Source organism: Pelobates fuscus, chromosome 5 (genome assembly GCF_036172605.1).
Source record: "Pelobates fuscus isolate aPelFus1 chromosome 5, aPelFus1.pri, whole genome shotgun sequence".
In the NCBI taxonomy this organism is placed as follows: Eukaryota; Metazoa; Chordata; class Amphibia; order Anura; family Pelobatidae; genus Pelobates; species Pelobates fuscus.
The window spans coordinates 124107826-124237223 of NC_086321.1; the positions used below are offsets into that span (position 1 = coordinate 124107826).

General features: G+C 41.0%; 1 protein-coding gene across 3 annotated transcripts; it reads left to right on the plus strand.

Moving 5' to 3' along the window:
* Nucleotides 1–11240: 11240 nt before the first annotated feature.
* TMEM116 (transmembrane protein 116) lies at nucleotides 11241–89245 on the plus strand. 3 transcript variants are annotated; one of them, XM_063454231.1, is made up of 11 exons: nucleotides 11241–11554; nucleotides 30233–30279; nucleotides 33624–33687; nucleotides 36860–36991; nucleotides 41606–41698; nucleotides 60669–60718; nucleotides 72659–72742; nucleotides 73269–73404; nucleotides 75090–75210; nucleotides 78534–78610; nucleotides 87012–89245. In XM_063454231.1, the coding sequence occupies exons 1-11, from the start codon at nucleotides 11450–11452 to the stop codon at nucleotides 87207–87209; spliced, it is 1107 nt and encodes a 368-aa protein (XP_063310301.1). In that variant the 5' UTR covers nucleotides 11241–11449; the 3' UTR covers nucleotides 87210–89245. The 3 variants fall into 3 exon arrangements, with proteins under 3 accessions (XP_063310301.1, XP_063310303.1, XP_063310304.1); XM_063454233.1 differs by having other exon boundaries at nucleotides 78537–78610; XM_063454234.1 differs by lacking the exon at nucleotides 30233–30279 and having other exon boundaries at nucleotides 36921–36991.
* Nucleotides 89246–129398: the final 40153 nt, after the last annotated feature.

Sequence of the window (129398 nt, forward strand, 5' to 3'; positions counted from 1 at the left end):
TGGCGTTGGGATGTAAGTCGCCCTCCTGGTCATCACAGGTGGGTGGATTTGGTGGATTTGGTTGAAGAGATATTTATGGCTCCTGGCTTTGGAGGGGGGCGGAGCCTTGGAAAGTGGTTATTTAATATGTTGGTTTTAAAAGTTATGGTTTATTATTATTCATATGGTTATGGTTTAATTGGAATTATGAAATCCGTAATAAAGGCCATTCTCCAAGGTGTATCACTAAAGTTATTAAATAAACATTTTGATTGAAAATTTGCTTGTGTTTATTTATTTATGTTTCACTTCGATTGCAACATTCAAACCTCATGGTGTATACTGATATCACCATTCACTATTCACTAGCACACATGGAAAGGGAGCAGATGTAGTAGTGATATGTGCCACATCACATTATTTGAGAATACCAGGGACTGAACTGTTCATGAATATAACCTGGTGTCAGGAGAATTGAGGGGAAAATAGCATGCGCACAAGATTAAAAGTGGTCATATTGCACATCTAATGAAATTCAGGGCACTACCAGCCATACACATGTGCTATCGCTGCATGGATTGTTTAGATTGGTTGCCCTGCTGTGCAGCATGTCATCCTGGACATGCTGCCTTTGTGGGTTGGTGGCACTTTGTGTGTCATGCTAATTATGTCACAGCATATTCACATGTTGATCATACCTGCCCACCCCTCCTTCACCCGGTAACAGACCAGGAAATTGGAGATTCATTATAAACAGGTAAATGCAGTAGAGCAGTGGGGATCTCCAGAAGAATCCAACCAATGAGCTCCCACATACTTCTATATTGCCTAATCTATGTAGCAGACGCATTTGCATAGAAGTAAGAATGATCATGTATACTTGTCATTTTTTAAATTCTAAGAGATTATCTTTCAGTTTCACTTGCCGTGAAATAATGACAATGTGGGCATTTACAGATTTGCATAGCTTGATTCAGTCCGACTTACCGTGCCATGTGAATTGTTTTAACAATTTTTATAAGACAAACAAAAAGCAGACACATAAACAATGTAAAACGCAAAGTACCTGGAGTAGATTGAGAGGCCAACAGGTCAATGGCATAGGACGGTATGACAAACTTAAAGAATGCAAATAAAAAGAATAATGCCCTTAATTATCACTGGAAGTATCAGGTAACCGAACAGTGTGTCATATTTGGCATCACAAATTACTGTGGCAGTATCTGTAAATGGTGAAACCATGCTTTGGTGTAAAACTAGTCATATACAAGCATTTTTATGGCTTTTATATGAGCAATAGAAACAGTGAGGTTATGACTTGTATACAAACTTAGTTACATGTTCTTGCCATACAGAAACTGCTATCTACATTATGTAATTCAGTATGATTACCACTTTGTAATTACCTTGATCCTGAAAGAAGTTATCTACTTATAAAAAAATAAAACAGTGAGAGAGAGAGAGAGAGAGAGAGAAAGAGAGCATGCAAAACACACTTCACATACACACTGGAAAACTGGGGTATAGACCTTGTTTAACCCTCCCTAAGGTTAGACCTTACTCATACACTGGCGCTGAACATGAGAAAAATATAGAAATACAAGGTGGAAAACATGGGTTTGTAGTAATTCATTGTCTCAGAAAACAACACTGGTAGATTTGGCAAATGCAATGAATATTTTGCAGATAGAGGTTTGCTGGAGGGGTTAACTTGTATTTGCAGAAGGAATGTCCTCCTTACATGCCTCTCTAACTTTTTCATTCTACATTCACAAGTTTAAGTAGTCAACTCCGGTGGGCCCAGCAAACTTCTAACTGAATTGTATCCTTCTCATTTTAAAAATCCCATTTTACATAGACTACATCCAGCCTCTGCTTACAGCAGGCCCAGTTTTCCTCCCTTGAACTCGCAACATCCTAAGAGTTCATTCAAGATGTCAGATTGATTGGAGGAATAAGCTAAGTGAGACCCTAATTCCCATAAAATAAAAATAAATAATACTTCTTTTTTTTTTTTTTTTTTTTTAAATGTGTTCCCCAGGGACCCACCAAAAAAAACAGGAGAGACCTGGTGAGAAGCCTTTCCTCATTTCCCACAGTGTAGGTTGAAGGTGTGGTGAGTAAATAATTAAATCGGACACAGAAAATGCCCAGTCTCCAGTATTAAAATAATGCAAAACCAATGGATGACCCGGAAATTGTGTAAGAGCAGACTAAGCATGTCTGAGAGTTCTATACTTAGAAAATGGAGCCTCTGTTTGAAGAATGCCCCCAAATTTCAGCATAATTATTTGGTTTCCCTCTTAGCAGCATCTCCAACCATCTATACATGGAGGAGAAAACTGCAGAATTGACAATAACTAGCAGCAAATGTTTTTTCGAGTCGGGTCCTCATCAACCTGTTGTTCCTGTAACCTTCCTGTTCCATCAACCTGTTGTTCCTGTTCCTGTTGTTTTGTAATTGTCTAATTTATTATTAAATTTCCCTCTTCGTAATATTGTAAAGCGCTAGGGAATATGCTGGCGCCATATAAATGCCAGAAATAGTAATAAAAATAATAACAAACGCTTATCAATAGTTTTTATCAAGCAAACGGGAGTGAAAAAAAACCTGATGAGGCACTGCCCCACCTCCTACTTTGGACCATCCTCCAGTGGAAATTAGCATTTGTCTTCTTTTCTAAGTGTAATCAATGGTAAAATCATAAAAGAAAAGGAGCAAAAAAACATAAAGAGGATTTTTTTTTTTTATTAGATACAAAAAGGCAGGGGGGTGGAGGGGGATCCCTCATCAATGTATAAAGGTTGGAGTGGCCATTTTATACATAAGGAAATAACGCACACCAGAAAACTGATGCAAATGTGATAGATAATTTTACAAACTTATCACATAATCCCGTTGTTCCATTATTACTCTTTTCTGTACATTTTCTTTATGCTGATTGCCAGGTGCAGAGGGTAGAACTTATAAAATGGCTGACAGTGACCAAGATGGAGGCACCCAGTTGCAGGATAAAGAGGTGAGAATTTATTTTTCACTATTGTGCTGGAGTTGACAGCCATTAATATTACCATGCCTCATCAAATCTATCTAGCATGAATAATGCATGGAAAAAAAACATACTTAAAACATAAATATTGTTGTTTTTGAGATACTAAGAGATACTATTCATGTTTTACCCTTTTCCCTACAGAGACTTGAGAAAGATTTATAGACTTACATAACTTGCTACCGGTACTACTCTGTCATGTGATGTCATTTTATTATTACTGGAAGTATCATAGGACTGAACAGGTGTATTGTGTTTGGCATTATGTATTTAAAATTAATGTCTCACCTTCTGTAAATGGTGAAGTTACCCTTTACTTTAAAGATAGTAATCTACAGGATCAGGTGTAGACACCAGGTAGCCAGGCATGATCAAATACTGATCCTCTGGCCACAGGACCGTGGGGTGCAGTGAAGCCTGATAATTTGCCCTCAGAGGCACCCTCCACTTAAAAACTCCTCACCTGGACCCTCTGGTCTACATTGAGAATTTCAATACAATCAGCATAGAGCTATTGGCCAGCAATATCATAACAGTGGGCATATACTATGTCCCATAGGTAAGGTGTTCCAGCAATAGCCCTCCATGGTTTATAAATACCTTTAACATTCTGGCTGTCAATCAGTCACTGGGAAAGATGTCTTCCTCACTCGCTTTAGTAGTTTAAATTGAATGTGTGAACTTCTCATAGAGAAGTTTAGAGAAGCATTGGTATCATAGATATTTATTGTTGTGGCTCAATGATAAGATATAAGAAGCATCCGATACCTCCAAACACAGGGGGGAATGTACATTGGGGCAGAGGTTGAGTGGATCTAAAGGGGTTGGGCTGCATTTAGGAGGACGACTCACTTGGAAAAGGAATTTGACCATCCAGAAAGAGGGCTGCCCAATAAAAGGGCATACCAGCCTGGCATGCATTCACCTTCCAATGGGAGGTTAGTTTATACAATTTACATTAAATTGAAAACATTACATTAATGTAATATACAGATTTTTGTATGCTGAGGCATATATCTTGCTGCCATTTCCACATAATCAACTTTTGATGCTGGTTAGTATGGTGACAAAGATAGCGTCACAGGAAATCAAGTTACTCAAATCAGGATCTCCTTTTACTGTGAATATCCATGCCCCTTTTATGCCCTCTTGATTGCAATCGATTGAATGCCCTATTGACTTAACCCGTCTTCCACTGACCTTAGTACAATTCCTGTTTCATCTTCTTGCCCTCTTTTTTTCCTTCTCATTTTAATATTTCTTTCTCTTCTCATTTATTTTCATTCTTTGTTGACATACTTGTTATATTGGAAGCATTAAACATTACCCTCTAGCACAGGCGTTCCCAACCCAGTCCTCAAGTAAACCTAACAGTCCAAGATTTAAGGATTACCCTGTTGTGTCCAAAGTGTTTGGGTTTTTTTCCCTTTCTTTCTAAAAACACCTTAGACACAACTGAGTAATCCCTAAATCCTGGACTGTTATTATTATTATTTTATTATTTATATAGCGCCAGCAAATTCCATAGCGCTGTAAAATGGGTTAGGGGGTACTTCAGGACTGGGTTGGTAACTACTGCTCTAGCAGATAATAGTTACCAAATAACGAAGCATAAGTTGGAAAAAATAAATAAAACTAAATTAGACTGGGATACATGGCAGATGAGGGGGACAAACAAATTATGGAAACCAGGATCCCAATTGTAACGGACCGTTTCAGCATAAAAGGGGAAAAATCCGTTTAGGCGATAATCCCCTTTTCTAATGACAGGCACAGCTACTGCAGAACATCACACTCCCGATCTGGATACGAAATAACACTCCGAACTGGAACAGCTGAACAAGAAAAGCATACAATCGGCTTACACTCTTGGCAGTCAGCTTACAATCCAATCCCCCCCAAGAACGAGACGACACTTCATTTTGAGGGTTAAGCAGGAACAAAAGACTGGGACACCCAGTCTGGCTTTTATTACCAACAAGTACATACAGGACACTCCCAGGGGGAGGATGAAATTAACCAATCACATGGATGTACCTCCCACACATTTCCTCCCCTTAGATTAACACTTAACACAATTATACTGTACACCTTTTTCCCCAATTCCTGGATGTACCCCAAATACATATGCTACACCTCCAAAACAGGTATCCCCTGATAGCCCTTATTCAGGGGGACAACATATGCAAGAATCAGCCCATTCGGATAAATGGTTCAGGAGTTATGGGACTCCAAAGATTTGACCGACCGCATGGGTAAAGTATCCGAAAACAGTTCCATGCATTTTGGCCCTGCGGTCGGTCACAAACAAGGGAATGAAAACAGGCGAATTGCCTGTGTTATAGAGCCTGGAGAGGGTTTGAATGAATTCCCTTGTTTATGGGGTTCTTTCTACCGAACGGCGGGTCATTCGGTAGTTTCCATACGAATTTCTGGAAGTATGGAGGTCTCAGCGGTGTTTGCCTAGTCAAGTGTCCGATTTTAGTTCCAGACACTCGACGGCAAAACACCGCTGTTCGGTAGTTAAAGATGGCCGCCGCCACGTGGTTGTTTCCTGAATGGCGGCCACCCAGAGGACACAGAACACATTACATGATTGCCAATTACCCGTTTGCAACATTGTTGCAAACGGTAATTGGAGGCACACTTAATCCTGGGTGGTCTGGTTGTTCGGTAGTTTCCTCAATACAATGAATGGAGTGATTCTACCGAACAATCAGATGAAGGCTGCATATATATATATAACCCAGGTTAACTGCATACATAAATACATATACAATATACAGGCAGTACAATAGGATATGCTTCACAGTCTTAAAGGGACAGTAGTCCCAAAATGTCCATTGCTGATTTTAAAGGGCCAGTAGCAGCAATATAAATTAGTACATGCCCAAATATAGTCTTTAAAGTGCAATATGTCCAGGGGCCATAGTCAGCGGGCAGGAGGCTAGCAGCCAGGCCTCTCCAGTTCACAGTGGCGAAGCTGGTTTCGCCACACCAATGAGTTGCAGAGTGCCTTCACTGTCAATGTCCTAAGCTTACATCTTGGGGGTATGTCATTCTACAAAGCACTGTTACAACTATAAAGGTGAATTAAAATGAGTCGGAACTATTTTACTGTAGATTTACAGAGCTCAGATATTAAAAAAAGTGGGGTTCTAGCCACTCCATCCAATGTGTGGATGGGTGCAGAAGGGCATCAATGGTGTTCCCCAAAAGCCCTATTAAACTGTGTAGCCTTCTGAGAATGGCTTCCCTAATGCCGCACATGATGTACTTTGGAGGTGGTTTAAGTTTTCAGTTCAGAGCGACAATAAAATAAATAAATATAAAATTATATTTAGTAAACATCAGGTGTTCAAGTTATTTATATCGATTTCTGCTCAATGCACGATTTACAGGAAAAGGTTTTAACAGAATTAAAAAAAATATTTTCTTAAATACAAAAATGCAGCTTTACCTCTTTTGCAAAGTCACCATCAGGTGCTCTAGGTATATTTTGTGTACATTATTATTCTTTTCATATCACCATAATCATTTTCTATTACTACATAACCATAGCATGATGCCTCTCGTGGTTTTTTTTTGTTTTTTTTAATTGTTCATTTTTTTGTGCATGGATGAACAAATCAGGCCCACAAAGTCACAATAGCAAAGACAAACTTCAACAATCATGAGAAACAATTCTTATCATGGCATAGAATAGTACTGCACTTTTATTTTGTTTTTTTAAAGCAAAGAAAACAAGGATACTAGGTATGTCAGTGAAGAGAGATCAAAAGTATTGTCAGCATGTGTCAGACCGACTGACTGCATAAGGGGTCGTAATAAGAGAACAACAGGCTTGTGAGACAGGAGACATGCTATTGGGTAAGATTATGTTAGATTTGGTTAAGGTACTACATGACATAGCAATGAAACATTTGCACTACACTGCTGCTAAGTATAGGAGGTAGAAGTCAGCCTACACCCTGCACACAGGGCTGGATTAACATAGGGGCTGATGGAGCTGCAGCTCCAGGCCCAGGCCCATGGAATAGGCCCATTTAAAAAAAAATAATAATAATAATAATTTTTTTTTTATACACTACTCTTAGGTTTGCCACCTGACTGTTTTTTTTTTATTTAGTGTTTGAGGCTGCCTGGCCGTGCCGTTATTGCAGTAATACAGGCAATACAAATGCAGGTAATTTTCTCAGAATAAATGGAGATTACTCTGCAATACCAGCACCGGCCAGTGTGGAGAGAGGCAGGGATAGGAAGTTACAGCATATCCCTGCCTCTCTCTACTACTCACTGATCCGTGGTCCAGACAGTCCAGACAGTCCAGACAGCAGCTCTACAGCTCAGGTAAGTGAGGGATGGGGGGAAAGGCAGCAGGGACACATGGGGACACTGAGACACTAGGGGACAAATGGGGACACTGAGACATTAGGGGGGATATGAGGACACTGAGACACTAGGGGACACAGGGACACATGGGGACACAGACACTAGGGGACACTGAGACACTAGGACACAGACACTGGGAGACCTGGGAACACTGAGACACTTGGGGACACTGGAAAACATGGGGACATTGAGACACTAGGGGACACATGGGGAGACTGAGACACCAGGGGACACAGACACTAGGGGACACTGAGACACTAGGGGACATGGGGACACTGAGACACTGGAAAACATGGGAACTCTGAGACACTAGGGGACACTGGGACACATGGGGATGCTGAGACACATGGGGACGCTGTGAGACATAGAGACATCGGGAGACACTGAGACATTGGGACATGGAGACACTATGTTCCCATGTCGCCCAGCCAGTGTCCCTAGTGTCTGTGTCCCCAAGTCTCCCAGTGTCTGTGTCTCATGTCTCTCAGTGTGCCTAGTGTCCACAACTGTCCCCATGTCTCCCAGTGCCCCCAAGTGTCTGTCTCCCAGCCAGTGTCCCCTAGTCTCCCAGTGTCTGTGTTCCCATGTCTTAGTGTCCCCAAATGTTTCAGTGTCCCCATGTCTCCCAGTGTCTGTGTCCCTAGTGTCTCAGTGTCCCCATTTCTCCCAGTTTTCCTAAATATCTGTGTCCCCATGTCTCCCAGTGTCCCCATGTCTCCCAGTGTCCCCGGGTCTCTCTGTATCCCCGGGTCTTTCAGTGTCCCCATGTCTCTCAGTGTCCCCAGTATCCTAGTAACATGGGGACACACTGAGACATTGGGACACTGGGATAAATGGGGACACAGACACTGGGAGACTAGGGGACTGGGCGACATGGGGACACTGACACTGTGATACATAGGGACACTGAGACACTGGGTGACATGCGAGACTGAGACACTGGGAGACAGGGAGACATTGGGAGCAACCCATCTATACAGCAGAATCAAACTGTGAGTAGTTGGTGATTTTACAGAATTTTCTCTGATGTCACTCCTTGTGATTTACATCATGTGATGTCACGCATAACTAATTAATTATACAAATGATTACGGCTGGTATTTTTTTCCAAGAAAGGTGGCAACCTTAACTACTCTTCACATACTCTTCACATACTCTTGCTTAAAGGAGCACTATAGGGTCAGGAACACAATCATGTATTTCTGACCCTATTATGTTAAAACCACCAGCCTGGCCCCTTCTTGCCTCCCTAAATATAGTAAAATATTACTTGTATTCAAGTCTGCAGCTGCTGACTCAGGAGTGGTGGTCTGAGCAAATTAAAATACTTCCCCATAGGATTGGCTGAGACTGTCAACTAGGCAGATCAGGGGCAGAGCCAGCACAAGTCTAACATAGCCCTGGCCAATCAGCATCTCCTCATAAAGATACATTGAATCAATGTATCTCTATGAGGAAAGTTCATTGTCTGCATGCAGAGGGTGGAGACACTGAATGGCAGTGCTGCACACTAGGCAGTACTGCCCCAGGAAGCACCTCTAGCATCCATCTAAGGAGCGGCCAGTGGAGTTATTTTCTCTGAAAAGACAGTGTTTACTACAAAAAGCCTGAATGGAATTATTCTACTTACCAGAACAAATACAATAAGCTGTAGTTGTTCTGGTGACTATAGTGTCCCTTTAAGTTTGGAAGCTTAAGAGGGATGTATGGGAACAAAACTTGTGTGGACTGGCTAAAATTAAAATTAGTTTAGGTAATGCAGACGTTGGTCTCTCTAACACTGTAGCATGTCCCCTTTCTTCTACACTCACTACATACACCTTTTCTCTGTCTCAGACTATATACCAGGAACTTCTGCCTGCTAGTAAGAAGGTAAGGAGACAAGTGGACCAGCGAGTGTTAGGGGACAGTCCTTAGAAAGCATGGAGTGAGCGCATCATAAGACGCATTTATGTCAAGCTCAAGGTGCTGCCTGCATAGTATGCCCTTAGTTGGACAGCCTGCAGGATTGTCAGGCAGCCTGACATGCATTCATGCCAGGCTGACCTTCCAATTCTTTGGACAAAAATGCCCCCTTTTGGCAGGTCTTGTCACGTGATTTGCGCCAGTGGCACACCCTTTTACCCCGCCCATTGACTTCCTGCTTCACTGGACACTGCTGTTAGGGGTTATGGATTTATTTGAAAGATGAAAAGCATAAATTAGAGAGAAATTAGCATAGACTATGTGTTTTCTTATAGCTGCATCCCATGAGTTTCCCTCCAGCACCATCTCCATCAGATACATGACGCTTGGGAGGTATGACTGTTTTAGTGTTTTTGGTCGATAAGATTCCGTAATTAGGCCCATCATAATTGTCAGCACCAGGTCCACTGTCCTCTTAATCCGGCCCTGCCTGCACATACAGGTTACTGCACTGGTATCCAGAGACCCACGTGTCTGTGCCCCTTCTGCCATAAGCCTCAACACAGCCCAGTTCATCAAGCTCATGTGTCACAAGATGAGCGACCGGTCAACGCGGCTGTCAGGCTCTGCCCCCTCTCTTGATTTTTATAGATTTGATCTACGCAATTTGTAAATAGGCAGACATGATACATAGACCAAATTGTATATTATTTGAGTGCATATCTCATTATACGCTCTGTACATGTATGATCATTATCAGCAGTTCTGACTTATTTATTTTTTTACATATAGAGTAAAAAAGTGACCATTTTATTGGTTAATAACAGAGGGAACCATGCACATTTTGAGGGGGCAAACCTAATTTTGTTATGGAACAAGTGAACTGCAGACAGAGCTCTAAAACCGGCCATATTCATTCGCTTTTGAGTGTCTCAGAACTTCAACATTTTCAGGACTTTGCTGATGAAATTACTGATTTTAGGCCAACATAATTTAAATAAATAAAAAAAAAACATCCAGTATATTTACAGCACAGATATATTACATTGAATAAAAATGTAGCCTGAATTTTTTTTTTTTAAATCTAGCATAATTCAGTTTAGTGAATAATAATTAATGCTATTTAAGTAAGTGATAATAATAGCAGATGGCGTATATCTTGTCCTTACCTGCACAGATCTACACAAATTTAAAAACACTACATTGTATATGGGAATAAAGGCTTTTCATTAACACAGATGCATTTAAATCAATCAAACCAAACATCACACTAATGAAGAATGACAGAGACACTGTGGGAACTGAAGCATTGACAGTCCCACCCTTTCATGGCTGAATAAATCAGTTACTGCTGCTGACTTCTCCACTAACTTGTCAATAATCATGAATTTATAGTAAATTGGACATTTCTTGTCAAAATAGCAGATATGGAAAAAAGACCTGACTTTGAAAATATTTCCAAATACATATGATTTATTGCAGCAAAAAATGGAAAATTTACTTTGCAGCACTCTGGATTCCTGAGACATCACAGATTGAGGATTTTTCAGCTTAATTCTGAATTCCAGTGTATTAAAAATCTACAAAATCTAGGCTAAAATCTCTGATCTGCAAAAATAAATTCGGCCACTCTGTTACAGTCACAATTCTAGCACCAATTGTGTCAGTCCCATTTAAATTTATTACAATGCACAGTTTAGTGGATATCTCTGAAAGTGAATACCCCACCATTATCAATTCTGATTACACCATTTCCACTAAACATTGCCCTGCTGTAGTTGCCCCCAGAACATAATACAATGTTGCATTAAAGGCTCTAAGTAGAGGTTTCTTCCCCAGACTTTCCCATCTGAGTCATTTTAACTCCCTCCTCAGCCCCGCCCACCTCCTAGAACTATATTTTGTCACCTGCCAACTAGCAGCATTGATAGTGGGTCAGACACTGGAGCCTGATGATGGGTTAGCTCAGTTAGAAGAAGTCTCACTGACCATCACCATCAGCATGTATCTTGTGTGACAGCAATACTAGAGACTGGATACATTCTAACAGAACTTCCAGACAACGGGCACTTTAAGACAAAGGGATACATTCAACGTGTACAGTAATCCATGAAGACAAGATAATGGCAGAAATGGATGTACACAGCGTTCTGGGACTCAACATGGACTCAGGGTCAATGGAAGACGCTATCTTGAACAATGCGACCATAGCTGATTCCTGGAAAGGGGTGAGTGATTCCATAGCGTTACTTAGTAATTCCGGCGATAAGTCACTACAACTGTTATTTCCTTGATACAATAGCTCCCATTCTGAATATGGTTATCACCAGCAAATATGACGATCAGAATGTATTTAAAGTGTTTTTTCAGCAGTTTAGACAACATTTGTCTTTTCATAAAAGTGAATTATAGTCCTTTAACGCTGCACTGTACCGTGTTACAGTTACTTCAACTGACTTGTTTATCACTGAGAACAATACCTTCACCTGTAAAGTCACAAGTTATACTTATGCTAATCGAATACAATGACTTTATCATACAGACATCTTTTGTTTATATACCAGGTTTAGGCAGGGCAGTAACCCTTGCTGAGTCTGCTATAGTACTTTATTCTTGCTATATTATTATTATTATTATTATTATTATTATTATTATTGGCATTTATATAGTGCCAGCTTATTCCGCAGCTTTACAATAAAAGGGGAATTTATCAAATGAGACAATAACAAAATGTAACAGGAAAAATAAGTAGATGAGGACCCTGCTCAAAGAGCTTACAGTCTAGAGGAGGTGGGGTATAAAAACACAATAGGAAGGGTATTGTTATCCAGTACATTATACTATGCAGTTATTCCCTGAATTTGCTTTTATATATAATAGTCGTGACCTGTAAAAAAAATGTACTTGATATATGTCGGTAAAAAATAAAGGTATTCCAAATAATTCCTTACTGAACTGGTGGTATTTAAATTGTCCTCAACCAACTATAACTCACTGTTCAGACAATAGCCCCTAATGGCTCAGACTATTTTGTATATAACTTTACTAGGATGTATTCACTAAACAGCGATCTGTGATGAAAAGTTTATAAACGACTTGCAACATTTTGTCTGATTTAGTTGTGTTATAGGGAATCTCTGTGTCAGCTGAGTTCTGTATTTTTTCCAATTTGGAATTTTGGCTTTACATTTTCAAGTCAATTGTCATTTCATTGCAAATTACTTTTTCAGTTCTAGAGTAGACTCTTAGTTTTTTAAACTTTACCATGTCACCTTTTAATATTTGACACAAATCAGCTTTTATCTATATCTCCTCTGCATAATGTATGTAAATATTACCTATTTTTCTTTAGAATATTTTCAGTACGTTTGCCATCCCCTTTCTCAATAATAAGTGGCATTTAAATCCACTTTAAACCCTTTCAAAACACTGCAAATTTGGAATAATATTGCCAGAGAAAGTTAAAAGGAACATGTGTTAAAACAGGAAACATGAAATTAGTGTGTAAAACAATTTAATGGTCAGATTGCTGTTCAAGGAAATAAACAATGGTAAATAACTACAGTTACAGATTCTATTTCTATTCCTATTTTTTAATATTTCCTTCCTTTGTTTAAATTCACAGTATCTTTTATACTGCAAGTCACCTGAGAAATGCATGTGCAAGGAATGTAATAGCACATAATAGAGTTATTAATACTGTTAATTTGTAATACTTTGTAATAGTGCCAGTCTGATTGGTTTTCTGCCAGTTAGCATTATTTGCATGTTCTGCAGCACTCAACAATGGCTGTACAAGACAAATAAAAAATAAATAAACATTATTGTAAATAAATAAAGAAGCGCAGAATCAACACATGTAAAGAGCTCCAGGTTATTTTTCTGCAGGAGCTGACAAAGGGGATAATTAGTAAGGCAATATGACTATTTTATACTTTGATTTGTTGCTATATTTACAAAATTGATAAGCTATATATTTATTTTTTCATCGGTTAATACCAGCATATGCAATGATAAGAGAGAAGAGGTCAAAATAATGCAATGCGGGGGCGGAGCCTAGCGTCCGGACAGAGCGGTCGTGCTGTGCCTCGGCTCCCGCTACAACCGACAATTTTCGGGGATAATCCCCCCAAATATCGCCACGAGCACAACTGGAAGGCTCCTAATATGTTGGGGACACTCAGGGGTACCGCCCGGTACCAAACTCTGACCAGCCATCACCCGGAGACCGAGCAGCACACCCAGAGACCTACCGGAGATCGGACGGCAGGGAGACGGCCGCTCCCCAGCCTGACCGACCCGGACAAAGATCCCTCAATAGAGTCAACTCCTACCCCCCCCCCCCCTATGGACCGATGGGGGACATCTCGGTCCAAACCAAGCGACTGGATTAACGAGCACGACCAAAGCATGCAGCCCTGCACACTGCAACATCAAGACAGCCTACCGCATGGTAAATCCAAAATGGCGGCGTCAAGCAATCCTCATGTATTGAACCGCTTACCTAAAACAGGGGAGCTCTGCGATATCCACCAACGCATAAACGCAGCCTTTGCAAGTTTCTGGCACAGGTTGGAGCAGAGGCTTCAAGCGTCGATGGCGAGCAAGCCACCCGAACCGGCAGCATACCGACCGAACCGACCTCACGGTGTGCAGAGAACAGCACAGCCGCGAGGGTCAGGAGGGTAATACCCCCAAAGCATCGGCCACCCTGCAGGAGGAACGCCCGCCGCTGGCGGCGAAAGAGATCCGGCACCAACTGCACCCACAATGGGATTGCCTCGACCTCATGGAGACATCGAGCCAGTGGTCAGAAGATGCCACCCTCAAAGAGGGCCTGGGGCTGGAGGGGGCCCGCGCCCTGTGCTGACCTTTCCTACACTTGGGACTATTCAACATGTGCCTTGCCAATGCCGACTGCAGGCATAGGGTGACTCTCATTAACTATCACTGCTGCACGGCGGCCTAGACCGCTGCCACGCCACCGCAGCTACGCAGTTGCAATGGACTATGTCCTGATAAACTTCATGCCTGACCTCTCTGAGACAGACAACTGATCTTGATGCAATGTACTGTTATGTCTATTAATAATGTGTATCTCGCTTAGCATTTTACCATGTACAACACGCGCATGCCGTATAACTTGTTGCTGACCTAGGTTAACCCTTTAACCCCTTAAGGACACATGACATGTGTGACATGTCATGATTCCCTTTTATTCCAGATGTTTGGTCCTTAAGGGGTTAAAGCGATTCAAAATGCTCACACTTCTAATTCAGCGCAGGTAGCCTAGCGCAATTAATATGCATGCTGTAAATCACAACAGTTCACCCTATCCCCCAGAGTTGCACTAGCGCAGTTAACTAAGCACGGGTAAACGCCACCCGCCCTGTTCATCCAGATGAAACATTTTTTCTCACCATACTTAACCTCCTCACGAGTAGCGCATCAAACGTATACTTGGGCTAGCATGGCTAACGTAACCAGCTCAGTAACCTATTGTTAAATCTTCGGGAATGACAATTATTCTCATTATCATTTTATTGCGATGTTATTTTGTATATCAAACCCTGAGAGCCAAGCCTAACCAGAAGCAGCGAATAGGGTCGCTTTCAATCTGACGGTTACTGATTGTACAAATATGTCTACTATACTAGTTTTGTTAAACATCAAGTATCCTCTTTGAATTAACATGATTCACTACTGTTATCAAGCTTGTACCCCAATGTTCTTTAAAACACAAAATATGGCAATCTTTCTGCGGAGTGCACTATGTACCTTCTTGTTACTATTAACCTGTGTTACCCTACAATGCCTCCTCTCTCTATTCTGTACCCCATAACGCATGTGCCATAATAAAAGAAAGATTTACAAAAAAAAATAATGCAATGCATAATACTGTTAAACAATTCATGCATATGATTGTGTAGGGAGAGGGATAATATGGTAAGTTAATATGCTTTCCTAAACAATATATTTGTCAGTGTTGGATATCTGGAGTGAATATAGCTGTTATAGGTAGGGGTCTTACCCAAACACTAGTTGAGACTTATTGAAGGATGAATAAGGATTGTTTTATTGAGCACAAGGCACAACAGGAAGTCCAAGGCTTGAAAAATGGAAATCCCACCTTGAGGCCTATGGAGTCTGGAAGATAACTAGATCAGTAGCCGCTAAGCTATTTATCCCACAGACATCAGGGTGCTGGTATATACCCCACATGTCTTATATCCCCATAGAGCTCTCCCTCTCTGCCTCCTTCGGGTCAGAAGAGCACTTGCCACCCAGTAAAAGTCCTAGCTGGTCGTAGCGGGTTTCTGATCCGATGGAGAGTTCCATGTAGCTAGCTAGAGTGACTTCTAGGAGACTTTCATCTTTCCCGGCAAGGCTTGGTCGCTGGGTGGGTTAGAGTGAGGGCACTCTTCGGGGCTGTTCCTGGTAATGGACAGGGGGAAATCAGAAGAAATTGAGGTGAATGTCTCTGCCTAATGGCAGAACTGCAGTTCTATCACACATTTACTAGGGACACTAGCAGCAAATGCATTTAAATTACAGGCCATTAATAATAAAATATAAAACCATAACTCTCAATTGTCCCATATTTGTAGGACAGTCCCGCTATCAGGATGCTGTCCAGCCCATCCCATGTTTGTACCTCGGTGTCTCCAGACTTTTCAGACTTCTTGTCTGTTGTTATAGAATGATCCATCGCTTCATCCGATTTACACAAATTATCCTGAGCAATTCTAGAGGTGAAATGAAAGGCTTCGATCACTGCTGCACATATGTTGGGAGTCTCTCACAGTATCTATAGGTTGCCGTTGGGGCATCAACGTTATTATACTTAACATAAACGTCTATTTCCAACCACAAACAGATGCTGACTAAACTTCTATTGAATACTGATCCTTGGCCCGGGGCTGCAAATATGCACTCTATCCATTTAATCATGTCTGTTGCAGGTTGATGAATTATGAAAAATGGGTGAACCTTCCACTTGTCTTTTGGACAAGTTAAGTAATACTTGACCACCTGGTTTCAGTACATCTCTTTCTGCAGGGCTGATGGTGGGGGTGTGGGTGTAGCCCTACCCACCATTTCAAATACCTGAAAAATGTACTAGTAAAAATGCAACTAATAATCCCCCAAGCTTCCATGTACCTCTTCGCTTTTATCCCTTTTAATTTTTTTCCAGCTTCCCTCTACAACTGCTCATCTTCCCTCAATCTCCTGATTACGATAGCCAGTGTTGTGCACACATATACGTTTTTGCTACTGGTTGCTGGTCTGTCAGCTTGTTAACATTTCTGTTTTCAATCACTCTTTGTATTATCCTTAGAATATGTCATGATGCAGACAATACATACTTTTTCTCATTTCTTTTGTTATTGCTAAAAAAAGCCAAAACTTTGACGTCAGTAGTTATGTACTTTCAAAAGCTTCATGTTTTGGCAAAGTCTGTATTAAATAAAAAGCACATTTTAAGACACCATACTATGTGTGTTACGGTTTGCATTTTTGAGTGCCATTTCAGTTAGTAAGCAATATTTCCACCAATGCCACCCCGAAGGTTTAATGTTTGCTTAGCTGTTTTGGCTTTGATTTTGCCAACCAATTTATATTACTAAACAAAAGTAAATATATATATATATATATGTAAAGGTGGGAGCCTGGAGTTGTTGGGGGTGGCTAGTTTGGCTATTTATAATAAGGTATGTGAATATTCCTTACTATACATATATAATTCCCTATGACATCTGCACTTTCTTAGGTTATCTACATATTTTTATCCATTCTATTATGCCAGGGTCTCAATTTTGGTTTCCAGTTTACTCACGCAAGGTTCTATAATTCTAAACAGGTAAGTTGTTACTCTTATTTCATACAAATCATTGCAATTCCTTAGATCCCTTAGTCAATATTAAATATACCTATTTTACCTGCAACATACTATTTACTTAGGTTATCTACTATTCAATTTATTATATTAGGCCTGGGGCTCAATTGTTTGATCAGTTACTCACACAAGATTCAATCATTCAAAACATGTACCTTTCCACTCCTACTCATTCAAACCATTTCTACTCTCTTACGTTGTATTTAAATTAGGTTACATACATTCCTGGCTATAGGATAAGCCCAATAGTGTAGTCTTTCTATGCCTCCTACGCCTTAGATTAGAGGTCCTACAAGACCAACACCCATCCTTGCCCCTCGGCCCAACTCATAGCTAGTGCTTCACAAGTTTACATATGTATGACCTCACCTGTCACTTCCATGTTATCTTATGCTGATACATGTTACTGAGAGACCAACACTCTGCCACAATGTTCAACAGCCTCAGAACCATCAGCCTAACGCGTAGTTAGAGCCTCTCAAGCCGCTTGCCACCTAGCATGCCTCACCTGTCACCCTCCTAGCTAATTTTTTCTCCGCTTGGCTTTAGTCAGTAGTGCGATAAAGAAAGGAATACATTTTCTAATTATCGTTCTCTTGTACCAAGTCTTAGAACTCCTGACATTTAGGATGCTCTGGATCTTTTTGATGTTAAGGATTCAAGGCTTTTGCCATTGTAAGTAGATGTCTATGCAGTATCTTTCTAAATTCAGAAAAGGGGAGAGATGAACAGAGAAGGACTAAGAGATGTTAGTTTCTATGAGTCATCACAATCCCTTGTAGTATATTTTTTAAAGTTTGTATCCAATAGGACTTATGTTTCAAGCATGACTACTATATGCAAAGTAGAGTGCCTGTTTCATTGCCACATCAACATTGTTCTGGAAGCCCAGGAAAATTTGAGGTAGGTGGGCAGGGGACCTATACCAATGTTCTGTAATTTGCAGGACATATCAACATTACGTATTAATAGAGCTAGCAGGGATTCATAATTTTTTTTTTAGAGCTGCTATCACAGACCTGAGTCAAGGAGGCTCCCAAATTCTTTTTCCATTGTCCTGTAAATATTGTTTCTGTATTGGTCAGCCCTATGGAGTAAAGAGCCGAGTGGAGGTTGCTATGGTAGTTCTCCCTAGTACATAAAGCTTCAAACTGCATGGATTAACACCAGAGTAAGAAGGGGTTAGCAAACTGTTTTTAGGGAATGCTTTAACTGGTTTTAGGATAGAGTGTCAGTCAAGGTTGGGATGGAGTCTCACTTCCTATTTTATATGTCATAAGGCAGGACATTTTAAACAGTGTAAGTCTAGACCTGGAAAAATGCATCCTTATCAGTGGACTTGTCACTTGGTCCTGAGACAGTTTTTTCCCCCATCAGGATTATTGCCATTTTCATTCTTGCTCTGTTGCCAAGTGCACTGCAGTGATTTGCTTTGCCCATTATTTTCCTGTAGCTAGCTAGTAGCTAGCAGTCTTCCAGATGTCTTGCTGGTACATGCATCTCTGCTAGTTTTGTTCAAGCTCCATGACCACTTTAGTGTTTTTAAGTGGTGATGGTGCTTTAGGGTCTGAATGTGCAGTGTTTCAGCGTCACCAAAAACATATTGAGCTACAGTGAGGACTTGGCTTAAGCATAGAATCTCAGATAACTTTAATCTTTTTTTGAATCCTTTAAGCCAGTGGTTACTAACCCAGTCCTCAAGTACCCCCTAACGGTCCAGGATTTAGGGATTATCCAGCTGTTTAAGGTGTTTTTTTTAGAAAATAAATAAAAAACATTTTAGACACAACTAGGTAATCCCTAAATCCTGGACTGGTAAGGGGTGCTTGAGGACTGGGTTAGGAACCACTACTTTAAGCTAACTATCAAGACTAGAAGTCTATTCAGTCCGTCGTCCCCTTATAACTACATCTAAAATAAATTGGTCTAGATCTAAAAGAAATTGTTCTAGATGATTATTCTTGTTCTTGGGTAGAACATTGGTTTAAGGATAGAGTACAATGAGTTGTCATTAATGGTACATTTTCCGGCTGGCCAAAAGTGGTAAGTGGTGTCCCTAAGGGTCTGTTAGTGAGTGTGTATGCATGTCTGTTAGTGAGAGTGTATGTGTGTCTGTCTCTGTTAGTGAGTGTGTATGTCTGTTAGCTAGTGTATCAGTGAAAGTGTGTGTCTGACACTCAGTGTATATGTGTCTGTCAGTGAGTGTGTATGTGTATGTGTATTTAGAAGGCAGGGGGGAGGAGGTGTGCCTGTGTTTTGTCATGCCTAGGGCAGCACAAAACCAGGATACACCACTGGGTAAGACCACACCTTGAATATGCTGTGCAAGGTTGGGCAACTGTTCTAAAGAAGGATATCAGTAAAAAGGATATCATAAAAAGTTCAGAGACGAGCTACAAAATTGATAAAAGGAACGGAGCATTTTAGTTACGAAGAAAGGTTAAATAATTTAAATCTCTTTAGTTTGGAAAAACGGCGCCTCAGAGGGGATATGATAACATTATACAAATATATTTGCCAGTACAAACCATTATCTGGAAATCTATTCATAAACAGGGCTATACATAGACACAAGGTCACACATTTAGACTGGAAGAAAGGAGATTTCATCTAAGGCAAAGAAAAGGTTTTTTTACAGTAAGAGCAATAAGGATATGGAATTCTGTGCCTGAAGAGGTGGTTATATTAGAGTCCATACATATTTTTAAACTGCAATTGAATATATACTTGTAAAAACATAACATTCAGGGGTATAATTTCTAATTAGTGGGGTAATACCTGCTTGATCCAAGAAGACATCTGAATTCTATTTTGGGGTCAAGAAGGAATTTTTTCTTAGTTTGTTGCAAAATTGGAAGCACTCCAGACTGGGTTTTTTTTGCCTTCTTTTGGATCAACAGCAACAACATATGTGAGGAAGGCTGAACTTGATGGACGCAAGTCTCTTTTCAGCTATGTAACTATGTAACTATTATTGGTGAAATACCTTAAAGGCGAATCGTTGGGGCTTCAAAGTGAATTTGAAATTTTAGCTTAAAAATGTCATATTCACTTTAAATTCCTAAAAGTTCTAACATTAGTCAATAACCTTGCCTGTGAAAAACTCTGGACTATTCTTCACTCAAGTACTTTCTAAAATATCATGAGGGTTCATTGCTTCTTCACTTTATTTGTCTTTCCAAGACAAATATGTGAAATATGTCTGTGTCATGTCTTACCTGTTCATGAATCCGAATCCAAATCCATCACACACTCCCTTCGTTTTACATCTGAATTCGGAGGACGTTCACTCAATTTTTTGGATGTGACCATCAGTATCAGCGAAGATGGCACATTCCACTCTACACTGTTCAGAAAACCCACGGCAACCAACTCTCTCCTACACTGGACTAGTCACCACCCCCGACCCCTCAAGGAGGGTATTCCGGTAGGTCAATATCTCCGACTTCGGAGAAATTGTAGTGACATCCAGGATTTTACTATGAAAGCGAAACAACTTCGACAACATTTTAAGGAGAAGGGTTATCCGAACCGCTGTTTGAAAAGAGCCTATAAGAGGGCACTACAAACCGAGAGGGGCGATCTATTGTGTGACTTTCCAAAAAAGACTACTAATAAGGACGCAGGAATTATCCGTATGATCGCAGCATTTGATAAGGGGTGGCCAGAAGTACGGAAGTCACTTGAGAGATTCTGGCCTATCCTTTTAAATTACACACATCTCAAGGGGGCTTTTAGCTCACATGTGAATATTACAGCTAGGAGGGGACGTAATATTCGTGATTTGTTGGTCCCTAGTCATTTCTCTACCAAACCACAACCACGTGCCACTTGGTTGGGCACTCCCCCAACGGGCACATATGGCTGTGGCAAATGTGTAGCCTGTAAGTTTATCCTCAAACATTCTAAGACTGTCAGCGATAGCCAAGGACTGGGTTCCTTTAGAGTTAAAAGTTTCTTTAACACAAAGGGCCTTGTATACCTGCTTTAGTGTACATGTGGACAGAGATATGTGGGGAAAACATTCAGGGCATTTAAAGACAGGATCATGGAACATGTGAGATCCCCCAGGAATCATCTCGAGGCACCTTAGAGAATTTCACCATGGGGACTCTAACAACCTTAGGTTCTGTGGATTAGAACTGGTAAAAAGGACTCCTAGACGCTGAGACTTTGATAAAACACTCAGACAAAGGGAATCTAGATGGATATACAAACTCAAAACACTTCAACCTCTAGGCTTGAATGAGGGTTTTTCTTTTTCCCCCTTCATATAATCACTAGAGCTGGTCTTCATATGGCATATTGAGTTATATATATATATACATCTCCTATCCTCTTTCATTGTTTTTCCTATATATGTACTTGTTATCACCAGCTTCATTGAAAGTTTTCACCATTCACCACTCTTTTTGTCTATAATCTATATACTTTGTTTATTTTATTTATCTATTTAATGCTATTTATATGGTCTAAGTCTTTTCTTTCCTTCCCTCCTCATTTTATTTTGTCCCTAACCCACGTCCGGACTGACTTTACTCTTTATTCTCTACCTTTAATTACCACAAATGTGCCACTAACATTGCAACATCTAAGAGAGTTATATCCCTTTATTTGGGCTGACTGTTGGCTTTATTGATTTTTCTACAATCTATATATAATCAATAGGAATGACATCTACACTCTCCATATCAATTTCTTGCGCCTGTGTCGATATTTGCGTTCTGACAGGCGCATGAATACTGTGGAGATATCTTAGAATCTATGTTTGACGCGCATGCGCGTTTACTTTGGCCAGGCATGCGAAGAATGTTAACTCTGGCTCCTCCTTATAAGGGCATTCACTTTCTGCCCGGACTCATCAAGGACCTAAACCTTTAGGGTAGATAGCCAATCTTTACATGTAATGTGGTACAAGTCAATTCACTTTATGTATCTATCTCGCCGTTTACACTGACCTCTCTGTCCTGACATGCGCACAAATGGTTTGGAGAAATCCTACAATCTAAGTTTGATGCGCATGCGCGGACGTCATGATGGGACATGCGCAATACTCATACGATCGGACGATGCCGGCTTACGGTGATTAGTAACAGCTGATGGGAGGTTCGTAGGAGGTATTTAAATGGAGGAGGGGGGAGACTTAGATCGATGCACTTTTTTTAGCTCTTGAGAAAGGCGGCTAGTCCGCCGAAACGCGCGTCGGGCTTCTTCCCGATGTTATTGCTGATTTTACCATACCTTTAGTGGACTCTTAAGTGTGTTACAGCTACATTGGGGTGATCGAGTTTGGCTACATATGCTGGGGTGTTTGAGCTTGTAGTATGGAACTATTGTCAGGTTGATTTATCCAGCTTTCGTGCATCTGGATTTACTTCATATTAATTCCTACTTTGCATTATCCTCTCTAACTACATGATCTCACCTATCCTTTCGATTTCCACTGTATGCTAGTAACTTTGCACTCTCTGACCCCCTGCAAGGTTTAGTGTGTACTGCAATTATAACTTTGAGCAAAAATTTGGTCTTAGTCAAAACTGCAACATTTGATAGTGATTTGTATTGTAATTATCACCTTTAGCATTAACTTTGTGTAAAGTTTGAACTGCTACATCTAAGAGTGATTGATACATACTATCCTAACCTTAAACCTTACAATTAAAAGGCAAGATTTATTTATGGGTCCCTAGGTTACTTGGCTTTTATTCCATTATTCTTAATAAAAATTTATTTATTTTCTATAGACGTTTACTTTGGGGTGGTTTGAAGGAGAGCTGCCCGTTTTAATACGAGGTGGTCTCTCTCTCATCTTCTGTTTTTTCGTATAGTCAATAACCTTGCCTGTGAAAAATTCTGGACTATTCTTCACTCAAGTACTTTATAAAATATCATGAGGGTTCATTGCTTCTTCACTTTGTTTGTCTTTCCAAGACAAATATGTGAAATATGTCTGTGTCATGTCTTACCTGTTCATGAATCCAAATCCATCACACACTCCCCTTGTTGTCCTAGATGTCGATATGCCAATGATGGAGCCAGCAAAATGTCTTTTCTCAGACCCGTATATGGTTCACCTTAATTCCTCATTGAAACGGCAGTTATGTATGATATAGGAAACAATGAAAATCCTCCATTATAGCATAATTTGTACCTCTAAGGGTAGTATGACTTCTTTCAAGGTTTGCACTTTGCATGTCAACTTTTCAGGTAGTTATATTCTAGGACCCATTCTGTCATTGTTTGTGTTTGACTGATGATAGGTAAGCATACCTGAGGACAGTAACCTTTTCAGACTCTACAATCGCAGATGGGAAATTCATATTTTGAAGACATACACAACCACCTAATGGTAGTGTTTACCACCAATTTATATTTATTTTCCAGACATCAGTCTCCACTTGGTACATTTCTGAATTTAGCCTGTACCATATGTAAATGAAAATGTGCCTGCTTGTCCTTATATCCTCGACAAATGGATATGTGATCATTAACTGTTACTCCTGTAAATAACAGCTTATATATTTTGTTTAGGATTGCATTTTAGCCCTTTCTCGTATGTTTTAGATGGGCCGAATGGTTCTTATCTGCCGTCACATTCTATGTTTCTATGTTTTAGAATGTATTTATTGTTGATTATCAGTACCTGGTAAGTAGATTGTGCCACATCCTCATTTATCCGATAGAGGATAAATGCTACTTTTGTTTCTACAAGCCAGATGATCTTCTTGCCCAGCTCTGCACCTCCTCGCTTCATCAAGAGAGCATCTCTGTTAGATGTAGATCACTTAAAGTGCTATCTCTTGGTCCCATCACTTTTCAATGACTTTTCATGCAGCCAGCTCTCTTAGCTATTGACCAAGTGTTAGGATCCAGAAGGAGCTCTGAATGTTTAAAGGGGAGCTGTCACATCCCTGGAATTTACACTATTAAATAAAACAACTGAAAATCTCCAATAACTTGCGTTAAACATTATTTTATGAGATGCACCATTTTGCTGAAAATATGTATTAAAGATTTAACTAATTACATTATAATCCAGTTCAGACAACTGAGAGGAATGTTTGAACAAATTACATTATAATCCAGTTCAGACAGCTGAGAGGAATGTGACATGTTAACATGCACAATGGTTAGGCTATGACATTCCTACATATAAAATATGTTATGAAATAAAGATGTGTTGATTTCTACATTTAATTCTATTTTCCAAAACAATTCCACACCTCAGGATGCCTCTATTTTGGTTATCTGTCAATCATTGTTTTAGGCTCTGTTCCATATTGTGATGCAATTGGCTAAATCTTGGAACAGCATATAAAAATAAGAAAGATTGGAGAGACACTCCAAGCACATAAAGCAGTTTAGCTTGGAAAAGTGCTTTTTGTGTGTAGGAATTTGTCCTCTTTTCCAAATTGTACAAAAAAGTGCAGATTTCAATAGAAATGGTACTTTAAAAAAACGTAACCTCATTACACCCCCTGGCTGTCAATTAAGGAACCAGTCCTGATTGAGCTGCATTGGGAAGTCTGAGATTGGACAATCACAAAAAGTCTTGGCTGGAGAAAGGGGGGCTTGCAAAGGCTGCAGGCAAGAGATCTACATTTTTTGCAAACTGTATATATATGTATATATATCCATAATATTAAAAAAAATGCAAAATTAAATGCATACATATTTTCATAGGGTATAGTTACTAAATAGTGATTTTTGATAGTGATTCTATGTTTTGTATGTCACATATCAGAGAGGACAATCTGTAGCTCTGCAGCTGCTGTTCGGCTGTAACTTACCTTAAAGGACCACTCTAGTGCCAGGAAAACATACTCGTTTTCCTGGCACTAGAGTACCCTGAGGGTGCCCCCACCCTCAGGGACCCCCTCCCGCCGGGCTCTGGAGAGAGGAAGGGGTTAAACTTACCTCTTTTTCCAGCGCCGGGCGCGGAGCTTTCCTCCTCCTCTCCATCTTGATCGCGACGTCATCGGCTGAATGCGCATGCGCGGCAGGAGCCGCGCTCGCATTCAGCCGGTCGCATAGGAAAGCATTTACAATGCTTTCCTATGGACGCTTGCGTGCTCTCACTGTGATTTTCACAGTGAGAAGCACGCAAGCGCCTCTAGCGGCTGTCAATGAGACAGCCACTAGAGGATTTGGAGGCTGGATTAACCCTCATTATAAACATAGCAGTTTCTCTGAAACTGCTATGTTTATAAAAAAAAGGGTTAATCCTAGAGGTACCTGGCACCCAGACCACTTCATTAAGCTGAAGTCGTCTGGGTGCCTAGAGTGGTCCTTTAATGAGCGCTAATCAGCATTAAGTTGGCTGGTGATCATGAATACTGTATACCAACAAAAAACTGAAAGTTACTGGTAGAAGGTCCTTGGACTTTTGAACGCTAAAGTATAGCTTTTACCTTTCACTCCACTTTAAAATGTTTTACGACACTGGTCAGACCGGTTTTTGATGATCAGTGTATATTTAATTATGCTATTTGAGGGACACAGTCTAAGTGGCTTTCCAAGCATAAGTTGTGTATTTGTGCCAATAAACAACAAAATGGGCATATGAAAAAACTATTATTAATAGGTTTATATAACATGTTATTTATTAATGATTGAACTAGCAGAGATTGGCTGCTCATTTATATACTGAAAGATTGTTTTTACTGTACTGAGCTTGATTTAATTTGAGCAGCGTGATTTTTTGCAGTAGATGACTTTACAGTCATCGTACTTTAATCATTAGCCAGTTTAGACATTTGTGTCTAATTCAGTCACCAGAGTTATATAGTTATAGTTATATAGTTAGATATTTACCATATGTCCAAATGATCTATTAATTATAAATTATGAAACTGATTATAGCTTTCTGTCCTCCCCAAGTCCCCCCCTCACCCCCCTCTCGGCACATGTGTGTGTATTTGGAGAAGTATTTTTTAATTTGCATTGCATGTGTACTATTTTGTACAGGATTACAGTACAGGATATGTTAAAGGAGCACTGTAGTGTCAAGCATACAAAGATGTATTCCCAACACTATAGAAGCCCTCTGCCAACCCCCCCAGCTATATAAAGGGTTAACCCTTTAAACACTTACTTGATTCCAGTGCTGATGTCCCTTGGATCTTCTCCACTGTCATAAGGCTATTGGGGGAACCTAATGCGCATACGCGCCTAGTGCCGCATGTGCATTAGGCCATCCTCATAGGAAAGCATTGTTTCAATGTAAGGTTTTTCAACATCCTGGATGTGCTCATGGACTGTGTGAGGATGTGATGGATCATGTCCAGCATTGTTTCATGGAGTTAAACTCTGTGAAACAGCAGGAAGCGCCTTTAGTAGTTGTCTGGTAGACAGCCTTGACCCTGCTATTTAAACAATGCAGTTTTTAACTAAAACTGCAATGTTTTACACTGCAGGGTTAAGGGGACATGGTCACTGCATTTAAAGAGATGAAGTGGTTTTGGTGCCTATAGTCTCTTAGTAAAACACACTCTGTGTATCTTTTACAAACTGCATGAATCTATTTACTTATACCATATCATGTTTAGTTTATAATGTTTTTGTTTAGTTTCATGTTAATGACAAGATGCACGTGGCATACTAAAAAAAGTAAAAGAAAAAAAAAGAATATAAAGGAATAAACAAAAAAAATATGCAAAAGACTTTGAAATGTGCATATTATATATGATTACTATAGAAAAGAGCAGCTGAACATAATGAGGGCATGTGTGTTGCTGGTTGTAAAAATCATCTATCTTCTCTGTTACTGTAAGACCCATCAATTTACAGTATGTAAACATTTAGTCTGTGTAGCCACATTTTATCAGGCAAAGTAACAACATGATATCCTTGTATGAACCCACATTAGGTTTGCATTTTGCAAAATCTCAGCATTCAAGTTAAGTTAAAAGTGGGTTGTGGTGAACTGGATACCAGATTTGCTAACGTTACGCTAAAATATCCAAACTTGAAAACCACAAACTTGGATTTTTTTCTTACATTTCCCACATTCTTTTTGATTTCACCACAATTCCTTGTTGACTGAATAAACCTTAGTTAAAATATTAAAGTAACAGTATCTTTTTTTTTGTTACTATTTTATTTATTTATTTGTGCACAAATCCGTTTCAGCGGAGCCGAATGATTCCAATGCCTGTCAATCTATGAACAAACTAATCAATTAGTTTGGATTTGCCTGACAAATCAATTAATCCGTCCATAGATTAACAAGCATTCGATTTATTTGGCCGCTGAAGGGGATTTATGCACAAGCCTACTATTAAATGTTATACAAAGCCTAAAATTCCATAGCATAGATTTGAAATCAATATAGGTCCCAGTCACAATGTTCTAACTTCTTAATTCCTGTTTATTTACACATTTTATAAATCTTTCAATCTATTTCACCATATTCTCAAATCTCATTTGGCTATATTACATTTAAAAAAAATCTGGTTGATAGTATAGATCATGAATCCAGTGGGTATCACATCATCCTCTAATGTTGTGTTTTTATGTCTCAAATTTCTATTAAATTTAAAAAAATAAGATCAGCTAAGCATAAATAAATAAAAAAGTGAAACTTTTGCATGAAAAATAAATTTTAACAGGGGTGTGCCTGGAGCATTTGGCAACCAGTATGGTTGCCCAGTGAAGAGGGGCCCAGGAGTCTCCATGTTTGCTTCACATCCAGCAGCAACATGTCCTTTGTTCTCACGACCCGCGAGTGCGCTGCTGTGGGTTGCCATGGCAGTCCCCTGGCATCCATTGCGTGTGGAGCGTAGCCATAGCAACGTTCTCGCGGATCGCGAGAAACAGAGGACATGCTGCTGCTGGATGTAACGCAAGCGTGCAGACTCCTGCAAGTGGCACGAAAGGGCTCCGCGACATCCGCCTAGTGAGTGGCACCCGGGGCGGACTGCCCCCCCTCCTTTAGTACGGCACTGCATTTTATAAATCTCTTGGATACACACCGTAATGTTGTGCTCTGCTCACGTTTGCAGAGAAAAAAATACGTAAGAAATTTAGGTCAAGTTTTAGACTTTACAATAGTGCAAACAGAGTCTTTGCAGTTGATTAGCTATTAAGCAAGTACAAAAGGAGAATTAAATGTGATTTTTTTTATATATATTGAACTACTGTACACTTTTTCTGGCATATTTTTCAAGAACATTTGAAATACAACTAATGAAGATAATCTCTTTTAAAGGTCCATCTGTTAATCTCAGTTGAGGGTTCAGTTTTATTTGTTATGGATGTTAGCTTATTTTTGCTTTGGCTCTCCTATACATGTACCAGTTAATAATAATAAAAATAATAATAATATTAAGGTTATTGCCATTTATATAGCGCCAACAGATTCCGTAGCGCTTTACAATATTATAAGAGGGGGGATTTAGCTATAAATAGGACAATTGCAAGAAAACCTAGAAAATAGGTTGAAGAGAACCCTGCTCAAACGAGCTTACAGTCTATAGGAGGTGGGGTGTAAAACACAATAGGACAGGGAATAGCAATCAAAATAGGTGGGAGTGAAGCAGAGCTGGAGGAGAGAATAGAGTGCTGCCCTTCAGGAGATAGCAAGAGACAGGTATGTGAGGTAGAGGTAACTCTGGGAAACCATAAGCTTTACTAAAAAGATGGATTTTAAGGTACTTCTTAATCGATTGAAGACTAAGGGAGAGTCTGATGGCGGTAGGCAGGCTGTTCCATAGGAAGGGAGCCGCCCGCTAGAAGTCCTGCAAGCATGAGTTGGCTGTACGGGTGCGAGTAGTGGACGGGAGAAGGTCACGGGCAGAGCGGAGAGACCGAGAAAGGGGCTTATCTATGGATCTGTGAACAGATATAAGAGGGGTTAGAATTGGTCAATGCTTTATAGGTATGGGTTAACATTTTGAATTGACTCCTATAGGATACAGGAAGCCAATGTAAGGACTGACAGAGGGGTGAGATGTGAGAGGACCGACTAGAGAGTAAAATCAGTCTGGCGGCAGCATTCATTACAGACTGTAGCGGGGCAATACGATTTTTGACCAATTAGGAGAGGGTTACAATAATCCATGCCGGAAAATTACTAGAGCATGGACAAGCTCTTTGGAACCATCTTGCGTAAGAAAGTGGCGGATGCGGGCTATGTTTTTAAGATGGACTCTACAGGTTTTGGTAACATGCTGGATGTGCAGCTTAAATCAAATATGACACCAAGACAGCGCGCTTGCAAGGATGGACTGATGTGGATACCACTAACTTGAAGGGAGAGCGAAAGAAGAGAATCAGTATTAGGAGCAGGAAAGACAAGGAGTTCAGTTTTAGAGAGAATTTGTTTTAGAAAGCGGGAGGACATCCAGTCAGAGATGGAGGAAAGGCAAGCAGTGACACGTTGCAGGACAGCAGGGGAGAAGTCTGGAGAGGAGAGATATAGCTGGGTGTCATCAGTGTACAGGTGGTAGTGAAATCCGAATAAGGCAATGAGTTTGCCAAGAGAGGCAGTATAAAGAGAAAAAAGAAGGGGACCAAGGACAGAGCCTTGGGGGACTCCAACGGAGACAGGATGAATGGAGGAGGTATCATTAGAAAAGGAGACACTGAATGAGCACTGGGAGAGATAGGAGGAAAACCAAGAGAGGACAGTGTCACACGGGTAAAGACACAGGTAAAGAGAGGAAGTGAGACACACGGGTAAAGACAAGTCTTTCCAGAAGCTTTGACAAAAAAAGGAGCAGGAATATGGGACGATAGTTAGATGGGGAGGATGGGTCAAGAGATGTTTTTTGCAGGATAGGTACTACAGTGGCATGTTTAAGGTCAGCAGGGACAACGCCAGAAGAGAGAGAGCAGTTGAAGATGTGTGTTAAGGAAGGCACAAGACAAGGGGAGAGATCTCATAAGGTGAGATCGGACAGGATCGAGCAGGCAAGTGGTGGGGCGAGAAGAAATAATATTGTGCATATATACCACTGCTCATTTAGTTAATATTTTATTATTTACCTTCTTTTATTTTTTGTTCTAGGTTTACCTTACAGTTAAGTGGATGCAAGTTGTCACAACATTGTTCAGGTACGAAATATATTGTCAACTTTAAACAAGAATTTAGTCTATAAAATAGCAGAAATATACAACTAGTTTACCTGTACATCTATCTAGTATATCTTGATTACTAGACAATGACCACAAGTAATTTTATAATATGTTTCCTTATTTTTTTTACACCTACTCAAATGAAACTATGTAGAAAAAAAAAACCTAAAAAAAAAAAAAAAGAAATTAAAAACTAAAATGGGGTTTACACATCAAACTAAAACTGCATTCATTGAATATAGCTAAAGATGAATATAGAAGGTGCACAAAGTGTGGCTATTTTTGTGATGAACCAAGTGGTCGTGTTATACATTGTAACAGTAAAATAAGCATGAATGGAGGAATGTCAACCAGAGTGAAGGATGAATTGAGGGAGATGAATAGGAGGACTGAAGTGATATGAAGAGGGAACATAACATGAAATTAATTGATTGGGTAGATGAGCCTGTTCTTTTAAACTAGTTCAATGCACTATTATGTCACTCTTTTTAAAAAAAATAATTATTACAGATCTGCCTATTTGCAGAATATAATTTTTTTTGCATGAACATAGATACTTTCTTATTTATTAAAAATCACTGGTGGAGTAGCTTGTCTGCTTTAAGCATCACTATCTAGTATGCATTCAAAGCATCACACAAAAAGGTTTTGTTTGACCAAACTGTAATGGTATTCTGTAACCATATTATGAATGGGAAGCTACTGAACGGCTTAGAGCGTCAACTGACTGCCCCAGCCAATCAGCGGCACCCCAGCCTGGCAACACTCTGTGCTTCCTGAAACTCCATTTCAGAAGCCAGTTTAACCCCCTGAAGTAAGAAAGGGCTTGTGGTTCATTTAAACAAAGTTATTATGGTGACCATAGTTTTCCTTTCAATTCTCTGCCATTTAGGAGTTAAAACACTTTATTTATGCAGCCCTAGCCATGCCTCCTTACATGTGACTTACACAGCCTTCCTAAATACTTCCTATAAGAGATGTTTAATGTTTAAACTTTCTTTATTGCACAGTCTGTTTAATTTAGAAATCCTTATCTCCTGCTCTATTAATAGCCGCAGACGTTTCCTGTGTGTGATAACAGCTCAATTAGCAGAGCAGGCGATAACAACTTCTAAAGTGAACACACTTTGCTATCACAACTGATTGAAAATTCAAGCTATGTGAGTCACAGCCTAGGGAGGTGTAGCTAGGGCTGCATAAACAAAAACAAAAGTGAATTAAATCCTGAATGGCAAAGAATTGAGCATTAAAACTGCAGGCGCATTATCTATTCCAGGTGTAAACAACATTGACATGCCAAAGGTTGGCTACCCCTGATCTGTACAATAAAACCGCTTCAGTAAGCTGTTGTTTTGCTGCTTGGAGTATTCCTGTAATAAATGTGCAAAAATAGATTTTTGTTTCACTGCTTCTCCTCTTTTTCCCTTTGTTGGTTACTTTTTCACACTTATCTATGAACCAAAAGGTAGGAAAATTACAATATTCATATTATCATATATTATCATTTTATAATAATAATAATAAATAATATGATTATATGTATATATTTTGGAGTACACTGATTGGCCAAGCTTTGTAACCTTTTAGTTTGTTTGATTTGGTTCCCCAATCTCTTTTTCAGTACCAAAGTTTCTGCTGAGCCCAACCGAGAAATGGGCAAAATTCGGGTGACACTACATTTTTTTCTATTTAATGGAAAAATTGAGTTGTCTGAGACGAATTTTCTCGTTTTGCAATTAGCTCTAAATAAATAGAATTTTAAGCTTACTGGAATTAAATGATTACATTGTTATGATATGTTAGAGCTGTTTAATTCATTTGGCACTATATAAATAATAATACAATAATTGTGTGAATATATAATAATGTGCATATAGATGGATAGATAGATATTACTTGATCCATTAGGTTACTCTTCGTAATCCACCATCAAACTTTGCATTTCACTGGAGCCAAAGATTGGCATGAGGGGCGATTTCACAAAACTTACCTTTCACTATTATTTTAGTACCCGACAGCAGTGCATTTGGCTACTATATTAATGTGGTCTGACATGAACAAGGATAGTGATGCCCAAAATTTCACTCTAGTAGAGGTCCTGTTGTAAAAATTAAAGTAATCGTTAACAAAAATACATGTTGAAATAATTTGACATTTTGTGATAGTTTAGTTTGGCAGCGGTAGGCTTGACATTGGACACGAAAAGATAAAATGAAAGATTAGTTAATGTAGAGGTAAATGCCATCCTGGCCCATACTGAGTAACCCACCGCACACATTTCTTGATTTGTTTGTATAGTGACAGCTACTCATACTGGAAAGCCCGTTATTGTGACATGTAACTTAGCATGGTTCACATACCTAAAAAGTTTTATTAAACAGTCATCCAATGAAAACAGGGACAGGCAACCTCTGTGAACTGACCATTCTATATGAAAACTCCTTAGAGAGACAGCAGGATGTCTCTGATTGCACATAATGTGACATTAATTCTACAGTAGCTAGAGTAGTGTGGGCTGGATGTCCCATAATGCATTGTCCGTCATACCTGTATGTAATTTAGTGCAATTTATTACGTACTTTAAATGTGTTTTCCCAAACTGCACATCTTTTCTATTCTTTTATTCCAGTGTAATGCTCCCCTTACTAAGCACTAGTGTGTAAACATTCTTATCTGTATACAAACGTATAGACTGACAAGACCATGTCATAGTTAATATGTTTATCTGAACTAGTATAGAGAAAACCTACATTAATGTTTCTAGGCTATAGCTCCAGTCATCCTCAGTCACCAAGGGAATGGAAAGGTAATACAGGAGTTGGGGATCCATGGACATATCTTTTTGCATTAGTCAACATAAATACATATATACTATCAGCAAAGGGTATCACAATGCTTTTTCATTTTTTTTACAGTGACCTACATTAAACACACTGTACTAGAATAGTGGCCGGTTCTGCAATTGTAAAATTAGCACAATGACCCATTTCTAAAATGCAGTATTATTAGGATATATGTATTTTTTAAATAGACCTATGTCACATGGGGCCTCCCGCGGGAGGGTGTTAAGGAAAGGGTGTACCACCATAGGTGAACAACCTATTATGGTCAATTTCCCATTACCTGATGAGTCTAGTCTATTTTTTCTATAGGGATCACTAAAATAATAATAATAATAATAATAATAATAATAATATGCAGACTGCAATTTGTGTCGTGACCCAGTAGTTAATATGTACTATGTATGAGTTGTCATAGATAGTGCTAAATATGTGCTTGGTGTTTTACAGCATGATATACTTACATAGTTTTCCTCTTTTTAGCATTCTAGCTTCTGTGGCATTCATTGTTTATGCAGTGGTTCGACGTGTGGTGAAATCGGCCGAGGTAAGGATGTTATCATCATGATATGGGTCACATAATTGCACAAAAAAATGAGGCACGGAAAACTTTGCAGACATGAACGATAATCCATAGCTATGCGATCTACACATTCCTTTTTAATCCTTTAATACTTTTTCAGTCAGATGTTTGCTTACTTTAGAAGTTTCTATCTCTTGCTCTGTAAATTTAACTTAAATCACACACAGGAGGCCCCTGCAAAGTCTAGCAAGCCATTAGCAGTGCTGGAGGCAAAAAATTCTAACTTAAACTGACTGTGCAATAACTGTAGACATCAGAACTGAGTTTACAGGAAGTGTTTAGGAAGGCTGTGTAAGTCACATGCAGGGAGGGTTGACTAGGGCTATATAAAAAAGTGATTAAACTCCTTAATAGAAGAGAATTGCAGTGAGTTTGCTGGGACATAATCGATACACCAAAACTTGCTCATTAAGCTAAAGTTGTTTTGATGACTACAGTGTCCCTTTAAGGGCTAACTGAGCATCGTAGGAAGTGTAGTTTAATTTTTTTTTAGTGGAAACTGTATATTGCATGTATTTCTTATAAATTCCCAGTTATCACTCCCTGACCCTGCAGTTAGCTCTCTCTAGCGCTCTCCCCCAGTAATACCCCCCAGCCCATCCCCTGTAATCCCCCCAACCCATCCCCTGTAATCCCTACCCAGACATCCCCGATAATCCCCATCAACCCATCCTCAGTAATCCCCCCAGTCCATCCCCAGTAACCCCCCCAATCTAGCCCCAGGAATCCAACCCAGCCCCTCCCCAGTAATCCCCCAAAGCCCATCCTCAGTAATCCCCCCAGCCCATCCCCAGTAATCCCCCATTTATCTCTGCCTTGCCCAAACCCTGTTATCTCAACCTAGCGCCACCCCCTCCCCGCCCAGCTTCATTATCAGCCAGGGGCTCAATCTGCATAAGCAACGTTATTTAAAGGGCACCTGTCATGTTACAAACTTCATTAGCTATTTTTAAAGAGCATGGAATTGCATTTATACATTGTGCTAGCAAACATATATATTAGGAGAAAAAAGATATTTGAAAAAAAACTCTCCTGACAAAAGAGAGTAGAAGTAAACATCCACTGGGGGTCCTTCTTCTCCATGCATAGCAACCATGGTGCATGCTGACAACAAAGCCAGCTTGTCAATATCATAGAGAAGGTTTGCCCTGCTTGGGGAAGTATCCCATAAAGGGAAAATCAGTGAAGAGAGCAGGAGGAGAGAGGGTGAACCAGAGGTGGGTGTTACAGAAGTGTAACACCCATCCCTTTAATGTGATCATAGTGGGGAGTAGAGGTACATGGCGACAGGTTTTCTTCAACTCCTAAATAGCAGAGACTGCAAGGGCATGGTCTTTACACCAAAACCCCTTTTTAAAGTTATTTTTGGTGAATAGAGTATTTTGGTGCAACTAATTACCAGTGACTAACACTTAAAGTGGAACTGTCATGTTTTTTTTTCCTTTCAGTTGTCCTTTCCTTATGACCCTTATATATTAATGATTATCTTCTCCTTGTTGTACCAGATTTCTATATCTGGGTGCCTCCATTTTGTTCTATTCTGTCCATGATTTATGCAGTTTACCCTTCTGCAGGATTTATTTGACTGATGGATCATGGGTAAATTAGCTTACCTTTACCTCTGTATACTACTGTAATCTTGTCTTTAACCATACATTACATGATTTTACCTCTTCAAACTTGAAAAATGAAAATAAAGATTTATTTATTTTTAAAACTGAAATGAAACTTTTGCTATTTTTGTCAATAGTCTTGACCTAATCAAAAGTCATGCCCCCCACATAGGATAAAGCAGTCCCTACTTATGCTTAAAAAATTATGAATTGCAAACAAATAAAAACAAGGAGAAATAGATGGACAAAGAAAGTGTCAAAGTGACAAAGCCACTTTAACCCCTTAAGGACACATGACATGTGTGACATGTCATGATTCCCTTTTATTCCAGAAGTTTGGTCCTTAAGTTATGTACCATGGAAACAAGTGGAATTCACTTTAGTGACAGCCATTGTAGTGATTACTGGCTTGTCAGTAACTGATTGTGACAAGCCAGTAATCACTACAATGGCTGTCATTAGTTCAGGTGATAATTTAACCTGTCAATGAGTCATTATTAGTGTACTATAGCAAACACAACCTTAAAGTGTTACTCCTACCACCAATGATCACTTATGCTTTATATATCCAGATATATTTGCACTTTTGTGCCACGGGCTAACTGCACCCCCATGTGCAATTACAAGTGATTTAAGTGACTTTGGCTGTGTTATTGTGGCCAAACATGGGGAGGTTGTAGCATTTCAGAGACAGCAGATCAAATGGGGTTTTCATGCAGCACAATCTCCAGGGTATACAATGAATGGATCAATAAACAAAGGTCCACTGAGCAGCAGTTCTTTGGGCAAAAATACCATTGGGATGTTCAAGGTCCCATCCACAGATACTCTTTGCAATAGGGTTGTCCAAAAAACACCATGCATCATATCTTTAAATAGATGGACTACAGCAGTAAAGAAAAAACAGTTTCTTAAATGAAAAAAAGAAGTGGATGACAGCACACGGTCACATAATTACCAAAACTGAGCACATACAAATTCTCATCTCTCATATGCCTGGTTCTGCTTGAGAGCATCTGGAGGATCACAGGTTGTCATTTTATAGACTTGAATACCACATTTGAAAACTTAAAATACTGTCAGCATATGCTTTAATAGAACTTTGTGTCTAACGCACAGGGTATCTTATGTTTATTGCTACATCGTGATACTTTGTAAAAGTCTGACATTCTAGCCACTGATAGTGTTATATTTGATATTTTGTTTTGACAAATTATCCGTCTGGACGAATTGTAAATTTTACTGTACACATGCGTGCAGTATTTTGTTAAAAAACAAACAAACAGTGGTATGTATGGATCTGTATGTGTACAGTAAAAATCACAATTCGTCCAGGTGGAAAATTGTATGTCAAAACAAGGTACACATCCACCGTATTCAATTATAACACTCTCAGTGGCTAGAACAAAGTATCAAGATGTAACAATACACATAAAATAGCCCTTATCTAATGATATTGCACAGTAATATGTTTGTCATTGGTAACTAACATTTGTATATTTGTATACTTTTTCCCTGAACAGGTTCGACCTTTCTTCTATCTCACTGTATCTGACTTACTCTTGGCCATTTGTTGGCTCATAGGGGCTGTTGTATACAGAAAATCAGTCTGCAGTCGGAATCCAGCCTGTTACAATATACAAGCTGTGGCGCAGGTCAGTGTGTCCTACATACATTTTTTATATAAGGAATAGGATTGTTTTATTTGTACCAGTAAACATGTTGCAGGTCTAATAGATGCTTTCTTTGTGTCCGTATACATTCCCGAGGTGCTTTGGTTAGCTAATTATCTCCTGCAAGTTTTCTTACCTAAGATATGACAAACTTTGTATTTGTGGACGAGCATTATTTACTTGATGGTAGTATATATTGTTTATGTATAAGTATGGGTCCTGCTGTGGTAACACAATAACATTTTGGACCCACCACTATTTGAAATAAGAGGACATGTTAATATTAGACATGTGCGATTCGTTTCGGTCCGAAAATGAATTCGGACAAATTTCGGGCAATTCTGACATCCGGGTACTTCCGAATGTCCGAATTGCCGAAGTGCCAAATTGCCGAGGTCCCGAAGTTCCGAAATTACCGAAGTTCCGAAGTGCTGAAGTGCCAAAGTTGCCGAAGTTCCGAAGTGTCAAAGTGCCGAAGTGCCGATTGGTGGATTAAGTAACCAATCAGAGTCTTATGAGTCAAATTACACAGCGTGGGAAAATTCCAAAGAACTTTCCCACGCTGTGTAAAATGACACAGAGCACTCTGATTGGTGGATTTCAAACCAACCAGAGTGCTGTGACAGGTAAATGTAGAGACTTACCTGTCAGTCTCTTCATTTACCTGTCAGAGCACTCTGATTGGATGGCTTAAACCCACCAATCAGAGTGCTCTGAGCCTAATTGCAGGGCGGGGCAAGGCTTTATAAGCCTTCCCCCACCCTGCGGAGCTCAGTCTGCGCAGAGCCCTCCATGGGTGAAGATGGATTATTATTTTTTGCGCTTGTTTTTTTTTTTTTTTTTTATTGCGTCGGTTATTATGTTTTTTTATTTGGCCTTTTTTGGGGCTGAAAAAAGAAGATTTTTTGTTTTTCTTTACAGGTTCTTAGTTAAAGGCCCCCCCCCCTCATTTTTTTAGGGTGAGGGGGGTAGGTAGGGGGATAATTTTTTTTGGGGGGGGGAGGGGTGACTAGGGGTTTGGGGACAAAAGGTCCCCCCATTGGTATTTAGGGCCCCTACCCGCCACTCATGGGTGGGGGCCAGGGGGAGGACATTAGGTTCCCCCCCTTATTAGTATTTAGGGCCCCCACCCACCGCTCAGGGGTGGGGGCCAGGGGGGAGGACATTAGGTACCCCCTCTATTAGTATTTAGGGCCCCCACCCACCGCTCAGGGGTGGGGGCGGGGGGGCAATAGTTTTTTTTTTTTTTAAAACAGTGAGCAGCCACAGGCTGCTCACTGTTTACTAGACATGCCCCTACTCGCGGTATAGCGAGTAGGGGCAAAATTTACTAATACTAAGTCATTTTTACTTAGTATTAGTACATTTGTCTGAAAGACCAATTTAGGTCTTTCAGCATTTTGGTAGATAACTCCCTAATACTGTGGGAATTAGGGAGTTATCTACCAAGCGGCTGCAATAGAAGTCCCGAAGTGCCAAAGTCCCGAAATTCCAAAGTTGCCAAAGTTGCCGAAGTTCCGAAGTGCCGAAGTCCCGAATTGCGAAAATCCCGAATTTCGGAATGCCGAACCGAACCGAAAATTTTCCCCATGCACATGCCTAGTTAATATCTCCAGAGGATGTAAGTTTGTGGTATTTTGATGGCTAGAAGAAGTAGATAGTAACAGTTTATAATTTTTATTGAGCAGGGATTGCCTAAGCCTTGGAAGATGGATTCTCACCATCATTCTACTCTGTTATTATAGCACCAGGCTGAGTTTTACTCTTAATATCTACTGCTAATCGAACACCACATATCCCAGGGGTCCATCCATCTTGAACTCCATAATTTTTGTATAAAGGGAACGGACAAGTTTATTTTTTAAAAAGCTTTGTTTTGATTGGATGGAGCACCGAGGGGAACAAACTAGTGTAGGACTTTTCTAGAATGTAAACCCATAGACACTATGAATGCGAGGGAGCAAAATACACTTACAGAGTAGCGGCCATAGGATTTAAGGTTATTGCTGTCAAAACTAAATCCTAGTGACAACACTGAGAACCAATAACATATATGTAATAAATATTGCTATTTTTATAATTATTTTAGCTGCCTTTCCATGAGAAATGGTTTAAACTAATGGCAGTCTTATAGTAACTAGAAATAACATAATAGTTGATACATGAGGGCCTGGCTACATACCGTTCCTCCAAACTTCATAAAGCTGTGGAAAGTCTCTCACTGAGTCCAAACCGAAACATAATTATTTCTGTCATCACATGTTCTTTTGATATGAGGCCAAGATGCTGATATATAATATGTAGTGGTGGTTATATTGTCCCTGTGTGCTTGTAAATACATGACGTAGCAGGGTTCCAAAATGAGGAATTCAGTCCTGTACTCAAATGTTAGTTTCAAGAAAATGATTTCAATGCTCTCTATATGAAGTTTCTAGACACACAGTAATTCAGACATAACTATTGTAAAATAGTGCTTTAGAAAAAGATCAAATATAAATGCAAACGGTAATGAATGCAATAGTAAAAGTGAGAAGAAAAAAGTATGGGCCATTCCTACTTTTACTTTATTTATATATTTATTTATTTTTAGATTAAAAATACCTGTTATAGCCAGAAGTTATCCTCTTCATTAAAGGAACATTATATGGTCAGGAACACAAACATGTATTCCTGGCCTTATAGTGTTGAAACCATAATCTAAACCCCCTTGCCCCTCCTTGCTTCCCTAAATACAGTAAAATCTTACTTGTATTCAAGTCTGAAGCTGTTGGCTCTGCCCCTGTCTGCCTCAGACCTGCCCCTGTCTGCTGACATCATCAGAAGTGGTGGTCTGAACCAATCACAATGCTTCCCCATAGGATTAGCTGAGATTGTCAAGGAGGCAAATCAGGGGAAGAGCCAGCACAAGTCAAACACAGCCCTGGCCAATCCGCATCTCCTCATAGAGATGAATTGAATCAATGCATCTCTATGAGGAAAGTTCAGTGTCTCCATGTAGAGGGTGGAGGCACTGAATGGCAGTACTGCATAGTGTGCAGGACTGCCCCAGGAAGCACCTCTAGTAGCCATCTGAGGAGTGGCCAGTGGAGTTATCACTAGGCTGTAATGTAAACATTGCATTTTATCTGAAAAGACAGTGTTTACAGCAAAAAGATTGAAGGGAATGATTTTACTCACCAGAACAAATTTTTACTGGGTGACATGCTTTGAATTGCAGCTGTTTTCTAATTGGCTGAAGGCACCAGTCAGTCAATCAGAATGCATATGATATTAGCTGTGATTTTGTCTTTTAAATATTTGTGCAATTTTTGTTTGCTTTTTAAACTATTCAGAACTACTGTGATGTCAATAATAAATGTCTAAACACTAAAAACAAGCCATTTACACCAAGGCATTACTGTTTTTCTAAAATCCTTTCCCTACCATTCCGTGTATAGACGAGAGCCTAACGTGGCAATTTTAGTAACTCATTACAGTGTGCAGATCTGGCAAATGTCAGTATGCATTTCTGTAAGAAGCCATGTTCATTGTTGATTAATGAACATGAGAAATGTATGTGTTTATCTGTAACTGGTACATTAAGCTGTCTATGTTAATTATAACCTAGCTTTGAAATTGACCTTCACATTAGCTACCTTTCAAATGCACCAGGGCCAAAGCCATACTATCAGAAGGTGGTCCACCTGGGGACAGGTGCAAGAAGAAAGCACCACTCCCCCAACCAGGCACATTCGTTGACCTCTCTTATTCGGCCTAAAACTAGGCCCTGAGGTCAGGGATCTCTAATTGCACTCTCTTGATTGCTGCTCACTGACCTGGAAATATTTTACTGACAGACTGTCTATCTTGTGGTGTTTGCTTGCAGCTACAAAATGAAACCGCCCGCTGTCACTCGCCTCTGGTTTGTGAGATAGACAATAAACAGGCATGTCAGATGGTTGGAGACCAGTCAAAACAACATGAGCTTTTACTGATGTAAATAAAGGCTGACATAGTTAATCTGGTAGGGACCAATGGCTGTCTATGTTGTCATAGCAACCTGTTCTTGGAGGAAGTTATTCGAAAATGGAGTGTCCCACTTGATTAATAACGGCAGGGCTACATGGAACTGCCAAAAGCAGGGTGTTCCATACTGGCATTGGGTATTTTGGTAACAGTATGGGATAAAGATAAAGTATAACATTTGGTCTTTAAAGGAACACTATAGTGTCAGGAATACAAACATGCATTCCTGACACTATAGTGTTTAACTATTTCGGTTAAGTGGTCCCCCTTCGATTGCATGCAAAAGGTATTTTTACTCACCTTTTTTCCCATGCAATGCTCATGTTTTTTCTCTAACACATTTATTAGTAGTCCTTACAATGCCAATAGAGTTTGTTATTTTTTTTGCAACAACAAAAAGAAACAGGGGAGGGGTGGGATGGGGGCACTTGCCGCTGTGGACCAGCCCTCTACTGGGAATAATACAAAAGGAGAATATGGGGTTAATTATATCAAACGCTTATTTTGCTCAGGGGTTAAGAAGGTCTAGAACTGGCCGTGATTGTCACCACCTGCAAATGCTGCGTTTTAAACTTCAGTTTTTCTCCACAGATGTTGTACATATCTACTTTTTTCTACACTTTAAACTACATATGGGAGCTGGGCAAAAGCTTAAAGAGAAAACTGGACAATGATTTGCACAAGGTTAGTTTGATGGGAGCTGTATCATGATGATAACGTGATGGTATTACGTTTTATTCCAGGAACTTTACACTGACAAATGAAAATGCCGTCTGTTTCTATGCTTCTATCCAGACTACTTTTGGATGAATACATTCTTCAAATTCATAAGCAATAGATTCATTTCTGCCTTAATATTAAAAAAAAAGTTTACTCTATACCACAGATAAGCTATGAGAGTCACTGTCTGCACCATTTCCTTAAAGGACATACTCGTTTTCCTGGCACTATAGTGCCCTGAGGGTGCCCCTACACTCAGGGACCCCCTCCCGCCGGGCTCTGGGGAGAGTAAAGGGTTAAAACTTACCTTTATTCCAGTGCTGGGCGGGGAGCTCTCCTCCTCCGATCCTCCCTTTCGGCTGAATGCGCATGCGCGGCAAGAACTGCGCGCGCATTCAGCCGGTCTCATAGGAAAGCATTTACAATGCTTTCCTATGGATGCTTGCGTGCTCTCACTGTAATTTTCACAGTGAGAATCACACAAGCGCCTCTAGCGGCTGTCAGTGAGACAGCCACTAGAGGATTTGGAGGCTGGATTAACCCATTTATAAACATAGCAGTTTCTCTGAAACTATGTTTATAAAAAAAAGGGTTAATCCTAGAGGGACATGGCACACAGACCACTTCATTAAGCTGAAGTGGTCTGGGTGCCTAGAGTTGTCCTTTAAATTAGGGAATAATATAACCAAACACTTTTAATAGAGGAAATATAGTTATTTCAGACTGTAACAGTACCTGTGTGTCACAGACGTCATTTCCAGGGTTTCTTATTCGTTCTCAGACAGTTTAAGTTGACAATGTTGCTTAAAGGGTGACTCCAAGCCCGTAGTAATGGTCATGATGCCTGGAGCACCTTGTTAATGGGGCAAAATATTTAGTAACAGTTTGCCCTCTTACCTTGATCACCACCGCGCTCTCAGGCTCCTCTCCTGCTAGTTGGACGCACTTCCAACTTCTGAAAAGCTGCAGAAGTCGATCTAGTCGCCATTTAATAGCTGAGAGCTAATCAATGACACATTGAAATTAATCAATCAATGATCAAATTGAAATTAACCAGCCTGCATCTCTTGTTCAGGGCTGGCTTATGATGCCTCATGGTGAGTTACACCTCCGACAGCCAAGGGGTTAAACTGTACAGACTCCAGGCACCATAATCACTTCAGATCACTGATGTGGTTATGGTGCTTGGAGTAGCCTTTCAATGAATGAGACCACACAGAAGCAGCTGAAAGTGTTGAATAAAGGGAATCCTTTATAGGGAAGTGTCACCAGTCAACAGTGGCTCCACTCCTACAAGATCAATAAAAAAGAAGACCAGCAAAGAACTGGATACAATTCTAGGCAGATTTATCGAGACAGCTACGCAGACCTTTTCTCAATCTGTAGTTTGAAATAGACTTCAAATCACTGAAATATTGCACTCTATATCTCGATAAACCAAACTGGGTTTTTATCCCATTTTTGCACGGTCTTCTGTTTCAGTGCAATATTATTTGTTGTCTGAGAAGGAATGAGAAGCTCCTTTAAATTAAATTTGGAACCAGGGCCAGCCTGTAACGGGTATTGGTGGGTACTATAGATCCACCTCAAGGATCCATAGTACCTAATTGCCCTCTAGCAGTGGGTAATTATATTTCCAGTTCTCTAAAACCATGGGTCATTACAAGTAGTGTTTAGTCCTAAGGCATGAAGAAGGGGTTATTTACATATGTCCATCTCTCATGGGTTGCAGTCAGTTTTGTCTACACGAACCAACGTTCTGTGTTTGATGGAGATTATAGAGGGAAGAGATCAGAATATCATGACACTTATGGTAATACAGCCAGGGGTGATGAAATGGGAGAATATGTTTGGAACCATGACAATTCAAACAACTTGAAATATTTATATTTTTACCACTGCTAAAGATATATTGCCATAATGACTTCACTTTTCAGTTCAGGAATGTTTTGGATTTGTCAGAGTAACAACAAATATATAATTTATATTTTCATTGCGTGACAAATGTACATATACCTTACATTGCTGTGTCTCTAAACAAAGTGCAAATACGTTGTTATCTTCCATTAACATCTTTTTTTAAAAACAAAACATGTAAGAGAGTTTGTTGTTTGTTTTAAAAACAGAATTCAAAGAATTCTAGAATGTGCGCCTTGCGCAGGAGGGTGTAGTCTGTAGTTAACACACCAGTGAACTGATGGCATGGCTGGTGTTAAAAATATATTCGTTTGTTGGAGTGTTTTCAGTAACCCACTATATAATTGCACGAGAACAAACATCTGATTAAAGAGAATAAAATAAATCGAATGGCTGTCAATGTTTAATAGCAATAGCAAGATGCTGGAAGGAGAACACATGTAAATGCAGAGTCATTTACAAATGTTTACTGATGTAATTTGCTGCCGTATTACATTCAGCTGTCCCCATGTTTTGATGTGTTGTCTATCTGTTGCTGTTGCTTTGTGTTGATGTCCAGCACTTGTACCCGTATACTTTGATTAGACTTATTCCTGTATTTTTCCTTTCTTTCTTTTTTTTTTTTTTAATTCTTTATTTTTGTTGTGCATGCCAAATGACATCAGATTGACAGTCATGCTAGTATAACAGAAAAGTGATCAAGTTGCAATATGCATGACAGGTGATCTACACAATTTTAATAATAATGACAAGCTGTCACGGCTAGTAATGTGGTCCAGCACGCAGAAACTATGTAAACATTTACATAAGTAAGAAAAGGAAAATAACAGGATAGAGCGTAAACCGGACCTTAGAATGGCCGGACTAATACGCTAGAGACAGAGAATGGTCAAAGGGAAAGCCGAGGTCAAGGAAGCCAGAAAATACTCAATACCGATAAAACAAGCCAAGTCAGGGAAACCAGAGATCAGAATAACCAGGGAAACGCCAAGGATCAGGATAACATGAATTCAGAATCACGGAAATAGCACTCTCAGGAAATCAGGAAACTGAAACCACGACAGGGCAAAGTACTGGGAAAAGCTAGGGGTTTAAATACACCTCTCTAGGCTATGATTGGTCAGAGGGCGACCTCTGACCCCAAAACGTGCGTGTGCGTTGACGTCGTGACGTCACGCACACGTTGGTATAATTCTCGGGGGCGGAGCTACTCTTAGGCGCGACCACATGGTCGGCGCCATGTTTGATTCGGGCGTGATGCCCGGAAGAACGGAAGGATCGGTTCCCGGCTCGCCGACAACCAGGTAAGCTCGTGTTGTCGGCGCGGCCGTGCCGGTCGGGCACGGCCGTGAGGCTCGGCGGGCCGGTGACCGCAACAGTACCCCCCACTCGAAGACCGCGCACCGGGCGGGAAGGACCCGGCTTAAGAGGAAAGCGGTTGTGAAATGACCGGATAAGACGGGGCGCATGGACCCGGTCAGCAGGAACCCAACAACGTTCCTCAGGACCATAACCCTTCCAGTCAACGAGATAGGACAAGACACCTCTGGATAATTTGGAGTCCATGATAGAACGGACTTCGTATTCTTCTTGATCACCCACTACCAAGGGCAGAGGAGGAGTGGATAACCTGGTGTAGCGATTGCAAGTAAGGGGCTTGAGCAGAGACACATGGAAAGTATTTGCAATTCTCATATGAGCCGGAAGTGCCAAAGAATAGGTCACTGGATTAATACGTTGGGTAACTCGAAAGGGACCTATGTACCGAGGGGCAAATTTCATGGACGGGACCTTAAGCTTGATATGTTTTGTGGAGAGCCACACCCTGTCACCTGGAAGATAGACAGGATTAGCGCCCCGTTTTTTGTCAGCTTGGACCTTTGCTCGTAATGAAGCTTTTTGCAGAGCTGAATGGACGGAATCCCAGGTATCATGAACTGATTCTAAACGGGTGTTCAAAGCAGGAATTTCCGTGTCTGAGAATTCAGAAGGAAAAACAGCGGGGTGATAACACTGATTAACAAAGAATGGACTATGATTAGAAGATTCATGAGTGGCGTTGTTCCTGGCGAACTCAGCCATGGGTAAGAGCTCATACCAGTTAGACTGATTGGCATTTATAAAGCAACGTAAATAGGCTTCTAAAGACTGATTCGCCCTCTTTGCTGCTCCATTTGTTTGAGGGTGATACGCTGACGAAAAGGAGAGTTCGATGCCCAATTGTTTACAAAAGGAACGCCAAAACCTAGAAACAAACTGGGTACCTCTGTCAGGTACTATGCTTTTGGGTACACCGTGCAACCGAAAGATCTCTCTCAAGAATATTTGAACTAGATCTTGAGCAGATGGTAATTTTTTAAGTGGGACAAAATGTGCCATCTTTGAGAATCTATCGATAACCATAAGTACTGTATTAAACCCGTTTGAACTGGGTAGATCCACAATGAAATCCATGGCTAAGTGGGTCCATGGAGCACTAGGTATGGGCAGTGGTTGTAACAGTCCAGGGGGCGATCTAGGAGGAACTTTAGAAACGGCACATATTTGACATGCCCCAACATAATCTTTGATATCGTTTCTAAGAGCAGGCCACCAAAACTTCCTGGAGATGGCAGAGAGAGTTTTATGGACTCCAGGATGGCCCGCTGTGAGGTTGTCATGGAACATATCTAGTACCTTTTTTCGGAACTGAGGTGACACATACAGTTTGTCCGGAGGTTTTCCCACAGGTGCCTGAGTTTGGTCTGCTATTATGGCACAGAAGAGTGGAGAAGACACTTCGGAAACTGTAGTGGCAATGAGGCATTCAGGAGGTATAATAGGATATATCTCCTGTTCCGGAACTTCCTCTGTCTCAAACTGCCTAGAAAGTGCATCTGCCTTGGTGTTTTTAGTACCAGGCCTATACGTAATTACGAAATTGAATCGGGAGAGGAACAATGACCATCTAGCCTGACGAGAGGACAGTCTCTTAGCGTCCCCAATATAAGCCAAATTCAATATGATCAGTAAAGATCAAAAGTGGCTCTTTGGAACCTTCCAAGAGATGCCTCCATTCCTTAAGGGCAAGTACAATGGCCAAAAGTTCCCTATTCCCTATGTCATAATTCTTCTCCGCAGGTGTGAGTTTGCGAGAGTAAAATCCACAGGGATGTAAAGGCGTATCAGGACTTTCTCTCTGAGACAGAATGGCTCCAACTCCTGCCTCTGACGCATCCACCTCTAGGATAAATGGTTTGGTTGGATCAGGATGGGTCAGGACAGGTGCTGAGGAAAATAAAGATTTTAACCGTTCTAATGCCTCTCTTGCTTCTTTGGGCCAAGATATACAATTTGCTCCTTTTTTGGTTAAATTGGTTATAGGGGAAATCACGGAGGAAAATCCCTTTATGAATTTGCGGTAGTAATTCGCAAAACCTATAAAGCGTTGAGTAGCTTTAAGGCCCTTGGGCAATGGCCACTGTAAGACTGCCTCCAGTTTGCGGGGATCCATCTGGAAACCAGACGGAGATATAACGTATCCAAGGAATTGTATCTCCGTTTGGTCAAACTGGCATTTCTCCAGTTTACAGTAAAGACCGTTCTGTAACAGGGTTTTCAGTACAATTCTCACATGTTCGTGATGTGTCTCTAGGTCTGGGGAATAGATGAGAATGTCATCCAGGTACACTAGAACGAACATGTGAAGGTAATCTCTTAGGACATCGTTAATAAAATCCTGGAATACCGCTGGAGCGTTACATAATCCAAACGGCATAACCAGGTACTCGTAATGTCCCATTCTTGTGTTAAATGCGGTCATCCATTCGTGACCGTCCTTAATCCTGACTAGATTGTAAGCACTTCGGAGATCGAGCTTAGTAAAGACTCGAGCTCCCTTCAATCTGTCAAACAGCTCTGATATAAGGGGGATAGGGTAGGCATTTTTTATGGTAATCCTATTCAAACCCCTATAATCGATACAGGGGCGTAGGTCTCCTTCTTTTTTAGAGACAAAGAAGAACCCAGCCCCGGCTGGTGAGGAGGATCTACGGATATGACCCTTTCTGAGAGCATCCTTTATATATTCTTCCAAACAAAGATTTTCCTGGGGGGACAAGGCATAAACGCCTCCCTTGGGAGGCATGGTCCCTGGTAATAAATTTATAGTACAGTCATAAGGTCTATGAGGAGGTAACCCTTCTGACTGGACCTTGTTAAATACCTCTTTTAAATCCATATACTGCGGTGGTATTTGTGTGGTCAAGGGAGGTGCAATAGGAACATTAATGGTACCAATAGGTTGTGGGATTTGCTTAAAGCAAACACCTTTGCATCTCTCACCCCAACTCACAATCTCTCCTTCAATCCAATCCAAACGTGGATTGTGTTTCAGGAGCCAAGGGAAACCGAGTATTATCGGACATGTAGGTGAAGATATGATTTGAAAGGTCATTTCTTCAGAGTGGAGAATACCCACTGAGACAGTGATTGGCAGAGTTTCGTGTGTGATGAAAGGCTGGGTAAGAGGCCTTCCATCAATGGCCTCGACTGCTATAGGTTTCTATTTTTGTCTTAAGGGCAGGAGATGTTTTGCAGAGAACTCTTTGTCTAGGAAATTCTCCGCTGCCCCAGAGTCAATCATAGCCTCACACTGAACAGTGGTCTTCTTAAAAGACAAGGTAACTTTGACAAGGAAACGGTCCTTAGTCAATTTAGGGGACATATACATCACACCTAAGGTCGGTCCCCGTACGTGCCTTATGTGTGCAAGTTTTCCGGCCGAACCGGGCATGACAATCTTTGATGTCCCTTCTTGCCACAATACATACATAGCCCTTCGTTACGTCTGTGTTGTCTCTCTGCCTCAGTGAGTTTAGCGCTACCCAATTGCATGGGTTCAGGTTCTGGAAGAGGCGCTTGGCTACTCACCACTGGGTTAGAGAAACGAGGAGCTATAGACAAATTAGAACGTCTGTTACGTTGTTTGTTTTTCTCTCTCTCTCTGAGCCGGTTATCAATGTCTATCATGTAGGCAATAAACTCATCAAGATTAACCGGAAGGTCTCTAGCTGCGGTCTCATCTTGTATACTCTCAGCTAGACCTTCAGAGAAAGCAGCCACCAGACCACTATTGGTCCAATCAACCTCAGACGCCAATGTCCTGAACTCTATGGCATAATCGGCTACAGAACGACTGCCTTGCTTTATTCTCATAAGGGCTTTGGCAGCGTTCTTCTCCCTGCCTTTAGGTTCAAACGTAGCCTTAAAAGCTGTGAGAAAGGCACTGTAATCACGGGCTACTGCGTCACCACTTTCCCATAAGGGGTTAGCCCAGGTTAAGGCTTTTCCACTTAATTGGTTCATCAGATAGCCTATTTTTGATCTATCTGTTGGGAATGAACCTGGGGAGGCCTCAAAGTGGTATTCAATTTGGTTTAAAAAACCTCTGAATTCTTTAGAATCACCTCCATAACGAGGGGGAGGTGACAGGGTTATGGACGGTGGTTTATGTGGTACGGGAACCACTACAGGTGGCGGAACCACAGGTGGTACAGGAGGGACCTCTAAATAGGCTGTCCTCTGGAGCAAGGTCTGAAATGCCTGGGCAAATTGGTCTAACCTGTGGTCCATATCCTCCACCCTATTTTCACAGGCGATCATATGTTTGCATAGTTCTGCAGGATCCATGGCCCTGTCGTAATGTCACGGCTAGTAATGTGGTCCAGCACGCAGAAACTATGTAAACATTTACAAAAGTAAGAAAAGGAAAATAACAGGATAGAGCGTAAACTGGACCTTAGAATGGCCGGACTAATACGCTAGAGACAGAGAATGGTCAAAGGGAAAGCCGAGGTCAAGGAAGCCAGAAAATACTCAATACCGATAAAACAAGCCAAGTCAGGGAAACCAGAGATCAGAATAACCAGGGAAACGCCAAGGATCAGGATACCAGGAAATCAGAATCACGGAAATAGCACTCTCAGGAAATCAGGAAACTGAAACCACGACAGGGCAAAGTACTGGGAAAAGCTAGGGGTTTAAATACCCCTCTGTAGGCTATGATTGGTCAGAGGGCGACCTCTGACCCCAAAACGTGCGTGTGCGTTGACGTCGTGACGTCACGCACACGTTGGTATAATTCTCGGGGGCGGAGCTACTCTTAGGCGCGACCACGTGGTCGGCGCCATGTTTGATTCGGGCGTGATGCCCGGAAGAACGGAAGGAGCGGTTCCCGGCTCGCCGACGAGCAGGTAAGCTTGTGTTGTCGGTGCGGCCGTGCCGGTCGGGCACGGCCGTGAGGCTCGGCGGGCCGGTGACCGCAACACAAGCTTATATCAACAAGAGAGATCAGGATGGGTTCCCCTGGAGGCCCCAGGCTGGTTGCATGTTAAGAAAAGCAGATAAAAGCAAGGTCAGAGATTAACCAAAAGATAGGAGGAGATGAGATAGGCAACATGAGATACCCAGGTTGCTGGTGAGATAAGTAGTGTATTAGGGAGGCCCACCTATGTACCATGGTGAGAGAATATGGTAAAGCCTTTTCCTGACACAGTCCCAGAGTTCAAACTAGCCCACACCAAACAGGTGTAGATCAGAGTCCCACAGCCGAGGGGTGGAAGTTGGGCCACTGAGCCTCGGCAGACGGGGAGACACTGCAATGGATTGCGTTGAAGACTTCTTGTGTGTCACTCCGAGTAGTAAAGGGGCGCGTTTCTTTCCTCTCCGCTATGTTGAGGCCTGGTGTGCTTCTGCAGCTGCGAGCTTCCTCTGTCGGCTTGGGGTTGGCACTTGCAGTGAGTGGTCACAGGGCTGGCTCCAAGCCGGTCAGTAAAATGTTTCTTTCACCTTGCACCTGAAATTCTCGAAGCACCTATCCAGCCTGGAGATGATGTCGAGTTTACCCTCTGTGGCATCAGGGACCCACGCGGTGGATTCGCTGAGGTGTATAATAGCTATCGCGATGTAGCCTCGAGCCCCAAGTTGGTCAGGTCAGCTTACAGAGAATGGACCGGGATGACCCCCACCGGTCCAATGGATGGGAAGGTAACGGGGCATCCGTTTCATGTTGAATGCTGTCGAGCACCCTCTGTCCAGGAGATCGGCCGCCTCCCCAGGCCGGTGCACACCAGGCCGCATAATCGAGGTTGAGCAGCAGGTGGGTTGTTTAAGCTTTAAAACCCCTACAGTGGGTTGCAGTTAGGTCTGAAATTAAATTTGTCGCTTTAATCCTTCCCACTGGGGATGAAATGAGACCCAAAACTGTATGTTTTTGTAGTATAGGAGAGGAGCTCTAGTGAAGCATGTCTCTCAACCATGAAGGCCCCGCCCCGCACCCTCCCGTTTTTTTTTTTTTGGATTGTGAGGACAGGATTTATTAATTTCTCCGATTTCCAAGATTAGATTAGAATTTTAGGAGTCCTCTTTTTAAAAAAAAATTAAATTGCAGAGCATTTGCATGTTACTTGTTACATCATTTATTGGAAGTATCTGATACTATCAATAAATGTTTTTGTACATTCACTATACTTTGTAATTTAAGTGCAGTATCTTTATTTAATTTTTGGTTGTATAACATTTTTAAGGGTTTGGGATTTCTCATTGACACCAACACCACTGACTTCTAAATGCCATCTTAGGTATATATATATATATATATATATATATATATATATTTGGAAGGCTGAGCCTGTGGTTGTGGGAGGGGCTTGATTTCCCTACTTAAGGATCGCCAGACCTCTCCTCATTACCTTTTTTGGTCTGGCGATTTGCATACCTGGAGTTCCGTCCGCAGCAGATCGCCATTATGCTTACCTTTCCTTGTGGATACCTTACCTGCTCTTAAAGTGGCTGCCCGGTTCAAATCTTTTCAGACGTCCAAGGCCTCCGGGATACTTCCCCTCTCCTCCGGTCTCTTCCGCTTACTGTCTTGAAGCTGCAGTAACAGTGAGTTGGTTGACCTTTGTGACCCTGTCGCAGGCGCACAGCGTCATCACGGGCCAACTTTATTCTCAAACTTACCTCTATTTTGTGAAGTCTTTAGTTAACTTCCATACGAACGTACGGTGCGGTAGTTTGACTAATTATTCTCCTGCTTATTGGTTCATATGAATTGGTTTTGTGAGTTTGCGCTCGCCCGTTCGGCCCTTTGTTTCATACGCACGAACGTTACTTACGATTCGTACAACATGTCTATCAAAGTGTTCGGTTAAGCGTGGAGCATTCGGTTGTTATGCGGCTCTTTGCTCCCCTTGGGGGCCATTCGTATAATTACAACCAAAGGCCCTATTATAACATTTGCATAATTGTATGTATATGCTTAATAGGCTGCTGGCCTCTAGAGGCTATAGGGGAGTACTGCACATTTAAAAATGTCTGATCAAATGCTTTTCTGTTTAAATTTAATTGAGCAGCGCATTGATGCTGAGTTTGTTCTGTCTATTAGATATGTTGTAACAACATGTGTTTTATAGGTTTTCCGGCTTGAACCTTTCTTTTGGCTGTGCCTCTTAGGGTTTTTTCAAGTCTCATAGGTTCTGGTTGGCTCAGTTTCAATTGTCCCACTTGCTGTAGGTGGGTCTTTTTTAGTTCTGTCAATTAGTAGTTAGTTATCCTTTTTTGGAGGTTCTGATGTTGGTTGTATTGTATTACAGATTGAAGTCGCTCTGCTATTAAACTATCATCTCCTCTTTTTCGATTTCTACGATTTCACATTGGTTAGTGGTTTTTAGATTTGTTTTGGGATCCACGATCTGACCCTCACTGCCTAGATAACCTAATTTATTTATTTCTATGTTATTAGGTACTAGGCCCCACTGGTTCTACTACCACTTACGCTTTGCTGGTTCATTTTAGGCCTAGTCTATTGGCTGGTAGGTATCCCATATTATTTAGTTTTCTGCTATTTAACAGTCACGATCTGGGTACTACAACATTGCTATTACTCTCACTGGTATTGCTCGGGTTCCAACTACTCTGTCCTACTCTATACCCATCAGATACGGCAGGTATGTGAATCCAGTGGCCGTTACACCTCCCCCCTCCCCATCCTGCAACTGGTACTAAGGTAAGAATTTGTCTACTGGCTGATAGGTTTCAGAGTCAGCTTATTTAGTTTTTCTGGCCTTCTTGCTCAGAGGTACTCACCCCCAAGGGCCATCTCATAGTTAGTCACCTCACATGGTGGTATAGAGAGGGCCCTCCCCCTGTCACTCCCATGCTATCTTTTGCTTTACTGGTCACCGAGAGGCCAACACCTCGCCACATTTTTCGGTGGCCACAAAATCCCCTGGGGCCAACACATAGCTAGAGCCTCTCAATTAGTAGGACTCCCCTCTCTATTGTTAGATAATTTCTTCGCCACTTGGCATTAGGTAGCTAGCCAGTACGATATTATAACTTTTCGTCCTATCCTAGCATGTCTGAACTGCCAGAAGCTATTGAGGATTTGTAAATTCCCAGCACTCCTGCAAGGTCCATCTCTCCATCTCACGAAGGGGACAATGCCAGCCTGTCTTCCCTCAGGTCTTGGACCATACCTAGGATCACGGCCGAATTAAGGCGTAGGAACATTCCCTACCCTGCCACTGCTAGGAAGGCTGAACTTCATAGACTGCTCAACACCAACACGGATAACACCGGGGCTGGCAAGGGCCCCAGTGGTGCCCAGTCATCCGACCTCCAGGCCATCCTATCGTCATTGTTGTCCTCATTGGGACGGATTACCGATAGGCTGGACCATTTGGATGCTAGTGATAAACCAGGGGCACCATTGACCAAGTTGTCAATTCCTGAGTTCACCCTGGCCTTTGGTATTTATAGGGATGTGGTGTGCTCAGTATATGGGGCATAAGGGCATAAGTATGGCATAAGAGGTACATCATTTTATAATTACCATAGATTGTTCTCCGCGAAGGTGTCTGCAGCTCTGGCTCAGTTAAATTTTCAGACGGACTGGAGTCAGTTCAACATGGAGTTGTTTTGCAGGCACTTCACGGCCTCAGGTCCCCAGCTTGTGGTATTTGCTCTTCATCCTCACATGACACAAACCTATGTCCTAATACCCCAGAGCTGGGTGCTACCTTTCCTTTCCCGACCTCCTCAGCTAAACTTGAGAAGGTAATTAAGGACAAGCTTGGGCGTAATATTGTTTTTCTGGGTAAATCCTAGATTTGCAACAACTTTAATGCAGGTTACTGTGGATTTAGTGTTTGCCGGTTTTTGCATGTGTGTTCTTTTTGTTTTAGGGCACATGCCAAGACAATGTGTCCAAATAAATTGTTTCCCAAACCCTACATGGCCTATATCAATGTTACTTGTTTCGCCGACTTATTGCATAACCATCCCTCACCCCAATTGGTGTAGTTTTTGGTAACGGGTATCATTTACATGCCATCCGGTAGAATGCAAGAACCTGCTGTCCACCCTTGCCAATCCAGTAGCTGTTAACACTCTGTTACAGATTGAATTGGACTAAGGTTTCCTACTTGGACCGTTTAGTTCCCCACCTTTCTCAGTATGGAGAACTAACCCTATAGGTCTCTGGTAAAAGTTCAGCCAAGCAAAGGTTGATTTTCGACCTCTCTGCTCCCCAGTCTTCCATGAACTCTAGTCTAAACTCTCTCATTCCTTCAGAGGAATTCTCCCTTCAAAAACAACAAGATGTGTGAACACAACCCAGTGAAAAGAAAATATAAATGAAAGCAAACCAGGACTTCCCCTATATCATAGGTGGAGTATCCAGGTAGATCCCCGAAGACTTCCTCTTGTCTTCAATAGGTATATGCAAATAGGATAGGGGACAATCTGCTAAATACAAATAAAACAAAACAGCATAGCGTATAACTGTGTGGAGACTGGCACTGTTATGTATTCATAATTGGTCACTCACAAATTTGTGGAAATAAAACAGCCTTGAGTGATATATTTTTCCTTCAGTGTCCAGAATGTTGTCCCTCCTCACAGTTTCATCAATCCATAGATGTATATATCTCAAGAGAGGGAAAATATATACAAAAAATGTAGTGCACTTCCAGAGTATGAATAAAAAAGTATTTAATAACTTACATTCAAGTTTAAAACAAACAGCATGTCACCATAAAGCGTCCTACGCGTTTCGTCCTTAGCTTGGACTTCCTCAGGGACTTGGTGTCAATAAAGTGCAATAAAATACAATAGCAGCAATAAAATATATCCCTCCCACAGTCCTTTTATACATCCCCATTCAGTGTTGAAGTTCTTTCAGCTGATGTTCGATTTTCTTTTTCGCGGCATGGGGCCGGATGACGTCATCACGTACGTTGCGTGCGTTCCACTTGCGTTTCACGGGACCGGATGATGTCATCGCGTGCGTTGCGTGCGTTCCACTTTGCGTTTCACAGACCCGGAAGTGGGTCGTGATCGTTGGTCACTCGTTCTATTACACTGACTCAAAGTATATACAAGTGGGTGGACAAAACGGGGAGGGGGAAAGGGAAACAGTTAAGAGAGTTCTCTGGAAGGCACTATCTTTACAAGGCAGATGTGAAATAAAAAAACGAAGAAAACATATATTTACATTACAATCTGAGTCTGTAAATCTCTTAGAATGTAACCCATTTTCACAATTGAAGAGTGCAAATCTATATAAAGATATATGTTTTTCCTTGTTTTACATCTATGTACAATTTATATAACTCATACCCAGAAATATATATTTTTGTATACCTAAGACTATATAAAGGAATCTTTAACTAGACATCTCATACAATTACAGTGTAATATGCATTATACATATGATGTACAGATGATACTGTAGTTGGTGAAACCCATTTTCATTGCACCTTTGTCTCATTCTTCTTATAGAAAAGAGATATATATATCTCTAAATCAAAAAAGGGGAATATATTAGAAAAAATGTTAGGTTGTATGAATAAAAATAAGAATAAAAATGCAAATAAAAATAAAAATAAAAAGATAAAAATAAAAATAAAATAAAATAAAAATAAAATTACAAAAATAAAATGAAAATGAAAATGCATAAAAATAAAATTAAATGTGAAAATAAAATAAAATAAAAATAAAGATAAAAATAAAGATAAAAATAAAAATAAAAATAAAAATAAAAATAAAAATGAAAATGAATAAAAATAAAAATAAGATTAAAAATAAAAATAAAAATAAAAATGAAAATAAGAATAATAATAAAAATAAAAATAAAAATAAAAATAAAAATAAAAATAAAAAAATATAGAATATATAGAAAATGAAAAAATAAAGATGAAAATTAAGTTAAATTAGAAATGAGAATAAAATGAAAAAATGTATATACATAATAATAATTTTTAATTTTTGAATGAGAGAAAAGTGCAATGATTCCCAAACATTCCACAGAAACAGAATATGAAATAGATGGTGCATTTAGTCTTCAAAAAAACTCCATAAATCTATATCTAAATTTAGACCAAGGGGTTGGAGTGTTTTTAATTAATTGATCCAAAAAGTCTCTCTTTGAGAGAGCTTTTTGGTCAAATCCCCTCCTCTCCAATATGGGTCCACCTGTTCTATACCCAAAAAACTGAAACTCCGCCAATCAAATTTATTGCAAGTATTGCAATGTAGTGGTACTATATGTTTCGTTGAATTTTTCCTGATATTATTTTGATGTTCTAATATCCTCTCTTTTAGTTTTCTGCATGTTCTCCCCACGTACTGTTTCCCGCAAGGGCATTGTAGCATGTATACCACATTTTTCGTATTACAATTTATATTCGATTTTATTTTAAATCTCTCTTTTGTAGTAAAGCTTATAAATTCTTTTTTTTGGGTAAATTTTTGGTTTTTGCATGCTTTGCAAGAATTGCAGGGGTTAAAACCACTGATGTTTAGAGTCGTACTTTTGCGTGGAATTTTTAGAGCATAACTTGGTGCCAATAGATTTTTTAAGTTTTTTGTTCTCCTGAAAATGACTGGTGTTTTTTTTGGGAGCACTTTCCCCAAAATGGGATCCTGACGTAAGATATCCCAATGTTTGTTGAGAATCTTTTTTATTTTCCAATGTTGTGTGTTATATTGGGTCGAAAAAGAAAAATTATAGTTGTCCTTAGAATGTTTTTTGGGATTAGATACTATTAAGTCTCTTCTGTTCTTTTCTCCTATTTCCTTAATTTCTTTGTCTAGCAAAGTTGTTTCATATTTTTTTGCCACAAATTTATTTTTTAAATGTTTGGCTTGTTCCCTAAAGTCTGAATTCTTTGTACAATTCCTTCTCACTCGTATTAGCTGGCTTCTTGGTATGGTCTCCAGCCATTTATCTTTGTGACAACTTTTTCTGTGAATAAAGCTATTACCCTCCGTTTTTTTAAAAAAACATTTTGATTGAATCTGATTATCTTCTATGAAGAGATTTAGATCCAGAAAGTTGATGCTAGTGATATTGGTTTCATGTGTAAATTTTAAACCATAGTCATTTTGATGGATGTAGTGTATAAATGATGACAAATCTTCGTGTGAGCCTCGCCAGATTAGTATTATGTCATCAATAAAACGTTTCCATAGGACCAGGTTCGCTACCCAGCTATGCCCACTCCATATGTGGTTGGATTCCCAATCCCTCATATATATGTTTGCATAGCTGGGGGCGAACCTGGTCCCCATGGCTGTGCCGGTGGTTTGAAGGTAAAATGAATCATCGAAGAAAAAATAATTATGTTTAAGAATATAGTGGATACTATTTAAAATGAAATTTCGAAAGTTTGGTGGTATATTTTCATCTTTTTCCATAATACGTTCCACTGCAACTATACCTTTGTTGTGTTTTATTATTGTGTATAGTGACGTGACATCTATGGTCACCCAGACATAATCGGGTTCCCAAATTACATTCTCCAAAATTCTTAAAACATGGGCAGTGTCTTTTAAGTAAGAAGGTGCTTCTTGTGCGTATTTCTGAAGGTGGTGATCTACAAATTCTGATAGATGGGCAGATACGGAGTTAATGCCACTGATAATTGGCCTACCTGGGGGGGTTGTGGGGTTCTTGTGTAGTTTGGGAAGAAAATAAAAAATGGGTATTATTGGAAAATTATTGAAGAGATATTCCTTATTGTTTTTAGAAATTATATCATTTTTATATGCTTGTTCCAATAAAGATCCCAAGATGGTGTTAAATCTTTTTGTTGGATCTCCTGTGAGTTTAATGTAAGTTTCTATATCTCCCAAAATTCTATGTGCCTCATTCATATAGTAATCTCTGGTCATGATGACTATAGCCCCCCCTTTGTCAGCTTCCTTTATTACTATGGTGTCCATTTTTTGTAATTTAGTTATGCTTGCTCCAACCCCTTGGTCTAAATTTAGATATAGATTTATGGAGTTTTTTTGAAGACTAAATGCACCATCTATTTCATATTCTGTTTCTGTGGAATGTTTGGGAATCATTGCACTTTTCTCTCATTCAAAAATTAAAAATTATTATTATGTATATACATTTTTTCATTTTATTCTCATTTCTAATTTAACTTAATTTTCATCTTTATTTTTTCATTTTCTATATATTCTATATTTTTTTATTTTTATTTTTATTTTTATTTTTATTTTTATTTTTATTATTATTCTTATTTTCATTTTTATTTTTATTTTTATTTTTAATCTTATTTTTATTTTTATTCATTTTCATTTTTATTTTTATTTTTATTTTTATTTTTATTTTTATCTTTATTTTTATCTTTATTTTTATCTTTATTTTATTTTCACATTTAATTTTATTTTTATGCATTTTCATTTTCATTTTATTTTTGTAATTTTATTTTTATTTTATTTTATTTTTATTTTTATCTTTTTATTTTTATTTTTATTTGCATTTTTATTCTTATTTTTATTCATACAACCTAACATTTTTTCTAATATATTCCCCTTTTTTGATTTAGAGATATATATATATCTTTTCTATAAGAAGAATGAGACAAAGGTGCAATGAAAATGGGTTTCACCAACTACAGTATCATCTGTACATCATATGTATAATGCATATTACACTGTAATTGTATGAGATGTCTAGTTAAAGATTCCTTTATATAGTCTTAGGTATACAAAAATATATATTTCTGGGTATGAGTTATATAAATTGTACATAGATGTAAAACAAGGAAAAACATATATCTTTATATAGATTTGCACTCTTCAATTGTGAAAATGGGTTACATACTAAGAGATTTACAGACTCAGATTGTAATGTAAATATATGTTTTCTTCGTTTTTTTATTTCACATCTGCCTTGTAAAGATAGTGCCTTCCAGAGAACTCTCTTAACTGTTTCCCTTTCCCCCTCCCCGTTTTGTCCACCCACTTGTATATACTTTGAGTCAGTGTAATAGAACGAGTGACCAACGATCACGACCCACTTCCGGGTCTGTGAAACGCAAAGTGGAACGCACGCAACGCACGCGATGACGTCATCCGGTCCCGTGAAACGCAAGTGGAACGCACGCAACGTACGTGATGACGTCATCCGGCCCCATGCCGCGAAAAAGAAAATCGAACATCAGCTGAAAGAACTTCAACACTGAATGGGGATGTATAAAAGGACTGTGGGAGGGATATATTTTATTGCTGCTATTGTATTTTATTGCACTTTATTGACACCAAGTCCCTGAGGAAGTCCAAGCTAAGGACGAAACGCGTAGGACGCTTTATGGTGACATGCTGTTTGTTTTAAACTTGAATGTAAGTTATTAAATACTTTTTTATTCATACTCTGGAAGTGCACTACATTTTTTGTATATATTTTCCCTCTCTTGAGATATATACATCTATGGATTGATGAAACTGTGAGGAGGGACAACATTCTGGACACTGAAGGAAAAATATATCACTCAAGGCTGTTTTATTTCCACAAATTTGTGAGTGACCAATTATGAATACATAACAGTGCCAGTCTCCACACAGTTATACGCTATGCTGTTTTGTTTTATTTGTATTTAGCAGATTGTCCCCTATCCTATTTGAATTCTCCCTTCAGTATGCCACCATTGGTAACACCATTGACGCAATTCTGACTGCAGGGATGGGGGCATGGCTCAGTAAGACTGACATCATTAATGCCTTCAAGTTCCTCCCAATCTATCCTTCTTTGTGGCATCTACAAAGTGTTAAGTGGCAGGGTTCTTACTATTTTTTCTCGTCTCACTTTCGTCTCCCAGGATTTTCAATATCTTCGCTGAGACCTTATGCTGGCTACTGCTCAACGTATGTAGATGCCCCACAGTTATTCACTATTTAGATGACTTCTTGACTATTGAGAGTAACTTATTTCCACCCAGTAGCCTGAGAGCCACGATCCAGCTTTTCCAATACCTGGGACAGAATTTACATGTTGATAAATTTCCTGGATATCACACTAGAATCCAATGATTCTCTATGATGACAGCACTGACTGCGCATGCGCACATAGCTTCATGGTATGTTACAGTATGAGAACCAGGAAGTAAGATTCCCTGCTCTCATACTCAGAAGGTCTTGGAGGTGTGTCTTGATGCTGTGCACCCAAGCCATCTAATTAGTGAACTAAAGGGTTTTGGGGAGTAAGGGGTGGAAGGGAGGTCTGCAAACACTATAAGAACTTTAATAAACTTCCTGCAAGTTTTGCGCTGTGTAATACAGCTCATGGTGAAGTCTGATTGGACAGTCGCAAAAAGATTGTGTGTTACATATACCCCCAAAGAAAACATGCAAAACACATTAAATGCAAATTTTATTTGGGGTATATATACTAAATTGCCATTTCTTATTTTTAATGGAATGTTTCTTTAACACTCGTGGTTTATTCATTACACCAGAATTTCTATACTTTAGGCAAAATAAATATAGCTAAGAAGATGATTTTTAAAATGTTCTTTTTTAGCCTACAGTTTCCATTGTTTGATTCTCCAAAATTCCTTATTTACCAAATTAATCCCTGTATGTCGCCTCTGTCTGCACATGCTTTTACTGCCATGCCCTTACAGTAACCTGTACTAAATGTTTTTCTGTTCATTAATTTCAATTTCTGTCTATAATGTAGATAACAAGCACGGAACGCAACATTGGGAGAGCAGCGATCATATTGTCAAGGTAAAATGTTTCATTTTAAATTCTTGTCCTGAGAAGTTTGAAATAATGGGAAATTGTTAGTGCCATGTAAAAATATGTGATAAAACTGAGTTTACAAATAAGTTACCAATAGATGTATGCATATTGAGTTATAATTTGATCTGGAGAAAATGTGTAATCAAAGCAAAACTGGACTAAATCAAAATGTTCAATATGGCGCAGTCACCATCAACAGTCTAATAGGTTCCCGCAAATATGCAAGTTTGACAGACTTCCTCGAATCTAACTCTCTGCTTGACCCGTTTCAATCTGGATTCTGTGCTCATGACTCTGTTGAAACAGCTGTGACCAAAGTATACAATGATCATATCACTGCTAAATCCCATGGCTACTATATCCTAATTCTCCTCAACCTTTCTGCAGCTTCTTCTCAACCTCCATAATCTTGGTCTACGAGATACTGCTCTCTCCTGGTGCTCTTCCTACCTCTCCCAGTGCTCATTCAGTGTTTCTTTTTCTGCATCTTCTCCCCAATCCCTCTCTGTTGATGTTCCCCAAGGGCCTCACCTTGGTCCCCTATTGTTCTCAATCTACACTGCCTTCCTTGGTAAACTCATCAGCTCCTTAGGCTTCCAGTATTATTTCTATTCAGATGACACGCAAATGTATCTGTCCTCCCCTGATTTATCACCGCCCCTCTTGACTCGTGTCTCTGAATGCCTCTCTGCTATTTCCAACTGGATGGCTGCTCATTTCTTTAAACTGAACTTGTCCAAAACAGAACTTCTGGTCTTCCCTACCTCAAATGTTGCTACTCCCTTGTCTGTGTCCCTCCAAGTATATGGTGCGACCATCCGCTCTACCTCTAAGGCTCGCTGCCCAGGTGTTCTCTTTGACTCTGACCTCTACTTCACCCCTCATATCTTATCAATCACCAAATCCTGCCGCTTCCATCTCAAAAACATTACGCACATCCAACCCTATTTAACACCTGATACGGCAAAGGTGCTTGTCCATGCTGCTGTCTTCTCTTGCCATGACTACTGTAATCAGCTTCTCAGTGATCTTACGTGTTCCCAACTTGCTCAGTTACAGTCTATAATGAATGCGGCAGCAAGGCTCATCTTTCTTTCCGCCCGCACCTCCCACTCCTCACCCCTCTGTCAGTCCCTCGATTAGCTTCCCGTAAGATATAGGGCTCAATCCTGATACTTGCTTACAATTCTCTACACAATGCTACTCCCACCTACTTATCCTCACTAATACTACGCTCTGCCGGAGACCTACTTCTAACCTCTGTTCATACACCTACCTCTGATGCTCACCTTAAAGACTTCTCTAGGGCTACACCGTTCCTGTGGAACGCACTTCCTCTCTGTTACACTTTCACACAATCTCCACTCCTTCAAAAAAATCTTTGAAAACTTTCTTCTATAGGAAAACATATCAATTAAACTGTGAACAGCTTTCCCTCCCCGCGCCCTGATTCCTCTCCTGAAACTGTCATCAAAACACTAAGCCCTCAATGAACACTATCCTAGCAACCTACCTTTCTACCCTACCCTTACCTTTTGTGTCACTATACCCCACTCACTCTAGTAAACTCATTGAGCAGGGCCCTTAATCCCTCTGTTCCTGTGCGTCAAACTTGTCTGGTTACAAATATGTGTCTGTAGTCCACCCATTGCACTTGTTGGCACTTTATAAATAATAGTAATATTACACTAATAATATAATAATATATCTCAGAATAGCTTGTTGCAGTGAAAAATATTTCAAAGGGAAACTGTCACTTTTGTTCTTCAGATATGTACCTCATTAATTATGTATTTAGTGTTCTATTATTAAAATGCCAAGGGTTAGACAATGCCCATGATAGACAAAACCTTTGCTTATCATCATAAGAATTCCAATCTTTTAATCACTAGTCCTGGTGAATCATTTGTTTCCTATAATGTTTAGTCAGCTTGATAGCTGGTTGAACATTGTGAAAATAAGGTAGTAACACATAAACATTATCTTAGTATATATAGTTTAACCCATTCCAGTCACTGGAGCTGTCTTTTTACTATGTTTCACATAATCCTAATTCAGCATATGGTTTTCTGAGTACCATGGGACACTTTGGAACCCTAAAGCACTTTAGCTTGCTGAAACTCCTTATGTGTGAAGAGCATGTCTTTTTTTACAAAAATTTTACAAAAATGTTAGTTTTCAATAAAAAATTGGCACTTTTATTAATTAACATTGGTACAACCTCTTGTGTGTCTATCAGATAGCCCAGAGCTCCTGCCTTTCAAAGACTTCTCATTAAACTGCTTTGGGTCTGTGAAGTCTGTGATTGGAGAGCCACATAAAGTCTGGATGGGGCTAGAAAGGGAGGGTTTGAAAAGGCAGCAGACAAGAGAACTGCAGTTTATGCGTGGCGGTGTCACCAACTCCTCTGCAGAGCCACGCATTACATGCGTGGCAGCCGTCAGCAGGTTTACCCAATGCGCAGTGTAGGTGATATACCTGCCCTGACCATGCTTTGCAGACCAGGTATCAGTGGTCAGATGGACCCTTGCCCCAACACTGTGTGCCAGACATGCCATTACTTCCTTTTGCACAATCGAGTACAGGTTGGGGATTGCCTTTTGTGCAAAGAAATTTCGGCCGGGTACCTTCCACTGCGGTGTCCCAATAGCTACAAATTTTTGGAACGCCTCAGACTCCACCAGCTTGTGTGGTAAAAGCTGGCTGGCTAAGAGTTCAGACAAGCCAGCTGTCAGATGCCGGGCAAGGGGGTGACTTTGTGACATTGGCTTCTTACGCTCAAACATGTCCTTGACAGACACCTGACTGTGGGCAGATGAGCAGGAACTGCTCAAGGCGAGAGACGGAGTGGCGGATGGTTGAGAGGGGGCAAGGAGGACAGCAGTGGTTGATGTGGCTGAAGATGCTGGACCAGGAGGAGGATGGCAGCTTTGAGTTTGTGCGCTGCTTGTACTCATGTGTTGATCCCATAGGTGTTTGTGATGTGCGATCATGTGCCTTCGCAAAGCAGTTGTACCTAGGTGGGTGTTGGACTTCCCACGACTCAGTTTCCTTTGGCACAGGTTGCAAATGGCATCGCTGTTGTCAGAGGCAGACACACAAAAAAAATGCCACACTGCTGAGCTCTGCAATGACGCCATTCTGGTGGTGGCAACAGCATGCGTTGATTGGCGTTCTGTCTGGCTGACCCCGGGTGCCAATGCATGCTGTCTGACTGTGCCACTAGCTCCTTGCGACGACCTCCCCCTGCTTCCAACTTGTCTCCTCCTCCTCTCTGTCTCCCCATCTGAACTTTCCCCCTGTTCTTCTTCTCTTCTAGCGGGCACCCACGTGACATCCACGGACGCATCGTCATCATCAACCGCTTCACTTGTATCTGACAACTCAGCAAAGGAAGCAGCAGCGGGTACAACATCATCATCACACCATACGTCCATGTGTGTAATGCTGCCTGACTGAGACATATCCCTGTTATCTACATCCTCTGGCAATAATGGTTGTTCATCACTCATTTCTTCCAACTGATGTGTAAATAACTCCTCTGACAGATCAAGTGAAGCGGCTGTGGTGCTAGTGTTGGTGGTGGCGGCAGGCGGGCGAGTGGTAACTTGAGAGGTGCCCGAAGCTAACCTGGAGGAGGATGGTGCGTCAAGGTTCCGAGCGGAAGCTGTAGAAGATTGGGTGTCCTGTGTTAGCCAGTCATCTATGTCCTCAGAACTTTTCGAGTTCAGGGTACGTGGCCTCTGAACACTGGGCATTATTCTAGGGCCAAAGGGAATCACAGCACCACGACCACGACGGCCCCTGCGGGGTGGCCTGCCTCTGCCTGTCATTTTTTTTTCGATTAGTGGTACTATGCGTGCAAGCTACTGTGATAACAGATATAAGTGGCACTGTGCCCTGGCAGATGTTGGCAGAGTAGACGCTGTAGGCCTGACACACACGCTTGCAGACAACTAACTGCTATTCAATCTATTACAGTCAAAATCTTATTTTGTTTTTAATGTACACTACTGTTACACCACATATGAGTTGCACTGGTGTGACACTGTGCTCTGGCAGGCCCTGAAACGCACACGTGTGAAGGAAACTGACTGCCATTATTTCACAGTCAAATTTCGAGTTTTTTTTTTTAATGTACACTACTGTTACACCAGATATGAGTTGCACTGGTGTGACACTGTGCCCTGGCAGGCCCTGAAATGCACATATGTGAAGGAAACTGACTGCTATTATTTCACAGTCAAATTTCTAGTTTTTTTTTTTTTTTTAATGTACACTACTGTTACACCAGATATGAGTTGCACTGGTGTGACACTGTGCCCTGGCAGGCCCTGAAACGCACACGTGTGAAGGAAACTGACTGCTGTTAGTTCACAGTCAAAAAAGTGGGTTTTTTTTTTTTTTTTTTTAAATGTACACTACTGTTACACCAGATATGAGTTGCACTGGTGTGACACTGTGCCCTGGCAGGCCCTGAAACGCACACGTGTGAAGGAAACTGACTGCTATTATTTCACAGTCAAATTTCTAGTTTTTTTTTTAATGTACACTACTGTTACACCAGATATGAGTTGCACTGGTGTGACACTGTGCCCTGGCAGGCCCTGAAACGCACATGTGTGAAGGAAACTGACTGCTATTATTTCACAGTCAAATTTCTAGTTTTTTTTTTTTTTTTATGTACACTACTGTTACACCAGATATGAGTTGCACTGGTGTGACACTGTGCCCTGGCAGACCCTGAAACGCACACGTGTCTAGGAAACTGACTGCTATTATTTCACAGTCAAATTTCTAGTTTTTTTTAAATGTACACTACTGTTACACCAGATATGAGTTGCACTGGTGTGACACTGTGCCCTGGCAGGCCCTGAAACGCACACGCGTGAAGGAAACTGACTGCTATTATTTAACAGTCAAAAAAGTTTTGTTTTTTTTAAATGCAAGCTATTGTGACACCAGATATGAGTGGTGGCACTGGGCAAGTGGGCACAGTATACGCTGTGAGCCTGACACACATGCTGGCAGGCAGGCAACTGCAATTAGATTACACATGAAAAAAAATAAAAAAGTAGACTGATGTTCTAGCCCTAAAAAGGGCTTTTTGCAGTGCTGTCCTTACAGCAGAGATCAGATGAGTCCTTCAGGACTGTAGTGGACACTGAATACACTAGCCTAGCTATCGATTTCCCTATTAAATCAGCAGCAGCTACACTGTCCCTCCTCTCACTAAGAATGCAGCTTCCGAGGGCGGGGCCTAGCTGTCATGGAGGAAAGACGCACTTCGTGTGAGCTCCCTCAATATCTCACTTTAAGCAACTATCAACAAGCGAATTTCACCCCAGAAGGGGATGACCTAGCAATGTTGCTCCTACCTGACCGACCCGACATGCTTAATAGCGGTCAGCAACTCGACAGAGTCTTACTTACCTCCGCGTGGCAAGTGTGGCCTGGTGCTCACCGGGCAGGAGAGGCGGCCGATCTCCCGATCCTGGGATGCCCAGGAGCAGCTACTTCCCGGCAGGAGCTCCGTTCCCCCCCACACCTCGGACCGGTGGGGGTTATCCCGGTCCACCCCTGAGAGGCTGTCTGGAGCTAATGGACGCACAGAGCACAGCCACCCAGGCTGACATACTCATCCACGACTCTCCCAATATGGCGGCAGCCGCGTGCCCTCCTGGTACCAGCAAAGCATGGCAGGATATTGAGTCTAAGCTGGACAGACTCTTTAATCAATTTTGGAAACAAATAACAAGCAGGAAGCCCCAACAAGCTCCACCACAGCCCCAACAACAGCTAAGCGAAGCAGTCCCCATTAAAATCCACCAACGCAAAAGGCGTCGAAGACGGGACCGGAGGCACAAACAGAAATGCAGAGCCTGCCCCACGTCAAGCACTCGCCTCCACCTTAAGCCACCACAATCCCGCAACGGACGTGAAGCACCACCGGGACAGATCCGACCACCCGACAAAACAAGCTTCCACCACCTCAAGCCGCGAACCCGGCACTCAGCCAGAGAACAGGGTCTGCACCTGGCGCCCAGAAGGGATCGGATGAGCACAAGCAGTAAACAGCAGCCTGCCAAGCATTTCCCACTATAGCCGATCCTCCACACCATGCCTTTGATCACATGAACTGCTATCTGCACATTAACTAATCGTAAAGTAGCAAGCGTTTAAACATGTCATTATTTCACCTCCTAAAGAGTTTATTGTCGTAGTTCCTTACATGCCTTTACCTTTACTGTTCATGTATTATGTTATTCACTAGTCTCATCTCATGGGGCGACTCACACTTGATTTATAACTAGTGGTGGAGCTGCTGATATAAAAACACAGTTGATAACGTGCAAGCTACACCCTAAACATGACAGCCATCTTTCACAACAATGTACTGCTATATACTCATACCCTCAGTGCAACTAGCCATGATATACGCACGTTCAGCCTAGCATGCTCAAATATAACACACTTCTGTCTAAAAAAAAAAGAATGCAGCTTCCGAATGAATCTAAAATGTATGCTGTCCAGGAGGTGGGAGGGTCTGGGAGGGAGGGTCTGCTGCTGATTGGCTGGAATGTGTCTGCTGACTGTGATGTACAGGGTCAAAGTTTACTCAATGATGACGAATAGGGGGCGGACCGAACATCGCATATGTTCGCCATCCGTGGCGAACGCGAACAAGCTATGTTCGCCAGGAACTATTCACCTGCAAACTATTCGGGACATCTCTAAACCTGATGTTTAATGAATAACCCAGTATGTGTTAGGGTTTAGTGTTAGACATAAGGTGGGAGGGACATAAAATGTACCCCTGGTCTTTTTGTCACCTAACAACTCTCATATATGTGACTCAAGTAATCACTACAAATGAGAAATAATTTAATCGACCTAAGGTTTCTATGAAGGCAGTGAGAAATAATAGAATGATAGGGCCTAAACTATATTGTTTTAAAGAGTCCAGTTTGGATCTTACTAATGGAGGGATGGGATGGTGTAAGGCAAAGATTTTCTGATGGACAATGTATCAACTTCACCAGGTTATATAAGACATATTGTATCAATCCTGGGATAGTAGACAATTTTCCATCTGTCTAATAAATGCAGTTCTAGCTCTTATTGAGAGCATTTTAGCTAAGTGGTGATTGTCGTGGAGCTATTGTTTGGGTGTGTTACTGTTTAGATAAGCCGCCTGAGAAAGGGCCAAGTGACGTTATCTAGTAAAACATGTTTGCAGTTGCACAGCCAATATCTACCCTTGGCGATCTTTCCTACTGAAGCAATCCTCCACGTGAAGTTTGTTCCTTGTAAGACATACTCTCTCATAAAATATCAATTCATGCGGTTTATGTCTGAGACTGTGACTGAACGTCTGTTTTAGTGATTCATGAGCACCACACAGGTTCAAAATATCAAAGTATTTATTATAGGGAGAGATCATATAATAAACACTCTAAAGATAACTCACAGTCCGCTTTAACATTAATAGAACACTAGCAAACATGGAAGTGTGTGGATTGAATTATATCTAGATGTTAAGATCACTGACTACAAATTCTAGATAAAAGTCCATGGGCAGATGTCTCTACTTTGACATACCAGTATGTCTAGTTATTTATAAAATCAAGACCTGGAATACTAACGATCCATATATAAATGTATCATAGAATAAAGAAATCTAAAATATATTAAAGAAAAACAATAATATGAACAGCAGGAGTGAGTGGAGACTATAGAGCGAGTAAAACTCTGTGACTACTTATACAAGCTGTAAAAGTGTATACATAACACTAATGCTGAAGCAATACTGTTTTACTACAATATAACATCAGGGTATTCCCAAGTAATAGAAGTGATACTGTATTAAATATCACTAATAGCTGTAACAAGAGGGGGGAGATAAGATGACTGCTAAACCAGTGCTGTCAATAGTCAAAAGATTTATGGATAAGTAAATCCCTACATGATAGTACAACTAACGACATGGGTTAACTCCACATACAATAATTGTTAATGTTCTATGGTACTTAAAGGAACACTATAGTCACCTAAATTACTTTAGCTAAATAAAGCAGTTTTAGTGTATAGATCATTCCCCTGCAATTTCACTGCTCAATTCACTGTCATTTAGGAGTTAAATCACTTTGTTTCTGTTTATGCAGCCCTAGCCACACCTCCCCTGGCTATGATTGACAGAGCCTGCATGAAAAAAAAAAACTGGTTTTACTTTCAAACAGATGTAATTTACCTTAAATAATTGTATCTCAATCTCTAAATTGAACTTTAATCACATACAGGAGGCTCTTGTAGGGTCTAGCAAGCTATTAACATAGCAGGGAATAAGAAAATCTTAATTAAACAGAACTTGCAATAAAGAAAGCCTAAATAGGGCTCTCTTTACAGGAAGTGTTTATGGAAGGCTGTGCAAGTCACATGCAGGGAGGTGTGACTAGGGTTCATAAACAAAGGAATTTAACTCCTAAATGGCAGATGATTGAGCAGTGAGGCTGCAGGGGCATGTTCTATACACCAAAACTGCTTCATTAAGCTAAAGTTGTTCAGGTGACTATAGTGTCCCTTTAACCTCAGAAAGATCAAAGATAATGGTTCAGCTAAGTCAGATTTCTGACAGACGGCAATTAGGCTGTTAAATATCACAAAAGCTGCCTAGATCATAGCAGCGTATTGATAATAAATAAAGGTTTCTGTGAAGCAGTAAAGTGAAAAATAAGGGGTTGCTGACCTGACTCAGTTTTTTCTGCAAGATACCTAACAATATATTCTATTTGTAACAACGGCTGCCTCTACTGAATTATGTTATCTTATGCTTGACCACGGTAGAGCACAAAGTAGTAGCTCACCTGTGAAGGACTGCTGACAGGCAGCAGTTAACCGGTTAAAAGTCACACAAGTTGCCTAAGTGCTAGCTGCATCTAAATAATAGGTCAAAGTATAAAGAGAGGGTTTACAAACAGTTTTGAACAGGTTGCCTAGGTAGTAGAAAATATACAGACAGTGACAGAGGAAGGCGTATAGAATAAAGATTCCTGAGTCTTGTGCCTTCGAGGGCACCCCTTAATAAAATGCCTGGTCTTATCAATCTCCCCCCATAAACATAATAAAGGAAAAAGAAAGAGAAATAAAGTATGTACAGAGTACATAAAATTAGTGTTAAGAGTCTCCAATATGCACTCCTGAGATGCTGGACATGAAAGAACTTGATGTCGGTAATTTAGCAATTGATAAGCAGAGAGTTAGGTGCCGACACCAATAATGTGTCAGTATGTGTCCAGAGCCCCTGACGTGCACGTTTCGCCAGTGAAGCTCATCAGAGGGGAGTTTTTCTTTAATATATTTTAGATTTATTTATTAAAAGTTACTTTTTAAGCCTATAATCTTCTCAGTAAATCATACACAGGTAGAATGGCATTTTTTTCTTTTTTTGTTTATTCTCTATGATATTCACCACTTAGGGGTTACCCCCCTTTTTTGTGCCTTCTACCTTGTGATATCTAAATTTTGGCCCTAGGTTAATTCTTTTCATTTTCTTCGTATAACATATATAAATGTACACTGATCAGCCACAACATTAAAATCACTAACAGGTTAAGTGAGTAACATTGATTATATTATTACAATGGCACCTAGAAAGAGGCAGTATATATTAGGCAGCAAGTGAACAATCAGTTCTTGAATTTCATGTGTTGGTAGCAAGGAAATGGGCAAGCGAAAGGATCTGAGTGAATTTGACAAGGGCCAAATAGTCATTATTATTATTATTGCAAGATAAGATGACTAGATAACTGGGTCAGAGCATCTCCAAAACAACAAATCTTGATCATGGGCACTGAACAACTTACTGCTGGCCATGGTAGACACACAGACACACAGTACAAAACAGTTTGCTGTGTATGGAGCTGCGTAGCAGCAGACCATTTAGAGTGCCCATGATGACCTCTGTGCAGAGCCAAAAGTGCCTTCAATGGGGAGATGAACATCAGAACTCGATTATGGAGCAAGGGAAGAAGGTTGCCTGGTCTGACCTGGGAAGAAGCAGGTCGGCAGAGGAACTGTCATACTCTCTGGGCAATGTTCTGCTTGGAAAACATGAGTATTGGCATTTATGTGGATGTTACATGGACACATACCACCTAGCTAGAAATTATAGCAGATCACATACACCACTTCATGGCAACCGTGTTTCCTGATGGCAGCGACCTCTTTCAGCAGGATACTGCACCTTTCTACACCGCAAGAATTGTTCAGAAATGGCATGAGGAACACGAATTAAAGTTCAAGGTGTTGCCTTGGACTCCAATTTCCCCAGATCTCAATTGAGCATCCGTGGAATGTCCTGGAACAACAAATCCAATGAATGGAGACTCCACCTCGCAACTTTGAGATCTGCTGCTAATACAGGGCATGACAAATCCCAAGTCTCCATGGTGACTAGGAATTTTGTCTTGGTGCCTGGGTGTTTGGTAGCCAATTCAGTGGCTGCAGAATCAGCACCCCTGCAGCGACCGACTGAGGGAGAATGGAGGCGGCTACCTGAGTGAGAATGAAGCTGGGCATCAAGGGAACTTTCTGCTCTTCTTGTTCTGTTTCCTCTCGTACCCTGCTGTGATGCTGAAAGCCGAGCTGCGATGTCACTCTGGCCCCGGCATCACTACACAGCGTACGAGGCAGCCGAGCAAGAAGAGCTTGAAGACAGGATCACATCTGCTGTACTGGACAGCAGAGAAAGCATCTACGCCAGCTCTCCCAAAGGTAGAATGGCTGGGTGGATATAAATGAAAACAAAAGATGCTAACAATAATTTGTAAATTAATTAAATAATGTGTGTGTGTGCCAGTATCAGTGTGTGTGTGTGTGGGTCTGTATGTCTGTCAGTGTGTCCAATCAGTGAGTGTGTCTGTGTGTCTGTGAGTGTGTGTCAAACCAGTGAGTACATGTTTGTATGAGTCAATGCATCTCTATAGGGAACAATCAGCGCCTTCATGCAGAGCGTGGAGATGCTCAATGTGGGTGCTGCACACTGTGCAGTCCTGGGCTAAGAAGCCATCTGAGTAACTTTCACTAGAAATGTTACCAAGCAGCAATGTAAACATTGCCTTTATCTCTTTAGAAAGGCAGTGTTTACATTGAAATGCCTTCAGGGACAGACTATAGACACCAGAATCACTAAATTAAGCTGAAGTGGTTCTGGTGACTATAGAATCCCTTTAAGAATTGTTTTTTTTATCATTAAAAATAAAGTGTATTAGTTAAACAAAAAGGGCTCCTAACTTTTTAAGCTGCTTCCTAGATTCCAATCAAAGTTGTGAAGCCATGTGCTTTCTTGGTGCCAGAAACGACAGGTCATGTTCAGAACAAGTTGTGGAGGTCATGCCTCAACACATCAGAGCTGTTTTAGCAGCCAGAATGAGTCCTACATGATATTAGGCAGGTGGTTTTATTGTTGTGGCCTGCTCGGTGTATAAATTACATATCCTTATTTTTTTTTAATTATGGCACAACATAATGGGGTAGAGCACAGTAGAGGTGGGAAAATAGCAAGTCAGCTATTGTGTGTTGGTCTGCCACACACCTACTACTTGTAGACCATGCTGTTTTCTTATACATACTTTTCCCATCCATACTGGGCTCTACAATTGTTTTGGTATGCCATAACTATTAAAAAAATAAAAAATAATGTGGATATATTTCATTCCCAAACTACTTTCCCTGGAAATTTTATGAAGAGTTACTTTTTTGAGGGAACAATCTGATTCTTGGGATTTTCTGACTGGTTATTTATCTCTTTCTCTGTAATAATGCCAACAATTAATTATGTGGGATCAAGATAAGAGCTCTGTATAAAAACAGTTTAGATATGTTAATAAAGTTTAATTATAAGATATAATGTTTTTTGTTTTCCAGTGTTGTGCCTGCCGTACTCACTGTCCCTACCCTTTACTTTGGGAATAAAATGGAATGTTATGGAAATTCAACACATCCCCACAGGTAATTAACTGCATAGCCCTGTTTCTGAGGCAGGCAGATAGAGCTGGACCCATATCCAGGCCCCACACTTTAGGGGCGCATACACTAGGATTCACACTGTTGTTTCCTTGATGGTCCCTCAATGTGATGTGTGTGTATCATTGGTGAACCACCAAGAAAACAACAACTCTCTAAGCATTAACCTAAGACCTGTAGCATCCTATTGACACATGGATTCATGGAAATGGGGAGGGACATGTGTACACCGGATATACACACAAATATCTCTCACTGAATTGACCAGACCAACGTGACTCAAGGCTCACTTCCCAGGGAGGTACATATCAGAGGGGGAACCTAAGATTAGGGGATAGGTGACGGAGCAGGACCATATGAAGTATGAAGTCATAAAACTCTACATATGAGTTTCCTATGAGCCATTGAAAATATGCACACTTGTATAAGTAATCAAAGCTTTATTAATGTATTAGCATATACTCCAGTATATTTTTATTCTCTGATGGCCATATTTTCTTATTATCTTCAGCTGCTTGGTGGTAAATGCTGGATCACTTGTCACATTAGATCCACAGGCCTATACCAATGGTACCTGCAAAATCATCCACCTTTACAGCACCTCTGTCTTCCTGTGTGTGTTCTTCCTCACTGCTACTTCCATGCTGGTATGTATTGTGACACTGGGCTCTTTATGTCAGCAAATGGGTTAGCTGTGGGTTTTGAGATTTGAAGATGCATGTGCTTTAAGGAGCACAGTCCAGTGGTGGAACTACCACCGCTGCTGGTGGAAAGGCTGAACATGTGTCCTCAGGGGCCCAGTTCTGAGTTTCAGCAGTTTACCAACACGACTAAGCCCGCCTAATTTCGGGAGCCAGTACTGGGAGGTAGTGAGAATCTGAACCAGTTTGTGTGTCTGTATATCTGCATGTGTGTCAATGTGTCTGTGCATCTGAAAGTGTGTTCTTGTGTGTGTGTGTTTGTGTGTGTGTGTCTGTTTGTGTATCTGCATGTGTGTATTGGTGTGTCTCTCTATCTGGATGTGTATCATTGTGCGTATCTGTGTGTCTTTGTACCATCATGTGCAGGGTTTCGGGTGTCATGGTGTGTGTCTGTGTCATGGTGTGTGTGTGTCTGTCTGTGTCATGGTGTATGTGTCTTTTAAAGGTGTGTGTCTGTCAACATGTGTGTGTGTGTGTCATGGTATGTGTGTGTCTGTCATGAAATGTGTGTGTCTGTCAAGGTGTTTCTGTGTCTGTCAAGGTGTGTGTGTGTCTGTCATGGTGTGTGTGTCTGTCAAGACATGTGTGTGTCTGTCAAGACGTGTGTGTCTGGCAAGACATGTGTGTGTCTGTCATGGTGTGTGTGTCTGTCATGGTGTGTGTGTGTCTGACAAGATGTGTGTGTGTGTCTGTCAAGGTGTGTGTGTGTCTGTCAAGGTGTGCGTGTCTGTCATGGTGTGTGTGTGTGTGTCTGTCATGGTGTGTGTGTCTGTCAAGATGTGTGTGTCTGTCAAGGTGTGTGTGTCTGTCAAGACATATGTGTGTCTGTCAAGACATGTATGGGTCTGTCATGGTGTGTGTGTGTGTGTGTCTGTCATGGGGTGTGTGTGTCTGTCATGGGGTGTGTGTGTGTCTGTCATGGGGTGTGTGTGTGTCTGTCATCTGTCGTGGTATATGTGTGTGTCTGTGTCTGTCATGGTGTATGTTTGTGTCTGTGTGTGTTTAAAAATAGTGTTTTTACTCACTTTTTTTTTCCCCACGCCGTGCTGCGAGGCTGGCATAGATTTTTTTCCAGGGCTGCTTTGTATCCCCAGTCCAGCCCTAATCATGTGTGACATTGTATGTGTGCATGTGTATCTGCATGTGTGCTAGTGTGTGTTTCTGTGTGTCTGTGTTTCAGTATTTGTATCTATGTATCTGTGAAGTAAAAAGAAAGAAAGTTCCCATATGATTTAAAACATATATTAATATTCTCCTTAATAATTTGATATCAATTGTCCTGTAAGTAATGCATGCACGAGAAGCAAATTCTGTAACTGTAAGCGGATTTAAAGAAGGGGTATCATCAAAATAATCTACCATGAAATGTAGACTTTTTTCTATGATGGGTTTCCTCTATTTATTATTCGGCACTCAAAGGTATGGCATTCTCTGTAGCCTCTGCTGCAGCATTGTGCCTTGGGCAGTACCCTGCCTATCATTCCTTGGTTTTACTCCAAATTCCTCTCAGAGGAGCCTAGATGGGGATGTCAGAATGCTGGAGTAAGTTATTTAATACTTCCTTTTTGAGTCAGGGTTTTGATAACCAGTAATGCACTATTCATTGATTGTTTCTTGTTCTATATTTCTAGGTATATGTGTGTGTTGCACTAAGGGGGTATTACACAAATGATAAGGGCTGGACGGCCATTAATGTGATGAAGATGAGCCTTCTGTTGTACTTGGCCATATTCTTCTTCAGTTCTGTGGCAGGTCAGTATCATTATATGAAAAACATACATAAAATCAGAGTAAAAACCAAATATGAAGCAAGTTATTTTGATTTTCTCACCCATATGGGTTAGTGTTTTGCGTATTCCTTAGTCTCATGTCTTCTACCTCTGACCGGAAAATCTATGGATTCTGTGCAGTCGTAGCTTTCTTTAGATGACCCAGTTTGGATATTCTTTAATATGGTTAGCTGTCCTTTTTCACTGCTTTAGTAATGTATTGTGTGTCATTCAAAAACAAACATCGTACCAGGCCGGCTGCCCAGTGATTCACCTAACCTTTTCCATAATCGGCACCTCTCAACATCTTGGAATTGTTAGTTTAATACAAGCCGACTGTCACATTCACTGACTTAAAAAACAACGGTCACTTTCGGGGTCTTTGCATGCAGTTTAGGTGTCGCATGCAAAGACCCCGAAAGTGACAAAAGCGGGGTCTATGGAATATCCCACAAAACCACCAAATCCTCGATCTTGTGCATGCATACTGAAATCTATTTCACAGTGCTGAAAAGTGAGAGTGCTGATTTAAGGACATCCAAACCTCCAGATTCATAATTGTATTCAATTGAGCATTAACTGAGGATATTGTTAAATGAACTGGGACAAAGTCATGGCTGTATTTTTGACTTTACTAACCACTTTATTTAACCCATTAAGGACCAAACTTCTGGAATAAAAGGGAATCATGACATGTCACACATGTCATGTGTCCTTAAGGGGTTAAAGAGCATTTCAGGTCACAGATCCTGTTTAAAAAAAAATACCACAATATAATCTAAAATTATTTATTAAAGAGCATTTCAGGTCACAGATCCTGTTTAAAAAAAAAAAAAATACCACAATATAATCTAAAATGCTTTATTAATTGGTATGTGATAACATACACAATCTGTTCCATAATTCAGAGTTAATCAAACACTGCCTTACCTTTAGCTTTTCAGATGGTTTATGGAGGAGGAGTGAGATATAAACAGCACACTACATAGCAAACAATCGTGTACAGGAAACACAGGAAACCGCCAAGCCCTTGGCCTGTGTCAGAGCTCAACACTACAAACAGAAACTAAAAAAAGTACCATTTGTTTTTTTTAAATATGAGACAAAGAAAATCTAAAACAAACAGCTACCATGTCATTTTTTATATAATCAAAGCCTTTTGATGTGAGATGAAAAAGATAAAACAGCATATTTCTGATTCTTCATCTGATAAGGATGCAAACCAAAAAAAGAAAAGGAATTTTGTTGGTAATTCTAGTTGTTGATGAATTTTGGCCTGGTATTCTGCCATACCCCTTGCCTAGTGCTGGAAGATAACCAGACACATCACTTAGCCATGACATCATCAGGCAGGTTCTCTGTTGAACTAAGACATATGTTTATTGGGTTAAATGTGGCAACACTAACTGAAAATATTACAAACCGTAACTAATGCTTTGATAAAAACATTGCGTTGTAAAGGTTATTTGTCATATTCTCTCTCTGCAAATTTACTCACTAGGTATAAGTGGACTTTAGAAGTACAATCAAGGAGCAAATCCACCTTAACCCTTTGACAAGAGCCTATAGTACCCATACCCCATACGTATGTAAAGCTTGGCATCTGTTATGTAGACCTTTGTTTTGTTTCAAATCATTTTTATCAGTAATCATATAAAAAGTCTTTATAGCATCGCAGAGCCCTACTGCAGTAGATAAACTACATCCCCATCACCGCCAGTCATCATTTCTCATGACAGACAGAGTTCTTCACTAAATTGAGAATTCAAAATGAAATCAAAATGAATTTCAAGTTCAACGACAAAATAGCCGAACTGGAAAAATTCCAGAAAAGTTGGTTATAATTTCAGCTACTTTGGTCTTGAGATCTCACGTTAGAAAATAATACTGATAGTCTTCCTGAGTATCGTGTGAGGATCATGTGAGCAGCTGAAAATCTAGTTATTGACTTTCTGTTAGAAGGTGATCTGAACAACTAAACTGACACCATAGTGAGGGTTTGCTGGTTTTTCTAATTTAGTTATTTTAAAAAAAAATTGTTTTCATCTCTAAGAGGTTATTCCCTTTTATGGGCTTAACTCCTCGGGGCCAGAAACTCAGGTGTCTCCTAAGTCTGACACGTTGGACATTTAAGAGGTTAAACTCATAAAAGAGGGCAAGGGGAGTTATCATTTTAAAGAACTCTGGGTATATTAGGGTCTGCTAGACTGGGTGTCTTCTAGCCCCATATTTAATTGACCTTCACTCTACAGCCCATGTAAGTGGCAGGGCTACGTATAGGCTTGTTTGGCCCCTATCTGGAGATATATATTTGTGTGTGTGTATTTATTTATTATTTTTTTTATTACAAAAGAGAGACACAATAATCTGTCTCTAACTACATGGGGTGTCTCAAAGTCATGTAGTACATTGTTAATTTATTTTCAATTTCAGGACCAAGAGGAGGACAGCGGTCAAGCTGCTTTCTGCTGTAGCACTGAAAAGGTTAATTTTACGGGTGTAATTCCCTTACTGAGGCATTACATCTGGGTTCAATAGATGCAGCATTTACACTAGTAAAACAGGCTGATTTTGAGGCTGTGAAACTGTGACTACATCATTGTGTAGTAAACGGTGTTGCTATTCCTATGGTTTGTTACGGAACATTTCCACTATGATCAGATCACTTTACTATTCGGCATCTCAGAAAAGGTACACCATTTAGTAAATAGTAATTTTTTACTTAACTTTTCTATAATTGTTTCAGCGACTGTTTTCCTTTAAAGTGAACCTGTTATAAAAAAAAACAACTGGACTGAAATCGATCTCATATACATTGAATACACCATATATCACAAAGAAACATGAAGTATTCTAAGTAAAATATAAAGATTTACTCACCTTTCCCCCGTGCTGCCATCTTCCTGATTTGTGGGTGACCCATGTGAAACCCACCTGGCCATCCTCCACTCTGTCTGTGCTCGCCTGGAAGTCTTCTTTTATTTGCCCTGCTTGGGACGCATCTCAAGCACGGCAAATCTCATCAGTGATGTGGGTACACTGGCTTCGTTGCCAGCGTGCCAGCATCAGAACGGAGTGATGTCACTCTTTTCCTACACTCCCTAGCCGAAACTAGAAGCACTAGCTTCCATGCACTGCAATTGCTATGTGAGGAGAGCAGAGGGACCTCCTGTCAGTCAGTGCCTCCGCATACTATTCTATCTTTATGAAATACTCATTTTCAGGGTTGACATTGTCAGAATTTGAGAACATTAAATGTTTGTTTAAATGTTTATTTCAATCTTTTCTTTCTTTTCTTCTCTACAGCAGCTCTATTAACAATCTTGAAACTGTTCGACCATGAGGAAAAAAATGAACTTTACAAAGTACTTTATTACATTCAGGTGAGTACATGTTAAGTGAATTCAATCCAGTTGAATCTAGGCACAGCAAGGGCACGCAATGTAAATGAGGAGGTAAATAGAAACATTGTTTAGTAGATATCCCCCCTCTCTACAGCATGGTGGTTGGGGGCGTAAGAGGTTTTTAAAGCACCCACAAAGTTACAGGATTGTCATATTGATCTTCACAGGGTTTTTATTTTTTTTACATGTATAAATGTATTTTTCTTTTAAACTTTTTGTGGCTACCACATGTTGCTACCAAGAAACTTAACCCTTGCACTGCTGAGGGTTTTTTAACTGTTTGCCTGCTGGCTGTTAACAGCCCAAATTTGTATTGTTCTGTGAAAATTTATATACTACAAGATGCATTCGGCCAAGATTTACAGTCAGCACTTTGTAAATGCTTTATAGTTTATGTAGTTAACATTGGATGTGCCTGGCCGAATGGTGCAGATTCAGTTGGGATGACCAGTTTACTTATTATGAGAATTGCCAAACCAGTCGGACAAAATTCAGCATTTAGTTATAGGGACACTATAGTCACCCAGACCACTTCAGCTCAACGAAATGGTCTGGATGCCAGGTCCCTCCAGTTTTTACCCTACACATGTAAACATAGCAGTTTCAGCATGGTTAATCCAACCTCTAGTGGTTGTCTTCCTGACAGCCGCTAGAGGCGCTTCTGCAACGCTGGATGCGAAAATCGCATCCAGCGTGCAGAACGTCCATAGGAAAGCGTTGAGAAATGCTTTCTTATGGACTGTTAGAATACGCGCGCGGCTCATGCTGCGCAAGTGCATTCCACTCCACTCTGGAGCTGACGTCGGAGCGGGAGGAGAGGTCACCAGTGCCGAGGGAGCCCAGGGCTGGATTTAGGTAAGTGGCTGAAGGGGTTTTAACCCCTTCAGCCCAGCGGGAGGGGGCCCTGAGGATAAGGGTCCCCCAAGGATGACATATTGTCAGGAAAACGAGTTTGTTTTCCTGACACTTTAGTGATCCTTTAATGAATCCAGTACTGGCACGTACAAATCAAGGAGTATCTATAACAAAAGGGTACTTTCCATTCTGGTGGGTCATACACACCAATACAAGAATCAATGGTACATTTCCATTTGCTCTCTCTTAAAGAGGCATGTTTGTGTGCTAAAACTCACAAGTATCAGCAATGCAATGTCACATATCATCCCATTCTCTGAAGGTAAGTGTGTATGCACTCAGTGTTGGTAATCAGTTGCATTTATACTGTTAAGAAGAATTGTCAGAAAAAGGGACTTACCAGTGTTCTGTAGCTTAAATTGTCACATGCCTTGAGACAAACATGTAGAGGAGTGGCCAGAACAAAGGTTATTTTCCGCTCTTTGAAGGAAGGGAGGCCTCTTTTATGTGCTGGAGGCGATACAGGAGCTAGTAAATCAATGCCACATTGCTGGTTAGGACATATGTCAATGTGGAGTTAAAATCAGACTTCCGCATTACATTGGGCAAATATGCTGATGAAAGCTAATGTCCCAAAAACTGCTGGCAAATTCTACAAGTGCTCATAAAAAAACCCTAAATATTGTGTTATGAACAAGGTATATAACCTTATGAAACACATGCTTCTAAATCACTTGTTCACGCATATATATCTAAGCCACCCCTCCTCTTACACCTTCCCCTTTGCCAGCTACATTAGCATCCCAGATCAATTCAAACTACTGACATTGATATGCAAAGCCAAGGGATCTGCAGATATTGCAAACTTTTTTTAGATGCAACCCCTATTGAAAAATGCATTATTTCATTTGGGGTACATCTACTAAACAGTGATTTTTATTTATGTTGTATATGGATAGTGGAGTGTCCCTTTAAAATGACAGCAAGCTCTTTTTGTGTCCTGATTGTATCAGAACTGTACTGGATTGTGATGTTAATAGCTAAATATTAAATATAAATGTAAAACAAAACAAAGCATCTAATGAGAAAGGAATGCACAAGTTACAGGTGATTTTTAATGTTTTATTTGATTATGTAATTTCATTAGTTCCCCTTGAGTCTCTGTTCTGGATTCTGCAAATATAGATAAATGAAACCCATGCATATATAGATTTCAAGCTGAATTACTCTTTATAATATAATATTTAATTTACCCCTGCTTTTTTACAGCTAATGAACATTTAGCCATTTACTCCTCAGGGTGTGAAATAGGTTCATAAAGAATGGACAAAGCTATTTACATCCTTGTAGATGTCACTTTGATTTACTTGTAGATTTTGATCTCTTGTGCAGAATATTTTTGCTTGTAACATTTGGAATGTAACATTTTACTTTGACAATACATAGCATGCCTCCGATGCATTTATCTGGAAATTGTGAACAAGCCCATTATATTTTATTTTAACACAGAGAGTTTATTCTACTTTAAAGACTATTTATTGAGTTTTACTGATAAGGAGTTCTCCTAAATTCTCCTATACAACAAATAATTGGGAGGGCGATTCAAATCTTCAAAACGTTCAAAACTAGGACAGAGGATTTGGTGCCCAAATTGATCAAAGAGTGGTATGCATCTGGTGTCCAGCCCTGTTAATATGTAGCTTGCCTCAGCTTTGGCATTCCGTACAAGAATTTAATATTGACATTCCTAAGAAATGAATGTATTGCTATTTCATTCCAATGCTTTCACTGCCACTAGACCAGATGCAGAGAGGATTTAGACAGAGATTTGGACCAAGGGTTTTAAGAGTACCTGCTAAATAAAGAATGAAAGTACATCAATCACTTATGCACAGGTCCTAACAGAAAACACATCTGTTCTCAATGTTCTCAAAATATACCCATTTCTGTTATTGTCATAGACCTCTACAAAGTACAATATATCAGGGAACTACTTCGCTTCTCTCCTGGTTGCAGTTTCCATCGTTTTGGCAAGTCTAAAAGCAGGGTGAGGGTTGTGGGCATTGGGCAATGCAGTTTACAAACATCGCTTTTTGTTTACAGGTAAAGCGAGAAGTAGTAGCTAAAAGAAGGGGGGAGCAGTGAAAAAAAACCAAACTATATTTTTCTTTGTTTTCCCCCTTTATCAGTCACTTATTATTATTATTGCCATTTATATAGCGCCAACAGATTCCGTAGCGCTTTACAATATTATGAGAGGGGGATTTAACTATAAATAGGACAAAAAAACTTACAGGAACAATAGGTTCAGGAGGACTCTGCTCAATCAAGCTTACATTTTATAGGAGGTGGGGTGTAAAACACATTAGGACAGGTGTTTGCAGTCAAATAAGGTAGGCTGCCCTTTAGGAGAGAGCAAGAGACAGGTATGTAAGGTAGAGGTTAATCTTGGAGGCCATAAGCTTTCCTAAAGAGATGGGTTTTAAGGCACTTCTTAAAAGATGCAAGACTAGGGGAGAGTCTGATGGCGGTAGGCAAGCTATTCCATAGGAAGGGAGCCGCCCGCGAGAAGTACTGCAAGCTCGAGTTGGCCGTACAGGTGCGGACAACGGACAGGAGGTGGTCACGGGCAGAGTGGAGAGACCGAGAAGGGACATACCTATGGATTTGTGAGGAGATATAAGAGGGGCTAGAGTTGTTCAGTGCTTTATAGGTGTGAATTAGTACCTTGAATTGACTCCTATAGCATACAGGAAGCCAATGTAAGGACTGGCAGAGGGGTGAGGTGTGAGAGAACCGACTAGAGAGGAAAATCAGTCTGGCAGCAGCGTTCATTATGGACTGTAGCGGTGCAGTACGGCTTTTGGGAAGACTGATCAGGAGAGGGTTACAATAATCCATGCAGGAAATTACTAGAGCATGGACAAGCTCCTTGGTAGCACCTTGTGTAAGAAAGGGGCAGATGCGGCCTATGTTTTTAAGATGGAATCTACAGGATTTGGCAACATGCTGGAAGTGAAGCTCAAAGGTGAGGCCAGAATCAAGTATGACACCAAGACGCGCTTGCAAGGATGGACTGATGTGGGTACCACAAACTTGAAGGGAGAGCGAAAGAGGAGGATCAGTATTAGGAGGAGGAAAGACAACAAGCTCAGTTTTAGAGAGATTGAGTTTCAGCAAGCGGGAGGACATCCAGTCAGAGATGGAAGAAAGGCAAGCAGTGACACATTGCAGGACGGCAGGGGAGAGGTCCGGGGAGGAGAGATATAACTGGGTGTCATCAGCGTACACGTGGTAGTGGAATCCAAAAGAGGTAATAAGTTTGCCAAGAGAGGCAGTATAAAGAGAAAACAGAAGGGGTACAAGGACAGAGCCTTGGGGGACTCCAACTGAAACAGGACGAGGGGAGGAGGTATCATTAGAAAAGGAGACACTAAATGAGCATTGGGAGAGATAAGAGGAAAACCACGAGAGGACAGAGTCACAGAGACCAAGTGATTGAAGAGTTTGAAGAAGGAGAGCATGATCAACGGTGTCAAAGGCCGCAGAGAGGTCAAGAAGAATTAGTATGGAGTAGTGGTCTTTGGATTTAGCTGCGATTAGGTCGTTATTAACTTTGATAAGCGCAGTCTCAGTAGAGACTGTGAATTGATCTGTGATTTAGAGCCATTGCTCTATGATGAGGTTTATCACCATGTACGTTTAAGTGCTCTGGAAGAAATGATTTTTTAGAGTAACAATGCAGGGCTCTGCTTTGTGATTGTATTCTCTCAAGTTAAATAACTTTGTCCATGTTATTGAGCATACAGAGAAACAAGACTCTGATTTACTACTGTTGGTGATACTGGGGAAAAACTGAGTATGTCATTACAGTAAAAATAAAAATAAATGTAAAGATATTTATACTATCAAAACTATAGAGAAAAGATAAATGGTACTGCTAGTATTAAACAGGGGTGTCAAACATAGGTCCCCAGCTGTTTCCCCATCTCAGTTATGGTCACCATAAATGATATATAAAGAATACATATGCTCCCACACATATAATCCCACACATTTGAAGGCAAATTGTCTGTCATATAATTGACATTGTTACACTGATCGTACTATTGTGCTGGTATTACTTTTAACCAACCTAACTGTTGCACACTGCTTTAAGTAAGCATGAGGAAGAGAATGGCTTCCTTTCTAACATTCTGGCTGTGAACCTGCCTTTTTATACCCCATCAGCATAGTAACAGGCTGAACTCCAAATTTTTGTATCCTGCATACATTTCCAGAGCTGACAGAAAGATGTTCCATCTCAACAATATCCAACAAAGGAAAAGATTAGTCATACACATTGCGGCATGTGGCTTGTTACAAATGTAACAGATGTAACAAAGAAAAAGACAAAGCAGGGGCTTCTCTGTTTATGGCAAGCAATGTTTTCTGAGGTCAAACTGTGTCCTAAATTGGATCATTGGCTTCTACCATTTTACACAATCCACATTTTGTTTAAACATCTATACAATTCTGTTTATATTTAATCTTCTAGCTTCTGTTTTTGGAGACACAGCTGTGTCAGAGACAGTAGCTAACTCTAAACATTTTATTTTTGCTCCAAACTGATAAATATTCATGTGATTTGTGTAAAGAATTATGTTATTGTTTGAGTAATAGCAATATTTCAATTTCAAAGACACATTTTTTTTTTAATTTAACTAGATTAAAAATAAGTTGGTAATCAGGCACTGGCTAAATTGACCTGGCTTCTAGATGACAAGAAACAGATTGGGTACAGCTCACTCTGGTATACTGAAGGAGAAAGGGGGTAACCCCTCGTGGAATCAAAAGGAAAGTAGGGAGGTAATATACCAGTATTGGGGTACTAGAAACACATAAGAAGTACTATGAGTAATAATACCAATGGGAGGCTAAAGATGCAAATCAAAAACAAAAAAAGAATTTATTGAAAATATATATTAAAAATTGCCAGAAAATTGGCAATCACCCAAAGTGTAACACACAAACTAAATATGGTGGAAAAACCTGAAATAAATGATTTAAATGAAAAACATACCTTGATAACTGAAGATTAAAAAGTTCTAAAGTTGCACTCTATTTGTTCTCTGTTGGAGCACACGTCTGTGCTTCACAAGAATTATGATAAATGTGGAGTATTGAAGGGGGAAGGATAAGGTACCCTGGAGTGTAGAGGATATGAATACTGTGTATATATAACAAATAAACTGCCTGAGTAAAAAAAAGCCTTGATACAAAGTGTGAAAACGACAGGCTCGGAAAATAGGCATAGGTGGTAAAATGTAACAATTAATCAGTAAATGTTACCAATTTGTTGCACTGTCAGTTTGCTGTATGTTTAGACTGGCAGTGAGCCTCTGTGTAACACAGAGCAGTTTAGAACTGTCACATTAGCCTGTAAGGTTAAATGCAAATAGATTTTATCAGTGATACTGAATAGTACACCTTAATGTTATAGTCTCTTGTTAAAATAAATACAGGTTCTAATGAATAGTCGGAGTACTAGAGGTAGGCTTAGATGGATACTGGCAGGACTCTAGGTTATGAGAACGCACTGGTGTGTTATGCTCACAGTATAACAAGGGGAGAAAAAAGAAATTGATAGCAATCCATGAAGAGTGATAGGAAACAATGTCACTAAATAAACTATCCGTAGATAGCCCCCCGTGCCTTCAAGGGCACCTAAAACCAACCACACTAGTAAAGTATATAGAAGGAGTAGAGTGCAGACATAGAGGATAGTTATCAACTTAATATAATAAGCTGCATAATAATGCCCTTGACGCGCGCGTTTCACCCGACCAGGCTCGTCAGAAGGGAACCGGTCGGTGTGAAACACTCGGTTTAAAAGAGAGCAAGGTAGCTCGTGATTGGTTAACAGAAGATGCATCTGATTGGTGAATAATTTGACGTCATGGGGATAGATCCGCCCATTTCGTGACATCAAAAAAGGGGAGGATGTTAACCCCTTAAGCTCCCAGACAAAGAGGGAAGCGATGACGAAAGTATATCAAAACAAAAGGAACTGAATTAGAGCAGTGGAAGTAACCACTGCAGGTGGATGTAAAGTCCAAATGTCAGTAAATATGACACAATAATAAATCTAGATACATAAACCAAATGGTTAGTGATTATATGGGAGATGTTGCATCTAAAATAAGAAGAAAAGAAGTATAGTTAATACTGTCAAATTAGAAATGGAAAATCTGAAAGTAAGAATAATGTATAACAGACTAGAATGGCTTAGGAAAAAGCCTTGATGAAATCTATTTATTTATTAGAATGAGGATATTGCAGGAATAGGGGATTAACAAAAAAAATATATATATATCCATGAATAATGTAAAGGGGAAATGTTCCCAAATATGGTACAGTGTATTATTAACCCTAAAGAACAAACACAAGATTGAATACAATGTTTAAATTAATTACAAGATTATTGGATTAACACTGATATATCCATAAATAATAAATGTACAAAAAGAATGTACTCAAAAATGGTACAGTGTAATATTAACCATGAAGGCCAGTATTAAATATAATATGAAAATTAATTAAAAGAATAGGGAATTAACAGAATTATCCGTGAATGATAAATGTAAAGAAGAAATGTTCACAGATATGGTACAGTATGTGAACCTGGTTGAATTAAATAACGGTGATATAAGCTTGTATAAAGAAGATAAATATGTATCTTATCACCAAAGAGAAAATATAATGAATAATAAACTAAGGATGGGTACATCAATTAAAGCAAAAAAACATGTGTTTAGGTTAAAACTCGCTTAATGCTGAGCCTAGTAGGATATGTTAATGCCCAAAAGAAATAAATTAAAAAGAGAATAAATATTATAATACAAAAATCTACTATAAGACAAAAAGGATATCTAATTTGAGAATGAACAGTATATGATGATCACCTGCATTATAGTTATTGCTGTAATGTTAAAGATGAATATACTTATTTTTGAATAAAGGGAGTAAAATTAAACTCCTCATTTAGGCCGTTCGTTGTCAGAGTTTTGAAATGATAGATCCATCTTGATTCCTTCATTAACAACATCCTGTTATAATTACCTTTCCTAGAGTTCATAGATAATCTCTCTATGGCTTGGAAGGTAAGGTGAGTAGGATCACCACTATGATGTAATCTCACATGATTTCCAACAGACCTTCAAGTTGGCAATGGAACAAATATGTTGGAGAATCCTTCTTTTGAATTGTTGGTATGTATAGGTGAACTTCTTATGTGTTTCTAGTACCCCAATACTGGTATACTACCTTCCTACTTTCCTTTTGGCTTCTAAATGAGAATTAGTTGTCCACCCACCCTGGGCAGTAATATCTCATAATATGGGCACAGGACAATAACCCATTTGATGTGTCAGAAAATCAGAAGTGCAGAAAATCTCTGCTTTGTTTAGATCTAAGGATTCATTTGATCCTCAGGATTGCAGAAAACCGAATAATCTAAGTTGTTTACCTTTTTTTTTTTTTACAGGCCTTTACTGCAATGTCTCAGGGCTTTCTGAACTGCTTGGCATACTGGTTCATTCAACAGAGACTACAATGCTTAAATGAGAACAGCAGTCATGATATGGGAACACAAACGCCACTGCTGAGCTCACAAAAGAGGCAGTATGCCAGTACACAAATTGCCACCAATTGTGCACTACGACCGGACATGTCCTCATTCTGATCATGTCAACACCCGTCAAGAACTTCTTCAAGCACTCAAACTGAATTGTGTAAAACCTGTGGGACACTCCAATTCTGGAATTTGGAACACTAATTCTCAACATGTTTAAAAAGGAAAAAAAACAAAAAAACTTTTCCTTTGTTTTTTTGCCAATGAAGTCACTTCGTTTAGGATACTTTGTGGAATTTCTTATGTGAGATTTTGAATGAGACTTGAGATGAGATGCTATAGACACTAGAAGATATAGTCTTCCTTGTTAAACTATTTTGTTGTTGTTTTTTTTTTTTTTTAAGGGTGACTCTCCAATAATGGGATTTTACATTATTTTGCAGAAAGGGAAGACAACACATCGCGCATATAATTGTATTTATTAAAATAAGTGTGGATAATGCTTTCTAATTTAAAGGGCTCAACTACTGAGTCATTTCTGAACCCTAAACAATCATATGGTGGTGCCAGCTTATTTATTTTTAGAGAAGGAGCTCCAGAAATGTGGAAAAAATAGACAAGGACGGAGGAAACTGAAGTGGAAATAGCAGCTATTGTGGTGAAGAAGATGAGGATTTCTTGCAATCTGGAAGAAAACTGCGAGTGAAGAGGAGTGATATGCAGGATGTGCATTAATTACTAGTCTTGTGCACAATGAAAAAAGTTAGTTTGACCGAATAAATTTGCTCGAAATTTTTTTGTTCTAGTGGACTGAAATGTGTTTTTGTGGCATTTTGGTTTGAATGAATTTTATCTATGCAGTTGTTTTGGGAAAAATGTGCCAATCAGTGTATTACAAAATTTAGACTTAACATAACATTAGGTATATATTTTGGTGGGTGCATTTTCCCACCATTTTGTTTACAGGTAAAGCGAGAAGTAATAGCTAAAAGATGGGGGGGAGCAGTGAAAACAAACAAACTATATTTTTCTTTATTTTCCCCCTTTATCAGTCACTTATCACTTGATCTGTGAATAAAAACATTTAGTGCCGGCCCCCATCCAAAACTCATTTTTTTTTTCTCCATCTTTCACATGTTGTTTGGTGCCACGGGCAGAACTCAGAATTACTTATCACTGGAAATTTTCCGTCGATTGACCAAAACTTGGACAAATTTAAATTTGCTTAATGGACACTTGCATTGGGAGTCAAAGTGATTTCAAGGTGAATTCAAATTTTATTAAGGCTTAAATAGGTGAACTAAAAACATACCTGACTTGGAGAGTTTTTATGCCATTTTTGCTATAATTTGAATTCCTAACAGTTTACAATTTAGTGAATACATCTGTAGTCGAGGAAAGAGTTGATGATAATGGGTCTGGATTAGTTTCATTACCCGATTTTTTTCAGAGTTCGCTATTGGGATGAAAAAGGTTTGCATTCACTGACCTCAATGTTTGTATAGCTAGCTTGATGCCTCTTTGTATAGGGGCCAATCAAAGATTGTGTGCAGGGGTCACTTTAAAAAAACATTTGTTGTCATGCATATGTTCTGTTCTTTTGTATTTTTTATGAACTGAACTTTTTAATTAGATAATAAAAAATGGCCATTTTGACAGTTTAATCTGAGCAACTATATTTAAAGAGCTGATCTACACATGTGATTATTATAACCGCATTAAAGGACAACTACTGTCCTTTTTTACTCATCACTTTGTTGTTGTTTTCAGAATTAGCATCTATTATATATCAGGGGTTTCAGCAAAAATGTGTGGGAAATACAGACCAGCTGTAAAAAAATGATAGCACTTACATGTATGTGACTTATAGTCCTAGACTGAATGAAAAATGAAAACCCAAACAACATACTTTCCCTCCTAAAGAGTAGCAGCATTGCAATACCAAATTAACAGAGTGTTGTTGTTTTTTTTAATATATACTGGGGTAATAATAATGCTCATTTAATACAACCAAGTGTTGTATAAGCAGTCACCTAGGGCCCACTAGTCTAATGCGCACACATAGCTGGTGGCTTGACAAAGATACTTTACATGTCAAAACTTTGCCTATTCCTGTTTGATGTCTGAATAAATTACCATTATTTCAACCCACTGAGTGCTAAAGATTTTTTTTCAATTTTATGCAAGTGGACGTTTCACTGACATACAAAGTTTGTAACATTATTGTCATAACGTTGGAATGTCTTGGAATTCTGAATGTGTTGGGAAATCACTAGTGAAACGCAGCAAGCACACTTGTAACTACTGGTGACACTCATTATAAAGCTTTACTGAAAAGCACGTCAGCATCTAGCTGTGTGCACAGGAACACTGTAGAATTAACGCTGCCACTTAACATACCATAAATGAACAACGTTGATAGAAAGGCTAGAAGTGGACTGACCAAAATAGGCAACGACACAGAAATAATGACACATAAGTAACTCTCAGGGAGCTAAACGAATTATATTCAGTCAATAAACAGATCAAGTAGCAGGATCTGCGTCAGCACTTCCCATCAAGTCAACCAATATTAATAGTAAAGGGTGCGGTGTTACCTTACAAGGTGTCAACATGTGGAAATATCAATAAGGGTTTCACCATCTTTCACGTTTAGATATTTTTTAAGTGAAATAGTGAAGTAAAACTAGACCTGATTTTTATTGTAGTTCTTAGATAATGAGATGAAGTCACATTTTTAAAAAGGTTTCTTATGCTACTAACACATCAACTGTCAGTAGAAGGCAGACCCTCCCTCCCCCCCCCCCCAGTAAAAGGCACCACCAGTCAGGACCCTCAATCTGGTTTATGAAACCTACAGAAATGGGATGATCATTAGAAGTTCCCCATAACACACAGAATGAGTGAAACTGGTCTGCAAACACTGCATACAGTGGCTGTCCTCAATTTACACACAGTCATGTCCTGCAGTTGGCAACTTGTCAGAGCCATTGAATGAAAATGGCATCGGGCAGCCCAGCTCTCTCTCCAGGCAGAGACAGAATGATTTTGTATTCCAGAATGGAAACGTTTTCTCACGAACAATTGTCTCCTAGACCACACTAAATGTATGAACCTTTTTGACTATATGTCTGTTCAACCATAATTCATAATTCTTTCATATTAAGTGCACCCACACTTATTATATATCATATTTAGCTATGAAACATTATTTAATATGAATAAAATATAAAAACAAATGGGAGAAAATAAATATTTTTTTAGTTCTACGTGACATTATAACTGTGAATGTCATAATACTGTTTGCTTCTACTGCTAGTGATGTCCCGAACGGTTCGCTGGCAATTAGTTCCCGGCGAACATCTCGTGTTCGCGTTCACTGCGGACGGCGAACATATGCGATGTTCGGTCCGCCCCCTTTTTGTCATCATTGAGTAAACTTTGACCCTGTACCTCACAGTCAGCAGACACATTCCAGCCAATCAGCAGCAGACCCTCCCTCCCAGACCCTCCCACCTCCTAGACAGCATACAATTCAGATTCATTCTGAAGCTGCATTCATTTTATTTTATTTATTTATTTATTTTTGGTGTGTTTATTATACATTATCCTCCATAGCCAGTAACCTGTATTTATTATACATTATCCCCCATAGCCAGTAACCTGTGTTTATTATACATTATCCCCCCATAGCCAGTAACCTGTGTTTATTATACATTATCCCCCCATAGCCAGTAACCTGTGTTTATTATACATTATCGTCCCATAGCCAGTAACCTGTGCTTATTATACATTATCCTCCCCATAGCCAGTAATCTGTGTTTATTATACATTATACTACCACAACCAGTAACCTGTGTTTATTATACATTATCAACCCAAAACCAGTAACCTGTGTTTATTATACATTATCCCCCCCACAACCAGTAACCTGTGTTTATTATACATTATCCCCCCATAGCCAGTAACCTGTGTTTATTATACATTATCCTCCCCATAGCCAGTAACCTGTGTTTATTATACATTATCCCCCCATAGCCAGTAACCTGTGTTTATTATACATTATCCTCCCCATAGCCAGTAACCTGTGTTTATTATACATTATCTTCCCATAGGCAGTAACCTGTGTTTATTATACATTATCCCTCCATAGCCAGTAACCTGTGTTTATTATACATTATCCCCCCACAACCAGTAACCTGTGTTTATTATACATTATCCCCCCATAGCCAGTAACCTGTGTTTATTATACATTATCCCCCCATAGCCAGTAACCTGTGTTTATTATACATTATCAACCCACAACCAGTAACCTGTGTTTATTATACATTATCCCCCCCACAACCAGTAACCTGTGTTTATTATACATTATCCCCCCATAGCCAGTAACCTGTGTTTATTATACATTATACTCCCCATAGCCAGTAACCTGTGTTTATTATACATTATCCCCCCATAGCCAGTAACCTGTGTTTATTATACATTATCCTCCCATAGCCAGTAACCTGTGTTTATTATACATTATCCCTCCATAGCCAGTAACCTGTGTTCATTATACATTATCCCCCATAGTCATTTATCGTTGGACCTAGGCAGCATGATGTCTTAGGCCGGCCCAGAGAGTGAGTGAGTGAATAATATAATATATATGTTCAGAAACATATTAGTGATATATGTAAATCGGGTTTATGCAAAGAGGGTGAAAAGGTATTAAAGAAAAACACACTTATTGCATCAAAAGCAAAACTTTTAAAAGCTTTCCTCATTTATTTCTCGGGATGAGGAATATATCGGTTGCAGACTGAGGATTTCCATCTGCCCAATCTTTTAACCCCTTAAGGACCGGCCTGTTTTTGCGATGTTTGTACGTTAAAGACCAGAGCAGTTTTAACACTTTTGTGGTGTTTGTGCTTAGCTGTAATTTTCCGCTCTCTCATTTAGGGTTCCCATACAAGTTATATATTGTTTTTTTCACAATGAGAAGGGCTTTCTTTACATACCATTATTGGTATTATGTCAATTATTGTATTAAAAAAAAATAAGAAAATATGGTGAAAAATTAAAAAAAAAACATGTTTTTGGACTTTTACTTGAAAAATCTTTTACTTATCTACAAAAGCTAATGAAAGAAACTGCTAAATAGATTCAAAATGTTGTCCCGAGTTTAAAAACACCCAGTGTTTACATGCTTTATTGCTTTTTTTTGCAAGTTATAGGCCTATAAATACAAGTAGGAAATTGCTGTTTCAATATATATATATTTTAAATGTTTTAATAGTGACATTGTAACACCGTTATCTGTCATAAATGCCCGAAACACACCTAACATGTACATATTTTTTTTAAAGTAGACAACCCAGGGTATTCAAAATGGGGTATGTCCAGTCTTTTTTAGTAGCCACCTAGTCACAAACACTGGCCAAAGTTAGCATTTATATTTGTTTGTGTGTTAAAAATGCAAAAAACGCTAACTTTGGCCAGTGTTTGTGACTAGGTGGCTACTAAAAAAGGCTGAACATACCCCATTTGCAATACCTTGGGTTGTCTTCTTTTGCAAATGGTATGCCATCATGGGGCTAATTCTCATTCCTTGGCTACCATACGCTCTCAAAGGCAACCTAACCAATCTGACAAATTTCAATAAAAAAAAAAGTAAAATCAAGCCTTATATTTGACCCTGTAACTTTCACAAACACTATAAAACATCTACATGTGGGGTACTGTTATACTCAGGAGACTTCGCTGAACACAAATATTAGTGTATCAGAACAGTAAAATATATCACAGCAATAATATCCTCAGTGAAAGAGCTGTTTGTGTGTGAAAAATGCAAAAAACTTCACTTTCACTGACAATATCATCGCTGTGATATGTTTTATTTGTGTTCAGCGAAGTCTCCCGAGTAAAACAGTACCTCCATGTACAGGATTTAGGGTGTCATAGAAAGTTACAGGGTTAAACACTAATTAAATTATCTGGACTTTCGGCCTGGGTTGGCAGGCAGGTCCCTCGAATTGCAATCATTAAAATTACTTAATTAGGTAAAAATATTACATAAATATGTACGTATAATTTTAATATATATACATATTTATATATTTGACGTCTACGTGTATATTTATGAAATTATTTATGTAATTATGTATGTGGACATATGTATATTTCGTATTATTTTTATTTATTTATTTATTTATACATAGATATATATATATCATTACATTCTAAGTGTATTTTGATATAAATATATATATATCAATATCAAAATACTGTTAGAATAAAATTGCATATATATATATATATAATTTTTTTTTAATTATTAAAAATTATTTTTATTTTTTGTTATTTATTTTTATTAACATATTATTTGTATTTTATAATAATATATATATACCATATATATAGTTATTATATATATTGTATATATTCGTGTGTAATTTAAATATATACGTATATATAAATATAAAAATACACTTAGTATGACATTATATATATGATGTATATACATATATTATATATAGGTATATATAGATATAATACATGTATATATATCATATATATATATACATATTATATTTTTTTTTTTACACTGATTGTTTTTTTTTTTTACTTTATTTTTGATTTTTCACTTGCAGGGAGACTGCCTGTAAGCACAGACAGTCCCCCTGCAGGCAGATACACAGACACCTATTGCGGTCATGTGATCGAGTGATCACATGGCCGTGGGGTCCTGATCTGCCGAGGGGGGACTGCCCGGGCAGACAGGCAGTCCCCCTGGACCGGGAGGAGAGCTAATCGCCGCCGTGGGACCGACGGCGATCAGGTAAGTTGCCCAAGACCGTTATGACGGTTCAGGACCGTCAGCGGTCCAAACGCACGTTTTACCGCTGACGGTCCTGAACCGTCAGCGGTCCTTAAGGGGTTAATAATATGCACTGGAGTGTCAGTGTTGAAGGAGACTGAAGCTGCCCTTATTCTAAATGAAAGACCCGAGACATGGATACAACCCAATCTTAGGAGTAGTGTTCTGATGTAGAAGATGAATTTAGCCGTAGTCAGAGGGATTCAGTGAGAGTAGTGGTGAAATGTGTGTGGCATGACTGAGTGTGGGTAAGTAAGAGTCAAGTATTTTAACTGGGCACTAGTTCTAGGAGGGATAAAGTGGTATAGCGGATGGATGAGTAGTTTGGTTCGTTTTAGAGGTTTGTAGAGAAAGTATATAGTGATCATGATTTTTAGCGATATCCAATATTTTTAAGGTGGTCCCAGTGCCACCACTCATCTCTGGTGTCACAATAGCTTGCATTTAAAAAAAAACAAAAAACTTTTTTGACTGTAATATAATAGCAGTCAGTTTCCTTCACACATGTGCGTTTCAGGGCCTGCCAGGACACAGTGTCACACCAGTGCAACTCATATCTGGTGTAGTGTACATTTAAAACAGTAGTGTACATTTAAAAAAAAAATACAGTGGGCTTGTCACCTTTTGGGGACCCTTGGTGTTGTACATGGCTGGGTGGAGGAAGAGACCTTCAATGACATCAGTGAGGACAAGGAACGGGACATGGCTAGCTTGGTATCCAACCTTGTGCAAATGGGGAGTTTGCGGTTGTGCAAATGGACTGTTTGCGGTTGTTTGCGGTGCGTTAAACGGGGAGTTTGGTCTGTCACTGTGAAGCGGGCGTAACCCTTACACTACCTGATCGATACAACATCATACCTGATGTTTTAAAGTACGTTATTCCAAACAATTTAGGAATGTTAGGTGATTTATGCCCTTTATGGATTAAAACCAGACTCTGCATCAACTATGTCATTTTCCATGGGAGTTTTGCCATGGATCCCCCTCCGGCATGCCACATTCCAGGTGTTAGTCCCCTTGAAACAACTTTTCCATCACTGTTGTGGCCAGAAAGTCCCTGTGGGTTTTAAAATTCGCCTCCCTATTGAAGTCTATGGCGGTTCGCCGGGTTCGCCCGTTCGCGAACATTTGCGGAAGTTCGCGTTCGCCATTCGCGAACGGAGAATTTCATGTTCGCGACATCACTATCTACTGCAATAAAATACACATATTTGTATTCAGCGATGTCTCACGTGTAAAGCAGTACCCCAGATGTACAGGTTTTATGGTGTTTTGGAAAGTTACAGGGTCAAACATAGCTTGTTAAATTTTTCACTTTTTTCACATTGAAATTCGCCAGATTGGTTACGTTGCCTTTGAGACCATATGGTAGCCCAGGAATAAGAATTACCCCCATTATGGCATACCATTTGCAATAGTAGACAACCCAAGGTATTGCAAATTAGGTATGTCCAGTCTTTTTTAGTAGCCACTTCGTCACAAACACTGGCTACATTTCCACTCACTCCTCTAAAATTAAAGTGTCCCTCTTTTGTTTGTATGCACTCACTGACAGACACACACTATCTTTGGGAGAGCTGGAGTAGATCCTTTCCATGGGGTCCAGTGTGGGACTTGTGTAATCTTCATGCTCTTCCAGCATTGCTCCAGTGTGTTGTTTAGTGAATGCAGGGCGAGTGACATCAGAACCCTGCTTCCAGCATCACTGTAGGGCATGCGAGGGAGCTGTGCTAGCGGAACGCAGACATCAGCGCTCCATGGCCGGACACCTTCATTCTCCTACCCGAACACAGCATACTCAGGCAGAGTAGGCGCAGGCCATCTGGGTAAGTAGGTCGTATCCTGGAGGGCCCTAAGGTGACCAGCCAGACAGGTTTTTTTTTTTGTTTGCTGTGCATGATAATACAGAGAGTCTCGTGAAGTCACAACAGCATGTACGAGAGCAACAATACTTGACATAGATAAACAGATTGCATGCAATTTTACTGTGAGTAATATTGCATTAAGTGGCTTAACAATGAGGAAGCACAATTTTATAATGTAATTATGTTAAAGGACCACTATAGTGCCAGGAAAACAAACTAGTTTAAAAACGCCTTCAGCCACTTATCTTAATCCAGCGCCGGGCTCCCTCGGCGCTGGTGACCTCTTCTCCCTCTCCGACGTTTGTTCCCGAGTGGAGCCGAATGCGCATGCGTTGCCAGAGCCGCGCGCGCATTAAAAATGCCCATAGGAAAGCATTACTCAGTGCTTTCCTATGGACGTTAGCGTCTTCTCACTGTGATTTTCAGTGAGAATCACGGAAGCAGCCTCTAGTGGCTGTCAGTCAGAGCCTGTGTCTTCTGCATCCCCAGCCTTCTCCTCTTTACCATCCGGCGTCGGTGGCTTTGGCCTCCCCACCTTGACATTTTGCGGTGGCCATATGGGTGGGTTCCCGCCACATGTTGCTGGTTCTCAGGTCGAATCTGGGAGACGTTACTCTGGCGAGTGGGAGCGGGGCTGGCCTTAGGGGTGTGCGAGCTGTGCCGCCGCACAGGGCGCCATGGACCAGGGGGTGCCCTGTGGCCGAAACAGCTCACACGTGGCCGGGTGACAGGGGAGCAAAAAAAAAAAAAATCGAGGTGGCGGGGCTCAGAAGTTGATGAGCTTCAGGCCAGGAAAGGGGGCCGGCTGCCTCCCCCACCACGGGTGAGTTGATAGCCATAGAGAGGTCTTCTTTGGTCTGTGCCCACCAGAGTCATGTCAAAGCAGGCCAAATCTGTGTTCCTCAGTAGGTTTAAGTGGGTTTGTGCCAAAAGTAAGACTTCAGTTACATACGACCATCTTGGGCAGCATTCAGGCCCCGCCCCCGCCAGACAGATTTTAGTGTATCCCCTGCTGGTGGTGCGCATACCCCCCCAGGGCTACACATACCACAGTTTGAGAACCTACATAGTAAGAGACAGGTGAAAATTAAAGGGCGGAGAAGCTCAGACCACACAAGAGGGTAAATACAATTGAAACACTACCATAACTATTAAAAAAACAAAAAATGGGGGGGGCGGGGCCGAGCCGCAGAGCTGAGCAGCAGCAACCCTTAACAGCTCCAGTGGCCGACACCCGAAAAAGCGAGATAACTCTACTAAAAAGGCACCCAAAAGCCAAACTGGGACCACCAAGTGATGGGGGAAATCGGGACCAACAAACCGACACCTTACAAGCACTGATCAACCCGACCCACGCCACACGCACCGGTGAGGCCTACTAGCCTAGCAGGCGCGGGAGAGGCGGCCGCTCTCCTGCCACCGAGCAATAAGGGAAAACAGTCCCGGAGACCTCGTCCCCCCCCCTTTGGACCGGCGGGGGATATCCCGGTCCTACCTCGTAAGACCAACCGGCCACACGAGACCCAAGTGACAAGACCACGACACCTAACGGTCGTGGGCAGCGCCTGCAAAATGGCGGCCGGCCTACGCTCCACTACCGAGCACACGATCAAGAGGGAAACAGAGCTCCGGTACGACCGCATATTTGGGGCACTCTGGGAGAAGCTAGAGGCTCTACTGCGACCCCTGCAAGCGGAACCCGCACCAGGAGGTACGATGAGGAGTCTGAAACGTGAAGGCAAAGCGACAAAGGGGACAAACCCCAACCCTACTCTCAAAATGGCCACTCACAAGAAAGGGTCCGGCAAAACAGCGTCCAAACAGAACACCTCTGTGACCAGACACAGTCCACACAAAGCCCACACAGCTAAGAGGGCTCCCAAGGCTCAACATCACAAACAGCCCCATCGTAACACAGCGACCCAAAGAGGATTCAAAAGGGGCAAGGCTCACCAAAAAAGACCAAGAGGATGGCGGACTGTCAAGCCTACACTGGCATATACTGCCACACTGCCACATCGAATCCTCAACAGCCAGCGACAGCACCGCACAGCTCAAACCACAGCCAGGACTCCAAGACACTCACCAGGTGACCCGGCCAAGAGCGCAGAACAAGAAAGCCCAGAACCTGCTGCAACCTTACCAGAGGACGCGGGGGAATCCCGCCGTCACACAGGCACCGGAACGGGACTGTGGTATACCTACTGCGGGCGTGGGCTGACTGGAACTCTGGAAGCCATAAAAGAGTCACTCACTCCTTGCCTCATATAGACTCCAACTGTAATTATGGCAAATTTTATGTTCTGATGACGTCTAGTGAATTTTTCTACCCCTATGCTCCTGAGTTATGCTTAACTTTAATGCTGAAAGAGTGCCCCTAGCCCATAATTAATCACAGGGGACTGTCCCCCCAATGCATAGCCTGTAGCTTGCTGCCTAGTACATATAACTTGTGGATAGCCTAAATTGACCAAACTTAACTAATCCTACATCACAATTCACCCTAGCCTGTTTCACTCAGTTAGATCGTTAATTTGAACTGAACATGATGTTTATTCAGCCTACTAACACACCGTATTTTATGATCTAACCATTTGTTATTTAATGCATAGCTCGCAGATTATCACCGGGACATCTCATCACACCTTTTATATATAGGTGGCTTGTTTAGCGACATTTAAACATGAAAGGTGCCATGTTGTCGGCTACACTTATAGCACACGTTTAGTGTTCACGGCTAAAATTTTTATTATCCCTATAGTTGCATAATATCTCACACGGTGTCTTCACTTAAGTTCAGAGACGACGACACTATCAATAGCAAAGCTGTGTTATTTAACAATGTCTGCCATGCATGTATAATCACTAACTGATCCAAGCAACAACCATGCAGATTGCAATGTCAAGCTATATTATATATTTATCTTGTTCACTTAACCCTAAAAATGTGCACTGCTTCCCATGCCATAATGTTGTTTCTTTCTGTGAATCATCTGGTTTGCTTCAGCTATTGTGGCAAAGCAAACTTGCCTGTTAATTATTTGCACGAATAAAATAAAGAATTTAAAAAAAAAAAAAAAATGGATGTTAAACCCACAGTAAATTATATTACAAAGAAAATAAAAATGATAAAAAAGTAACTGTTGTTCCCTTTGCAGTTATTTACAAATCGATGTGCATGCACAGTTTGATTTTGCTTACTGAAAAGCCAGGAATGCAATGATGTCCCATAGTGCTGCACATTCCATATATGAACTCAGCTTAGAGGCACTGTAAAGCCACATCACCAAATGCATTATACTTTTGAGTCTACTGTACAAAAGACCTGTTGTGTCCAAACACTGTTGTAAATTATCTATATAACAACCTCCAACTTTCTCTGCAGGTGGATAGAAATCTATTTTGCCTACTGGCAAGGTTTGCCCAACTCAGGAATTAGTGAAAGAAAAATACTTTTCGTTTTTTCTACATGTTAATGGCTGTTACTTCTATTTTTGAAAGTAAAATTTCAATCAACCTAAGGAATACATTTTAAAATGCTCAGAGAATGTAAGGTTGCTACAAACAAATGTCAAACTTATCACGCAGTGGTTTTATCCCTTTATGTGTAGCAGTAGCCTAGTACATGGTTAGAGGGTGCACTGTTATTTACCGGTATATTAATAATAAAAAAAACTTCCCCCTAGCTAAAATACTTCTTAACCCAAACTCCATATGCTGGATACATCCTAACACTGACTTCAAGGGGAAGGGGTCTGTAGATTCTGCCATTGTTAAAGATAAATAGACAAAAATGTAAACATATCACAACTTTTATATAAATTAAAGGGAAATCTATAGGCACCCAGACCACTTCAGCTAATCAAAGCCTTAGGCCTTTAGGCACCCTGTGCGAAACATCTTCGCTAGGGATGTGCATGGCGAAAAGTTTTGATTCGGTTCGGCATTCCGAAATCCGGGACTTAAGCAATTCGGAACTTCAGCACTTCGGTTCGGTTCTTCGGAATTACGGAACTTCGGCATTTCGGGACTTCTCTTGCAGCCAAATTTACTAATACTAAGTAAAAATGTCTTAGTATTAGTAAATTCTGCCCCACTCGCTATACCGCGGGTAGGGGCATGTTTATTAAACAGTGAGCAGCCTTTCAATTAACCAGAGTGTTGTTATGAGTCAAATTACACAGCATGGGAAAATTCCAAATAACTTTCCCACGCTGTATAAAATGACACAGAGCACTCTGATTGGCTGGATTCCAAGCTAACCAATCAGAGAGCTGTGACAGGTGAATGTAGAGACTTACCTGTCAGTCTCTTCATTTACCTGTCAGAGCACTCTTATTGGATGGCTTAAACCAACCAAAGTGGCTTATTGGATGGCTTAAACCAACCAACCAAAGCCTCATTGCAGGGCGGGGCAATGCTTTATAAGCCTTCCCCCGCCCTGCAGGGCTTAGCCTGCGTGGGGCCCTCCATGGGTGAAGATAGATTATTTTATTTGCGCTCAAGTTTTTTTTTGCAGTTTTTTTTTTTTTAAAGTGTGACAGTTATAATGGATTTTTATTTGGCCTTTTATGGGGCTTGAAAAAAGATTTTAGAAAAAATAAGTTTTTTTTGTTTGTTTTTTTACAGGTACCTAGTTAATGGTCCCCCCCTCATTATTTTTAGGGTGAGGGGGGTAGGTAGGGGTTATTTTTTGGGGGAGGGGGACGACTAGGGGTTTGGGGACCCCTAGTCACCTGGGGGGGGTTAAATTTTTATTTAGGGCCAGGGGGGAGGACAATAGGTCCCCCCCGTTATTCTAATTTTGGGGCCTCACCCACCCTGAGCGTGGGGGCCAAGGGGGAGGACAATAGGACCCCCCTTATTAGTATTTCGAGCCCCCACCCGCCCATCAAGGGGGAGGACAATAGGTACCCCCCCCCATTATTTTACTTTAGGGCCCCCATCCGCCCTCTAAGAATTGCACATGTCTAATCTTCTCAGAGCCCCCCTCTCCCCTGTCATCCATGTATAGTGTGTGTATAGAAGTTTAGTGATTGTATAGGGGATTTATTAAATTAATAATGATTTAAAAATAAATATTCATTACAGACACAGAGTTACAGACAAGCAGTCACACACACACACACAGTTACAGGCAGACAATTGCAAACACCCATGCAGACAGCCACACACACGCACACAAGCAGACAGACAGTCCCACCACACACACACGCACAGGCAGACACTCACAGACACACACACACAGGCAGACACTCACAGACACACACACACAGGCAGACAATCACTCACAGACACACACACAGGCAGACAATCACTCACACACCCACAGAGGAAAACAATCACTCACAGACACACACAAACACACAGGCAGACAGTCACACATAGTTACCTCTGTTCATTATGGAGGTGGGTGTAGAGCAGCTACTGGATTCTGGTTGTTGGGGAAGCAGTGACTCCTTCCTGCTTCCCATGCAGCAATTACCCAGCACTTCTAGCCCCGCCCCCACTGCCATTTAGCCCGGCCCTGCCGCACGCTAAGCCCCGCCCCCACCACAATATTTTGGGGCTGTTTTTTAGCCAGCAATGTGTGAGCTGTGTCGGCCGCAGGGAGCCCCCTGCTCTATGGCGCCCTGTGTGGCCGCACAGCTCGCACACCCCTAAGGCCGGCCCTGATCAAAGTAGTCTGAGGGGGCGGAGCTCAGCGGCCAAGCTGAGCGGTCACATGCCAGACGAGCTCCGGGCCAAACGGGCAAAATCTATGAAAACTAAAGCGACTACTCTGCACAATGCCCGTTTACCTACCCCGGGGACATGGGGTTACCACCACAGCAACGCACAATCGAGAAAACGACCACACTCAGCGTACACAACGCGGGGATGGGCCCGAGGTTAAGCTGGGGCCTGCTCGGACGGCGCACGGGAGACGGCCGATCCCTCCGCCGGCTGCGATGCCTCTCACCGAAGGTCCCCCGACGACACACGGTCTCCCTCCCCGCCGGTGAGGGATATCCCGGCAACAAAAGCCTGCAACCCTGAACTGAGATGCCAAACTCAACATGCAGACACAATTAAAATGGCAGATGCCTCATGTTCACGGGGCCAGCAACTCGACTTGGAGCCCAGACTGGACAGACTCTTCATGGAATTCTGGGCCAAGCTGACCAACAGAATGCAGACCACCACGCTGGAACTGCCAACTGCAATGGTGTCTCAACGCTCACAACCTCCGGCGGCAACACGAGCCTGCCAATGAGGCCCAGAAAAGGCCCAAAGCAGAACTGGAGACCCGGGCAAAACACCAAGATCCCCATTGCCACGCGGTATTCCAAGAAATGCAGGTCTGGGACCGATCATCATCCTAACAATGCCGGCCGCTTCTCCACCCACCCACACACAGCACATCGAGTCAACCCTGGACTTACCTGTACAGACCAACCCAAACAGAGACAAGGTGCTGGAGAGTGCTGGCGGACCATCACGACCGGAGACTGGAGGCATATGGGACCCAGGATGCAATGCTGACTTGGCTTGCAATGAGGTTTCAGAGGTTAAGGAAGTTTTTAGTGTTTTTGCCAATGATATACGGCAGGTTGCTTCCACACTGTCATTCTCTGAAGTTCTGCCTGTGCATAACACTCAGAATGACAGGCGGATGCGTATTAGGGACTTTAACTTGTGGCTTGGTGAATGGTGTCGGGAGCAAGGATTTGGCTTTATTGCTCATGGTAGCTCTGTTTGGAATGGAAATAAACTGTACAAAAAAGATGGTTTGCATCTTTCTCAAAAGGGAACAAATGTTCTCAGTGAGCAGTTCAGAGGTTTTGCTAAGATGTATTTAAACTAGGATGGGGGGGCGAAAGGGTGATAAAACATCAATCCAATTGTCCCCCAAAACAAGGACAGAAGGTGCCTGTAGCAAGTGTGTTAAAAAATGATAAGCTTAGAGTCATGTCTACAAATGCTAGCAGTTTAGGGAATAAGATCCATGAACTTGTGGCAATAATGGCAACTGATAGTGTAGATTTAGTCGCTGTTACTGAGACATGGTATAATGAAAAAAATGACTGGGACATAGCAATACCAGGGTACTCTTTATATAGAAAAGACAGGGAAGGCAAGAAAGGCCCTGTATGTGAAGGATAGCATAAAATCTAGCCTAATAAAGGTTAGTGAGACGAACATAGAGTCCATTTGGGTTACGTTAGAATTTGGTAATCACACAGTAGTTCGTGTAGGTGTGATTTATAGGCCCCCAGGACAAATTGAAGAGTTAGATAATCTACTAGTTGAAGAAATAGCTAAAATGACAATGAAGGGGGAAGTTATCACCATGGGTGACTTTAATCTTCCTGATGTGAATTGGAAAACAAAAATAGCTACTTGTGCCAGAAGCACACATATTCTAAACTCCCTACTGGGACTGTCTCTAAAACAAGTCGTTGAGGAGCCAACTCGTAAAGAGGCCATACTAGATTTAGTGTTAACAAATGGAGATTTGGTATCAGATATTACTGTAGGTGAAAGTTTAGGATCCAGTGATCATCAGTCAGTGTGGTTTAATATAAGAACAGTGACTGAGTCACACCACAACAAAAACAAAAGTTTTAGACTTTAGAAAAACAGACTTTTCTAAAATTAGAATATGTGTAAAGGAGTCATTTTCAGACTGGAGCAATTTAAATGGAGTCCAAAATAAATGGGATTATTTAAAAGCTGCACTACTGAAGGCAACAGAAAATTGCATTAGGCTTGTCAGTAAAAGCAAAAAATTCAAGAAACCACTGTGGTACTCTGCAGATGTGGCCAAAATAGTAAAAAACAAAAAGTTAGCATTTAGTAATTATAAAAAAACCCAGAGTGAGGAAGACAGAACGACCTATAAGATTAGGCAGAAAGAGGCTAAGCAAGTTATAAGAGCTTCCAAATCACACACAGAAGAGAAAATAGCACAGTCAGTAAAAAAGGGGGACAAAACTTTTTTTAGATACATAAATGAGAAAAGAAAAGTAAAACAAGGATTAGTTAGATTAAAAACAAAAGAAGGAAGGTATGTAGATGAGGATAAAGGTCTAGCTGACTGCCTCAATGAATATTTTTGTTCGGTATTTACAGCTGAAAATGAAGGAAAGGGACCTCTGTTAAAAAAAAGGATAAATGAGTCATTTATTACACGTGAGTTTACAGAGGAAGAGGTTCTATTTCAACTGTCAAAAGTAAAGACAAATAAGTCAATGGGACCTGATGGAATACACCCAAAGCTATTAAAAGAGCTTAGTGGTGTACTAGCAAAACCATTAACAGATTTATTTAACCAATCATTGTTAACAGGAGTAGTCCCAGAAGATTGGAAGTTAGCGAATGTTGCGCCCATTCACAAGAAAGGTAATAGGGAGGAGTAGGGCAACTATAGGCCAGTAAGCCTTACTTCAGTAGTGGGCAAAGTGATGGAAACCATGTTAAAGGATAGGATTGTTGAACATCTAAAAACACATGGATTTCAAGATCAGAGACAACATGGGTTTACTTCAGGGAGATCATGCCAAACTAATCTTATTGATTTTTTTGATTTGGTAACTAAAATTATAGATCAGGGTGGTGCAGTAGACATTGCTTACCTAGATTTCAGTAAGGCTTTTGACACTGTTGCACATAGAAGGCTTATCAATAAACTGCAATCTTTGAGTTTGGATTCCAATATTGTTGAATGGGTAAGGCAGTGGCTGAGTGACAGGCAACAGAGGGTTGTAGTCAATGGAGTATATTCGAAGCTTGGGCTTGTCACCAGTGGGGTACCTCAGGGATCTGTACTTGGACCCATTCTCTTTAATATTTTTATTAGTGATATTGCAGAAGGTCTTGATGGTAAGGTGTGTCTTTTTGCGGATGATACTAAGATATGTAACAGGGTTGATGTTCCAGGAGGGATAAGCCAAATGGCAAATGATTTAGGTAAACTAGAAAAATGGTCAGAGTTGTGGAAACTGACATTTAATGTGGATAAGTGCAAGATAATGCATCTTGGACGTAAAAACCCAAGGGCAGAATACAGAATATTTGATAGAGTCCTAACCTCAACATCTGAGGAAAGGGATTTAGGGGTGATTATTTCTGAGGACTTAAAGGTAGGCAGACAATGTAATAGAGCAGCAGGAAATGCTAGCAGAATGCTTGGTTGTATAGGGAGAGGTATTAGCAGTAGAAAGAGGGAAGTGCTCATGCCATTGTACAGAACACTGGTGAGACCTCACTTGGAGTACTGTACACAGTACTGGAGACCATATCTTCAGAAGGATATTGATACCTTAGAGAGAGTTCAAAGAAGGGCTACTAAACTGGTTCATGGATTGCAGGATAAAACTTACCAGGAAAGGTTAAAGGATCTTAACATGTATAGCTTGGTGGAAAGACGAGACAGGGGGGATATGATAGAAACATTTAAATACATAAAGGGAATCAACACAGTAAAGGAGGAGACTATATTTAAAAGAAGAAAAACTACCACAACCAGAGGACATAGTCTAAAATTAGAAGGACAAAGGTTTAAAAATAATATCAGGAAGTATTACTTTACTGAGAGGGTAGTGGATGCATGGAATAGCCTTCCAGCTGAAGTGGTAGAGGTTAACACAGTAAAGGAGTTTAAGCATGCGTGGGATAGGCATAAGGCTATCCTAACTATAAAATAATGCCAGGGACTAATGAAAGTATTTAGAAAACTGGGCAGACTAGATGGGCCGAATGGTTCTTATCTGCCGTCACATTCTATGTTTCTATGTTTCTATATATATTTTATAATATGGTCTCTCCCTGTATATGTCTGCACAAGGTTTAATATTATGGTTTATTGAACAAAGGTGATCTTCGACTTCTAACCACCTAAGTTTGGAACAATTATCTGTTTAGATTATATCCAAAGGGGTTCTCCTTTTTTGTGGCCCCCACTTGTAGGGACTTTTTTCCCCTCTCTGATGACTAGCATAGGGCTGTTTTGTTTTATTTTAAACCAATAAAAGGTTCAATATTGGTCCTTCCTCTCATCATTTTCAGCATGAGCATGTGCTAATATGCCGGAGCCCTTTTGAACTATCTGCATGGAAATCAGGACTTTATTAAAGAGACATTCCATATCCTCTACCTCCACACATACAGAAACTAGGTGAGCCTAAATGTGAGAAGGAGAAGGAGAGGGAGAGGGATAAAAAAAAAAACACGTGTTTAGATCCTGACTTTCTGAGGTAGCTGAATAACACACTAGGAAAATGTCACCACAAGAAGAATTGAAATCTTGGATAACCCAAGCTATCACAGAAGGCTTTAAAGCTACAGCCAAATCTCTGACCCATCTAAACATCAAAAGGCACATACTTACTCTTCAGAATTACACACAGATAAGACATTACTAAAGAAATTCAAGAGGAATCAGAATATTATCCTAAAAACGTAAGTGAAATCTGTTGATAAGCTGATTTTTTATATCTGAAATACCTTACATATACCAGAACTCTGGAATTTAAACAAATATTTTGAATATATGAGTATCAATCAGAACCACCTTCCCAGTCCAGCCTACTTTAAAAGAAATAATTAATGAAGAATGAAAGAAGATGGAGAAAAAGGTCACACTAAAACAATAAAGCTGCTAGAATATATCTGTTTGATTTTGGGATCTGAGTTCCAAGATTTTCTATATTTTATGTCAATGCTGCAGTTATTAGAATGGCTAAAAGTACCACTCTACCTATTGACTTCATGGATTATCTTCATGAGCCCATGCAAAAGAGAATAGCTGTTAACTTAAGTAAAGCATATCTTTCCTTGCGCGTGTCCCTTCACACACCATAGCATCCAGAAAGGCTTTGTGGCATTATTCTTTAGATGCAGATTACTCCTTGAAAACATCCATGTGGGTGTTCCCTTTTCTAGGGGATTTGCTTTTTGAGAAAGTTCTGCATGAAGCTATCCAAAAAGCTGCAGCTGGTAAGGTCTTTCTCCCTCAAAAGATATGAAGATCTATCTCATCATCATGGAAGGACAAGAGATATCTGGATCGGTCCTTTCATGATAGCAAAATGTATAAACCAGGCACTCCAGATCTTTGGACTACACCTCTCATGATGCTTTGCCAGCATTATGGGCGTAAGAGCATTATGGAGGATGTAATCCACAACATCTGGCGTGCCGAAGGTTGCCTATATCTGTACTATATTTTCGAACTGGAGAAGCTATTAATCTTCCACCATTTCTTTATGAAAAGCTTGGAGAGGAAGAGTTTACAAGAACTTCTGAAGGTGCGCAGGTACAGTCAAGTACGACCGGAGGAAGACTTCAGCTATTTTACCATTCCTTGACCAGAAGTATTACAGACGCATGAGTTCTAAAAATCATCACGTAAGGAAACACGATGGAATTTATATCCTTCCCATCAAAAAATTATTTCAAAATATCAAGGGTTTCAAGTACAAAAAGACATGCAATATGGAACAGCATTTTAAATCTCAAACAACAAGGTGTCGTAGAAGAAGTTCCTTGCGCAAAACAATACAGAGGCTTCTATTTCACAATTTTCCTGGCTCCAGATGCTCAAGGAAGATGTAGACTGATCATAGACTTAAGAGTAGTGTTGTCGCGAACCCGAAATTTTCGGTTCGCGAACGGCGAACGCGAACTTCCGCAAATGTTCGCGATCCGGAGAACCGCGCGAACCGCCATTGTCTTCAATGGGCAGGCGAATTTTAAAACCAACAGGGACTCTTTCTGGCCACAATAGTGATGGAAAAGTTGTTTCAAGGGGACTAACACCTGGACTGTGGCATGCCAGAGGGGGATCCATGGCAAAACTCCCATGGAAAATTGCACAGTTGATGCAGAGTCTGCTTTTAATCCATAAAGGGCAGAAATCACCTAACATTGACACCTGTCCTCAAAGCCCAGCCCTGATACACACTGACACAGAGCAGAATAGAGACTGTTCTCCCTACATAGGGTCACTTGGCAGATATGGATTGACACCTGTCCTCAAAACCCCTGATACACACTGACACAGAGCAGAATAGGGACTGTTCCCCCTACATAGGGTCACTTGGCAGATATGGATTGACACCTGTTCTCAAAACCCCTGATACACACTGACACAGAGCAGAATAGAGACTGTTCCCCCTACATAGGGTCACTTGGCAGATATGGATTGACACCTGTCCTCAAAACCCCTGATACACACTGACACAGAGCAGAATAGAGACTGTTCCCCCTACATAGGGTCACTTGGCAGATATGGATTGACACCTGTCCTCAAAACCCCTGATACACACTGACACAGAGCAGAATAGAGACTGTTCCCCCTACATAGGGTCACTTGGCAGATATGGATTGACACCTGTCCTCAAAACCCCTGATACACACTGACACAGAGCAGAATAGAGACTGTTCCCCCTACATAGGGTCACTTGGCAGATATGGATTGACACCTGTCCTCAAAACCCCTGATACACACTGACACAGAGCAGAATAGAGACTGTTCCCCCTACATAGGGTCACTTGGCAGATATGGATTGACACCTGTCCTCAAAACCCCTGATACACACTGACACAGAGCAGAATAGAGACTGTTCACCGTCCACAGAGACCATGATACACACTGACACAGAGCAGAATAGAGACTGTTCCCCCTACATAGGGTCACTTGGCAGATATGGATTGACACCTGTCCTCAAAACCCCTGATACACACTGACACAGAGCAGAATAGAGACTGTTCCCCCTACATAGGGTCACTTGGCAGATATGGATTGACACCTGTCCTCCAAACCCCTGATACACACTGACACAGAGCAGAATAGGGACTGTTCCCCCTACATAGGGTCACTTGGCAGATATGGATTGACACCTGTCCTCAAAACCCCTGATACACACTGACACAGAGCAGAATAGGGACTGTTCCCCCTACATAGGGTCACTTGGCAGGTATGGATTGACACCTGTCCTCAAAGCCCCTGATACACACTGGGGGGAGCTACTGTCCTCCCCAACCCCTGCGCGGTGGGTGGGGGCCATAAATCACAATGGGGTGACCTACTGTCCTCCCCCCCTCGGCCCCCACCCCTGCGCGGTGGGTGGGGGGCATAAATCACAATGGGGGGGCCTACTTTCCTCCCCCCCGGCCCCCATCCCTGCGTGGTGGGTGGGGGGCATAAATCACAATGGGACGGACCTACTGATAGGAGTGGAGTATTGTTCATATCAGTTTAATACCTTCCGCGTCTCCTATCAGTGGACGTGTAAATGGCAGAGATTTTTAATTGTTGAATCACCTCCCCTTTTTAGGCCAAGGTGGGAAGATGCTTAGACCACTGGTATATTGGTGCCATCTTGGAGGATTTTAATTTTTGGTTTGGTTTTTGAAGCCACAGTGCTGCACCAGTGGGCCTAAAAATTAGGCATGTTCACATGCCTGAAAAATTTGGTATTGTTGCAGCCGCTGCTGTAGCAGCAGCCAGAAAAATTTATGTTTGTTTCACAGGCAGAAAGTGCCCTAAAACATGGTGGCTTGAACCCTAGTTGGTGGCGGATAAGTCACGCAAGTCAAACGTCATTCAGAGCTAAAATACAGCAGCGTGTGGACCATTTTTAGCCCAAGGCAGCTCATCTCATCAGGCCTTTTTTAAGCGAATGTATCGCCCAGTGTCAGTCCCTTCGGGATCCATCCCTCATTCATCTTAATAAAGGTGAGGTAATCTAGACTTTTTTGACCTAGGCAACTTCTCTTCTCAGTGACAATACCTCCTGCTGCACTGAAGGTCCTTTCTGACAGGACACTTGAAGCGGGGCAGGCCAGAAGTTCTATCGCAAATTGGGATAGCTCAGGCAACAGGTCAAGCCTGCACACCCAGTAGTCAAGGGGTTCATCGCTCCTCAGAGTGTCGATATCTGCAGTTAAGGCGAGGTAGTCTGCTACCTGTCGGTCGAGTCGCTCTCTGAGGGTGGATCCCGAAGGGCTGTGGCGATGCATAGGACTTAAAAAGGTCTGCATGTCCTCCATCAACAACACGTCTTTAAAGCGTCCTGTCCTTGCCGGCGTGGTCGTGGGAGGAGGAGGAGGAGGATGACTTCCACCTCTCCCCCTGTTAGATTCCCGTTGTGCTGTGACATCACCCTTATACGCTGTGTAAAGCATACTTTTTAATTTATTTTGCAAATGCTGCATCCTTTCCGACTTGTTGTAATTGGGTAACATTTCCGCCACTTTCTGCTTATACCGGGGGTCTAGTAGCGTGGACACCCAGTACAGGTCATTCTCCTTCAGCCTTTTTATACGAGGGTCCCTCAACAGGCAGGACAGCATGAAAGACCCCATTTGCACAAGGTTGGATGCCGAGCTACTCATTTCCCGTTCCTCCTCCTCACTGATGTCATTGAAGGTATGTTCTTCCCCCCAGCCACGTACAACACCACGGGTACCAGATAGGTGACAACGAGCACCCTGGGATGCCTGTTGTGTTTGGTCTTGCTCCTCCTCCTCCTCCTCAAAGCTACAATCCTCCTCTGACTCCTCTTCCTCACAATCCTCTTCCAGCGTTGCCGCAGGTCCAGCAAGCGATGCTGATAAGGCTGTTTCTGGTGGTGATGGTGACCACAACTCTTCCTCTTCCTCTTCACGCTCATCTACAGCCTGATCCAGCACTCTTCGCAGGGCACGCTCCATGAAGAAAACAAATGGTATGATGTCGCTGATGGTGCCTTCGTTGCGACTGACTAGGTTTGTCACCTCCTCAAAAGGACGCATGAGCCTACAGGCATTGCGCATGAGCGTCCAGTAACGTGGCAAAAAAATTCCCAGCTCCCCAGAGGCTGTCCTAGCACCCCGGTCATACAAATATTCATTAACAGCTTTTTCTTGTTGGAGCAGGCGGTCGAACATTAGGAGTGTTGAATTCCAACGTGTAGGGCTGTCGCAAATCAAGCGCCTCACTGGCATGTTGTTTCGCCGCTGGATATCGGCAAAATGAGCCATGGCCGTGTAGGAACGCCTGAAATGGCCACACACCTTCCTGGCCTGCTTCAGGACGTCCTGTAAGCCTGTGTACTTATGCACAAAGCGTTGTACGATCAGATTACACACATGTGCCATGCACGGCACATGTGTCAACTTGCCCAACTTCAATGCCGCTATCAAATTTTTTCCGTTGTCACACACCACTTTGCCGATATCCAGTTGCTGCGGAGTCAGCCACTTTTCCACCTGTGCGTTCAGGGCGGACAGGAGTGCTTGTCCGGTGTGACTCTCTGCTTTCAAGCAAGTCAAACCCAAGACGGCGTGACACTGCCGTATCCGGGATGTGGAATAGTACCTGGGGAGCTGGGGGGGTGCCGTTGATGTGGAGCAAGAAGCAGCGGCACAAGAGGACTCAGCCGAGGAGGTTATGGAAGAGGATGGAGTAGGAGGAGTAGAGGAGGTGGCAGCAGGACTGCCTGCAATTCGTGGCGGTGTCACCAACTCCTCTGCAATGCCAAGCATTCCTTGCTTGTCAGCCGTCAGCAGGTTTACCCAATGCGCAGTGTAGGTGATATACCTGCCCTGACCATGCTTTGCAGACCAGGTATCAGTGGTCAGATGGACCCTTGCCCCAACACTGTGTGCCAGACATGCCATGACTTCCTTTTGCACAATCGAGTACAAGTTGGGGATTGCCTTTTGTGAAAAGAAATTCCGGACGGGTACCTTCCACTGCGGTGTCCCAATAGCTACAAATTTTTTGAACGCCTCAGACTCAACCAGATTGTATGGTAAAAGCTGGCGGGCTAATAGTTCGGACAAGCCAGCTGTCAGACGCTGGGCAAGGGGGTGACTTGGTGACATTGGCTTCTTACGCTCAAACATGTCCTTGACAGACACATGACTGTGGGCAGATGAGCGGGAACTGCTCAAGTCGGGAGACGGAGTGGCGGATGGTTGAGAGGGGGCAAGAAGGACAGCAGTGGTTGACGTGGCTGAAGATGCTGGACCAGGAGGAGGATGGCGGCTTAGAGTAGGCGTGCTGCTTGTACTCATGTGTTGATCCCATAGGCGTTTGTGATGTGAGATCATGTGCCTACGCAAAGCAGTTGTACCTAGGTGGGTGTTGGACCTCCCACGACTCAGTTTCCTTTGGCACAGGTTGCAAATGGCATCACTGTTGTCCGAGGCAGACACACAAAAAAAATGCCACACACTGCTGAGCTCTGCAATGACGGCATTCTGGTGGTGGAAACAGCATGCGTTGATTGGCGTGCTGTCGGGCTGACCCCGGGTGCCGATGCATGCTGTCTGACTGTGCCACTGGCTCCTTGCTACGACCCCCCCCTGCTTCCAACTCGTCTCCTCCTCTCTGTCTCCCCATCTGAACTTTCGCCCTGTTCTTCTTCTTGCCGAGCGGGCACCCACGTGACATCCATGGACGCATCGTCATCATCAACCGCTTCGCTTGTATCTGACAACTCAGAAAAGGAAGCAGCAGCGGGTACAACATCATCATCATCACACCGTACCTCCATGTGTTTAATGCTGCCTGCCTGAGACATATCCCTGTTATCTACATCCTCTAGCAATAATGGTTGCGCATCACTCATTTCTTCAAACGGGTGTGTGAATAACTCCTCTGACATACCAAGTAAAGCGGCTGTGGTGCTAGTTTTGGTGGTGGAGGCAGGCGGGTGAGTGCTATCTTGAGAGGTGCCTGAAGCTAAGCTGGAGGAGGATGGTGCGTCAAGGTTCCGAGCGGAGGCTGTACAAGATTGGGTGTCCTGTGTTAGCCAGTCAACTAAGTCCTCAGAACTTTTCAAGTTCAGGGTACGTGGCTTCTGAAAACTGGGCATTATTCTAGGGCAAAAGGGAATCACAGCACCACGACCACGACGGCCCCTGCGGGGTGGCCTGCCTCTGCCTGTCATTTTTGGGGGGATTAGTGGTACTATGCATGCAAGCTACTGTGAGACCAGATATGATTGGCAATGTGCACTGGAACAGTTCTGCAGAGCACACGCTGAAGGAAGGACTGACAGAGCCGCTTGAAGACAAGTAACTGCTATTCAATCTATAACAGTGAAAAACAAATTTTGGTTTTAAAAGCACGCTATAGAGACACCAGATATGATTGGCAATGTGCACTGGAACAGTTCTGCAGAGCACACACTGTAGGCCTGAGACACCCGCTTGAAGACAAGTAACTGCTATTCAATCTATAACAGTGAAAAACAAATTTTGGTTTTAAAAGCACGCTATAGAGACACCAAATATGATTGGCAACTGTCAAAGCACGCTGGAACAGGTCTACAGAGCACACGCTGAAGTAGGCCTGAAACACAGATGCTTGCAGACAACTAACTGCTCTTCTATTACAGTGAAAAAAAAATATTTATTTTAAATGTAAAGCTTAACCAATTGTTAAAACAGATATGAGTGGTGGCACTGGGCAAGTAGGCACAGTATCCAATGTGAACCTCACACAGAAGCTGGCAGGCAGGCAACTGCTCTTCTATTACAGTTGAAACAAAATTTTGGTTGTAAAAGCACGCTATAGAGACACAAGATATGAGTGGCAACTGTCAAAGCACGCTGGCAGGGTTGTGCAGGGCACACGCTGAAGGAAGGCCTGACAGAGCCGCTTGAAGGACACTGACTGTCTGCTATTAGCTTACACTGGAAACCTTTTTTCTTTGTAAAAGCACGCTAAAGAGACACCAGATATGATTGGCAACTGTCAAAGCACGCTGGCACAGGTCTGCAGAGCACACGCTGAAGTAGGCCTGACACCCAGACGCTTGCAGACAACTAACTGATCTTCTATTACAGTGAAAAAAAATTATTTCTTTAAAATCTAAAGCTTAAGCTATTGTTAAAACAGATATGAGTGGTGGCACTGACTGTGCAAATGGGCAAGGCATCCAACCTCACACAGAAGCTGGCAGGCAGGCAACTGCTCTTCTATTACAGTGAAAAAAAAATATTTATTTTAAATGTAAAGCTTAACCAATTGTCAAAACAGATATGAGTGGTGGCACTGGGCAAATAGGCACAGTATCCAATGTGAACCTCACACAGAAGCTGGCAGGCAACTGCTCTTCTATTACAGTGGAAACAAAATTTTGGTTGTAAAAGCACGCTATAGAGACACAAGATATGAGTGGCAACTGTCAAAGCACGCTGGCACAGGTCTGCAGAGCACACGCTGAAGTAGGCCTGAAACACAGACGCTTGCAGACAACTAACTGCTCTTCTATTACAGTGAAAAAAAAATATTTATTTTAAATCTAAAGCTTAACCAATTGTTAAAACAGATATGAGTGGTGGCACTGGGCTAGTGGGCACAGTATCCAATGTGAACCTCACACAGAAGCTGGTAGGCAGGCAACTGCTCTTCTATTACAGTGGAAACAACATTTTGGTTGTAAAAGCACGCTATAGAGACACAAGATATGAGTGGCAACTGTCAAAGCACGCTGGCAGGGTTGTGCAGGGCACACGCTGAAGGAAGGCCTGACAGAGCCGCTTGAAGGACACTGACTGTCTGCTATTAGCTTACACTGGAAACCTTTTTTCTTTGTAAAAGCACGCTAAAGAGACACCAGATATGATTGGCAACTGTCAAAGCACGCTGGCACAGGTCTGCAGAGCACACGCTGAAGTAGGCCTGACACCCAGACGCTTGCAGACAACTAACTGCTCTTCTATTACAGTGAAAAAAAAATATTTATTTTAAATCTAAAGCTTAACCAATTGTTAAAACAGATATGAGTGGTGGCACTGGGCTAGTGGGCACAGTATCCAATGTGAACCTCACACAGAAGCTGGCAGGCAGGCAACTGCTCTTCTATTACAGTGGAAAAAAAAATTTGGTTGTAAAAGCACGCTATAGAGACACAAGATATGAGTGGCAACTGTCAAAGCACGCTGGCAGGGTTGTGCAGTGCACACGCTGAAGGAAGGCCTGACAGAGCCGCTTGAAGGACACTGACTGTCTGCTATTAGCTTACACTGGAAACCTTTTTTCTTTGTAAAAGCACGCTAAAGAGACACCAGATATGATTGGCAACTGTCAAAGCACGCTGGCACAGGTCTGCAGAGCACACGCTGAAGTAGGCCTGACACCCAGACGCTTGCAGACAACTAACTGCTCTTCTATTACAGTGAAAAAAAATATTTATTTTAAATCTAAAGCTTAACCAATTGTTAAAACAGATATGAGTGGTGGCACTGGGCTAGTGGGCACAGTATCCAATGTGAACCTCACACAGAAGCTGGCAGGCAGGCAACTGCTCTTCTATTACAGTGGAAACAAAATTTTGGTTGTAAAAGCACGCTATAGAGACACAAGATATGAGTGGCAACTGTCAAAGCACGCTGGCACAGGTCTGCAGAGCACACGCTGAAGTAGGCATGAAACACAGACGCTTGCAGACAACTAACTGCTCTTCTATTACAGTGAAAAAAAAATATTTATTTTAAATCTAAAGCTTAACCAATTGTTAAAACAGATATGAGTGGTGGCACTGGGCTAGTGGGCACAGTATTCAATGTGAACCTCACACAGAAGCTGGCAGGCAGGCAACTGCTCTTCTATTACAGTGGAAACAAAATTTTGGTTGTAAAAGCACGCTATAGAGACACAAGATATGAGTGGCAACTGTCAAAGCATGCTGGCACAGGTCTGCAGAGAACACGCTGAAGTAGGCCTGAAACACTAACGCTTGCAGATAACTAACTGCTCTTCTATTACAGTGAAAAAAAAATATTTATTTTAAATCTAAAGCTTAACCAATTGTTAAAACAGATATGAGTGGTGGCACTGGGCTAGTGGGCACAGTATCCAATGTGAACCTCACACAGAAGCTGGCAGGCAGGCAACTGCTCTTCTATTACAGTGGAAACAACATTTTGGTTGTAAAAGCACGCTATAGAGACACAAGATATGAGTGGCAACTGTCAAAGCACGCTGGCAGGGTTGTGCAGGGCACACGCTGAAAGAAGGCCTGACAGAGCCGCTTGAAGGACACTGACTGTCTGCTATTAGCTTACACTGGAAACCTTTTTTCTTTGTAAAAGCACGCTAAAGAGACACCAGATATGATTGGCAACTGTCAAAGCACGCTGGCACAGGTCTGCAGAGCACACGCTGAAGTAGGCCTGACACCCAGACGCTTGCAGACAACTAACTGATCTTCTATTACAGTGAAAAAAAATGATTTCTTTAAAATCTAAAGCTTAAGCTATTGTTAAAACAGATATGAGTGGTGGCACTGACTGTGCAAATGGGCAAGGCATCCAACCTGACACAGAAGCTGGCAGGCAGGCAACTGCTCTTCTATTACAGTGAAAAAAAATTATTGATTTTAAATCTAAAGCTTAACCAATTGTTAAAACAGATATGAGTGGTGGCACTGGGCTAGTGGGCACAGTATCCAATGTGAACCTCACACAGAAGCTGGCAGGCAGGCAACTGCTCTTCTATTACAGTGAAAAAAATGATTTATTTAAAATCTAAAGCTTAACCAATTGTTAAAACAGATATGAGTGGTGGCACTGACTGTGCAAATGGGCAAGGCATCCAACCTGACACAGAAGCTGGCAGGCAGGCAACTGCTCTTCTATTACAGTGAAAAAAAAATATTTATTTTAAATCTAAAGCTTAACCAATTGTTCAAACAGATATGAGTGGTGGCACTGACTGTGCAAATGGGCAAGGCATCCAACCTCACACAGAAAGTGGCAGGCAGGCAACTGCTCTTCTATTACAGTGGAAAAAAAAATATTTATTTTAAATGTAAAGCTTAACCAATTGTTAAAACAGATATGAGTGGTGGCACTGGGCAAATAGGCACAGTATCCAATGTGAACCTCACACAGAAGCTGTCAGGCAGGCACCTGCAATTACATTACACAGGAAAAAAAAAAAAAAAAGCAGCCTGATGTTATAGCCCTAAAAAGGGCTTTTTGGGGTGCTGTCCTTACAGCAGAGATCAGATGAGTCCTTCAGGATTGTAGTGGACACTGAATACCCTAGCCTAGCTATCAATTTCCCTATCTAATCAGCAGCAGCTAAACTTTCCCTCCTCTCACTAAGCATGCATCTTCCGAATGAATCGAAAATGGATGTTGGGAGGGAGGTTGGAGGGTGTGGAAGGGAGGGAGTGCTGCTGATTGGCTGGAATGTGTCTGCTGACCGAGAGGCACAGGGTCAAAGTTTGCCCAATGATGACGAATAGGGGGCGGATCGAACTGCGCATGTGTCCGCCAGCCGCGGCGAACGCGAACACGCTAAGTTCGCCGGGAACTGTTCGCCGGCGGACAATTCGGTACATCACTACTTAAGAGATATAAACCTTCTTCTACAAAAGCAGTCTTTCAAAATGGAGTCAATATCTTCTCTCTATAAGTTCTTCTCTCTGACTCAAAATCCTCACTCAGCAGGTCAGAAAACTCTTTCCCAAACTTGTAACTTCAATCTATGGTATATGGTAGAACTTGATACCCGCTATTGAACATCAGTACTCAATTTCTAACTTACAAAACTCTATTTCTCATTGCTATCTCCACAGCCAAACATGTTTGAGATATAGGATGTCACCTGTGGACTCTCACACAAGTGCTTCAAGACAAAGTAGTCCTAAGACCAAAGAATGACAAAGAATGTAAACTCCTTGAGTTAGACCTAAGCGTATGCTTTATCTGTCAGTAACAAAAGACTTTCAAAAGTCAGAGAGATTATTCATCCTTCCTTCAGGCACCTAAAAAGGTGAAGCAGCCTCCTTATCCAATTTAAGAAGCTGGATTGCAGTAATTAACTCATACCGACATATTTTAAAAACAAAACAAAAAACAACAACCCAAAAAAAAAAAATCATTCTCCTTAGAATAAGATCAAGGCTCATTCTACAAGATATTTATCAGCTACTTGGACTAAGGTTCCTTCATATGGCATCTGTAGGGCAGTCACTTTGCCATCTTTGGTGATCTTCACCAAGCACTACAAGCTGGACTTGACTTTAGCGTCTTCTTCACCTACCTCGTTTGGCAAAGGAGTCTTATCTTCTGTTCACCACAATTACTTCTCTCCCGCCCCCATCATTGAGACCTTTTGCTTTGGTATTACCTATAGGTGATGCTACCATGATAGGGGAAATTCAAAATCATACTTACCGTAATATTCTACTGTATAGGAGGAAAGACCTTTTATGCATGCAGTCTCTTCATTAGACTTTATTTTCCTGTTCTGATTGGTCTGAGTGTGGAGCTAACCATAAGTGATGCTGCCATGAATAATAGCTCGGAAAATAAAATTATGGTTTGATTTTATTCCTTATTCTTCTCCAAATGGGACTGGGGTTAAATTTTGCTGGAAGCCTTGCTCTCCTGCCAAAGAGCTGCTAAAGGTCTGGCATGATTAGGGGAAGCTGCAGATGAAGTGCTGGGCACTAAGGTCTGCTTAGAGTGCTTTGAGCTGTTGTATGTGCATTGAGTTGCTCCAGCCAGGACTCCATGTGTAGGCATATGATCACCTTCCCTTTTCTAGTTCACAGGACAGAAAACAATCACCAGACTGAGAAGAAAATAAGGAAAAACAGTGTTTCACCCTTGGGCCCTACTGAATGAGGTAAGCCCAATTCCAAAGCCTCATATTTAAACATTTAGTTTTATTAACAAACATTCCCTTGTTTGAACCAATCTTTCTCCATGTTACATAGTGCTCTTTACAACAGTCTTAAACCCAATCATCATAGGGGTTTTCTTTATGTACTTTAAAAAAAAAAAAAAAAAAAAAGTATTTTCCTTCTATGTAGGCAAAGTGATACTAAAATAAGCTTTCTGCAATGTCACTGCCAGTTATTCACTAAAGTATGAAAGGTTGGTTAGCTATTTTTTTTCTTCAGTTCAGTGCTTTTGGGCTAAAATATGAAATTTACTTTAAATTCCAGACAATTCTCACTTTAATAAATTACAGTAAGACTTTTTTTTCAATGTCCAATTCCCACTTTATTGAATAACTACACCAACACTACCACCAAGTGGTGAAATTCTATATTACAGGAGCACTATAGACAAAACTATAAAAGCAAAAAAGACAGATCCCCTAGCCTTGTTTCTTGCTTTTATATTAGTTTCCCATTATAAAAAAAAAAAGATTGAACAGGCATGAACTGAGCGCTCTACCACGCATTTGCACGGTATGTGCGTTTGCGAGCTGACTGACTGTCTATGCCCACCCCCTCCTACGGCAACCCTCTAGCCCAAAGTTTGTGTACAAACACACTCTCTCATATATTTTTATATATGTGTGTGTATGTATATATATATATATATATATATATATATATATATATATATATATATATATATATATATATATATATATATATATATATATATATATATATATAAGAAGAAGAAAAATAATTGTGGGCCAATCCCCAATGGGACTAGAAATATTGTATCTCAATCTGACCCGCTAGACCAGTGGTAGTCAACCTTTTTCTACCTACCGCCCACTAATGCATCTTTTTTGATGGAAACATTTTCTTACCGCCCACCAGTTTTCGCGCAAGTGCTGAATATTTTTTAGAAAGGAGGGTGTTTTAAAAAAAAAATGTACGTACATTTATATTTTTATTTCTACTTTATGCATGTTTATAATATTTTTAACTTTATAAAGTTTAATGAGAAAACAAAGTAAATTGAAATTACCTTTACTAGGGATTAATGAGATCCTTGATGTGGATGCTGCAAGACTAAATATTTTATATCTGGTTCTATTTTCATAAGGAACAAACGAAGGTCTCCTCTTTGGGTGATATTCAGACGATTTCTCTGTTTGCTCATAATATGATTTCTCATCTGTGCATCAGCTCCCCTCCTCTCCCTCCTCTCCCTCCTCAATTCCCCTCCCCACCTTTTTTTTTCTTCCTTTTTTCTATTTTTTTTTAACCTTCCTTATAGCAATACCCAGTAGGAAGGCTGAGCTAGGCAGCCCACTTACTATTATTAGCCAACAACAATTCTCTCCTTTTCCTTTTCATTCTTTCTCCTTTTTTCCCCAAGTACTCTGCACCTTCTTTCTCCTTTTTACAAATACTCTGCTCCGCTCCTTCTTTCTTCTATTCTACAAGTACTCTGCTCACAGACAAACACTCACACATACACACAGACAAACATACACACACACAAATTATTAATATTAAATGTCCACCCAGCCTCCCTACCTGGAAAGCTGGTGTGGATCTGTCCCTGGTGTCCAGTGGGGCTTCACTTCAGCGGGCGGCAGAGTTCAAATCCGAGGGGGCAAGGGAGCTCTAAACTCACTGCTCTGCTCCCTCGCGGGCTGTCTACTGATGCCAGAAGCCGGAATATGACTTCATATTCCGGCTCCCGCGGCATCAGAAAACATCACGCGAGGGAGACAAGAGGTTAGAGCTCCCTCGCCGCGTCTGATCTTACCACTGCCGCACGCCATGCCGGGGGGTCCAGAAGGTGGCCTGGCAGGAGGGAGCGCTTCCCTCCTGCCAGTCATTGAAATCTTGCGCCCACACAGCCACTCGCGCCTGCCCGCCCAAAAGGAGAATTCCTCAAAAAAAAAAAAAAGCATTTAGCCGCTGAAATCCCTACTGCCCACCTGGAATCCTGAAACGTCCACTAGTTTCCATGATAGTAGAAAAGGAAAGAACTTGCCATGGCTAATCATGCATTAGTCCCGGTTAACACTCCCGAAGTTTAGTGTAGGGGAGTGGTATACCTGTATTGAATAAGTAATGATCGAGCTTGGAAGCTTTCGTGGCTATCGATATGAAATCCTAGTCTGTTGTGATAGCAGATAGAACTAGGCTCACCGGATGATGGGTAAATAGAACACTGCTTCCCTTGATACGATCTGTACTGAAGAAAAACTCCCACTAATGGCTTCCCTGTACTTTGCAGCTTCCCTCCCGTGCTTTCGAGGGCACCTACTGCTAGTCCCGCTAGGCTTTTAAGACCTGATCCCGACTTAGTATGATTACTAAGTGAATAGGTGAACAAAGAAGAAGAACATATGTACAGTAGCAAGTCCGTGTGCTAATTCAAAGTCATTGAAAGTAGCACTACTTGGACCCCTTATACAGATCGTATTAAGGGAAGCAGTGTTCTACATACACACACGCTCTGTGATGTTTTGTACAAATCAGTCAGTTATTCCTGTATAATAAAGTACTCACTTTCTTAATACATATCTGAGAGGATCTTCATATTGCAGCCTTGTTACACAGGGTTTCTGCAGCCGCCATTTCAAATCCCTTGAACATTCCACCAACTGCCAACAGTATCAGGAAGTGCGGAACCAAAAGAAAGGAAGTGCATCATTCACAGCCAACAACAGCCCATTCACCCTTCCCATCACAATAAACAAATTCATACACTCACACAGCCTAACAGTCCATACATAACACCCCCCCCAACACATATATATATATATACACACACACACTTTCACTCTTACGCACTCTCTGTCACTCTCAGTTACTCACACACACACACACACACACACACTCATTTTTAAAACAAGTGTACTAATCCTCCTGCTGTGTCTCCGGTGTCCTGCCTTCAAGCCGACGCTGTGTGCAGGAGATCTTTAGCTTCCACACTATTGGCTCTAACTGCTGATAGACCCTGGGTTACTACAGGACACAGGAGGTGCGTTCACAGTGGCTCCTGTATCCTGATAGCTGAAGACATCAAACGTGAGTCCTGCGCATCAGGCAGGACTTGACTGGGAAGTCCCTCTGGTGGCAGTCTGAGTGACTGCCACTGAAGGTGTTCCTAAGTTCTAATGTAAAAACTATTTTTCTATGAAAATACAGTGTTTACATTAAAATGCCTGCAGGGAGCTATTGTACTTACCTGAACAACCCCATTAAGCTGAAGTTGTTCAGGTGATTATAATGTCCCTTTAACGTTTGTTCAAAGTAAAATATGAAATAAAATAAAAATTGATTACATCTATGCATATACTAAAATATACTGCCACATTCCTTTATGCACCTTGAACTTTAAGGCACACATAGATTATGATAGTGCATGGGTTCTGAATGAAGCATTTATTCTATTAAAATCTATAATTACGAAAACAATACAGTTCCTACCCCTTTCTCTCATGAATGTATATATTTAAAATGAAAAACAAAATGTACTAAATAATGCCTTTCCCTTTACTCCAGTGTTGTTTTTCATCCCCCATCTCTTGAGTGGTGGCAAATGGCATTCCTCCTTGCTTATGTTACAGCAACCTTTGTATGTCAAACTTCATGGTTGCATTCTAGCAGCAATGGAAGGAGTATCAGAGCATACAATACACTGGAGGATTTTTTCATGGGCAGCAAAGAAGATATCTGCTTGTTTTATTCTATGGGTTAGCTAGATAACGAAGGTATTCTTTTAACCCGGTAGTGAAGACATTAATAATGATGTAAGTAAAGATTCTTCTTACCACAAGATTACAACCATTTATAATTTCTCTAACCTTTAATACCATAACAAACACATGATAAAAATACTTAAATTTTACTGCACATGAAAGATATGTTGGAAATATATATCCTCTGCATTTATTTCATTGAAATACACTTATAAGATAATGGTAGAAAACATTACATAGGCAAAATCTGGGATGCGAGCATGAATGGAAGATATATTGTTAAAACAGCAACTCGTCGAGGATGTGTGTAGTTTACCACTCAAGCTCAACGTTTAAATTGCAGTGGTTTAAATGGACACCAAGCATCAAAACAATTAACAGAGATAAAAACTTCTATAGCGAACACACTGGGCTGCAAAATTAAATGGAGCCTAGAAGGGTAATTTAACGTCAAAATGGCAGGGAATTGAGCAGGGACACTGCACGGGCATGACCTATACACCAAAACTGATTAAAACTGCTGTAGCTGTTTTGGTGCTTTGAGAATCCTTTTAACATCTCTCTCTAACTTCTTATTTTAAAAGCAGTTTTCAGAATACACGAGCGAGACAATAGTATGAGCTTAGAGATGGGAGAATATATATGGAATGCTATACCTCATTTGTAATAAGATGCCTTTGAAACTAATACGCCCTTTCCCTGTACAAAAAAGACAGAGCGACTTGTCTGAGCGTAGGCATAGCAGCACGATTATATATCGGGATTTCCCCATTAGACATAAAATGCCTGTGAAATTAATGTCTTTAACCCCTTAAGGACCAAACTTCTGGAATAAAAGGGAATCATGACATGTCATGTGTCCTTAAGGGGTTAAACATTAAAGGCCTTAACTCTCCCCAAAAAACGACATCTTATGTTTAGGGAACTTAAGCGCTTGCACCCCGACATAGTTTTCCTGCAGGAGACGCACTTACCGGCGTCGGCAAAATTTGCCCTCAAAGATCATACCTTCAGTACTACGTACGAATCTAGGGCCCTCAATAAGAAGAATGGAGAAGCTATCCTTATACATCATAGATGCCCGATCAGGGTTAGTAAGGTTCATGCAGACCCAGGCAGGAGCTTTATACTTGTTTTGGGGACTTTGCACTCACATACTATCCACATTTTCAATCTATATGCCCCGAACGACCCATCCAAAGATTTCTGGACAGAGTTGACTCATTTAGTTAATACTTTACCACATGGCATGGTAATAGTGGGGGGGAGATTTTAATGCGGCACCGTGGCCGGCAACGGATAGGGGGTCTAGTAGTGGTTGTGGCGGAACCAGCCTCGCCACTGGGCATTGGAGAAGACTGATTGGCAGCCTCCTGCCCTGTGACTATGGCCCCATGTTGAAATGCTGGATTTTCCCCTGCAAAGACCCGAAAGCCGGGTCATTCGGTACTTTCCCTATGTGAGCAATGTTACCCCAGATAGTCTTTCGTTATACAAATGGGCTCCATGGCATAGCTATGTGAAAGACTTTGGCTCCATGGCAATTGAACTGTATGTATGTGATCTGAGCGCCATTCAGTAATAATTTGCGCTCAGATCTAAGCTATCTGGGGATATGTTGAATGTACCTGTTTTATGCAATAGCTGCACAGTTATATATTTTTATGTATTTTATTGTATTTTGCTACCATGTGGCTAATGGAGTTTTGCCTCTGTCCTTGGAGATAATTGGATTACTTCCCAATTATCTCCAGGAAAGAAGACTCTGTGGAACTGGTTTTGGGAAGAAAACCATGCTTCATTTGGTCAAATAGGACTTTCCCTTAACTTTTTAACCCCTGAACCGATTGCCCTGATTTTTTAGTATGTGTATATTTCAAGCATGCGGATTCTAAAAATGTATGTTTTATGTGAATGGAATGTATATTTTGGAAGTTATTAATATTTTGTAAAAACCATTTCTCTGCCTGTGATAATTATATTACCCATTGTGTTCAGTAATCATATCACAGGCAGAGGGGGAACATTTTGTGTGGGAGTGTCTGTGTGTATTGTCCGGATTGATTGGTTGTATTTCAAAACCCTGTGGGCAGTACTATGTTTGTGGATTGTGAATAAAAGAGGCTGTATGTGCCAGTACAGTCAGTGCTGCTTGACCTCAAAACGAAGGGTCGTCTCGTTATTGGGGGAATTGGATTGTATGCTGATTGCCAGGAGTGTAAGCTGATTGTATGCTTTTCCTGTTCAGCTGTTTACAGCATTCATATGCTTGAGAGCATTCGTATGCTTCTCCGGTTCAGTGGTTGTGGTGTCTGCTGCAGTGCTTGGAGGCCTCAGGAAGCGCTAGGAGCATCCTTCAACGGAGGTACCCAGTTGGGGTGCCCGTCGATCCGTTACAGTGGTCTTCAGCGGTCCCATAGGTGGGGCGGACAGGATAAGTTATTACACACACCTTTATACAACACACAGCCTTTTAGATATTTGGAGAGCGCACCATCCCGACGATAGCGACTATTCTTTTTATTCGTCTCCTCATGACACCTATTCGATAAATCTGTTCTTAGTAAATTCCCTGACCGTACCTAAAGTATCGGAATCAAAGGTGGGTTCCATAACGCGGTCAGATCATGCAGACATTTTACTGACACTGGATAAACTATGCGTGGCGTCCCCTTGGTCTTGGAGATTGAATACCTCTTTGCTCCAAGATCCGGCGGTAGTCGAAACGATTCAAAAACAAATGAACGAGTACTTTGCTAGAGACAGTGAGTCGGGCTTGCCGATGGCTACGGTGTGGGCGACCCATAAAGCGGTCATCAGGGGTATATTGATTTGTGAAGCGACACTAAAGAAGAAAAGCAAATCTCTTCTATTGTCTCTCTTGGATTCCTTAATGAAGGTGGAACAACAAATCTCATTCTACACCTACAAATTTAATGATGGTACAGAACTTGAGGAACTCTATCCGAGAAATGCTACTAGACGATACCGCAAGAGCTATTGTACGATCTAAATAGACCTATTACGAAAAAGCAAATAAAATGGATACTCTTTTAGAGAGATCACTTTGACCACGGGACACGCACATTCCAAAAATTTAAAGATGCTTTAGGTAAGTACCAAACGAACCTCACAGATACAGCTAAGGTCTTCACAGAATACTTTACTAAACTCACAATCACTCTAGGGGTGACGCTTCAGATCCGCAACGCGAACTAGTTTCTCTCCCAGTTAGCTCTCCCTAAACTTCTCAGGGCGGACTCTAATGTCTTGACAAAACGGATCTCAGCCGAAGAAATAGACGTGGCAATTTACACTTTAAAAAGTAACAAAGCACCAGGCCCAGATGGCTTAGACGAAAGCTATTATAAGATTTTTCTAGATGAACTTGTGCCTTGCCTAGAATCTTGGTTCATCGATTTTATGGAAGGGGGGACACCAGATAGAGAAATGTCACTAGCAGACATTGTTCTACTGCCGAAACCCGGTCGAGATGACACGACCCCAGAAAACATCTGTCTGATCTCTTTAACCCCGTAAGGAACAAACTTCTGGAATAAAAGGGAATCATGACATGTCACACATGTCATGTGTCCTTAAGGGGTTAATAAACCACGATTCCAAAATTTTAGCGAAAATCCTGGCAGGTCGATTGAAACCGATTCTTGCACGATTGGTCCACCCAACCAAGTGGGGTTTGTGACGGGTAAGCAACTGTTCGAAAACACAAGACGTAATATAGATCTTATCTGGAGACAGGCCACCAGGGGCACACAAACTTTGATACTGTCACTGGATGTCGTGAAGGCACTCGACAGAGTCAAATAGCTTTATTTATTCAAAGTCCTAGAACACTTTGGCATACCTTCCCAGTTTATAACCGCAATCCGTGCCATGTATACTAATGTTAAGGCACAAATTCGGATTTCGGGAGCGAAGGTTACCCCATTCTACCGGAGTAACGGCACAAGGCAGGGATACCCTCTTTAGCCTCTACTGTTCGCTTTCTCTCTGGAACCCCTCTTACAAACGATACGTGCTGCCCCGGATATTAAGGGTATCGCAGTGGGAGGACAGCAATATGTAATATCAGGTTTTGCTGATGATATCCTACTGACATTAACGGACCCAAAGGAATCTATGGCGGCACTGACAAACCTTTTGACGAACTATAGCGATTTAGCCGGGTACAAAGTAAATTTGAACAAATCTAGCACACTCCCCATAGGTATGACCGAGGCAGACACGGCTTACATAGGGATGACCTACCATATACACATAGTGAGGGACCACATTAAATATTTAGGCATACGGCTGACAGCAGACCCCTCTCAATTATTTCAACAAAACTATGTTCCACTGATTCGAATCTTAGTGAATGAATTTGAGAAGTGGGTGGATAAGCAGAGATCCTGGATAGGAAGAATCCACTCCGTGAAAATGAATGTGCTTCCTAGGATATTGTTTCTTTTCCAAGCCCTACTGGTCCAATTGACTAAATCTAATTTAAGGGCACTCCAACAGGCTATCGGCAAATTAATTTGGAAGAACAAGAAACATAGGGTTTCATGCAATGTCCTTTACAGGGCAAAAAAAACAGAGGGGGCTTGGGTCTTCCAAATCTTTATTTTTATTATGAGGCGGCTCAACTAGCCCAAATAGCGCTGTGGCACTCTCCCCCGGAAGAGAGAAGGTGGGTAGATTTAGAATCCCCTCTTTTAGGTTTAGACATGCCCCAGTTTTTCATGTGGATCCCTAAAGAACAGACGGAATATTCAGGTAGATTGCCCAGCGATACTAAATTCACTTAAAATATGGGATGCCGCCGCTACAAAATATGGCCTGGCATCTTCCCCTTCTCCAATGACCCCATTCCTCAGGAATAAAGCATTTATCCCGGAATGAAAGCTCGAGATTTTAGAAGTATTGAAAACACAGGAATATAGCGATGTCATCTGTTTGAAGGCGGTTCATATATAACATTTGAGGAATTAAAAAACAGGGTCCTATTACATCCTTTCGACTATTTTTTGGTATATTCAGCTCAGGGATTATGCCCAAGATCCTCTGATAAAGAAAGTCGCATTAACACAGCTAAAGTTTTTTTGAAAGGATCTGCATAAAAGAACAATTCCTGAGCGGCCTGATTTCATGTTTTTACACCCACTTGAGCACCAACACGCTAGAATGGGGAGAGATCACATACATCGATCAATGGGAGGTTGATCTGAACGAGGTACTGGAAGGTATAAAATGGCAGTAAATATGGGAGGCTGCCGCAACGTCTTTTGTGTGTGTCTCTTCACAGGAACAATCATACAAGACCTTGCTTAGGTGGTACACTACGCCAGTGAAACTATGCCGAATTAATAAAATTCCAACAGACTTATGCTGGAGAGGATGCGGCCTGAAGGGTACTTATGTCCACATGTGGTGGGAGTGCCCAGAGGTGCAAACTTATTGGAAACGGATCGCGGCATTACTGTGAGACGTTTTTGAAAAGGAGGTCAAACTAGACCCGTGGGTGTTTCTATTGGCCAGATCTATGGATGATTGAAGAAAAACGGAACTAAACCTCATATACAAAGTGAATCAAGCTGCCAGAAGAGCTCTAGCACAGGTTTGGATACATAGGGAGACTCCCATTCTCTCTGTGGTGATACAAAAAATTAAAGATACGTTCCTTATGGACAAATTAACAGCCCAGGTCTGAGGGACAATGAAGAAGTTTGAAAAGACTTGGGGCCCCTGGATGATGGCCAGCACAGTGAGTGATTAGGAGATGGGCAGGGTGGGCTCAGTCCCCCACACATACCGCTTATCCTACTTATGATAACAGTAAGCAGCTGAGTAACAACACTAGCCCCGTATGGAGGGACTTTAAGGATCCCCTTAGGGGATGTTCACAAATAGACTGCCCCAGGGACAAATCCGATGCAGGCTTTGGGCCTATCCATCTCCGGTAAGTGGCGCTCTAGACGGCTCATCCTGTCTCTCCCCCCCCCCCCCCCCACACCGTTTCCACCCTCTCCGTTTTATGAGGGATTATTCCCTCTCTACTTTTACTTTTCTCTTTCTTGTTTACATTACATAACTTTATAATGTGGGATGGCAAACTTAATTAAAATAGGAAGAGGGAGCTAATTTATTTACAAATTGGTTCTATGTGTATCCCATACAAGACACAATCATGGGCCTCTAAATTTTCCTATCCATTTTAGAAATTGTATTATTATTTCATATTTTATCTTCTTATAAAGTACACCAGGATGGATACCTTTTCCAGTATAGATACAAGATTTCTTTACACTCCAAAGTCATGGCTGCAATCAACGTTTACAATATTTGAAATTCATACGGTTTTGTTTCTACCGGCTTTCTGTTCATATCTAATGTTACTCTAAATGTACAATGGTCTGATTGTTTGCAATCGTTTCTTCACATTTGTATTGGATGCGATGTCATGTCTTCGAATAAATAAAGAATTTAAAAAAAAAAAATAAAAAGCCATTTGAATCCTTCTCAATATCAAAAAGATCACACAAGAGTCAAAAACGTAAGTTGATGTAGATCTTTTGTGGTATTAAATAAATATGAGGCCGTAAGAATAATGAATACACAATTAGCGAGATAAGTAAAATCATTTTATATACACAGATGCATATTTACATTATAATACTGGTCAGAATACGTTCAGGGCATAATACAATAAACATTGAAATTAAAATAAAATTTGATTAGTACAGTACAGATAGATGTGAACGATCAAAGATGGCATAACGAAAACTCCCCTGAAATTCTATAATCAAAAAGAAAACTCACCAAAACACACAGCAAGTAGTTCAAGTAGATTCACTAAAGGTCAAACGGTATATAAAACAATGAAATAAATGCAACTTCATCAAAAGACAAAGCAGGAATGTACAAGTTTATAGTATTTTTAATTTTGTTTCAGAAGGTCAGAAATGTATTTCAAAGGCATAGTTTGCGATAAGAGGCACTGCTTTGTATTTGAGCAGACATAAGCAAATCTTCTCAACGTACACATAACTCTCGTGTTTTAAGTGATTTCTTCTTTGAGAATCATAAACTACCCTTTTATTTGAGTCCAGACCTGCACAGCTTTTCAAATTAATCACAAGGCGAGTTCCCTGCATGTGCATTAG

Excerpts from the sequence above, each read along its gene's own strand:
- TMEM116 (XM_063454231.1), top strand. The coding sequence starts at position 11,450 with ATGGCAGAAATGGATGTACACAGCGTTCTGGGACTCAACATGGACTCA. Across the intron at positions 36,992-41,605 it reads ATATACAAGCTGTGGCGCAG|ATGTTGTACATATCTACTTT; the intron begins GTCAGTGTGTCC and ends TTTTCTCCACAG. Across the intron at positions 73,405-75,089 it reads TCACTGCTACTTCCATGCTG|GTATATGTGTGTGTTGCACT; the intron begins GTATGTATTGTG and ends CTATATTTCTAG.